General features: G+C 45.7%; 2 protein-coding genes across 3 annotated transcripts; both read left to right on the top strand.

Annotated features, from left to right (window-relative positions):
• The first annotated feature begins 69,893 nt into the window (after window positions 1-69,893).
• Window positions 69,894-128,903, top strand: MRPS6 (mitochondrial ribosomal protein S6). Its single transcript, XM_012929504.2, has 3 exons — window positions 69,894-70,020; window positions 113,709-113,848; window positions 128,494-128,903. The coding sequence occupies exons 1-3, from the start codon at window positions 69,976-69,978 to the stop codon at window positions 128,684-128,686; spliced, it is 378 nt and encodes a 125-aa protein (XP_012784958.1). The 5' UTR covers window positions 69,894-69,975; the 3' UTR covers window positions 128,687-128,903.
• SLC5A3 (solute carrier family 5 member 3) lies at window positions 69,896-93,990 on the top strand. 2 transcript variants are annotated; one of them, XM_058661669.1, is made up of 2 exons: window positions 69,896-70,020; window positions 89,433-93,966. In XM_058661669.1, the coding sequence occupies exon 2, from the start codon at window positions 89,754-89,756 to the stop codon at window positions 91,908-91,910; it is 2,157 nt and encodes a 718-aa protein (XP_058517652.1). In that variant the 5' UTR covers window positions 69,896-70,020; window positions 89,433-89,753; the 3' UTR covers window positions 91,911-93,966. The 2 variants fall into 2 exon arrangements, with proteins under 2 accessions (XP_058517652.1, XP_058517653.1); XM_058661670.1 differs by lacking the exon at window positions 69,896-70,020 and adding an exon at window positions 87,898-88,518 and having other exon boundaries at window positions 89,433-93,990.
• Window positions 128,904-143,552: the final 14,649 nt, after the last annotated feature.

The following is a 143,552-nucleotide window of genomic DNA, read 5'->3' as shown; positions in this document are numbered from 1 at the left end:
CACCTGCCCCCAGAAAACCACTGTTCTGATTTCTATCAACATAGACGAGTTTTGCAAGTTCTAGAATAATCATAGACACAAAATCAGGTGGATGTGCTGGCCTTCAGTCTGGTTTCTTGAGCTCAACATGCTGTTTTTGAGACTCACCCATAGTGTTGCTTGTCCTGGAAGCTTATTACTTTTTCCTTTTTTTTTTTTTTTTTAAAGAAATGACAGGGAAGGGGAAACAGAAATATCTTCATCTGCTGGATCATTCCCCAAATGGTTCCCAGAGCCTGGAACTCCACCTGGGTCTTCCACATGACTGGCGGTGGCCCAAGTTCTTGGGCCACCTTCCACTGCTTCCCAAGATGCATTAGCAGGGAGCTGGAACAGATGTGGAAAGGCTGGACCTTGAAGCAGTGCTCTGAAATGGGGTATGGTATTGCAAATGGCAGCTTAAGCTGTAATGCGGGCCCCAGCTCCATGGTTTTTATGTTTTGGTGGTATATTCTTGCGATAGACTGAAAATTGGTTGCATAGTTACCAAGGCCTGTATCCTTGGAATGTGGGCATATGTTGTTGCTAAAGGGACTCTTGCACATATAATGAAATTAAGAACCTGAGACAGGAAGATTAACTGGGACTGTCCAGGTGTTCTCTGAGTGTTATCACAATGCCAGGGGGACATAGATATGGATCTGGAATAAAGAGGCAACATGGTGGAGGCAGACAAGGAGCTGGGAAGGCAAGGTAACAGATACTTAATGCTCTCCTGGAAACTCCAGAAGCAACTACCCTTATCCACAGTTTGACTTTATCTTGGTGAAATTGAATTCAGACTTCTGAGCTGCAAAACTATAAGGGAATAAGTTCATATTGATGTAAGCCACTGAATTTGTGATCACTTGTTACAGTGACGATAAAAAGAATTAACCATTATTGTACTGTGTGGATGTAATGTGCTCACTTTGTCCTTCGCCTCTTGGGGCTCTTGCGAGTAAAGCTGCTGGCAGCATCTCACCCAAGACCTTGAGTGAACATGTAAATGTGTAAATATAGGAACAGCTTTGCTGGGAGTGGAAAGCAGGTGTGTGTTCAACTTTATGGCAAACAACTCACAGATTTCCCAAGTGGTTGTACCATTTTATACTCCCACCAACAAAATGAGAGATGGAACCCTCTTTAGAGGAAGTGAACGAACCAGCAGGAGGCAGGAGTCCTTCATCCTGGAGGCTAAGGGGCTGGTGGGAGGCAATTCATGGTTGTTTTCTGGATGGTTCATGTCTCTGATGGCACCCAAGCCTACCTGTGGCACAAACTAAAGGTTCTGGTACCTATATCTATGGCTGTTTCCCCACCACTTCCCTCCCCTTTATTTGCTTCTCTGAAAACAGAAATGATTCACCTGACTGCACGCCCCCGTTCTCCTTCTCTTCCCTCTGCCCTTGGTCGCCCCACAAGCACCACAAGCACGCACTGTACTTTCTCTGTGGGTGGGGTCACAATCCCAGAGATGTGGACAACCCAGGAAGCAGGAGCCAGTGAGTCTGCACCTCAGGGTCCTGACAGTCACACAGAAAACAAGGATATGGCATGCTGGGTGACTTTCCTGAGTGGGGCAGTCAACCATGTTATCCTCCAACCAGTGGATTTTCTTTCTCCTCTAAGTAGAAAAACACCAGTAGCTCAGATGATGCCCACTAGAGTAGTTGATAAAATACTCGTAGAAGAGGAAGCAAGAAGGGAGAGGAGAACCCCTGCTAGACCTGGATTGCTTGGTGAAGGAGGTGGGCAGGGAGCACCTCTGTTATTTTTGTTTTAATTTTTTTACCCCAAGTAGCATTTTCCTGGTCCCTTCCTGCTCTGATCCTTCTAGATTCCAGGAGGCCTCTGAGGTTAAGCCTGAGAACAAAGAGGTGGTTGTTTTGCACAGGCAATCTTGGCAAGCCCAATTTTAACGACTGAAAGAAGAGATGAAGTTTGGGGGCCAGCTGGATTATTCTGCCCCCCAAATCACCAGGACTCTCAAACTTACTCAGAGCATGGAACTTTAAAATCAGAATGGTTTATTAGCTTGCTAAATGATGACATGGCTCACCCTTACACACATTGGCAGACCTACGTAGTTGTACCTGGGACAGCACACAACTTGTACAACACACCTCTTGCTGAAGGATTCCCAGTTACACTCTGGTACACCATTTGGATATGCTGAGCTTCTGCCCATGTACACTTAGATGCGCTCCACCAGCCACACTGGAAACATTCAGAACCCAAGATCCCACTGTTGTTTGTGGCCCTTTATGGCCAAGGAGAGTCATGTGCCATGAGTGCGGTTGCACCCATCCTGGTGGTTGGCCCTTGCCGGGAGCTCAGTGATGCCCTCCTGGGTAGTTGGTCCAAGAGCACGTTGGGGTCCCGGTTTTCTCCCTGCTGTGTGGGCACAATAGCCTTGGAATGTGAGTCAAGCATGTGGTATGGCACGTGCCTAGGTCTCTGCAGGCTTACCAAGGTATTGCACAAACCTGAAGACCTCACGGGAGGCACATGTTGCTTTGCAAAGAAAGTTATTGGAAAAGCTTCCAAGCTTAACGCTAAGTCAGAGGTGAAACTGATCAATTAGCTCACCTTGGCTGTAAATCAGCCTTTGCCCCCACAGGATGCAAACCACCACCAGCTCTTTGTGCCAGGTATGTTGGTCCACGCTGGATTTGCAGAAATCTATCTTTTCACTGCACAGGGAAGGCAGTGGAAAGCAGTAGAATGGACCTCTTTTAGGTGCCCACACTTTCCCATCTCTTTCCAAACCAGACACTCAGGGAACTCACTCCCCACAGTTTCTGGAATGTGAGAGCAGTGTAGGGTACGGGCACATGCCTGTCCCATTCAAGATGAGCAGTTTGCACAGCAGTCAATATCCTGTGGGAACCATGGTGTGGCATAGCAGTGAGCGAAGAAATGAATGTTTGGGTTGGAAGCTCAGGATATGAATGGAGCCATTTACTGTGGCTGGACAGTGGAAGATGTTTCTCACTTCCTCCCAGGGTCATGATGAAGGTCAAAGGAGACCTTGTAGACCTTGTACACGGAGAGTGATCTGCATGTGGCAGAAGTGTGTTCTTGCTTGAAGCTTAATACCAGGCAGCATTGAGCAGAACATGGCAGTCAGTCAGAAGATGAACTTGAAGGTTGACCTTGAAGGGACTGGTCACCTGACTCAGGCTGCAAAGGGGTCCATGGCAGAACAGAAAGGGACAGCTTGCACAGATTTCACATTTAAATGAAAAAGCAGCAGCATGTTCCCAATCTCCGGTCCCTGCCCACAGAGAGGTGTTTTAGAGTATCCATTTGTCCACATTGGTTTTCGATTTCTACCCAAGGAACATGAGTTAAAATTCAAGTCAACATTACCGTGATCAAACTGATCTCATATTGCTCCTGCCTGGAAATACCTACAGTTCCTCAAAACAATGTTTCAAGTTACCACAAGTCCAGTGGCATTTTAAAGTGTAATAAAAAACCCACCATCCTCTTCCTGCCTCCCACTCCCAGTGTTTTGGAAAAGAAGGCAGCACACACACGGACTTCTAATCAAGGGGTGACAGCCCTGCCTTTATTTTGCTGAAGAACTGTGATAAACTCGCCGAGGCATGGGGACTGCAGCAGGGGGAAGGAAGTGAGCAAGCCCACTTTCCTATCCAGCTGGCATCTTCCAATGCTTATGCTGGATGAATTAGCCGGCCAGCTTGTATCCAACTTGTTTGTATTGTATCCAATACTTGTTTGTATTCTCTGGATACAAACAAGCAAGCTTCACTGCTCACCTTTATCTGCTGTTTTGCACCTGTGGTTACAGCTGATTGACAGGTCTACTAGTCAAGCCTTTTGTTAACTACAACCAAATACTTGAGGAAACTGACTCCACAAAGACAAAGTGTTTCTTTAGCTCACAGTTTCAGGGGCTCCTGTCCAAGACTGGCTGGCTCTGCTGGTTTGGACTCTGGGGAGTGAATGACATGAAGCAGCACATGCAGAGGAAGCATCACATATGGAATCAGGAAACAGTATTTGGGTCCAATTTGGGCTTGTTAGACCAACCTTTAATCGAGAACTGACTTCCAAGGGCATGTCCCCAATGACACCAGAATCTTTCTCTGGACCTCTTAAGCACTATATTTGGATAAGATGTCTACTCTCTTACCATTAACTTGTGACTTTGGGATTAGATGTCTGCACCTGTTCAAGAGCCACTTTGTATTCTAACTGTAGCAGCAGCTACATGTCAATCTGTTGAACCTTCACACTGGTTGCTGGGCAACCGCTAGTTGGACACCTCTCAATGTTGCGGAAGGCCTGTGTCCATTCTAACTGGTCAACAGCTGCTATTACACTGGCTGTTATGTAGTCACCACTCCAGCTAGTGGGACTGTTCAAATAAATCTCCATCCAACAAGCTGTGCCTGCTTTTGTGTGGAAGCAATCCTATGATTCCTTCGGGAAGCTGGGGCTCCTTAACCACCATCTTCATCTGAGGGATTGAGAAAGCACATTTGAAAAAGACATTCATTGCTTCCCTACAAGGATGAAAATTCCTATCTGGTCTTCCTTGTATCTTCTTTTGAGCAAAGAAAGTCATTGGATCATTCAAACAAATGAAAAAAGTAGATATATGGCTTTAAGAAAGAGAAGGTTTTTACAACAAAATAGATGTCATCTGACCCAGTAGGAATTCAAAGAAGATGGCATCATTCTCTTGGATGTCAGAACTGCCCAGAATTCCTGTCAGGGATGTGTTGAAAGCAAGATTCAGCAACCTACTTTAATTTGGAGACTTTTAGTCCCTAGCTCACAGTGTATCAGCACACAGGGACTCCAATTTGTTTTGTATTTTTTTCTTCTGGTCCATGCAGGTCCCCCTTCAGAGGCAGGGCACTGCTTCCCCAGCTGTCAGGAAGCTGATGGGTGACACTGCAGCTCAGTCCTTTGCTGGGAGTTGCTCTTGACAGAGCTTACACCTTCTGCCAGGTTACAGATCACTTCTAAGGGCTGGTCAGTGCAGAACAGTTCAGTCTACACTCTGATGCATCTCCCCAGTGCCAGAGTTTCTGGCCGGATCAGGTGAGACTCTGAAGTTAAATCGCATCTCAGTTAAACTTGTGTGTCCTCTTGCTAGCCTCACAGGCTTTTGTTGTGCTGAGGATTTGTTGCCATACCCTTCCAGCCTACAAACCTGTGTCTCAGATTATGCAACTCAGGAGCCCATCCAAGGCAGTGCCCCTCGTTCAGTACCTGCAGAACCATGCACTGTGCTGGGGTTTGGGTATGATTTGAGGGTGACCACCCAAGGGCTCATGTGTTGGAAGATTGGTCCTGAATGCAGCAGTTTGGGGAAGCTGTGGAGCCTGTGGGAGGTTGGTGGAATAGTTGATGCGAGGTAATTAGGTCCTTGGGAACACAGCCCTGGAAGGGATCAGTAGTTCTTGTGGAGCCCAATAAGCTCCTGCAGGAGAGAGGAGTTATGAGTGGAGCTGACGCCTCTCAGCTGTCTCACCATGTGACCTATCCCCCTTGTCCTTGACACATTGTGTTGCCATCACCATGATGTTATACAGTTGGTGGTGGGGCAGGGAGAGCCCTTGCACAGTTAAAGCTGTGAGCTAAATAACTTCCTTATGTATCACCTGGAGCCAATATTTTGTTATAGCAACAGGAGATGGTCTACTGCAGACAGTATAGAAACTCACCAGCAAATGTGGTCTTCTCACTTTTCTGACTGCATTCTACATCTTTCTTGTTTCAATGATATATTAGAGTAGATCATATTAACACCTTAATTACCCCCAAATATTTATTTATTTTTACTGGAAAAGCAGATTTACAGAGAGGAGAGACACAGAAAGAAAGATCTTTCGTCTGCTGGTTTACTCCCTAAATGAGTACAACGGCTGGAGCTGAGCCGATCTGAAACCAGGAGCCAGGAGTTTCTTCTGGGTCTCCCAAGCAGGTGTCGGGTCCCAAGGCTTTGGGACATTTTCTGTTGCTTTCCCAGGCCACAAACAGGGAGCTGAATCAGAAGTGGAACAGCTGGGACACGAACTGGCACTCACATGGCATGCTGGCATGTAGTGGTGGTGGAAGATTAGCCAGTCCCACTAGCCACCTATGTCTTTTTGCTTATTAATCTTTTTTGCTGCTTTGTTCCAAGTTTGAATAAATCTAAATTCTTTTTTTTAAACATTTTATTATTATTATTATCATCTTATGATACAATTCCATAGGCTCCTTGCATTTCCCTTATCCCATCCCCAATTCCCTGCCCCCACCTAGTTCTTCTATATCACTACTAAAATATAGTTCTTCATACACAGTCATATGTCCATCATTGCAGGAATGAACAATGGCAGAGAGTCCAGCATCCTATTGTCAAGATATAGTGAACGGTTTCATTGGAAGTCCAAATTGTCTGGAAGTAGAAATGCATACTACATTGTGTCCTCACATCTGGATGTTAGTCTGCATTACACAGCTATTGTACATCCCCTCAAATGAAAAGTCATAATACAAAATCAACAATAGAAAGAAAAATAGAAATTTACAATGCCTTGAAGTTAAATGACATGTTATTAGATATGACAGTCTCCATTACACAGCTACTGTACATCCCCTTAAATGAAAAACCACAAGACAAAATAACATCAGGGAGAAAAAAGAAATTAATAACACCAAGAAGTTAAATGACATGCTATTAAATGACTAACATGTAGCTGAAGAAACGAAAAATCAGGAGCCTTCTTGCAGAAAATGATGCTTCTGTATGATGTAGGAGTCATTGAATGATTTAATCAGAAGAAAGTGTTTTGAAGAGATGAAACTAACAGAAAACAACAAAACACATGCGATATAGTTTCTGCTGATTTTTGTTGGTGAAGTGTGTCTCTTCTAGACAATAAATAGATGGGTTTTGTTTTTTAATCCAGTCTACTAATCTATGACGTTTGATTGAGCTTAAGCCATTTATATTCAGAGTTCAATATGTATGGATGGTACTTTGGTCCTGTCATTTTAGGAATGGGTTGTTGATTGGTTTAGTCTTCTGTTGTCATTTTAGTGGGATGTTCTTCCCGTTTGCCTTTGGTTTCGTTGGGTGCTATTCCTCTTCTCTGTCAAGAGAACATCTTGAAGTATCATTTGTAGGGCAGGTTTGGAAGAGGCAAATTCTTTTACCTTTTCTTGACTGTGGAAGAATTGTATTTCATTTTCAAAGACAAAAGAAAGCTTTGCTGGGTACATTATCATGAATCAACAATTTTTTTCTTTTAGAATCTGGAATATGTCCCTCCGTTCTCCTCTTGCCTGTAGAGTTTCCTGTGAGAGATCTCCTGTGAGTTTAATTGGCATTCCTTTATATGTCAATTGATTTTTTTTCACGTGCACATTTAAGGATCTTTTCCTTATGTTCGATTGAAGAGAACTTGAAGAGCATGTGTCTTGGTGAAGATCGCTTTTGATCAGCCTGTTGGGAGTTCTGTGCCCCTCCTGGATGTTGTTTCCCAGTTCTTTCTCCAGATTAGGGAAAATTTCCCTTATTATTTCATTAAATACATTTGCAAACTCAGCTTCTCTTTCTGCACCTTCTGGGACTCCCATAACTCTTATATTTGGCCTCTTAATAGTGTCTTTCAATTCTTGAATCCTTTTTTTGGCCTGATCCAGCTCTGCTTCCAGTTTTTTGTTTGCTTCCCCCTGATAACAGGAAATATCTTCCGATTCTGAGATTCTTTCTTCTGCTTGCTTCATTCTATTTTGGAGACTCTCCACTGTGCTTTTAATTTGCTCTACTGTGTTCTTAATTTCTGATATATCAGCCTTGATTTGCTTTATTGCTTCCCTAAATTCTTTGAACTCTTGTATGTGCTTCTCATTGTTGATCAGAAGCTTTGAAATGAGTTTTATGAGTTCTGTATGCCCCATTTTCTTGATGTCCTCCTCAGTGAACTCTGAGGTTGGCATAGGGTTTTGCTCCTTTGGAGGGGAGTTTTCGGTAATATTCATTGTGCTTTTGTCTCTTCTTTTGCTCTTGATCATTGTACTTCTGGTTAGCAGAGTCTTCTCCTTGGGGCAGGTTTCTAAGCTGTGTCACCCACAGGTCTACAATACTATTTTACTTATTGTAGTTGGTACACAACTCTTTGTTTGCAGCCACTTGTGCCACAACCTCCAGCAAGTTCCAGGTCTGGGTTCTTATGTCAGATTTCCACCTTGGTCTCCACCGTGGTCTTCCTGGCTCACCACTCTCCACCTCCTGTGATACCGTGCTGAGGCTGCACTGTTGTCTCTGCAACCTTTCTCCCACTTTTGGTTGGAGCAGGTCCCAGGATTAGAGAAACACCAGGTGTCCTATATAATTAAGTTGTTGTTGTTGCTGATCTTGTTGGAACCTGTTAGCCGTTAGGTCTGGGTGCCACACGGACCTATTTTGACTGGTACAATGCCACAGTCAGTATTATTTTCCTCTGGGACCAGTGCAATCCATGGAACTCAGTGAGTTCTTGCCGAGCTCAGCGCAGTTCACTGTTGTCCCCTGCAGTCCTAAAGCTATTGCCACAGTGTACAAAATGGCATCTGATGTACCATTGCTGGTCTTCTTGATCTGTTGGCCATCAGGTCTTAGGGCTACCCACACCTGTGTTGGGTGGAACCTGTCGAATGCCACATTGCTGCAGTTCACTGAGTCAGAAATGAGTTCACTCCCAGCTCAGTGTATGCTCAGTCCTTTCCCTTGCCTTTGCCTCCTTATGCAAAATGGCTCCCAATTCAGCTCTAGGGGGCTGATTGGGCTATGAAATCCACCCTGTTCTTGCCCTGTCCTTCTGGGATCTGCTGCTTTGTCTCTGCTCCTGGTGAAATCAAACGGACCAGCAGGACGGACAGTTCTTTGTCTGGGTTCACCTCCTAAGCTCCCAGTGAAAGTCCCTTCCCACCTGGTTTCTGGTAGAGTTCTGGCTGCTGGTGGAGTTCAGATCACTATTAGCTGAATGCCTCTGGAGTAACAGTCACTGCAACACCACACCGTTGTGTCCGCTGCTTTCCTGTGTCTGTCAGTTTCCAGGTACCCCTCTGCTGTTGTTCTGTCCTTTCCTATTTCCTGGAATATGTCCTTTCTGCTTCATCCTGATTAAATGTTTTTCTGACCATTTAAAGGTGTCCTTACCCTATTCTGCCATCTTGATTCCAATAAATCTAATTTCATTTCACTTTTTTTCCAGATTAATATTTTTCTTTTCACCTTTTGCTTCTAGATGGGAACATGTTGATGCCATATATGTTATTTAAAATCTTCTTGAAGAGTTAAAAGTATCATGTACTGGTGAGCAGCTGCGATTTCTGATTGCTACATATAATAAAAAAGGTGAAATTATGTTTAAGAATTTAGTATGGCTCTATTATTATTGTTTTTGAAGTGTATTCAAGGTAAAATGGTTGGGCAGATATTTTAAATTATTATTCCTGGAATCCAGTGTGTGTTTTATATTTAAACTTACATCTCAATTTGCACTGTCCATACTGCACAGCACACTGCCAGGGGTGGATAGCCTGGATCAAAAGCTTATTCTAGAACATCAGCAAAAATGGGAAAGTGAAGACTTCTCTCCTCCTAATAGCCACAAGAACACTAGGCCAAAAAAAAAAAAAAAGTAAAAAATCAAGTTTTCTGAAACTCTAGAAATGAACAAATGTTTGCAGCCATCGAGTGAGTGTTTGTTCAGGAGAAGCAGCTGGGGCTGTGTGAGAGCAATGAGCTCCATGGCATTGTTAGCTGGTTGCATTCTTATACCCTACTCTGCAGCACCAGATCCGGCTTTGGGATCCAAGTCCCCTGTTTCTCCCGGGGAGTTGGACGGGAATCTCTGATCATCAGGAGAAGCCCAGCCAGCCTTGGAAGGGACGGAATGGGACTAAGATCCTTGGAAGTCCTGTTTTCTGGAAATTGTCTCCATTTGATCTGTCCCCTAGTTCTTGGAAGTTAGCACTTCCCAGGCTATCTTTTTAGGAGCTCCAGCAAATGTGACTACTCTGGGACATGTGTTGACAATAATCAGGGTCCAGTTGAGCATCACAGCTGCCTCGGGTGATGGACAATGGTTGTGACAAACAATAGTCTAACACCAAATGGCCCAAATGGGATGTCCCAGGGGTGGTGCAAGCAAACCTTAAACAATAACAAAAAGTCCCTAGGGATTCCTGAGAACACAGAAAGTCATGCAAAAGTGTCGGCCCCGTGGCTGCCCAAGGCTGTGCATTTGCTCAGGAAGTGCGACCAAGTTTCTAGCTTCTAGCGCTGGCTGATATGAGTCTTACTGGAGCAGGAAGTGAAGGCCAAGATGGGGTTGGCAAATGATTGGTAGGTGTTGAAGGTGTCCCCCAACACACACACGCACACAGGATTTCTTAGCAAAGACTGGGAGCAGTACTGGTTCCAGGTGTCTAAGGAAACTGTTGACTTATTCACCAACCACCGCTGAGTTAACTGATCAGACACTTCAATAACCACACTATACAACGGATACAAACCCTACAGACAAAAAGGCAGCAAAGTTGACCAATGAACAAGTTACAAAAACAAACAGTAAAACAAATCCAGAAAGTATGCTATTTCTAGAATTGCTTTGTTATATTATCATAAAGTTCTAATTAAGAGAGAGAGAGAGAGAGAGAGAGATCGGGGCCCAGCACGGTAGCCCGGTAGTGGCTAAAGTCCTCACCTTGCACTCTTTGGGATCCCAAATGGACGCTGGTTCTAATCCCCTAATCCCAGTGGCCCCACTTCCCATCCAGCTCCCTGCTTGTGGCCTGGGAAAGCAGTAGAAGACAGCTCAGTGCCTTAGGATTCTACACCCACATGGGAGACCTGGAGGAAGCTCCTGGCTCCCGTGTTTGGACTGAGCTCAGTTCTGGCAGTTGCAGCCACTTGGGGACTGAATTAGTGGATGGAAGTTTTTCCTCTCTGCCTCTCCTCTCTGTATATCTGACTTTCCAATAAAAATAAATCTTAAAAAAATGAGATATGTAAAAAATAAGACTACCTCCCATTAACAGGAGAAAAAATAACTCATTAAAACTACCACCATTCCCTCCCTGGGGCCAGCCATGTGACATACTGCATTAAACTGGCATCCCATACGGGAGCTGGTTGGAGTGCTGCTCTGCCCAGCTCCCTGCTGATGCACCTAGGAATGCGGCGAAGCATGACATCTGTGCTTGTGCTCCTGCATTCACGAGGGAGATCCGAAAGAAGTCCTGGCTCCTGGCTTTGGTTTGAACAGCTGTGGCCATTGCAGCAGCCATGTGGGGCGTGAATGAGCCGATGGAAGATTTCTTTCTCTGTCTCCCTCTCTCTCTCTGCAGCTCTACCTTTCAAATACATGAAATAAATCTTAAAAAAAAAAGCGCCTCCCTGGGCCAATGCAGTGCCATGGCAGGCTAGCCCTCTTCTGTGTGGCAGTGGCAGTTCACATGGGCACCAGTTCATATTCTAGCTGCTCCACTTTGGTTGCAGCTTTCTGGTCTGGGAAAGCAGTGGGGATGGCCCAGGTACTTGCGACCCTGAACCTGTGTGGGAGATCCAAAAGAGGCTCTTGGCTCCTGGCTTCAGATTAGCTCAACTCTGGCCATTGCAGCTGTGTCGGGAGTGAACCATCGGATGTGAGACCCTCTCTCTATCGTTCTATGTAAAATCTGCCTTTAAAACTAAAAAAAAAAAAATTTTTTTTTTAAAGATAACACTCCCCATGGCCATTTGGGGAGTGAACCAGTGGATGGAAGATCTTTCTTTCTGTCTCTCCTTCTCTTTCTCAACAAAACTAAAATATTAAGAAAAAGAAAAAGAAGAAACTGACTAGCTCTGGGATAGAATGGTGTAGTAGTGGGTTAAATTGCTGCCTGCAATGCCGGTATCCCATATGGCAGCCAGCTCCAGACCTGATTGCTTCATTTCTCATCCAGCTTTTGACTAATGTACCTGAAAAGGCAGAAGAGGACTGGCCAAGTGCTTGGGACCCTGCACCCATGTGGGAGGCCTGGAACAAGCTCCAGCCTCCTTGGTTTGGACCTGCCCGGCTCTAGCCATTGTGGCCATTTGGGGAGTGAACCATTGGATAGCAAATCTCTCTCTCTCTCTTTCTCTTCTTAAATAAATAAGAAGAAAGAAAAGAAAGAAATTGAAAAGCTTATTCTAAAATTTCAGGCTAATTCTTCCCCCTGGTGCCAGCATCTCATATGGATGCCAGCTCGTGTCCTGGCTGTTCCACTTTGCATGCAGCTCCCTGCTTATGGCCTGGGAAAGCAGTGGAGGATGGCTCAAGTCCTTGGGCCCCTGAACCTTCATAGGCGACTCAGAAGAAGCTCTTAACTTCAGGTTCCTGACTGGATCAGCTCAGTTTCAGATTAGCTCACCTTCAGCCTTTTGGGGAGTAACCCAACAGATGGAAAATGCCTCTCCTACTGTCTCTCCTGCTCTCACTGTAAATTCGCCTGTCAAATGAAGACAAATAATTACCGAAAACAAAATACAAACAAGAAAACTATATAGTGTCGTTGTAAGGATAGACATAGCAACAATGGCGTAGAAACAAAAGCACAGTGACAAACCTTTATGCTTATGGTCAACTGATTTTTAACAAGAGTGTCAGGATAATTCAGTGGAGGTAAAATAGCCTTTCCAACAAGTGATTCTGCAGTAAGTGGGCATCTCCATATTGAAAGAAGGAAATGGAACCTTCCACGTCCTGTGTGAGATTTAATTCAAAATGGATCAAAGCTGTAACTGGGAGAGCTAACATTTAAGTATTTTAAGAGAAAGTGTAAGTTTTGATAACCTTCTACAATGGTTTCTGAGACATGTCACCAAAAACATGAGAAACAAAAGAGAAAAACAGATTTAAAAATTTTAACAATGAGTGATTCAAAGTACACTCGCAAGACTGAAAGGAGATGAGACACAGAATGGGAGAAAATATTGGTGATTTATCTATCCGGGAAGGGTCTACTACCCAAACCATATAAAAACCATCTTAATTCAACAAGAAAACGTTTAAAATGGGAAAGAACTGAATTGGTGTTTCTCATATGAAGATAAACAAAAAAAGAATTGTAAATCCAAAAAACATCAGTCCCCAGGATGGCTAGCATTGCACTGGCAATTTGCAAAAAGTGACAGTGGGACTTGATAAGGAAGAGCAGGACAGACCATGTCTGGAATCTTGAGCTCACAGACTGCTGGTGCCAGGGCCCACGGTTACGCTCTGCACATGAGGGTCAATGAGTGAGCAAAAGTCTGAGACCAAGGTCAAGGCCTGGTGGCAAGGGTCCACAGTTTGGAAGTGGTCTAGGGCCACAGGACTGTGTGCTTTAGAATATCCTTCAGACAGTCACATGCTGACTTCTCTACTTGGGTCACACTGTTGCTTCCTGGTCATCAAACACTGGTGGTTATCATCAATGGGACATTACTATCAACGTTTGTGTCACATCAACTGCTGTAATTTGACTCCCCAAGTCAGTGAGCCTTCTAGGTCAGCCTCCTTCAGAGAGGAGGCTTCCCTCTGGCAGCCTGCGTTCACAGTCTTTATCTTGTGTCTGTCTGCCGATTTTCTCAATTGCACATCCTCCCCTTTCCAACTTTTTTCATGCTGCACTGGTTGTGGTAATAATCCAAGAAAGAGTTGTGACATGCAGGTTAAGCAACCACCTGCGACAGTATTCCATATGAGCACCGGTTGGAGTCCTGGCTGCTGCACTTCTGACCCACTTCCCTGCGGATGTGCTTGGGAAAGCCATGGAAAATGGCCCCAGTGCTTGGGCCCCTGTCTCCCACATACCTACCCTGGATTGAATCCCAGGCTCCTGGCTTCAACCTGGTCATTGTAGTCACTAAGGGAATGAACTAGTGAGAGAGAATCTCTCTCTCCTCTCTTTGTAACTCTGTTTTTCAAATAGTAAATAAAACTTTAACTAAAAGGCAGCAAGAAACATTAGCAAGAATGTGGCAAAACGAAAGCCTCCATACATCATTGGTTGGAATATAAAACCATGCAAGTGCTTCAGAAAAGAGTTTGACAGCTCCTAAAAAGATTGAACACATTTTACATTAAGATCCAGTAATCCCACATCTAGTACATACTTGAGAAATTATAACATATGCCTGTAAAACTGTGTGTGTGAATGTTTGTGGTACCATTAATCCCAATAGTCAGAAAATAAAAACAATCCAAATGTTCATCAACAGATGAACAACACAAAAACAAAATGTAATTTCTCCATTAAATGTAATATTATTCACCTGTTAGATGAATAAAGCATTGATTTATGACACAACCTTAAAAATATTGTACCAAATGAAAGAAGGCAGACATTAAAGTCCACATACCTTATGGTTCCCTTGTTACGGAAAATTTGGAGTCAGCAAACCCACTGAAGGAAGACCATCAATTTGAGGCCACAGAGGCCGTAAGAACAGGTGAGCAGAATGGAAGGGGACTGCTAATGCTTGCGGTGGATCTTCCGGTGATGTTTAAAATAAGATAATAGTGCTTGTTGCACAACTTTGTGAATATACTTCAATACACTAAATTATACACTTAAAAAGTAAGTTTTGTGGTATGTGAATACATTTCAATTTTTTAAAAATAAAGTAATTTTAAATATTGGGAGAAAATATTGTATTCCATCAGGCATTCTTGAAATTTTTTTAAGATTTATTTTATTTGTATTGGAAAGTCAGATTTACAGAGAGAAGATAAAGATCTTCCATTTGCTGGTTCACCGCCCCCCAGGCACCCGCAATGATGGGAGCTGAACTGATCTGAAGCTAGGAGCCAGGAGCTTCTTCTGGATCTCCCACATAGGTACAGGGTCTCAAGACTTTGGGCCATCCTCTACTGCTTTTCCAGACCTCAAGCAGGGAGCTGGAAGGGAAGCAGAGCGGTTGGGATACAAACCAGTGTCCATATGGGATCCTAGTTCATGTCAGGTGAGGACTTTAGTCACTAGGCTATTGCACCGGGCCTGCATTCTTGAATTTTGAAATCACATTTTTCTATCAGTATCAAGAATTTAATAGCATATACAAAGCCCCTTCTTGTGTATCATTTCTACAATCTCCCCCTCCCCAATTTTAATGTTTTTACTCCTTATTTACCTCTCTAGAACCCAGATTTTTGTTGATTATAATAAAAGTAGGCAATTATTATTGGCTGATTGCTAAGTCTCATGTATCGTATCAGCCTTTTTAAAAAATGATTTATTTTTATTGGAAAGGCAGACCAGATTTATAGAGAGAAAGGGAGAGAGAGAAAGATCTTCCATCCGCTGATTCACTCCCCAAACAGCCACAAAGGCCAGAGCTGAGTCAATCTGAAGTCTGAAGCCAGGAGCTTCTTCCCGATCTCCTATACAGGTGCAGGGTCCCAAACCTTTGGGACATCCTCTACTGTTTTCAGGCCATAAACAGGGAGATGGGGGCTGGGGGAAGTGAAGCAGCCGTATGGGATCTCAGTGCTAGCAAGATGAAGACTTAGCCATTGATTCATTATGCTGGGACCCAGGTCAACTTTCGATGCTTGGTCTTATTGTGTCCAGTTCTTAGCTACTATCTCAAACTACCTGTCAGAATGTTAGAAAGGTTTTTAAATCATTTAGGAGTCAGTGTTGTGGTGCATCAAGTTAAACTGCTGCTTGTTGTACTGGCATCTCGTATCAGAATCAAATTCAAGCCCTGGCTGTTTCACTCCTGATCTAGTTTTCTGCTAATGTGCATGGGAAGTCAACAGATTGCTCCAGATCGCCCTTGCTACCCATCTGGGAGATCCTGAAGAAGCTCCTGTCTGCTAACTTCAGCTTGGCTTAGTCTTAGCCTTTCTGGCCTTCTGAAGAGTGAATTGGTAGTTTCCATGGCCTTCGACACCTTCCACAGAAAATTTCCAAAGTTAAATCTTCAGTCCTAAACTCTTCCTAACTCCACCTGTCCACCTGACATCTCAAACTCAACATGCCCAACGTTGGACTCCCGATTCACCCACCCTGCTCCTCCTCCTCTAGCATTTTCCATTTGTGTGTACAGCCTCCTTTGCACCCACTAACTCCAATCTAAGAGCTTTGGACTCAAACTTGAATCTTCTGTTTCTCACACACTTTCAAAATTCAATCCAATAGCAAATCCTCTGGGTTCTACCATTGAAGTGTGTCTCCAGTACCCGCACCAATGTGATCCATGTCCAAAGCACCGTTGCGTTCTCCAGGGATGCCCCACGATCTCTCCTGGCCGTTCCCTCCTGCCCCTTCCCTCTTGCCCCTTCTAACCATCCACACCCGCAGATGAGTGATGCTTCGTGTTGCTGGAATATAACTCAGAATCCTTCCCAGGTATACAGACCTTAAATGGTTTGGCTCCTGGGCACATTTCCTCTCTCTACTTTCCACTTTTCTCTCCACATCTCACTGCCCACCTTGCAAAAACTCACTTGGGCCTTCTCACTCTGTGTGTCTCTAGTCCTCCAAGACTGCCCTAACACTACTGCTCAGAATACTTGTGCCTGAGATCTTGGGGTAGCCCTGGGCTCCTCACCTGATTAACCCCTCTCTAACAGCAGTTGTGTGTACTCATTCTCCACCCTACATTATTTTTCTTTGTGGTTCACAGGTGTTTATTGATGGAAATAGGAAAAGGAGAGGCCCTTCGCTTTATTCCAGTACCTAGGAGAATGGATTGTTTTGTTGTTCACCATCAGAGTATGGACAAGGGCTGTGGCGTCAACTTCCTGGCTCACAGAGCTGTTCTGTCCCCTTTCTGGCTGTATAACCTTGAGCAAATCATGCTTATATCTTGGGTTCTTCATCTGTGTAATGGGAAGATACCAGTGTCTATCCAGGGGCAATCCTGGAAAGATGATGTGAAATATAGTCAGCTTTCTGTATCAAGATCATCAATATCATCAATATCATCAATATCATCATGGATCAAAACAATTCTAGGAGCCAGTATTGTGGCCCAGTGAGTCAAGGCACTGCCTGTGATGTTGGCATCCCATGTGAGCTCCAGTTTAAGTCCTGGATGCTCCACTTCTGATCCAGCTCCCTGCTAATGCTCCTGGGCTTTAGCCTGGTCCAGCCACAGCCATTGAGGCTATTTAGGGAGTGAAACAACAGTTGGAAGATCTGTATCTCTCCTTCTGTTTGTAACTGTGACTTAAGTAAATAAATCAATCTTTAAAAAAAAAAAAAAAGAGTAAAATGGGCCCGACGTGATAGCGTAATGGTTAAGGTACTCACTGTGAATGCGCCGGGATCCCATATGGGCGCCGGTTCTAATCCTGGCTGCTCCACTTCCCATCCAGCTCCCTGCTTGTGGCCTGGGAAAGCAGTCGAGGGTGGCCCAAAGCCTTAGTACCCTGCACCTGTGTGGGAGACCTGGAGGAAGTTCCTGGCCCCTGGCTTCGGATTGGCGCAGCACCGGCTGTTGTGGTCACTTGGGGAGTGAATCTTCGGACGGAAGATCTTCCTCTCTGTCTCTCCTCCTCTCTGTACATCTGCCTTTCCAATAAAATAAATAAATCTTTAAAAAGAAAAATAAAGAGTAAAATACTAAATCTGTCCAAATATCCTTCAACTAAAGATTTATTAAGCTGTGAGTACACTAGTAAAATACACTATCATAAAGATATTTATAAAACGATTCTAAAACTTCCCGTCACAAACTTCATTTATACCAAACACATTCTCACTTTTTCTTATCATGCCTTCAGCTCTAGAGCAGAACATCTATTTACATAGCATCTATACTGTATTAGGCAGTACAAGTGAGGTGGAGATGATTAATGTAACAGGAAGAGAATGTGTAAATAACATGCATGTGGGCAGTATGTGCCACTTAGATAAAACAGTTGAGCACCAGGAGTTTTTGGTATCCATGAGAGATGCACTAAGTGATCCTTGAAGGATACTGAGGGACAACTGTATGCATAGAGTAGTTGAATCAAAGTAAGCCCCAAATAAATGTTGGATATTATTCTTGCTATTACATGATAGATCTCCCCCTTGGTGTGTTTATTATGATTCTTTCTTCCTTATTCACTTAGAATATATTCCTCAGTAATATTCTTGGAAAGGGTAAGGCAATGTACACACTGTTCTTCACTGTATTCCAAAAGTCTTTTCCTTTAATTATCACACACTTAGCCTATATTAAGTGCTGATTAAATGTGAGCCATTATATTTAGTAAAAACTGAAGCTTCTCTTCCTTGACATCTTTATTTTGTTTTGTTTCCTTGGGATATTCTTCAAGTAGTGTCTTCAGAAAGAATATGGGGTAGTAAGTCATTGAAATCTTTTCGTGTCCAAACCTGGCCTTTTACAATCACACAGATCATGGTTTGGCTGGGAATAGAGTCCTAGAATCCCCTTAGAATTCTGTCCATGTTGTTTGACAGGCATCTTGATATCTGCACTAAATCCAAAGTCCTTTTGCAAAGCCCTTTGCTTATGTTTGGAAGTGTGTAAGAGTTAATCCTTCATAGTTTGTGAATTTCACCATGACTTTTTTTTTTTTTTTTTTTTTTTTTTTTTACTGTTTTCCATAGATTCCTGTCCAATGTTTGCTGGATGCTTGATGGAAAGATCCAAGTCTTTCCTTAAAATAGGTTACTTTTGTTTTTTTTTTTAATTTTATTTTTGATGATGCTTACATGGTTGGTTATACTTGGAAGGGTTAAGGATTAGGGGAAAGTGGGTGAGACCATTGTTTCCAGATTTTCTTTTTCTTCTTCCTGTATCTGTATCTGGAGGAAGCGGGGAGATAAGGGGAGAAGCCACACCCAGCCTCCCAACTGCCTCAGTACCCAGGGGTGGGGAACGACCACCCCGTGTCATCTCAGGGTCCCCAACGTGGAGCATACTGCAAGGATTCTGCTCAAGTGGTTTTCATAATTCTGAAATGCTGTTGATTTCATTGCTCCAAAGATGAGGAAATCTTTCCAAGGTCCATTGGCTGACTTAGTCCACCTTGGAATCACCTGAAAAATTGTTGTCAAGCTTGGCTGGGGTAGTTGACTGATATGTTCTGTCCTCCTTCCTCTGCTATGGTACCAGATGTCCTCTGCAGGCTCTAGCAGACTGCCAAATCCCCCATGTACATCTGGGCATGCCATCCACTGCACTGTCTTCAGCAGCTGTGGAGGCCCAGTTTTGACATATGTACTCCATGGTCTGACCACAGATCCTATGATTCTCCTCATGGTTGGAGCTCTGAGCCCAGCAGTTCAGTCGATGGTATCCCCAAAGAAACCGCTTCTGAAGTGATCCCAGACCTGACTTTTGCATGTGCTTGCCAGTATGGGGCCCAGCTCTGTCCATCACCCACATCAGCCAATGCACACACTGATATGTCAGGACTGCTGGGTCGATTCTGTCTCCAGCCCAGTTTCTTACAGAAACCAATGGATGCTGTGGTCCAGTTCAACCCTGTCCACCACACACTTGGAGTTGGTGCCCTCATGTACTCCAGCAGGAGCTGCAGCCTAGTTGGAGTGACCCCCCAAGAGCCCAAGAGCACCCACTAGGCCGACTACCAATTATGGTTCCTGTGCTTGCCAATTTGTGCAACAGACTGACCAGTTTGTCTTACATCCCATTCAGCTCTTGTACACATCAATGGCCATTGAAGCCTAGCTCAACCCAACCAACCCCACTATCCAGTCCACACTGACGTAGGCAGTAGCCACTCTCTGTCTAGCCAAACCTGTCCCCAGCCCTGATTCTCATGCTCACCAGTGGGAGTTGCAAAATTCCAGAGGTGCCCAAAATTTCCCTACTGGACCCACTCCCAGTCCCAGATCTTGCATTTTCCAGGTGGTTCTACAGTCTAGCTTGATAGGATTTGCCCCAGTCCCAGCACTTGCAGCTGATGCTGCGGCAAAGCCCAACCAGCTTGCACTTGTTTTGGCTTATGCATGCACCAGTGGGTATAGTCAGTTAACTCAGCCTGGCTCTCCCCCTGACCCAGTTCACATGCAGACCAACAGGTGGTATAGCCCTACCCAGCCTGGTCTGCCTCCTGTCGCGTTTCTCACTCTCACCAGTGTGAGCTGTGGCCCGGCAGGGGTACCTGCACTGCCCTCCTACTGGGCTAGCACCTCCCCAATGCTGAGTCTCATGTGTGTAGGTGGGTACTATGGCCCAGAATGGCATGACCTGGCTTTCCTTGGCATTTGCCAGCGGGTGCTGCAGCCTGGCCCAGCCCTGTCTGCCTCAAGTTCCACTTCATACTGGTTGGTGCTATAGCCTAGCTCAGCCCAGCAGCCCTCAGTCCCGACCCTAATGTGAACTAATGTGAGCTGGCTGGCCTGACCCTGTCTGTCCTGTACCCCTCCTGGTTGTCAGATCTGCCAGTGTGTTATGAACTGGCCCAGCAGGTACTGTAATTTGGCTTGGTCTGAGCTGCTTCCAGCCTTGGTTCTTGGACTCATCTGCAGGGAGGGCATCCAACAGGGAGTTCCTCAAGCTCCTCTATTGGGTCTTTTCCTAGTGGCAGATCTTGTGCCCATGAGTAGGTCCTTGGTGTTGGAATATAGCCCGTAGGAAAGCTGGGACAGCAGAGGCTTGTGGGACCCTGTTGAGAAGAGGCTCCAGGAAAGAAAGGCGGAAGGCCTCTCACCCACAACGCGCTCTTGCCCCCAATGAGTCCTTGGATATGCTTTCATGCTCTCCTTGAAGATAGGTGGACATCTGTGCTCTGTCTAGTCAATCAAGGACGGACAGTATTATCTATTCCCTGTTACAATAACCTTTTGACTAGGTCGCCTTGTTAGCTTCTTTGTTGTCTCTGTGTTCTTAGACATGATCTAATTCTGAGTTACGTCTGAACCATTGCTGCACAAAATGTATAAAAACTGAGACCCTGGAAATAAACTTTGTCAATTGCCAAAAGAGAGCACTGTCACCCCATTTCTTCAGGTCGCATCTCCTCCCCAGGAACCTGCAAGGTAAACTTTCACTTGGCCCAGACGAACTTAGTCTATCTCCTGTTCTGGCAGGAACAGTGGCCTTGCCCAACTAGTTCACACCCATTCGGTTATTACTATTGGATGCTATAGCTCAGCCACACTTGGTCCACCCCCATAGCTCTTGCATGGTTCAGTAGGTACTGAGACCTAGCCCAGCTCATCCCAAACTCTCCCTGGCTTTCATGATTACAGAGTGTGCTGGAGTCTACGGTTTGGTGCATCCCAGACCCAGTCCACACCGATGCCAAAGGCCACTGCAGCCATGTCAGCCCCTGATCCATTGTCCCCATTCCAGCTCTCATGTTCACCAGTGAGAACCAGCTGGGGTGTCCCTTAGTTCCCCAACCAGGCCTGCTCACAGCCACAGATCTTGCCTGTGCCAATGGTTGCTCTGACCCAGCTCAGCATAGCCCATCCCCTGTCTTGGCTTCTGCCATCAGATGCTGCAGCCTGACCTGGCCAGACCAACCCCAGTCCCTCTTGCCAGCAGGTGCCACAGCCTAGCGCTGCTCAGACTGCTGCCAACCCTGTCTTATGAAAACTGCTATGTGTGATAGCCTAGCCCAGCATGACTCATATTCTAGCCTGGCTCCTGCACCTACCTGTGGGGTAAAATTGGCCTTGCCCTGCCCAGTCTGCCCCACTTCAGAACCAACCCACACATTTGCTGACCGGTGGAGCTACCCTGCCCAACCTAACCAAAACACAGGCCTGAATCATATGTTCACCAGCAGGAACAAGAGCCCTCTAAGGGAGTTTCCCAAGTTCCCCTAACAGGCCCACTCCTTGACGCATATCTCACATATGCCAGGGGGTGCTAGGCCCCTACCCAGTGTAGGCCTCTATCCTGGCCTTCATGAGCTGGTGGGTGTTACAACCAGGCCCACTCCACACTCTATTCTTAGGAGCGTCTGTGGGTGCTACGGCCTCGGCCAGCCCCACCTGTCGCCTACCCAAGTACCTATGAGTGTCATAGGTTCCATGGCCATGCCTAGCTCAGCTTGTCACTACCCCCAGCTCTTTTTTTTTACATTTTATTATTATTATTCATTTTATGATACAGTTCCATATTCCCTTATCCCATCCCCAATTCCCTGCCCCCACCTAGTTCCTCTATTACTAACATATAGTTCTTCATACACAGTCATATGTCCATCATTGCGGGCATGGACAATGGCAGAGTTCAGCATCCTATTGTCAAGATATAGTGAACAGTTTCATTGTAAGTCCATCTTTGTCTGGAAGCAGAAATGCATACTACATTGTGTCCTCAAATCTGGATGTTAGTCTCCATTACACAGCTACCCTTAAATAAAGAGCCACAAAACAAAATCAACATCAGGGAGAAAATAGAAATTAATAACACCAAGAAGTTAAATAACATGCTACTAAATGACTAACATGTAGCTGAAGAAATGAAGAAAAGAAATTTTCTTGAAGAAAATGATGCCAATGCATGATCTATGAGTCGTTGAATGATTTAATCAGAAGAAAGTATTTTGAACAGACAATAAACAGATGGGTTTTATTTTTTAATCCAGTCTACTAATCTGTGACGTTTGATTGAGCTTAAACCATTTATATTCAGAGTTCAATATGTATGGATGATACTTTGGTCCTGTCATTTTAGGAATGGGTTGTTGATTGGTTTAGTCTTCTGTTGTCATTTTAGTGGGATGTTCTTCCCGTTTGCCTTTGGTTTCGTTGGGTGCTATTCCTCTTCTCTGTCAAGAGAACATCTTGAAGTATCATTTGTAGGGCAGGTTTGGAAGAGGCAAATTCTTTTACCTTTTCTTGACTGTGGAAGAATTGTATTTCATTTTCAAAGACAAAAGAAAGCTTTGCTGGGTACATTATCATGAATCAACAATTTTTTTCTTTTAGAATCTGGAATATGTCCCTCCATTCTCCTCTTGCCTGTAGAGTTTCCTGTGAGAGATCTCCTGTGAGTTTAATTGGCATTCCTTTATATGTCAATTGATTTTTTTTCACGTGCACATTTAAGGATCTTTTCCTTATGTTCAATTGAAGAGAACTTGAAGAGCATGTGTCTTGGTGAAGATCGCTTTTGATCACTCTGTTGGGAGTTCTGTGCTCCTCCTGGATGTTGTTTCCCAGTTCTTTCTCCAGATTAGGGAAATTTTCCCTTATTATTTCATTAAATACATTTGCAAACTCAGCTTTTCTTTCTGCATGTTCTGGGACTCCCATAACTCTTATATTTGGCCTCTTAATAGTGTCTTTCAATTCTTGAATCCTTTTTTTGGCCTGATCCAGCTCTGCTTCCAGTTTTTTGTTTGCTTCCCCCTGATGACAGGAAATATCTTCCAATTCTGAGATTCTTTCTTCTGCTTGCTTCATTCTATTTTGGAGACTCTCCACTGTGCTTTTAATTTGCTCTACTGTGTTCTTAATTTCTGATATATCAGCCTTGATTTGCTTTATTGCTTCCCTAAATTCTTTGAACTCTTGTATGTGCTTCTCATTGTTGATCAGAAGCTTTGAAATGAGTTTTATGAATTCTGTGTGCCCCATTTTCTTGATGTCTTCCTCAGTGAACTCTGAGGTTGGCATAGGGTTTTGCTCCTTTGGAGGGGAGTTTTCGGTAATATTCATTGTGCTTTTGTCTCTTCTTTTGCTCTTGATCATTGTACTTCTGGTTAGCAGAGTCTTCTCCTTGGGGCAGGTTTCTAAGCTGTGTTACCCACAGGTCTACAATACTATTTTACTTATTGTAGTTGGTACACAACTCTTTGTTTGCAGCCACTTGTGCCACAACCTCCAGCAAGTTCCAGGTCTGGGTTCTTATGTCAGATTTCCACCTTGGTCTCCACCGTGGTCTTCCTGGCTCACCACTCTCCACCTCCTGTGATACCGTGCTGAGGCTGCACTGTTGTCTCTGCAACCTTTCTCCCACTTTTGGTTGGAGCAGGTCCCAGGATTAGAGAGACACCAGGTGTCCTATATAATTAAGTTGTTGTTGTTGCTGATCTTGTTGGAACCTGTTAGCCGTTAGTCTGGGTGCCACACGGACCTATTTTTTTTTTAAAGATTTATTTATTTTATTACAAAGTCAGATATACAGAGAGAATCTTCTGTCCGATGATTCACTCCCCAAGTAAGTGCAACGGCCAGGGAGCTGGATGGGAAGTTGAGCTGCTGGGATTAAAACCGGTGCCCATATGGGATCCCAGGGCATTCAAGGCGAGGACTTTAGCCGCTAGGCCACACTGCCGGGCCCCACATGGACCTATTTTGACTGGTACAATGCCACAGTCAGTATTATTTTCCTGTGGGACCAGTGCAATCCATGGAACTCAGTGAGTTCTTGCCGAGCTCAGCGCAGTTCACTGTTGTCCCCTGCAGTCCTAAAGCTATTGCCACAGTGTGCAAAATGGCATCTGATGTACCATTGCTGGAGTTCTTGATCTGTTGGCCATCAGGTCTTAGGGCTACCCACACCTGTGTTGGGTGGAACCTGTCGAATGCCACATTGCTGCAGTTCACTGAGTCAGAAATGAGTTCACTCCCAGCTCAGTGTATGCTCAGTCCTTTCCCTTGCCTTTGCCTTCTTACGCAAAATGGCTCCCAATTCAGCTCTAGGGGGCTGACTGGGTTATGAAATCCACCCTGTTCTTGCCCTGTCCTTCTGGGATCTGCTGCTTTGTCTCTGCTCCTGGTGAAATCAAACGGACCAGCAGGACGGACAGTTCTTTGTCTGGGTTCACCTCCTAAGCTCCCAGTGAAAGTCCCTTCCCACCTGGTTTCTGGTAGAGTTCTGGCTGCTGGTGGAGTTCAGATCACTATTAGCTGAATGCCTCTGGAGTAACAGTCACTGCAACACCACACCGTTGTGTCCGCTGCTTTCCTGTGTCTGTCAGTTTCCAGGTACCCCTCTGCTGTTGTTCTGTCCTTTCCTATTTCCTGGAATATGTCCTTTCTGCTTCATCCTGATTAAATGTTTTTCTGACCATTTAAACGTGTCCTTACCCTATTTCGCCATCTTGTCACTACTCCCATCTCTTAAGCTAGCCAGTGGTACTTGTTCCACAGGGATGGGCGCATATATCTCCCACAGAATCTGCCCCCAGACTTGGTGCTCTCTTATATTGGTTGGTGTCATGGCTCAGCCTAAGATTACCCATTCCCTGTTCCAACTTTCACTGGCAGGTATTATGATTTGGCCCTGCCAGGTAGGCCCCCTGTCCTTGTTTTACTGTGGGTCTGTGAGTGGTGGTCGACTGTAATTCATGTTAATTAGCCCAGCTCAGTTATCCCACATGGCTTTGTGCATCTGTCCTACCCACAAAAGTCCTCCAGCTTTCTCCCTCCAAACTGCTCTGTCTCAGACCCTTTGCTTACCTGCAAATACTGTGGATAACAGTCCCTCAGAAGTCATTCCTCACCTGCATCATACTCCCTCAGCAGTCCTTCTTCTGCATTCCCTTAGCCTTTTCTCTAATCAGTCCATAATTTCTGTGCCTGTGAGTGTATGGGTTCCCCAGCCTGGTCCACAAGCATTCAGTAGCAGCTTATTAATCCAGGGCCCTGCCTTCCGCCCTCCCTCCCCTCATCCCAGCCTCTGGTCAAGAACATGAGGCTTGCCTCACCTTCCTGAGCGGGAGCCCGCAGGTTCCGTTAAGCCCCCACTGGCACCATCCCCATCCCCCAGTTCCTCTGCAAGTCTCCACCCCCAATCCCCAACAAACCCAGCCTGCTGTGGTGGCCAGGCAGAAGTCTAGGTTATTTTTTAATTGTGTATTGAATCATGGCTTCTGCCAAGGAAGTATTGCGTATAAGAGCCAATTTAAGTGGCAAATTCTGAGGCCCAACATCTGCTGCCTTGGGGATCCCATATGGGTACTGGGTTCAAGTCCTGGATGCCTCACTTCCAATACAGCTCGCTGCTACAGTGCCTGGGAAAGCAGCAGAGGGTGGCCAAAGTCCTTGGTCTTCTGAACCCTCATGGGAGACTCCAAAGAGATTCTTGGCTCCTGGCTTCCACCCTTTCCAGTCCCAGCCGGTGCAGCCTTTTGGGGGATACACCAGAACATGGCTGATCTTGCTTATTTCTCCTTTTTTCTCCGTGTCTCTGTCTTTCAAAAACATTTTTTTAAAGGGTAAATGATGTTCTTAGATTTCTCCTCATGTCTCATGTCTTAGTCTTACAATGTTAATTTTCTGGTTTGCATTTTTGAAGGGTTTTTTTCATCGGTTATTTATGCATTGAGGTTCAGAAGTGTTCATTTTGCTGTTGCTGTTCAGATCCCCCACTTGAAGTTATCTTCATGTACTTCAAAAAATTCCAAGAAATTGTCTTCACATTCTTGTTCACCTTGTTTTTAGGATGTAAAATATTTACCAAAAAGAAGATGAACACAAGAATGTTTACAAATGTTTTTTTTTTGTAGTACCTCCAATGTTTTGTGTTTTTCTGCTTTTGATAGCTTTCCAAATGGGCTTGCCTGTTTCCTTGCACTAGATGTGAGTGCTGGAGAAGTGTAAGAGGATTCCCAGAGTTGCCTCTTGGCTTAATACACTTTCCTTCATTTCTATACAGTATTCAGCAGAATTGGTTAAAAAAAAAAAGATGGAACTCTCCCTAGTTCTAGTTAGAAGGCTGCAGCACGGGCAGTGCAACAAGTGTTTTAATTATTGATGGGTAGACATGAGGGTAGTTTCAGCTGTACTCTTACTCATACTGTCTTAGAACATTATTTTTCCATTTTGTCCACGTATTTTTTTAAAAGAGTTGTTTATTTTTATTGGAAAGGCAGATCCAATTTTCAGAGAGGAAACACAGAGAGAGAGAGAAAGAAAGAGAGAGAGAGAAAGAGAGAGAGAGAATTTCTTCCATTCTCTGGTTTATTCTTCGAAGGGCCACAATGGATGGACAGAATTGAGCTGTTCTGAAGCCTGAAGCCAGGGGCTTCTTCCAGGTCTCCCTTGTGGGTGCAGGGTCCCAAGGACTTGAGCTGTCCTCCATTGCTTTCCCAGTCCAAAAGCAAGGAAGTGGATTGGAAGTGGAGCAGCCAGAATACCAACCACTGCACATATGGGATGCCGGTGTTGGTAGACAGATGATTAACCTGTAGAGCCCTCATCTCAGCTCCATCAACATTTCCCAAAATTCTTGTTATGATTTTTTATGGAATATTGAGTTTACGAACTGGGATGTGCCAATGTCTAAGGCAGGGGAAATCAGTGAGAAATGGGCAACTCATTTGATCTTTTTTTTTAATTCTTTTTTTTTAATTCATTAATTACATTGTATTATGTGACACAGTTTCATAGGTACTGGGATTCTCCCCACCCCTCCCCAAACCCTCCCACCATGGTGGATTCCTCCACCTTGTTGCATAACCACAGTTCAAGTTCAGTTGAGATTCCCCCATTGCAAGCATATACCAAACATAGAGTCCAGCATCTTATTGTCCAGTCAAGTTCAACGGCTTCTTAGGTATACCCTCTCTGGTCTGAAGACAGAGCCAGCAGAGTATCATCCCAGTCAATTGAAAGCTCCAACATACCATCAGCAAAAATTTACATCATTATGGAATTAATTGACATAGTAATGAGTAACCAATATGTTAAAAGTAAATGCGAGTTCTTAACCACCTTCTGTGACCACCTCACCTACACTTCAATTTTAGTTTATACACAACATATAACATACATAACATAACATGTTATACATAACATCGTATCATCTTAAATTAAGGCAAACGTGGTATTTAACCTTTTGGGATTGGCTCATTTCCCTTAGCATGATGGTTTCCAGTTTGGCCCATTTGGCCACAAAGAACTGCATTTTGTTTTTTTTTAATAGCTGAGTAGTATTCCATGGAGTAGATGAACCATAGCTTTCTTATCCAATCCTCTGTTGATGGGCATTTTGGTTGCTTCCATGTTTTTGCAATTACTGATTGTGCTGCTATGAGCATAGGAGTGCATGTTGCTTCTCATAAAACAATTGTTCTGGATATATTCCTAGGAGTGCAATTGCTGGATCATACGGTATGTTGATTTTGAGTTGTTTGAATGTTCTCCATACTGATTTCCATAGAGGCTGTACCAGCCTGCAGCCCCACCAGCAGTGGAGTAGGGTTCCCTTTTCCGCCGCGCCCCGCCCCCCCCCCCCCCCCCCCCCCCGCAACCTCGCCAGCAAGTGTTGTTGGTGCTTTTATTCATGTGGGCCAGTCTTACTGGCATTAGGTGGTACCTCATTGATATTTTAATTTGGATTTCCCTTATTGCCAGGGAACTTGAGCATTTTTTCATATGTTTACTTGCCATTTGGGTTTGTTCCTTTGTGAAGTGTCTGCCCATTTCCGGTGCCCATTTCTTGAGTGGCTTGTTTGTTTTGACATTTTGGTTGTTTTGTAGCTCTTTGTATATTCTGGAGATTAGCCCTCTATCACCTACGTAGTGCGCAAAGATCTTCTCCCATTCTGTGGGTTGCTTTTTTACTTTGTTGATTATTTCCCTTGCTGTACAGAAGCTTCTTAGTTTGATGAGGTCCCATTTGTTTATTCTGGTCTTGATTGCTATTGCCTTTGGTGTCCTTTTTAGGAAGTCGGGACCTACCCCTAGATCTTGCAGAGTATTTCCAACATTTTCTTCCAAAAGTTTGAAGGTTTCTGGATGTAGGTTTAGATCTGTTATCCATTTAGATCTGATCTTAGTGTATGATGAGAGATGTGGATCTATCTTTTTGTTTCTGCAGGCTATTAACCAGTTGTCCCAACAGCATTTATTGAACAGACCTTCCCATTTGCCTGGATTGTCGTTTGTCTTTTTGTCAAAGATTATTTGGCTGTATCTGTGTGGGTTTCCTTCTGGTGTTTCTATTCTGCTCCATTGATCTTCCTCTCTATCTTTGTGCCAGTACCACGCTGTTTTGATAACCACTGCCCTATAGTATGTCCAGAGGTCCAGAACTGTGATTCCCCCTGCTAACTTCCTGTTCTTCAGGATGGTTCTAGCTATTCGTGGTTTTTTGTGTTTCCAGAGGAACCTTTGAATCATTGTTTCCAGTTCCATGAAGAATGTTTTGGGCAATTTGATTGGGATTGCATTGAATGTATATATTGCTTTTGGCAGTATAGACATTTTAATGATATTGATTTTACCTATCCAGGAGCATGGGATGTTACTCCATCTTTTGAGGTCTTGTTCAATTTCTTTCTTAAGTAGTTTGTGGTTTTCTTCAAATAGGTCTCCTACATTTTTGGTTAGATTTATTCCCAGATACTTCATACTTTTCTCTGTTATTTTGAATGGTATCTTGCTTGTTAAATCTTTTTCCATCTTGGGGCTGTTCGCATACACTATGGCTGTTGATCTTTGTTCATTAATTTTGTACCCTGCCACTCTACCAAACTCTCATATAAGTTCTAGCAGTCTCTGTATTGAGTCTCTTGGCTCTTCTACATAAAGAATCGTATCATCTGCGTATAGTGAGAGCTTGACTTCTTCATTTCCCATTTGGATTCCTCTGATTTCTTTTTTTTGTCTTATGGCCTCAGCGAGTACCTCTAGGACTATGTTGAATAGTAGTGGAGAAAGTGGACATCCCTGTCTTGTTCCAAACCTCAGTGGGAAGGATTCCAGTTTTTCTCCATTCAGTATGATGCTGGAGTTGGGTTTTTCATATATTGCTTTGATTATGTTGTGGATTTTTCCATCTATGCCTACCTTGGTTAGGGTTTTTAACAGGAAGTGGTGTTGGGTTTTTTCGAAAGCTTTTTCTGCGTCTATTGATACTGTCATGTGATTCTGGTTTTTCAGTTTTTGGATGTGGTGTATCACATTTATGGATTTCTGAATGTTGAACCATCCCTGCATTCCAGGGATGAATCCTACTTGATCCGGATGAATGATCTGTCTGATGTGTTTTTGAATTCTGTTGGCTAGGATTTTGTTGAGAATCTTAGCATCAATGTTCATCAAAGAGATAGGTCTGTAGTTTTCCTTCTCTGTTGGTTCTCTGTCTGGTTTTGGGATTAAGGTAATGTTGGCTTCATAGAATGAATTTGGAAGGGTTGCTTCCTTTTCTGTTGTTTTGAAGAGTTTGTAGAGGATTGGGGTTAGTTCTGTTCAGAATTTTTGTAGAATTCTGTAGTGAAGCTGTCAGGGCCTAGGCTTTTCTTTGTTGGGAGATCTTTAATCACTGATTCAATCTCTGCTTCAGTTATGGGTTTGTTCAGTTCGTTTGTTGCCTCTGGGCTAAGTTTTGGCAGGTGGTAGAAGTCTAAGAACTTTTCCATTTCTTGGTGGTCTTCTGATTTGTTGGAGTACAGTGCTTTGTAGTAATTTCTAATTATGTCCTTAATGGTTGCAGTGTCTGTTGTTATGTTGCCTTTTTCACCTTTGATGCTGTTAATTCTTGCTTTCTCTTGTTTTTTCTTTGTCAGTCGGGCCAGTGGGGTGTCTATCTTGTTTATCTTTTCAAAAAACCAGCTTTTTGATTCATTGATTTTGTGTATCGTTTTTCTTATTTCTACCTGATTAATTTCCTCCCTTGTTTTGATGATTTCTTGTTTCCTATTGTGTGTGGGGCTCTTCTGCTGTTGTTTTCCCAATTCCTGGAGGTGTGTGTTTAGTTCCTGTATTTGGCACCTCTCTTGGGCCTTGACATGAGCTCCAGTTGAATGAGTTTACCCCGTAGCACTGCTTTGGCAGTGTCCCACAAATTTTGGAATGTTGTTTCAGAGTTTTCATTGGTTTCCATAAATTTTTTGATCTCATCTTTAATTTCTTCTCTGATCCATTGTTCGTTTAATAGCATATTGTTCAGCCTCCAAGAGTTTCTGTATTTCCTTGGGCATTTTGAATTGCTGATTTCCAGTTTCATTCCGTGGTGGTCTGAGAGGGTACATGGTATGATTCCTACCTTTTTGAAGTTATTTAGATTTGCTTTGTGTCCTATCATGTGGTCGATCCTGGAGAAGGTGCCATGCACTGCTGAAAAAAATGTATAATCTGTGGTTTTAGGATAAAAAGTTCTATAAATATCTACCAAGTCCAGTTGTTCTATTGTTTGTATGAGCTCTGTTGTTTCTTTGTTGAGTTTTTGATTTGTTGATCTGTCTATTGTTGTTAGTGGGGTGTTTAGATCATCCACAATTATTGTGTGCATATCTATGTCTCCCCTTAAGTCTGTAAGTAACTATTTAACGTAGCTAGGCGCATTGGTATTTGGTGCATATATGTTCACGATGGTAATTACTTCCTGATGGATCAATCCCTTCACCACTATATAATGACCTTCCCTGTCCTTTTCGATGCTTGTAAAATTGAAGTCTATATCATCTGAAATTAAGACAGCTACCCCTGCCTTTTTTTCTCGTCCATTGGCGTGATATATCTTTTCCACCCCTTCACTTTCAGCTTCTTGGAGTCTTTTCTGGTTAGATGTGTCTCTTGTAGGCAACAGATAGTTGGGTGCTGTTTGATAATCCATTCCGTTAAGTTATGCCTTTTGATTGGTGAGTTTAGGCCATTTGTGTTAAGAGTTAAAATTGAGAGGTTGCGATTTTGCCCTGCCATACGTATGTGTTTTTGTGGGTGTTGATATCTGTGTAATTGCCCTTCCTTGTGTGGACTTTAGTGGGGAGACCTTCCTGTTTGCCATCTTTGCTTATGATTAGCCTCCTTTTTTTCTGGATTTAGTGCATTTCTAAGGAGATTTTGTAGAGCTGGTTTTGTGCAGGCATATTCTTCGAATTTCTCTTTGCTATGGAAGTATCTGATTTCGTTCTCAAATACGAATGAGATCTTTGCTGGGTACATTATTCTTGGTTGACAGTTGTTCTGATTCAGGATTTGGAAGATCTTTATCCATTCTCTTCTTGCTTGTAAGGTCTCTTCAGAGAAGTCAGCAGTGATTCTGATTGGTTTTCCCCTGTATGTGATCTTTTCTCTGCTTCATACTTGTCTCAGGATTCTTTCTTTGTCTTCGTTGGAGTGGAACTTGAGCACCATATGTCTGGGTGAAGATCGCTTTGGGTCATATCTGCTGGGAGTCCTCTGACCATCCTGGATTCAGGCAGGGTTCATGTTCCAAGTGTTTTGGAAGTTTTCCTGTATAATTTCGTCGAGTACCATTTGCATTCCTGACTCTCTTTCCGCTCCTTCAGGAAGGCCAATAATCCTAATATTCGATTTTTTGAGGTTGTCTTTCATTTCTTGTATGGTCTTATTGGCTTTGTTCAGACTTGTCTCCAGCTGTTTAATGAGCTGGGTATGTCCATTTTGCATGTCTTCCGTTTTTAGAGATCCTCTCTTCTGCTGTATTTATTCTGTTGGTTAGGCTCTCAATTTTGTGCTCTAAATCAAGGATTTTACTTTTCATTTGTTGTATTTCTGTGACTATGTGGTTCTTGAATTCCTTGAAGTCCTCCCAATTTTTCTCATTGTCTCTGACAGATTTTAACATTATTTTTTTTGAATTTCTTGTCTGGTAGATCTTCCATGTCTTCATCTCACATCTCCGAAATAGACATTGGCTTTTGATCCTTTATTGGTGGGGTGCTGGCTCTCTCATCTGGATCACTACCTTTTCTGGTATTTCTTCCCATTGTGTTAGTGTTTCTTTTTGAGAGACCCAGGCACCAGCGTGCTGAGGGGTCTCCAAGCGCTATCCTGCAGAGATCGGAGCCTGCAGGCGTGGAGTAGCAGGGTGCGGGAATTTTCAAGGAACTTTTGGTGCGTCTCCAGTATACTGGACCTCAGGGCGCCACTTCCAAGGCCCAGTGGATTCAAAGCGCACTCTCAGCTCATCCCCTACACGTATGTGACCACAGGGCGTGGGGGAATGAAGGCACTCTCAGTGCGCGCCCCCTGTGCGCGGGATCACAGGGCATGGATAATTCTAGGTGCTTTCTCGGTGTGTCCACAGTGCCAGGGACTGCAGGGTGTGGAGGTTCCAGGTGTTCTCTGGGAACGCCTCCTGCATGCGGGTCCGCAGTGCCCTCCTGGTGCGTCTCCCAAGCACAGGACTGTAGGGCATGGGGTGTTCCAGGTGCTCTCTGGAAGCACCTCCTGCGCAGGGACTGCCCACCCTAGCGCTCGCACGGGACCGCCCAACCCAGAGGCGTGCTCGGGTTCCTGTGGGTCAGTACCGCCTAGCTGTGTGCCAGTCCGCAAGGCATGGGGGAGTATTCAGTGCACCTTCTGCCTGTCTCCTCAGTGCACAGGACCGCTGTGCGTCACCTCCAAGACACATATTCGGCAGTTTCAAGGCACTTGCCCTGTGTCCCCAGACTCTGGAATCTCCAGTGGGGAGGGGTGGGAAGATGAGCACCAAGGATGTTCAACCTCTGTGTGTGCCCCTGGAGGGTGAACTCCGGGAGCTTCCGGCCCACTGCTGCCCCTACCCAGCTCACCCAAACTCAGGTTCTTGCAGTCTGCCTCTGCCGCTGGTGAGGACCTTCACCAGTGTTGATCCCTCCAACCTTCCTTTTCGTCTGGCTGCATCTCCTGGCGGCTGCGGCAGATGCGGCGGCTGCGGCTCCTGGCGACTAGGGCAGGCTGCGGCGGCTGCGGCTCCTGGCGGCTGCACTTAAACGTGACTCAGCAGGTCTGGAGCAGGACCCCGTCTTCCCTGCCTTTTGTTTTATTTTGTTTTGTTTTTTCCTGGTTGCTCTTCCGAGTTGTGTGGATTTTTTTGGCTCCACACTGTCCAGGAAACCTCACACTCCTCTCCCTGCAGCTCTATGCTGTTCCACTTACGCTTTTGTCACGTTCTATCCCTCTCTCTCTGTGAACTGCCTCAAATCCATCCTCCTATGTCGGCCATCTTGCGAGTCTCCCCGAGGCTTGATTCTTCTGATGATTATCAAGGTTCCCTTTGGTGAAGGTGTGTGTGTGTTCTCCAGCCTTGGAAGCATGAAGCAGGCTGCAGGGCTACACCACTTCCCAGCTCCTGAGGAGTCGGGTGTCCTCCAGAGGGCTCCTGCAGGGCAGGGAGTTCACAGGGCAGCACTGGCTCAGCTCCCTGGGCCTCTCTCAGGAGCACAACCAGCCACTCATTTGATCTTACATGCTGACCCTGTAACTTTGTAGAGAGCCCCAACAGATGAGTGTGGTTTGGAAAAGCGGCTAAGGGAAACCCACACAATAGAGACAAACAAGAGAAGGGTTTTTCATGGCAGAAAAGATCCAGGCCTGATACAACACAAAATAAAACAAAAAGTCAGAATGAAATGATAGGCATCACTCCAGGTCCTACAGGTATTGAAGAGATTAGAGGCATTTATGAAGCAACTGTATGCCAAAAATGAAAGGAAAAGTCGCTAGAAAAACACCAGTATTCAAAGAGACTTAGGGGAATCAGGTTATCTGAACAATTGGTAGAGAAATGAAATTCAGTTTTTGAAACCTTCTCTCAACGAAAAATAGGTCTTGAAGCTTTCCAAAAAGAATTTTAACACACACTTAGAAAAGAAATGACCCTGGTCTGCTACCAGCCATCTCTAAACATAGAAAACTCTAAACTTGCCAAATGAGAAAAGCATTAGCAGTGATGCCGGAATTTGTCAGGGACAACAGAGGAAAACCCAAATCATTCATCCGCTAGCATTCATAGGCAAGAATCCCCAACAACAGCCCACCAAATACAGCTGTACGACAAACAAGAAGATCAGCCAAAGCAACTCAACACAGTAATGGGATTTTTTTAAAGAAAACTATGACTATGTCACAGATATAGAACAAATTTTTGACAATATTTATCATGCATAGAAAATCTTAGAAAATTGACGAAGAAGATAACTTCTCTGGTTTTATAATTATTCCGAAAGGGAAAAATAACTATAGTAAATGTCATTTTAAAAACTATTTATTTATTTGAAAGGCAGCATTAGAGAGAGGTGGGGGTGGTAAGAAGAGTGCTTTCATTCACTAGTTCACACTGTGGCTAGGCCAGGCTAAAACCAGGAGCCAAGCGCTTCATCTGGGTCTCCAATATGGCTGTAAAAAGCTGGTTTGGGAGGGCAGCAACCATGGCTTGAACTGGCACTCACTGGGATGCTGGCATTGATGGCAGTGGCTTAACCTTATGTGCCACAATACTGGCCCTGAATATTTCATTCTTAGTTGTGTAATTTCAGAGATTTTTCCGCTTGAAATGGGGAATAAGACACAGATGTCTATCTTAATTCTACCAAATTTTGGGTTGAATCTCTTAGCTATTAAATAAGAGCAATAAAAAGAAATGAAAGGTAGATGAAATGGAAAGGAAAATATGAACCTGTCTTGATTCATAGATGATAACTTATTATACGTGAAATAGTCACAAGAATGTACAGAAATGCCAAAGGACCGAAACAGCAAAGTACTGTTTGGTCGAATGATAAGATAGAAACATTGGATCTACTGGATATAGAAATGCTTTAAACATCAGCAGCTTAAGAATGTGTACCTCCTCACTGTGTATTTGGACACTTGATATTTAAATGTATTCTCCTTGATGAATGATACAGGGACAACTGGATTTTACATGAAAAATAGTTTAATTCACATCTCATACCATACATAAAATAATTCAGTCTCAGGAGAAGTATAGATTTAAACATGAAAGGTAAAATAAAGCTTCTAGCTGATAATAGGAAAGACTATATTCCTATTTGAGTTGGATAAAGGGTTATAAAACAACACAAACAGTATCAATTATTTTTAAAAATTGTAGCTAATTAAATATAATTAAAAGGCAAGCAGCTGAAAGAGACTAGATACATGGATGGACACTTCAGAAAAGAGGTTATCCATAGGACCAGCAAACCCATGAATCAGAGAAGTGTAAAATAAACCCATGGTGTGATTCAACTGGATCTACCAGAATGGCTATAAGTAAAAGGAGTGGTATTACTAAGTAGAGTGAATTCTCACACATAACCAGTAAGAGTAGCTACAGCCATTCTGAAAAACAGTTCAGTGTTGTCTTAAAGTTGAAGATACGCACAGATTAGGTGGTTTTTTTAAAAAAAGATTTATTAGTTTTTATTGGAAAGCCAGATTTACAGAGGGAAAGAAAGATCTTCCATCTGCTGATTCTCTCCTCCATGGCCACAATGGCTGGAACTGAGCCAATCTGAAGCCAGGAGCTTCTTCTGGGTCTCCCACATGGGTTCAGGGTCCCAAGGCTCTGGGCTGTCCTCTACTGCGCTCCCAGGCCACAAGTAGGGAGATGGATGGGAAGTGGCAAAGTCGGGAAACAAACTGGCACCTGTGCGATATCCTGGCACATGCAAGGTGAGGATTTAGCCACTATGCTATCACACTGGGCCCAATATGCACATATTAGGATTCAATAATTCTACTTACATATAAAGAAGGTGCTTGAAAACGTCCATGGAAGATATCGTTAAAAGATAAGCTATTTTAGCACAAAATATTTCAAATCCATGCATAGTAATGTTCATCAGAATTGTGTATTATAAGAAAAGAAGCATGCCTGTATTTTAAGTTCCAAAATAAGCCCATCTTTGCAATCCAGTCTCTGAGATTTTTGAAGTACTCTCATTTATACATAATCGCACATACACATATTTCCAAAAGAAAACTCATGTACAAAGACAAGCGCCAAGAGACATGGACAAGAGTGCTCAAAACAGAGTTCTTCCCAACAGCCTGCAAACTCTGCTATGTGTCCTGCAGCAGTAGGATGGAGGAATTGTGCCATAAGACGCAATGTGGTTGGCGATGACAAAAGTGAACTTCACCTGCCTGAGTCATTATAGTATGTTCAAGTGCAGTTCTGAGCGAAAGAAACTGAATCTGAAAGAATGCATTCTGCAAGAGTTCATCTGTATGCAATGAAGAAAGCTGACAAAACGATGGTATTTCAAGATGTGAGCTTAAGTGTTAAAACTATTAAAAAAATCAGGGAAATTACTTCTATAAATATCAGGATTGCAATTTCTTTTATCAGAGATGTTGGTGTTTGATGCTGTGGTTAAGATGCTGCAAAGAGAAGGCACAGTACGATAGTCTAGTGGCTAAATCCTCACCTTACACATGCCAGGATCCCATATGGGTGCCAGTTTGATTCCTGATTGCTCCACTTCCCATCCAGCTCGCTGACTGGGAATGCAGTAGAGGACCCGTGCAGGAGACCTGGAGGAAGCTCCTTGGCTTTGGATCAGTTCAGTCTTTTCTTCGTGGCTACTTGGGGAATGAACCTGCAGATGGAAAATCCTTCCCTCTGTCTCGCTTTTTGTAATTCTGACTTTCCTAGAAAAATAAATACATCTAAAACAAACAAAAAAGATGCTATGAATCTGCATACCATGCGATCCAGCAATAGCACTCCTAGGAATATATCCAAAACACCTGCTACATGAGAAACCTACATGCACCCCCATGTTCATAGCAGCACAATCAATAATTGCAAAAACTTGGAAGCAACCGAAATGTCCATCAACAGAAGACTGGATAAGAAAGCTATGGTTTATTTACTCCATGGAATACTACTCAGCTATTAAAAAAAAACAAAATGCAGTTCTTTGTGGCCAAATGGGCCCAACTGGAAACAATTATACTAAGGGAAATGAGTCGATCCCAAAAGGTCAGATACCACGTGTTTGCCTTAATTTAAGTTGAAATGCTGTCAATCTGATAAATGGTACCTATAAAATGTAGTATTATTTCAACCTCTAACAACCTGTATCTCATGCAACAACATATTGTGATGTAATCAATGAACCAACAATCAACGTGAGGCAGACTGCTCATGATCTACTTCAAAGAACTGTAAAACCTAATGCACTTTTTAGACCCTTTGCTTCTCGGTAATGGGGAGGGAAGGCAGAAAATCTTCCATGTCCCTAGAATGTGTGAGGCAAATATAGAGCATAACCTATCAAGAACATAACAGGTAGCTAATAGACAACAGACTCGAATCAGCATTAGACAATAGTAAAACCACAAAGACATGGGTGGGGTATTGAGAGTGATCCTGGCAACCTCTTAATGGGAGGTCATATGCACAGAGCAAGGGGGATTCCAGAGTGGAGCAGGTGGACAGGAGAAGACTTGTATCCCAACACTGGAGACTGCTGGATCCTCACCAAGAACTATCAGTATGGGCACCAAGGACTACACCCCAATGGCTAAGGAGACCACAGGGAATTGGAGTGCCTTTGGAGGCTAAGTACTCTGAGGTCACCCACTCCCACTTGAATCTCCCACTTGGGATGGAAGAAGTCCAGATCCCTCCTCACAGAGCCTAATGTCACCAGAACAACAGCCAGGAGCCCTGAGCAGTCTACAGAAATAGAAGAACAATAAACTCCCTCCAAGACCGGGAGGGGAGCTTTCTCTGGTCCTTACTTAGTTCCAATACTGGATCCCCACCCTCAATTGCAATGACCATCAGGGTCGCCCTGGAGTCCCCCCCCCCCCACCCAAGACAAAACAAAACAACAACAACAAAAAATTGGAATAGACAGAGAATAACCAAGAGGGCTTGGAACTAGACAGAAAGCGATCAGTGGGGACTCGCGCATACCTTACTAGGTAGGACACGAAAATAAACTACTCCTAACTAGGGTATGGAGGATTTCTCTGCACACCCCTCCCAACAGTGTTCTATGCCCCCTTGCTAAAGGGATAAGCTAGTTTAGACTATCCTAAGATCTGCCAAGTTCAGTAAAAATTATGCTTCAACATAATAAACTGCTAAGTACTGGAATGGAAAAAGACAGGAGACAGCTGAATAGTGTCCTGTAGCCAATTTAAGGAAGATAGAGGCCGGTTGTATAAGAACTATAATTGAAATGTTAATGAAGTAGTCACAGGATGTGGTTAAGAACTCGTATTGTCTAACATATCAGTCATTCAATGCAATGTTAATTAACCCCATAATGATGGAAGCTGTTGTTGAAGTTATGTTATGGCTTTTAATTGGTCCGAATGATATTCTGTCAGCTATGTCTTTAGACCAGAGTTGCTCTCCCCAAGAAACTGTTGAATTGAGCTGGACAATAAGATGCTGGACACTATGCATGGCACATGCTTGCAATGAAAGAAACAAGACTGGATTTGAACTGTAATACTGCAGTAAGGTGGAGCAATCCACCATGGGGGGAGGGCATGGAGAGGGGATGGGGGAACCTCAGAGCCTATGAAACGTTGTTATAAAATTAAATGCAATATATATATATATATGATGCTACGTAGGGAAGCCTGTGTCCTGTATCAGAGTTCAAGTCTCGGCTTTTCTTCTCATCCAGTAATCATCAGGAATTGCCTCCTGATGACTCAGCCCGAGTTCCTGCCACCCATCTGGAAGATGCAGATGGAAGTCTGGTCTTGCAGGTTCAGTCTGTCCTAGGCTCAAGTGTTGCAGGCAATTGGGGCAGTTTCATCTGCAGATAGAAGCTCTCTCTCCTTGACACTCTATTTGACAAATGAATAAAGGTAATTAAAAAACAAACAAAAAAACAAAAAAGTGAAGGGCAGGGGATAATGTGACGAGTTGGATGTAGCGGGGCCTCGTGGAGTGCTGGTGATAGTTTCTTGAACTGGTTGCATGGATGTTCACTTTGGAATAAATCACTGAGCCAGTCATTTTTTTTTTTTCAGTATTTGGGTTTTTTTTTTTTTTAAAATGTTTAAGTACACTAAGATACAGGTTAATTGTGGCATGCTGAACAACAGTTTTAAAAAGTGAAGTAGGTTTGGACAATGCTGTGGCATAGCTGATTAAACCTATGATACTGGCATTCCATTTGGGCAGCAGTTTGATTCCCTGATACTCCATTTCTGACTTAGCTGCCTGCTAATGCTCTTGTGAAAACTGTAAAAGATGCCCCAAGTGCTTGGACCCCTGCATCCACCTGGGACACTGAAAGAAGTTCCTGGTTTCTATTTTCTCTCTGGCCCAGCCCTAACTGTTGTAGCCATTGGAGTGAACCAGAAGATGGGAAATCTCTCTCTCTCTCTCTCTATCTTTCTCTCTCTTTCTCTCTCTCCCACTCTCTCCTTCTGTAATTCCAACTTTCAAATAAAATAGCTTCTGCCTTGTGAAGATGGACTTCTGGCAGCTTCATTCCACCTTGTGGAGGCAGAGCCGCCTGGTTTCATTCTCTTCTGTGGACTCTGGGCCTGTCAACTCATGCCAGGGATTGTCAGAGTAGACCTGGGGCCTTGTGCATGTGTTTCAGTCCATGGGTTGGTGGGAAGGGGGAGGGAAAGGCCCTAGGCAAGTGTGATGTCTGTTGGTGGGCTGAGTCTGAGGTCTCGTGCATGGGCTAGGGCCCCTGGTAGGAGGAGGGGTAAGGTTCTGTGATGGGGTGGAGCCATTTGATTAGTTAACATCTGTTTGCCAGGTTAATCAACAGCAAGGACAACGCAGAAACGGGGGTTCCATGCCCTACCTACCTCCCAGTGCCATTCAAGTTAATTGACAGTGGGAAACGGCTGCAGAGGCTGCACACACCTGGTCCTGCCTTCTATTATTGAGCTATTTTAGATAAATTAATTACAAGAAAACTTTGGGCTCCAGTAGCTCCCTTCCTACCTCATGCCACTCAGGTAACTGAATGCATGGAAGCTGATTGGAGGATAAGAGTGGCTCTGGGAGTGTAGCAGGAGCTGCTGTCACTGAGCTTGGCCAATAAAGACTCCTCCCAACATCCTACATTTATGTCTGATGTGATCTGTCTCACACTCTGCATAAGTGCCAAGTCTTGGGTCCCTGGTATGCAGGCAGAGTTCCAGGCCATCATGCCACCCCACTGGAAGACTGGGCTTGGGAAGACTAGGCTGGGGAAACCATATGCTCCTAGATGTGGGGACTTGTGTATGGCCCAGGGAAGTGGATATGGGAATGTGTGAGAGGGAGGACTGCTGAGGGAGTATGCTACAGATGAGGAATGACTTCTGGGGGACTTACACCATCAAGGCCATACTGGTAGGTAAGCAAGGGAGCTGAGACTGAGTGGGAAGGGAAGCTGGAGGACCTTTCTGGGTCAGACTGATGCATAGTCAGACTGGGATACCTGAGCTGGGCTAATTAATATCAACCACCACCAACTGGCACACAATAAAGCAAGGGCTGGGGACCCATCTGGCAGGGCTATATCGCAGTACCTGGCAGTGAGTGTCAGAACAGAGGACAGGTAATATTAGGCTGGACCATGACACTACCCAGCACATGAAAGCACCAAGTCTGGGGGAAGATTCTGTGGTGGTTATGTGAGCTCACCCTTGTGGAATTCCAATATTCACTGGTTTGCTGAAGAGCTTGGGTTAATGATGTTCTGAGCTAGGAATAATCATAGACCCGCAAGACACTCATGGTTACTGGGGTTGGGAACAGGTCAGGGTGGTCCAGGATGCTGCACCTATAGGTGCACCCAAGAACAGGGTTTGGGATGAGCTGGGCTGCAACATCCACCAGCACACACAAAGGTTGAGACAGAGAGGTAAGGGACTAGCACCAGCTGGCACACATGAGATATGGGGCTGGGAGTGTGCCTGGTGGGAGAATGCCCCTTGTGGCCCATAGCTCCCACTGATGAACGTGTGATTCAGGCCTATGATTTGGTCAGGCCAGGAAAGGCTGCTCCATTTTTTAGCAAGTGTGTGGGCTGGCTTGAGGGGATGGACCTGGTAGGGCCAGGCCATCTGTAATATTCTGCGTGTACATGAACCAGGATGGGGTATGGGCCATGCCAACTAGGCAATCATACCTACCAGTTTGCATGAAATCCAGATAAGAGGGAAGACTGTGCAGGGTTAGGCTATAGTACCCACCAGCGAGAATTGGGACTGGTAGCAGGATGGGCCAGGCCAGGCTACAACATCTGATGGTGAATACCAAGACTGGAGTTAGGCCATGCAGGTTGGGTCAGAGCAATCACTGGCACATGAAAGATCTGTGGCTGAAAGAGGGCCTGGCTGGGGAGTTAAGGGGATGCCCTAGTTGGGCTGTGGTTCCCACTGATAAGTGTGAGAGCCAGAATGGGGGGCAGTGATCTAAGGTATGTACTGTTCTGGGGTGTGCCAGACTGGGCTAGGCTCCAGCATATGCTGGTGCTAACAAGAGCCATATTCTGGTTCACTCCCAGTGGCTACAACAGTTAGGGCTGGGCCAGACAAAAAATCTGGGAATAAGGCCTAGGTGTTTGTCGGTGTGTCTTCAGAACACCAGACTAGTGAAGGTGAGAACTAAAGGGGTAAGATTGGGATTGGCTAACTCCTGAGCCCCAGGTGCCTTGGGAACACCCTGCTAGAAGCTCTGATGGCAAAGAGCAGGGTGGGTCTGTGATCATGAGAGAAGACAGGAATGTCAACGGAGTCTAATAACCAGACAGCTTAAGGGGGAGCTCAGAGACGGAACCCTCCCGGGTGGGTGACACACAAGGGGATCCGCAGAGGTGACCCACAGCTGGTCAGCTGGCGGAAGGGACATGGTTTGAGAGTGTCGATGTCAGATGCAAGAAGACCAGGCCATTTTTCCTCTGGATGGTTGAAAGAATGACCAGAAGGCTGGCAGCTGAGGGGTAAATTCCAGGATTGAACGACAGGGGAGGGATGAGCTGAGGGAGGCGGCTGGAAGCCAAACAGGGAGTGGGTGCAGGAACTCCCTTTTTATATGGTGCCTTGGGTGAGGTGTAGGGTAGGGCAGCTTCTAACAGCCATCGAGAACTTTCCATGCCACTTTTTGTGCCTTTGAGTAACTTTCCATGCCACCTCCCAAGAGATTAGAGCTCACCCTCAAATACAAGGGCCCAGGGTCTTGGCCTTCACCCACATCTGCTTATAGTCCTCCACCCTGTTGGTGTCTGCTATAAGCACTTGAGCAATTAGCTGCTTGGGGTGGTGCAGCTGGAGACACAATATGCATGGGGGCAACTACACAGCTAGACTCATGACTCTCATGACTCACTTTTGACATGGCTTCCCACGTGACTCAGGCATTTGCAGTCATCTTCCTGTATCTTCTGAACTCTTACTCTAGCCCCGGAAAAATGTTATTGTCATTGAAACGTGTAAAGTATGTATTCATTTTGCTGTATTTTATCATTTCATTTTTACTCAAAAGCAGGAAATGCCTAGAGATAGAGACAGACTGAGCGATCTCCCACCATCCATTGGCTCACTCTTCAGATGCCTGCAACAGCCTGGGGCAGCCCAGTTCTAGCAACCTAGGACTCCATCGGGGTCTTCCACATGAGTATGGCAGGAACCCCAGTCACTGGAACCACCATCAGCTACTCCCAGGTTGTGCATGAGCGGGAAGCTGGATTAGAAGTGGAAGAGTGAGGATGTGAACCAGGCATACCTCTTTATTTGTGTCAGAAATGGCCCAAGTGATGCTTAACTGCTAGACCAGATGCTCACCCCTCTTGTGGTCTTTAAGGTACTAGGAACATAGGATCTTTGCCATTCAGGCCTCAGTCTCCCCTAGTTCTGACTGTGACTGATACCCGGCCTACACTTCTGGTGAGTCCTCTGAAAACACAATGGGGCAGTAGGCCTAGGGAACCGTAAATGATTCCAGAAATTTCACTTTGAGAGGTCAACTCAAGGATACTTTACTCAGTTCAGCAGAAGCCAACGCACAAGAACATTCGTCTGGGAATTGGTCACAAAAATAGAAAAGTGTGGGCGTCACTGTCGAAGACCAGGGCAAGACAGTGTGGACCATGGCATTTCCTCATGTGAACTGTGCTGTTTGAAATAACATCTCGGAAGAAGGCAGACGTGCAAGGGAAATGTAGAACTTGGAATGATGTTCATGTGTATGGTTTGATTATCATGATAGATGACACAGCCATAAAAGTGTAGAAGGAGATTTCTAAAGTGCCAGCAGTGATTGTGGGACTATGAGCATTTTTTTTTCTGTTCCCCTAATTTTCTGTAATGAGGGTACATTGATCTTTTAAAGGAAAATGCATATAGTGAAAATTACGCTTAAACCCTTGAAGCTCAGTTTGACGGATTTTTTTCTCCTTCTCAGCCTCTAAGCACTGTGCTGTCCCTGGCCTGCCTAACCCTTCCCTTCTTTCTCAGGCTTTCTTCCTCCCCTTTGGCCTGCAAGAGTTCTAGATGCGGTCCAGAGCCTTTGAAATAGAACCTTCCTTGGTAACGTGAGCCCCTCCCTGAGGTGGGGCAGAGTTCTGTCTTGGATGTTGACTTTCAAGGTGTGTGAAAATAACTAGATGGTGGAATTGGTGCCCGGTGAGCTTGAATTAACCAGAAAACACATCAGGTTCATTTTCCACACCATGTTCCCTACACTAGCTACGTAGATCTTGGTGTGGGGAAGCAGGCATTTGGCCCAGTGGTTATGGGAGTGCACAGGGTTTTTAGTGTTGGCTCCACTTCCAGATCCAGCTTCCTGTTCACGTGCACTCTGGGAGGCTGCCACTCGGGTGGAAGAGCTGGATTAAGTTCTTGGCTCCTACTTTTGCCTGACCTGGCTTCAGACTTGGTGGACATTTGGGGAGTGGACCAGTGGATGGCACTGTCTTGGTCTGCCTCTGAAGGAAATAAACAAAAATAAAAGTCCCAGGTGGGACTCGTGAAAGGCTCCTGTGGTCACTCCAGCTAGACAGGGCTTGCCAGCTGTGGACCTTCAGCCCCAGGGAAAGAACACCGCCAAGGCCAGGGGTGGCATTGCCGTGCATGTCTTTAGAGAAACCCAGGAACCTCAGGCTGGCACACAGAAAGTGCAAAGGAGTGGCCAGCCTGACAGGGTAAATGTCCCTTATGGACTGGGTACAGGGACTGGTCTTGATATCGGTACAGGAAGGTCTGCTAACAGCCAAGGGAGGAGAGGATGGAAATATAGAATAAGGACTTGGAAGAGGTGAGGTGCAATAACTAGCTTATTGATGGATGAATATTTTCTTTGCCAGGTTATCATTTTCTGCCTCTGTTGACTCACTAAAGGAGATGTCCCTTCCATGCACCCAGCCTGGAGAGAGTCAAGCTGTCTTCTATGCCCCTAGAATGTCTGTGTTTAGGACCCCATGTGGTGTGGTGTGTCAGATGCCAAAGCAATCCCTGGGAGGAGAGGATGTGGAGCAGGAATAGCAGAGCCCTATGTCTCTGTGGAACCCATAGCCCCAAGGTTGAGGCCCGATTACTGAACCTGAAATCAGACACTCACTGCAAGGGAAGTCAATGGGCTCAAAGGGCAAGGATTCAAGGAAAAGAAAGGGAGAAAGTTTCTATCCCAGCCTCTGTCCCAAAGGGACATGGTCTAGGGTTTATACAGGGATACACAAGCAAGGCCACAGAACCAAAGAGGCATACAGGAGGAGTCAGGTCTAACAGATGCTGCTTTGTGAGCACATCCCTACCTTATTCTGCCCACAGATGTTTCTGGAATGTCCTCTCTAAATCAGGGTTAGGGGCCAGTAACGATAAGACCAAGGCCTGTAGCTCTGTAGAACTTGACTTCGGCTGAGCTCTCAGAGGCACCACAAACTCACCAGGTGCTGAAGGTCAATGCTTTTGGTTTTAATCACTTACAAATTGCTTTTGTGTATTTGAAAAACATGGAGAGACAGAGATCACTCCCATTTGCTGATTCATCCCCCAAATGCCCCCCACCTCCTGCCCCAACAGCCAGGGTACAAAATGTCCACCTCGAGAAGGCCAGTTCTTAGGGATACAGGCTCTTTTTCACATGTTTTTGCATTAATCAACGGCATGTGGACCAGAGCTGTTACTCCTCTCACTTAAAATTAATTAATTAATTAAGATGTATTTATGGGCCAACACCATGGCATAGCAGGCCAAGTCTCTACCTGCACTGGCAGCATCCCATTTGAGTGCTGTTTTAAGTCTTGGCTGCTCTACTTCTAATCCAACTCCCTACTAATGACCTAGGAAGGCAACAGAGGATGGCCCAAGTCCTTGGGCTCTTGCACCCATGTGGGAGACCCAGAAGGAGTTCCTGGCTCCTGGCTTTGGAGCAGCTCAGATTTGGCCCATGTGAGGAGCGAACCAGTGATAGAAGAGCTTTCTCTCACACCTTCTCTCTGTAACTTTGCCTTTCAAATAAATAGAATACATTTTCATTGGCCAGAATGGAAAGAGCTGGATCTTTCAGGAGTTAGGAGCCTGGAGCCTCCTCTGGGTCTTCCGCTTTAATGCTTGGGCCATCCTCCACTGCCTTTCCAGGTGCATTAGCAAGGAGCTAGATGAGAAATAGAGCAGCTGGTACTCAAATGAGCACCTAAATGGGATGCTGGCACTGCAGATGGAAGTTTAACTTGCTATCCCACAGTACTAGCTCCTATTTTCCTCATTTTCAGAAAGCATAAAGATGAGCAAGGTAAGTGACACTGTCTAACTGGAGTGGAACTCGGCTGCTTAATTTGTAGCATCACACTGTGGAACTTGGCTGCTTGATTGCTAGCATTACACTGCCAATCAAGATGCTATGCTGGAGTGGAGAGAATCAAGATGGTAGAATAGGGTAAGGACACGTTTGAACAGTTGGAGATATATTAGCCAATGTGAAGCAGAGAGGGCACATTCCAGAAAATAGGAGAGGACAGAACAACAGCAGAGGGGCACCTGGAGACTGACAGACACAGGAAAACAGCAAAAACAACAGTGTGGTGTTGCAATGACTGAAACACCAGTGGCATTCAATGAGTGGTGATCCAAATTGCACTGGCAGCCAGAACTCCACCAGCAACCTTGCAGGAAGGGACTTTCACTGGGAGCTCAGGAGTAAACGCAAAGAACTGCTCATCCTGCTGGTCTGTTTGATTTGACCAGGAGCAGAGACAAAGCAGCAGATCCTAGACAGGCTGTGTAGGAACAGGGTGGATTTCACAACCCAGTCCGCCCCCTAGAGCCATATGGGGTGCCATCTTATTTAACGAGGCAAGAGTTATGGACAGTACTGCACATCCATGGAGCTGGGAGTGAACTCATTTCAGGCTCAGTGAACTGTGACAATGTGGCATCCTACAGGTTCCACTCAAGACAGGTCCAGGTAGCGCTCAGTCCTAATGGGCAGCAGATCAAGAACTCTAGTAGTGGCACATCAGGCGCCATTTTGTAGAGTGAGCAAAAGGATTTAAGACTGCAAGGGACAACAGTGAGCTGCACATGTGCTGAGCTCAGCGAGAACTCACTGAACTCTGCATTGCACTGGTCCCACAGGAAACTAATACCAACTATGTCATTGTACAGGTCAAAATAGGTCCAAGTGACCCTCAGACCTAACGGCTAACAGGTTCCAGCAAGATCACCACCACCAACAACCTAGCTATATAGGACACCTGGTGTCTCCCTAATCCTGGAAACTGCTCGAACCAGAAATGGGAGAAAGGTTGTACAGCCAATGGTGCAGCCTCAGCACAGTATCACAGGAGGTGGAGACTGGTGAACCAGGAGCTGGGGCTACAGAGACCATGATGGAAATCTAACATTAGAACCCAGACCTGGAACTTGCTGGAGGTTGTGGCACAAGTGGCTGCAAACAAGGAGCCATGTACCAACTGCAATAAGGACTCAGCTTAGAAACCTGTCCCAAGGAGAAGACTCTGCTAACCAGAAGTGCAATGACCAAGAGCAAAAGAAGAAACAGAGGTACAATGAATATTACTGAAAACTCCCCTGCAAAGGAGCAAAACCCTTTGCCAACCTCAGAGTTCACTGAGGAAGACATCGAGAAAATGGGGCATACAGAATTCAAAACACTTGTTATAAAACTTCTTAACAATGAGTAGCATGTAAAGCAGGCATTCAAGGAATTTAAGGAATATGTCACACTGGAAATGAATCAAATGAAAACTGATATATCAGAAATGAAGAATACAATGGAGAGAATTAAAAGTATAATGGAGAGTCTCCAAAATAGAATTAAGGAGGCAGAAGAAGGAATATCAAAATTAGAAGATATTTCCTGTCACCAGGGGGAAACAAACTGGAAACAGAGCAGTATCAAGACAAAAAAAAGTATTCCAGAATTTAAAGACACTATTAAAAGGTCAAATATAAGAGTTATGGGAGTTCCAGAAGGTACAGAAAGAGAAGCTGGGTTTACAAATGTATTTAATGAAATAATAAAGGAAAATTTCCCTAATCTATAGAAAGAATTGGAACACAACATTCAGGAGGGGCACAGAACTCCCAATAGGGTTGACCAAAAGCGATCTTCACCAAACATATGATAATTAAGCTCTCTTCAATTGAACATAAGGAAAAGACCCTTAAATGTGCACGTGAAAAAAATCAACTAACTTATAAAGGAATGCCAATTAAACTCACAGGAAACCTCTCAGAGGAAATGTTACAGGCCAAAAGAGAATGAATGGAGTGACATATTCCAGATTCTAAAAGCAAAAAATTGTTGATTCATGATAATGTACCCAGCAAAACTTTGCCTTGTCTTTGAAAATGAAATAAAATTCTTCTACAGTAAGCAAAAGTTAAAAGAATATGCCTCTTCCAGACCTGCCCTACAAGAGAAAAGGAATAGCACCCAACGAAACCAAAGGCAAACGGGAAGAACATCACAGTAAAATAACAACAGAAGACTAAATCAAGGAACCACCCATCACTAAAATGACAAGCCTAAATTACCACCCATTCATATTAACCCTGAATGTAAATAGCTTAAATTCATAAACCAAATCTCATAGATGTATATCCTGAATTAAAAAACAAAACCCATCTACTTGTTGGCTACAGGAGATACATTTCACCAACAAAAACCAGCAAAAACTATATCCCATGGATTTTGATTTTTTATGTTAGTTTCATCTCTTTAAAACAGTTTCTTATGATTAAATTCTTCAGTGACTCATAGATCATACAGAAGCATCAGTTTCTTCAAGAAGGTTCTCAATTTGCTTTTTCATTTCTTCAGTGACACATTAGTCATTCAGTAGCATGTTATTTAACTTTGTGGAGTTGTTAATTGTTTTTCTTCCTGTTGTTGGCTTTTCATTTAAGGGGATATAGTAACTGTGTAGTGGAGACTATCATATCCAGATGTGAGGATACAATGAAGTATACATCTCTACTTCCAGACAAAGATGGACTCCCAGTGAAACTTTATTATATCTTGACAATAGGATGCAGGATTCTCTGCCATTGTCCATGCCCGCAATGATGGATATATGTCTGTGTATGAAGAACTATATTATAATTATAGTATAGTAATAATATAGGAGAACTCAGTGAGCAGGGAGGGAATTGGGGATGGGATAAGGGAAATCCAAAGGCCTATGTAACTTTATCATAAAATGATTATAATAAAAATGAATAAATAAATAAAAGTTTGGAAAAAAAAGATGCTATGCTGCCTCATACTGAAATCCCGATTTCCTGTCAGCCTATCTCCTTCCATGTCAACAGTGGCCATCCAATGACATTGAGCAGGGGCTCCTCTTCCCTTCCCCATACAACCACCAAACCAAGCTGATTTCACCTCTTCCAGATTTCTCCAAGATCCAGACTCATGTGTGGTTTTGGTTTCCCTGGTGTTTGTCCTGGGCACAATAAATAAATACATTTAATAAATCCCACACTTATGTGTGGTGTGAGGATGGGATCCCCTTCTGGTATGTGTGTTGGTTCAGTCTTCCATGAGAGTGAGCATCCTGGGCCAATCATGAAGCAGATCCCCATGGATGTCTAGTCAGGTGAGTTGAGAACAAAGTACTACAAGTTTTGGAACTACATCCCTCTTTTTTTTCCATTCCTAAAATGACAGGACCAAAGAAACACCCATGTATATTAAACTCTGAATGTAAATGGCTTAAGCTCAATCAAACGTCATAGATTAGTAGAATGGATTAAAAAACAAAACCCATCTGCTTATTCTCTGGAGGAGACACACTTCAACAAAGATCAGCGGAAACTATATCGCATGGGTTCTGTTGTTTTCATCTCTTCAAAACACTTCCTTCTGATTAAATCATTCAATGACTTGTAGATCATGAAGTGGCATCATTTTCTTCAGGAAGGCTCTTGCTTTTCATTTCTTCAGCTACACATTAGTCATTTATTCAACTTCTTCATGTTATTAATTTCTTTTTTCCTCCAGATGTTGATTTTGTTTTGTGGCTCTTCATTTAAGGGGATGTATAGTAGCCGTGTGATGGAGACTGTCATATCTAGTAACATGTCATTTAACTTCAGGCATTGTAAATTTCTATTTTTCTTTTTATTGTTGATTTTGTATCATGACTTTTCATTTAAGGGGATGTTTAGTAGCTGTGTAATGGAAACTGTCATATCTAGTAACATGTCATTTAACTTCATGGCATTGTAAATTTCTTCTTTCTATTGTTGATTTTGAATCATGACTTCTCATTTAAGGGGATGTACAGTAGCTGCGAAATTGAGACTAACATTCAGATGTGAGGATATAGTGTGGTATGCATTTCTACTTCCAGACAAAGATGGACTTTCAATGAAACTGTTTACTATATCTTGACAATAGGATTCTGGACTCTCTACCAATGTCTATGCCCGCAATGATGGATATATGACTGAGTATGAAGAACTATATTTTAGTAATGATATAGAGGAACTGGGGGGGGGAGGAAATTGGGGAGGGGATAAGGGAATATGGAACTGTATTATAAAATAATAACAACAATAATAAAATGTATTAAAAAAAACAAAAAAACATGGCTAATTACTTCTGTGCCCATTGTGTGTGGATGGAGGGAAGGCAGAGCGCATGAGTGCCCCACCATACTGGGGCACCTGGGGATAGACCTTAGCCATTTTCGTGCATCCTCCCTTCCTCTCCAGGAGTTAGCAGTTGTTGATCAAGCTTGACTGTCAAGGTCAAGGCCCGGTCAGCAGCAGGAAGATGTGATGTTGAGTCTAAGGAATCAAGTTGGGCTTTCTAATACCCTTCATTGAGGTTAGCTTTTGCTCAGCTCCCTGAGTCTCACGGAGCCTTCCAGTGGAGGCAGGGTTTTCAAGGTGCGTAGGGCATGGCAGTCTAGAGCTCTTTGCCGTTTAGAGCACTATGTCTCCAGAACCTCTCTTTGCGGTGATAATTGCAAACTCATTAATATTTGCCTTCCAGCAGGGAAACTTTCTTCTGTTTTTGATGTACTATGCATGATCCTTGTGGCACTTGAGGTTTTAGGGAAGATTATGTCACAGAGAAGGAAATCAAGGCACAGAGAAATTTGGTTACCTGATCAGGATAACACAACTACTGGATGCAGGCAGTCTGGCTCTGTGCTTTCAATCACCAAGTTCTACCATACCAAACAGCTGCATTTGATGAGATCTGCTTTGCCCACAATGCCCCAGGACAGTTCTTTTCTGCAACCCGAGGATCTGTACCTTGTCACCATGGATCAGATGGGTTCCAAGACAGATGGCCACTGAGTTTGTCCTCCTCCTGCAAAGACGGTGGGCATTGTCTGTAATCACCTGGTCCTCAGAACACTGAGGCTCCAAGGTAGGCATTTTCCAAGGTTGCCATGAAGAAGCAGAGTGTATTTGTGTCCAGAGAGATAGGAGGAGTGGGACCGTCCAGACTCTTGATATAGTCCCAAGAAAACAAGAACATCACAACTCCTTCCTCAGGACCCATGGATATACACGTTGCTCCTAGACCCTACACTTTCACATTCTTAGATAAATCCATGAGTTCTTTTTTGTCATTATAATAAGTACAAAATAATGGGTCAATGAGATAGAAAAAAATAATATCTATCTATCTATATCTATATCTATATCTATAGATAGATAGATAGATAGATAGATATCACAAGTCTTACCGGCGGTGTTCAGAGAACCCTGATCTTACAGCAAAGAGTACACTTGTGAGTTTTTACTCAGAACTTGAATCTGTCACTGTATCAAGATCTCAAATGTTCCACCATGGAGAGACCTGTACAGAATCAACAGTGATCCAACTCAAACCCAGAGTACTGCCACATTTTATTGATTTCAAGTATACGATATTTCACATGATAGCATTTTGGAAACTGGAAGGCATTTGCCGTCCATAACATTGACAATTATACAGGATGGTGTTTCTTCTCCCTTAGAATATTAAACACATTGAAACATTACAATGACTAGAACGCTGGAATACTGATGCTTGTTATGTCTTAGATTCAATGAAGCAGAGTAAATATTTTGCTGTGTGTTCCACAAGAGCAAGTGCTAGAAGTCTAACCCCCTACTGTAACAGTGTTGGCAAGTGGGGGAATGTTGATCAGGCCTTGAGAGCTCCATCTTCATGAATAAATTAATTCTGTTATTGAGGGAGTAGATGTTTTTGAAAAGTTCAAGTCTAGCTCCCTTTGGTGTGCTTTCTCTCACTCGCTCTTTCCCTTTTGCCTTGAGATGATCCAGTAAGAAAGCCCTCATTGACGTCAGCCTCTTGGCCTTGATTTCCTGGTCCCCAGAACTGTGGGAACTAGATTTCTGTTCAGTATAAATCACCCAGTGTAGATACTATGATCGGGCAGCACAAAAGACTAAGACACACTCCTCTTCTTCTAAGGTCAGAAATAAGTCTTTAATCACCATTTTAATCTGCATATTACTTATTTATTTTTTATTTTGTTTTATGACACAGTTTCATAGGCTCTGGGATTCCCCCAACCCCTCCCCGTTCCCTCCCCCCATGTTGGATTCCTCTACAGTAGCATAGTTCATATCCAGTCATGACTCCTTCATTGCGAGCATGAACCATGAGGAGAGTCCAGCCTCTTAGTGTCCAGATAATTTCAACAGTTTCCTTGGGAGACCATCCCCAGTCTGAAAGTAGAGCCAGCAGAATATCATCCCGTCCAATGAAAAGCCACAACATAACCTCAACAACATTTACAACATTATGGAGTTATTTGACATGGTATTGAGTGACCAACATGTAAGAAAATGCAAGTTCTTAACTACATCCTGTGACTACTTCATTGACATTTCAATTTTAGTTTATACACATCCGGTTGCTATACACCTTAAAATGGTTATAGGGTACTATTCAGCTGTCTCATATCTATTTTCATTTTTATATTTAGCAGCTTATAGTATTGGAAGCTTGATTTAACTGAACTTGGCGAAATTTAGGATAGTCCAGACAGGCTTATTACTCTAACAGGGAATATGTTAACAATTGAGGCACAGAACAGCTTTAGGTGGGGTGTGCAGGGAAATCCTTAATACCTTAGTGAGGAGTAACTAATCTTTGTGTCTTACCTAGTAAGGTATATGTGAGTCCAGGCTGACCATTTCTTGTCTGTTCTAAGCTTTCCTTATTGGTCTCTATCTGTTCTAATTTTGGTGATGGGGGGGGGGGGGGCTCCAGAGCGACCCTGATGGTCATTGCTAGAGAGGGTGGGGTTCCAAAATTGGAACTAAGTAAGGGCCAGAGAAATCTCCTCTTTTGGGACCCAAAGGAGGTTTACTGTGCTGTTTCTGAGGACCACTCAGGGCTCCTGGCTGTTATTCCAATGACATTAGATCCTGTGAGGAAGGATCTGGGCTTCTTCCATCCCAAGTGGGGAACCCAATATGAAATGGTTGACCTCAGAGTTCTCGGCCTACGAGGCACTCCAGTTCCCCGTGGTCTCCTTGGCAGTTGGGATATAACCCTTGATGCCCGTACTGATAGTCCTAGGTGAGGATCCGGGGGTCTCCAGGGCTGGGATACAAGCCTCCTCCTGTCCCCTTGCTTCACTCTGGCGTCCCTCACCCCCTGCTCTGTGCATATGACCTCCTGTTAAGAGGTTGTCAGGATTGCTCTTGCTTCCCACTGTAAGTCTTTATAGTTTTGCTAATGTCTAATGTGGATTTGAGTCTGCTATCTATAAGTTGCATGTTATATTCTTGATAAGTTATACTTAGAATCTTCCTCGCACATTCTAAGGTGGAGGATTTCTCTGCTCTCCCAACCCATTACGGAGTAACATAGGTTATTAAAAGTATATTAGATTTTCAAGGGACGCGTGTGCTGGAATGGGGGCTGCGTTCTAACTAGGAAACAGTTGTAGTCTCCCGTGGCACTAGTGTGGACTGGGACTGGATGCACCAGGCCAGCCCAGACTCCAACACCGTCTGGTGTCCTGGAGGACCAGGATGGATGTGGGACTGACTAGGCTAGGTCTCAACCCCCTACTGAGCCATGTGTGAGCTGTATGTGGGTATGGACGAGACATGGCTGGGCTGAAACATCCAACAGCAAGAACCAGATTGGGTTGAAGGCCAGTCAAGAAAAGCTACTGTTCCTGCTAGGACAGGAGGTGAACGGAGTAGTGCTGGCTCATGGACCCCCTGGTATGCGCAAAATCTGGCATTGGGAGGGGTTCTGATGGAGGAGCCTGGGCAACTCCTCTGGCAGGACACAATCCCTGCAGGTAAGCGCAAGAAGCATGATAGGAAACAGCCCAGAATAGGCCATGGAAAGTTTCCCACTGGCATACATTTGGCATGGGCCGGGGGCAGACCAGGCTGAATCAGCTCACATCATCCACTGGCAAATCCAAGCACCAGAACAGAGTGTGGGTCGAGTCAGGTTTGGTCGCGATAAAAACCAGTGCACAATATGGAATGCCAAGGTGAGGTTGCCTGTACCAGATGTGATTGCAGCACCCAAACAACACACGTGAGAGAACCAGGAAGGGAGGGGGCAGAGCCGGTGGGGGGAATAAAGGGAGGTCCCCTTGCCGGACAGCTACTCCCACTGGAGAGCATGGGCTGGGATGGGGGCAGACCAGACTAAGCAGGGCTACAACATCTGTGGGCCTCATGTGGACTAGATCAGGGAAAAGCCAGGCTGGGCTGATTATTCCTACTGGTGCAAACATCAATTAGAGTGGGTGAGGGTTGTTTGGGCTTAGCCGCAGCATCAGCTGGCAGAAGCTGGCATTGGGGGCTAATTCTGTCAAGTCTAACCACACAACCACCTGAAGAGTGCATAATCTGGGAGTGGGAGAGACCTGGGAGGGAAATAGTGGGCTCCCCCCTCTTGGGTTACCACTCCCACGGAAGGGCATGAAAACTAGGACGGGGGCTGGAGTGGCAAAACAGAGAGGTACTAAACAACATCCGTGAGGGCTGGATAGTGGAGCTGGTTAGAGGGAACTAAGCTTCAATACCCTTCGACATGTACGAGAGCCAAATGGGATGTGGGACAGACTGGACTAGGCTGCCACACATACTGGCAAACCAGGGTAGGAGGCAGGCCTGGTGGGGGTTATTGTGGGTCGCTCCAACTAGGCTGCAGCTCCCACTGGGTTATGTGAGGGCCAAGCATGTGCTGGGAAGAACCAGGCTAGACTGCAACACCCATTGGTTCCAGTGGAAGTCGGAGCTGAAAACAGAACCAACCCAGCAATTGCAACCACCATCTGATCAGGGCGATGGACTGTGCTGGGCCCTGTGCTTGCTAGAACATACAAGAATCTGGTCTGGGAATACCTCAAAGTTTCTGTGGGGATCTCCCCAATCGAAATGCCAGACTCAGAACCCTAGCCAAGAAAAGACAGAAGACAGAACAAGTCAATCAACCACCTCAGCTATATGTTGGCAGTGAAATACTGGGCAAATGGAGACTCTATGATGGACTGTGTCAATCAGTAGACTTTTCAATGACCTTATCGTGCTTGGAGTGGTGAGATTGGCAGCGATTCGTAACAGGTGAACTATCAAAACCACTTGAGCAAGGATCTCAGAGCATGCCCCACATCCAGGACCTGGGATGGGTGGGAAACTGGGTGGGGCTTCTCCCTCAACATTCCCCTTTACCTCAGATACATGAAGGAAACAATATGGTAATAATAGTCTTAACCACTTCCCTATAGCCCCTGAGCCTTTTTACTGTAACCTCTGCCTATCAAAGGCTCCCTGAAATATTAAAAGGTTTCAAGAGGAATGCCTAAGAGTGCATTGTAGTCTGCTGTGTGTGTAGCAGCAGAACACCTGCGACCAGGTAGTTGGGTGGCAGGCCAAAAATCAAGGTGCCTGCAAGTTTAGTTGTTTATGCACAGGCCAGCAGGTGTCCTCTCAGGTTGGAGAGGGAGGCCATGTCCTCATATGGTGGAAGGGCAAAAGAGCTTGCTTTCCCCAGCCTTCTGAAAGGGCACCTAATTGTGTTCCCCAGGGAAGGAGTCTCATGGCTTAACCATTCTGCCAAGGGAGTTGGCAGAGAGTAAAGTGAAGAGAGAACACACAGAGAGAGATTTTCCATCTGCTGGTTCGCTCCCCAAGTGGCCTCAAAGGGCAGAACTGAGCCTGCCTGAAGCGGAGTTGAGAGCTTCTTCCTGATCTCCTACATGGGTGTAGGAACACAAACACTTGGGCCATCCTCTGCTGCCTTTCCCAGGCCATTTAGCAGGGAGCTGGATTGAGAGTGAAGCAGCCAGGGAAAGATTAGCTTGTGTGCCACCACACTGGTCCCACCCTAATCACCCTAAAAAGACCTTTCATGCTATTACCCTGGCAACACCTGAGCTTTGGAGGTAATCCATTCAAACCATGGTCAAGCCTTTGGCTGGATTCTATTGCTGGTGACCCAAAGGGCCAGAGGAAGTCCTTGCTTCTCCTCCAGTTTCATCTTTTTTTGTTTCTATCTCAGCATCATAGACTTCACAACTATGAGTCTGCATTATGCCAACCTTTGCTGCACATGCACATGTGAAGAACATACCAATTGGTCTGCATATCCAGCCTCCCCTTTTCTGCAAATTAGTTCTCCTGATCAACCCCAGGATGAACCTCCGATCCAAGCCAGGCTAGTTGAATGGGAACCTCAGATTATACTCAGGGGATTAGAGACGCCATTTGTAGCCTAAGAGGCTGAGAACAGATATCATCTATTGTGCGCACTGGAGAACAGAGAAAAAGAAACTTTCAGAGGGAGAAGAATTTTGCTGATGGGCAGAGAAGTTGTCAGTGGAGAGTATCCAGGCTCCAGGCAGTTCCAGAGACCCAGCCTGCTACATACCCTGGGAGACACCTGCTATACTTACCATAATTCATCCCTCCTTTCTAAACAAACTAAAGTCATATTCTACTATTTATACTTAGCAGAATTCTATCCAATATGCATGAAAACATACTAAACTCATGGTGTGAAGCAAACTTGTGGGATTTGCTTTCCAGAGAAAATAGTTGCTTGGTTGTCTCAATAAGTGGAAATTTCCAGTGTCAATCTGGTCATATGCCCTGGTAAGCCTATGAAATCAAATCTACCTAAAACTCACCTCTTTCAGGATCTCTAGCCTTGCAAAACACCCAGCACTGTTGATTAACCACTTGCTATTTGTGTTGCATCTCACTATTTTTAGAATAATTTCAGGGGAGTCACCAAAGTTGCAATACACAGTCTCTGGCTGAAATTGTTACTTTACCACCTTCTTCTACCAGTATTGACCAGTTCCTTTTGAAGACAAATCCAAGTCACCAAGTTCTATGACAGGTGTAACTGCTGGGATGCTTCCTTAAAATAAATAACCCAACGGACTTGGTGAGCTGGCTCCACCTGCAGCACCAGAATCCCATCTGGGCACTGGTTCTAGTCCGGCTGCTTCACTTCTCATCACTGCTCATGGCCTGGAAAGGTGAAGAAGGATGGTCCAAGACCTTGGGTCCCTGCACCCATGTAGGAGACCCAGAAGAAGCACCTGGCTTCTGGTTTCAGATCAGCTCAGCTCTGACTGTTACATACATTTGGATAATCCTCTCAATCTCTAGCGCTCTTTCAAGTTAAATAAATACATATTTTTAAAGATTTATTTATTTTATTGAAAAGGTGGATATACAGAGAGGAGGAGAAACAGAAAGGAAGGTCTTCCATCTGATGGTTCACTCCCCAAGCAGCCGCAACAGCTGGAGCTGAGCCAATCCAAAGCCAGGAGCCAGAAGCTCTTCCAGGTCTCCCACATGGGTGCAGGGTCCCAAGGCTTTGGGCCGTCCTCGACTGCTTTCCCAGGCCACAAGCAGGGAGCTGGATGGGAAGCGGGGCTGCTGGGATTAGAACTGGCACCCATATGGGATCCTGGCACATGCAAGGAGAGGACTTTAACCATTACACTATTGCGCTGGACCCAATAAATAAATCTTTTTAAAAAAAGATTCAGAGTTCTGTCAGTCAGGTTTCCTGGTTGCAAGCAACAGGAACAGACTTTATGTGAAACAAAAAGGAAGTGTGCAGTGACAATATCTGGAGGAATCACAGAATTGACCAGAGTTCATTAGGTTGAGCAGGTGCTTAATGTACTCTGCAGGACTGATTACCAGGAAGCACAGCCATAGTCCTGGAGCAGAAAGGGTCAAGTCAATGTGATGAATGATTTCTAACTGCTCCTGGTGTCACCACGTGGATCACTGGGGATTCAAAACCAGGGAGAGAGAGTCTGAGCAGCTGCATGTGGATGGATTCCCTTCTCTGGCTGAAGGCGGGGGTGGAGGAGGCAAATTTGGCTATGTTGATTGTGGCATGTAAGTCAGACATCTTCAAGAGTGACCAAGATGCTCTCAGACAATTATCCTGTGCCATACCCAAAGATGCTTCCAAAGCCCGTGAATCTGGGACCAGAGTGTCAGGAGTGCGAGACACTTGTGTAGTCGAGGCAGTTACCTCCTCTCCACATTCCTCACATAGACTCATTCACTCTCTACAGGATGGCTCCAACATGGAAAGTTCACCTGCTCCTAAGTCCTTTACATTCAGGTGGATCAAAGCTGGGGAGTTTGGACTCTGGTTGCATATTGTGGGCTTGGGTTTCACAATTCTCCCATGGAAAGGATCCCCTGTCAAATCTACATACTCAGCATCACCATTCTCTGACTCCATCAAAACATCTTCTGCCCCTCTTCCCTCCCCCTATCCAAATGTTTCCATTCTTCACATTCCAGTGCCAATCCCACACCATATCTGAAACATTCTCACACCATCCCAGCCCAGAGGAATTTCCCTATGGAAAGTTTTTGCCTGTACTTTTGTGAATCAGTGCAATGCCTCCTTTCATGTGCTTTCTATTTTTTAAAAAATTGATACTTAAATCTTGTGTGCCAATTTATCTTAAGCACGCTTTTATCTTATCTGGCAACCTAGATCATAATTTCTTGAGGACCTGGACAATTCCTTATATATCGTTGCATCTCCTGTGGAGTTGAACAAAACTCTTTCCACGCAGCCTTTTTTCTTGTTTGGTTCAGTTGATTAGGATACCAGGGCTGGTGTGTACTCTTAACCCTTTATCTAGTAATTTGGGGGATGGGAAACATGGGAAGATGAAGATGGAGATGTATCAAACAATGGCCTAACAGAACTTTTTATGTAGATGTTGTGTAGAATAGTTAAGTCACTGTTTAGTATACCTGCATCCCATAGTAAGAGGCTGCTTTAAATCCTAGCTATTTTGCTTCTGATATAGCTTCCTGGTAAGATACCCTGGTAGGCAGCAGATATTTTCTTATATAATTGGTCCCCTGCTACCCAAGTAGCAGACTTGAATTTAGTTTCAAGCTTCTGGTGTTGGCCTGGTCCAGCCTTGGTTGTTGTAGGCATTGGGGAATGAACTAGATGATGGAAGATCTCTCTCTTTCTCAGTTAAATGAAAATAAATAGATAGAAAATAATTATTGATTTGCTTTATATCACATTTTCTAGACTCTTATAGACAGAATCACTCAGTTGCACTTTTGCTTCTTTTCACAGAGCAAATTGAGATTCATCCCTGGTGCTGAATATGTAACTAGCCATTTGTTTTTACTATCAAGCAATGTTCCACTGTATGGATATGTCACAACTTGGTCATCCACTCACCTCATTTGTGTCACTTCCGGTCCTAAACAATTACGAGAGAAGTTGTTGTGAATATTTATGTACAAGCCTTTCTTTTATTTTAGGTAAATGCCTACAAGCAGAAGGGCTGAGCCACAGGGCAGGTCTACGTGTAACATTGTAAGAATTTGCCCAAATAAAGACACCAATTTGTTAGCATAGTGGGAGTATCCCAGCAGCTCCATCTTCTCACGGACACTTGACCTTCTGAGTCTTTTCAATTTAAACATTTCAGTAGACATGTAATGCTATCTGATTTAATTTGCACTTTGTAAATAGCCACTGATGCCAAATATCTCGTCATGTGCTTCTTCGCCTTCCACAGATAGTTAATTGTGTTACCTTCCTGAATAAAGTGTCTTTGGATCTTTTGTCCACTGTAAAAATTAGGCTGCCTTTTTACTACTGAGCTTTTTTGTCTGTTTGCTTGTTTTTGAAAGGCAAAGTTACAGAGAGAAGGAGAGAGAGAAAGAGAGAGATCTTCTATCTGCTGTTTCACTCCCCAGTTGGCTGCAATGGCCAGAGCTGAGTCAATCCAAAGCTAGGAGCCAGGTGCTTTTTCCGTGTCTCCCACATTGGTTCAGAGGCCCAAGGACTTGAGTCACCCTCAAGTCCTTGCTGCTTACCCATCCATGCTGCTTTTCCCTATGATAAGCAGGGGGCTGGATCACAAGTGGAACAGCCCAGACATGAACCGGTGCCCATATGGAATGCTGGTGCTGCAGATGGAGGCTTAGTTTACCATGCCACAGCTCCAGCCCGCAATACTGAGTTTTGACTTGTCTGCAGGTTCCGTGCCAATACTCTTCATCAGAGAAGTTCTCAGTGTGACAAAAACGAATTCAGAGTCAGAACTTCACGTGCTCAGTCCCTAACTAGCTCCAGCCTCAGTGGAGTGGTGGTCAAGAGGGAAGAGCTGCTGAGAATCCGAGCAACATCCTGAGCAACATTCCCATCTGTGTGTGTGCAACAAGGTGCAACTCCTGAGATGCTGGGGGTAGCCCAGGTGCTAAAGCCACACAGTTGAGGGGTGCTTGAGGCAGGTTTTGGGGGCAATGGCAGGCTGCTTTGAGGAATGATGATCAAAACTCACCTACGTGGAGATTAACAGCAAAATCACACACTCTGCTAATGAAAGCACAAACTGGTGTAACTGCTTTGGGCAACCACTTGATGTTACGTAGTAAAGTTGAAGCGTTGCCTATCACAGATATCATCCCATTCCTAGAACCAGGCCTTATTGCAACTCCAGTATGTGTACATACAAGGATACTACAAAAGTTCCTGGAAATGAAATCGAAAGATAATTTTGGTGCAAATATTTTGAAAATCATGCATATGAGAGAGTTGCAAAATATTCACAAAAAATGTGTATCACAGGAGGCAAGCATTTGGCACAATAATGAAGACACCACCTGAAACGGTCATATCCCTTATTGGAGTGACCGCTTCAAGCCCCAGTTCCTTTGTTTCCGACCTAACTTGCTGATAAAGCTTACCTTGGCAGATACTGGCTCATGCACTTGGGTCCCTGTCACCCCTGTGGGAGACTGAGATAGAGTTCCACACTCCCAGCTTTGACTTGGCCATCGAAGGGGTTGAGGGCAGTGAACCAACACATACAAGATAGCTTTCTCAGTTTCTCTCCTCCAAGCTCTTTCTGCCTTTCAGATCCCTAAAAATTTAGAAAAAAAAATTTCAAAAACGTCTCTTATGGCAAAATTAAGCATTGTCTTCATTTTTTGTGCAACCAATTTATCTTTTAATCCCACCTTCCATAAAAACTTTGAAGTATTCTCAAATGTTTGGGAGTCTACAATGATGAGACTGTACACGCGTATCCAACAACAGACTTGTTAGGGGCTTAGTTGTACAATGGGATAGTATCAGCCTTGAAAATCAATTCAGCTATACATACAATCTATAACTTGGAAGAATCTGGAAACATTAGAGAACATTTGAAAAACAGGTAGCAGTCAGGCATTGCTTGGGAATGCATAAATGATGAGACCACAAGAACAGCCAGGAAGGGGGTGTGTTTATACAAAAGGGATTCTGGGATGTTGGCTAAATAATTATTATTAACATTTCCATATATGTTTCATGTAATTTCTGTCTGTATGGCGTATCTCATAATACGGTCAAAAAGGGAAAAATAGGAATAAGCTAGGTGAAGAGAAAGACAAGGTCAGAAGGGCAACTGTATAGAGCTCTGGGACATGGAAATGGAGGGGAGGCATTGTGAGAGGGGACCAGGGTGCCAGTGGCAGACTGGAGGGCCTTGTGGATGGAAGGGCCCTATGTACCCCAATGGCACCCTGCCTGCATTGTGGAGCATTACTGAAGTGCTTGCATTGCACACAGAATTAATCAGATTTTAATTTTAAGAGCTTTTGGCCACAGCCTGGTGGCAGTATTACATGGTGAGCAGGTCAGTGGGACTCAAGCTGGGGATGCTTAATTAACCTGCTGGTGCTGCCCATGGCACTGGGGCTGGGTATGAATCCAAACAGGACTGTTGGCTGCAGCTGGGTCAAGTGTGCTAGCAGTAGTTTCCACACCTTCAGCCCAACAGACCAACAGCTCCTGCTGCTTGACCAAATGCATACTACTTCCTAATGGCTGAATCAGTAACAGGAGCTTCTCTCCTCTGGCAGCTCGCTAAGGTTGACCAAGATGACACCTTCGTACCTCCTCCCATCTCCGTTAGACCCTGAATACTTTGCAACAAGGGAGCAAAGAAAAAGTAATAAAAGATTTGAGGATTAGCAAAGAATTGGTCTTTGAAGAAAGTTAACAATGCTTTCTTTCTAGAATGATTTGGGGTTTGTAATAATGTTACAGGAAGCATGTGCCTAATAGTCACCCTGTTTTCTGTCTGATATGGGCTTTCTTATTTTGGGAGGTAAGTTCCCACGATGTTCCCCACATATTCTCCCAAGATCCAGCTAGGCCTTGGGGGAAGGTTCAAGATGATGTATTGTGGGAGGGCACGCTTGATAGCGCTCACTTGTAATTTTAACTGAGCCTAAAGGATTTTCTTTTTTCTTTTCTCTGTCACCATAGATAGTCACTGCTGCTGTTGTCATTACATTTGTTTGTAAAAAAGCAACACAGACTATAGCATTGTGTCTGCCCTGACAAAGCCCCAGCACATTCTAAACTACAAGATCTTCCTCATCGCTTTTGAGGAGTCTGGCTTACCGCCAGCGTATCTTCTCCACTGCTTCTAGTATGTTCTCCCTTGGAATCTCTTCTGCCTCCCACACACTCATCTGTCATCTTCTTGTAAAAGGAAAAGTCCAAAGAGGTTCAGATCAAAGGAAAAAATTCTGTTTTGTCAAGGCTGACTTGGCCTTGTGCACCGCCTAACCATTGCTGTAACCTAGCCTTGGGGGTTTGTTCCTTTGAGACAGTCTCTACTCTCCCCTGCTTGGATACAGGGAAGGCATTCTCCAACGTCCTTCACTGCAGCCTACCAAGCAGTCCTGTGCCCTTGTCATCCAGTGGTGCCAGAGCAGTAAGCCTTCCACAATCTTTGGAGGCCGGCTCCTGCACGTGGTGGAGCCAGAGATGGATGTAAAGATTCACCCTGTTTCTGTTTGGATGAAAGCCTGGCACAGACATCAGTGAGAGCCACAAAGGACCTCACTCTTTGGATTATCATCTAACTGCAGAGATTTACGCAGATAACAAGAACCCCGCAAGGAAACGGTGGAAGCAGAGTGTGGCCAGAAATAAGGGAAATTGGTCGCTAATATTTCTGAAGAAATTCCAGGGCTAGAGTGGACATCTGCCTGGAGCAGTACCCCAGGTGTCTCCCTAAAACTCATCACTTTCACCTCTACCCACTATTGCCTATCCCTCTCCCTGGTGCCGGCACGCTCCCTGTCCCCTTCTCCTCTACCGACTCCCTTACCACCCCTGCCCGCAGCTCATCTGTGCATTCTGCCCGCAGGCCGACCCCTCTCTGAAGCCCTTCAGACCCGACCCCACTCTTTTTCTTCACTTCCGGGACTCCCCAGCAGTAAGCCTGGCACCCGGGGGTGGGCGGAGCCTGAGTACACTTCCCCGGAGCTGGGTCCTCCCGTAGGTCCTTGTTCAGCACTCCATCCAGGAAATTCCGCCCCCCTCCCCACCTCCCCTTCGGACCCCCACGGCTGGTGCCCTCCAGTTCAGCTTGCAGCACCTCCACCCCTCCCGCGTGGCTTTTGTTCCTGTTCCTGGAATCCAAGGGCTGCCACGTGGTCCCTCTGGCTGTGGCGCCGGTGGGGATAGCTCTGACATTGTTGACTTGAAGCATGAAGGGCTCTTGTGGGCCCCGATGGGCTGTTGGGGACACTTTACAACACCTGTTACAAGAAAAACGCTTTTCAAGAAGGGGGACATGCGGGAAGTATTGTGTCTTTTTACAGTCCTAGAGGTCACAGAAATATATTAAGTATCTTTTTCCTGAGGAAGGTATTGTGGTAAGGAGAATAGCCTCCACAAACATCCCAGGGCTAGTTTTTTTGCAGGCAGGGTGAGACAGGAGAGGGGGCTGTGACATTCAGACACTCAATTACTGTCTTTTCTTGCCGGTGGAACTGAAATTAGAGTGTTCCCTGTGGACCACCCTGCCAAACAGCAACAACAAACCCACCTTAGCCTGTAAGAAAGTTAGGAAATTGGTGGATTTGAAAACATATAAAAAGCTCTCAAATGCCTTCCCTAAGAAATAGCCGTACTTTTAGTATATTACATTCTGTAAGGAACAAGACCTGTAACACAGACAAGCTGTGTTAGAGAGGCAGCAATTCCTCTTCCTCCTCCTCTTTTTTTTTAAAGATTTAATTTATTTTTATTTGAAAGGCAGAATTACAGAGCAGGAGAGAGAGAGAGGTCTTCCATCCATTTGTTCACCCCCCAGATGGCCGCCAAGGTATGTATGTACCTGAGCTGATCCGAAGCCAGGAGTCAGGAGCCAGGGGCTTCATCCAGGTTTCCCATGTGGGTGCAGGGGCCCGAGGACTTGGGCCATCTTCCACTGCTTTCCCCAACCATAAACAGGGAGCTGGATGGAAAGAGAAGCAGCTGGGACATGAACTGGTGCCCATATGGGATCCTGCTGCTGCAGGTAGAGGCTTAGCTTGCTGTGGCAGAGTGCTGGCCCCTGAGAGAGGTATTTAAGCAAGGGTATTTAAAGAAGGAAGAAAAAGTATTAAAGACAACTGGGTGTGGTCTCAGGATCTGGAAGGGTGGGCAAAGGCCTGCGTAGGGGGCACAGGAAATAGCAGTGGGCTCCTTGGTAGAAGAATTAGAAAGGGCCGTTTGTACTAGTATCACTCTTCTGTGGCCCAAGGACTGAGCGGCAGGAACACGCAGGCAGGCCCAGAACCAGGGCTTTACAGGGAAAGATCCTGGGGCTGCCAGCTGTGGAGCAACCCCGGCTCCTCTGTGCTCTTTGCCTCAGATGGAGATGCCCTTTTACCCCAGGGAGGATGGCAGGCTGCTGAGGGAAACTGGCAGCTGAGGCTACGCCATGGTAGTGCTATGGGCACACATGCTCCTTGAGCTGCCAGGCCAGTTCTCCACACTTTAAGGGCTGTGCTGAGAGACACAAGGCTTGCCGAAGCACACTCTGATTTGTGTCCATCTTCTCTCCCTCCACCCAGTGACACTTAGCACACACCTTCTAGAAGGCAGGAGAATTGCACTCATGTACCTTCTAGAAGGCAGGAGAATTGCACTCATGTGCCTTTTAGAAGGCAGCAGAATTGCACTCACGGTGGGTTGAAACAATTAACAACAGTAAAACTCATAGCACCTATCATATGTACAGGAAGAATGATCTCGTAAACAAAGGCTTTTTTTCTCCCTTCCCGAGCTGGGCCAGCCCAGGGCTGCAGGCTGTGGGATAAATAACCCACCATATTTCCTTATCAGCTTCCTTATCGACAGAAAGGAGTTTGATCTCTCATTTTATACATTTCCCATTGCCCATCTGTACAGGTGTCCTGGGAGATTGGAATTCTGGCAGGAGAGATCAAACTCCACCATGCTTGAGTGACAGGAAGTCGTGTTGGGTGGTGGTCCTGCCTTAAATCCTGGTGGCTGGGACTCCTCCTTGCTTTGGACAATAGCCACAGCTAGGGACAGAGAGGGAAACTGCGAGCGTGCTGGGGTCAAGACGGCCACCAAGGAGTCACACAAGGCTGTGGAAAGATTCCTGACATGGAAGCTTGGGAAGCAGCTACTCCCTGGGCAGATCGAGGCCTGCAAATGAGAGGGGCAGGTGACCCTAGGCTGTAGCAGCTGAGGAGGGCATGGGGGACGCAGTACGATGGGGCACTAGTGGACAAGCTAAAAAGGCAATAGCTTAAAGCCTTTTTTTTCAGCAAGAAGAGATTGATTGATATGAGAGTACTTCATAATGTTCACGGGAAAATTGCATTAAAAGACAAGTTGATTTGATTAAAAAGTTTTTGAAATCTATATAGTTAGGTCTGGTGCGGTAGCCTAGTGGCTAAAGTTCTCGCCTTACACGTGCCCGGATCCCAAATGGGTGCTGGTTCATGTCCCAGCAGCCCCGCTTCCCATCCAGCTCCCTGCTTGTGGCCTGGGAAAGCAGTGGAGGACAGCCCAAAGCCTTGGGACCCTGCACCCACGTGGGAGACCCAGAAGCAGCTCCTGATTCCTGGTTTCAGATTGGTACAGCTCTGGCCATTGCGGACACTTGGGGAGTGAATCAACAGACGGAAGATCTTCCTCTCTGTCTCTCCTCCTCTCTGTATCTCTTACTTTCCAATTAAAAAAAAAATCCATACAGTTGTGTCACGGTATGCATTCTTCATCGCCTCTCATGTGCGTGGATGTTGAGGTTTGGGGCATCCCAACAAGCCGTATGATCCCAGTTCCTGCTGACTTTTGGCAGAATGTTTGCATGCAGAAGGAAGTGTCTCCAAAGGGAGGGGCTGGCTGCTGTGGAGAGGACCAAGTATGGTGGGGGGGATGCTGGGAGCCTGCAGCTGAGGTGGGAGGGAGGCTACTGGTAGGGAGGGTGTGGATGGGCAGCTGTTTGCGTGGGCTACTCAACATGGACAGGTTGTAGTTTTGAGGGGATGAGTTCAGGCTCAAGCTGTGTGACTTGGGATACATTACAAGATTGCTTTTCTTGATGTGTAACAGTGGGGGGCAGTGCTAATACCCTTCTCTGGGGTAAACACACACCAAGCCCTGTTCCTGGCTCCCAGCACATGTTCCAAATGTTAGGTTCAGTAATAAAGATAACGGTTGTCGATGAGAATTAATGATGGTGAGCTCAAGGTCAAGTCTCATTATAGAACAATAAAAAATAACAAAGTCAGGGGATGACCCAAGGTATATACCCAGGTTATACTTTTTTTTGAAATAGGCCTGACTTTCAATTTCTGTTCTTATTCTTCCCTTTTCTCCCTCAACAGACTTTATAATTGATGAAAGCCTCTGGCTATTCAAATCTTACATTTTTAAAATTTATTTTTTGTATGTGAAAGGCAGATTTACAGCTAGCTAGCTAGCTTCTATCTACTGTTCACTCCCACAATGGCTGGAGCTGAGCCGATCTGAAGCCAGGAGCTTCTTCCAAGCCTCCCATGCAGGTGCAGGGGCCTAAGGACCTGAGTCATCTTTCCCTGCTTTCCTAGGACATCAACAGGGAACAGGATCAAAAGTGGGGCAACTGGGACATCCTTTATGGGATCCCAGTGTTAATGGGGGGGATTAGCTTGTTGAGCCACAGTGCTGGCCCCCTGGTTAAATCTTAAATATCTGCCATCTTAAGTGTTTTTGAAGAAGCAAAGAGTTATTTTTGTAGATGCTTTAAATATTGCAATGGTGCTTTATAATCCTACAGGCTGACTATAGATAGTAGAGTTAGGAATGTTTTGAAGACTTGAATGAAGTTGGACACTAAATTTGCAGCAGCACTCCTTATGATTTTAAGAATTAAAAAAAAAAAAGTTAAGTGAAGCCACTAGTACTTTACAACAGAACGGCTGAGGGGGGAGCCCCTTTCTCCCTTTGACCAGCTTGGGATGCTGACTGCACAATCGGATCGGTTTCTTTACCACTACTTGGAGGTTAGGGAGAAGGCAAGCCCAGGGCTTGGGAAAACAGTGGAGCTTCCATGAGGGAATGTCCCAAGCTACACTCAGCTCCCTGTCTGCCCTGGTCTTGGCTTGGCATAGTCTGGTGGAGTTCCTATGGGCTCATGCCACTGATAACAGCAAGGAGAGTTGAAGTGGGCCCTCTTAGGGAATCTGTAATCCCCTCCCGAAGGTCCAGAAATCCCTTCCTCACCTCCACCCTCTTTCTTGTATAGCTACACACACACACACACACAGGAAATGTGTGTGTGTGTGTGTGTGTGTATGTGTGTGTTGGGTCCATCTGCTGGTTCATTCTCCGGATGGGTGCAGCATCCTGGATTGGGCCAGGTGGAAGCCAGGGTCCTGGAACTCCTTCTGGATCGCCCACATGGGAGTGCAGGGGCCCAAGCATTTGAGCTATTTTCTGTGACTCTCTCAGGCCTCTTAGCAGGCAGGGAGCTGGATGGGAAGTGGCATGCCACAGTCGAAGGCGGCAGCTGCTTATCTGACTCTGCCAAGACAAAGGCCCTTTGCTCGTCCTTTAAACTAAAGGGGAGGTTAACAGTGAATGTGGGCTCCCTTTAGCAGCACACGGGTACACGTGTGAAAGTGGGCAAGCCCTGCTGTCACCAAGAAGCATGCAAAAGATGGAGTAGATGTGGTCAGGTTTCGGGGAAAGGTGACAAAGGGACTCTGTTTTTGGTTCAAAGGGACTCTGTTTTTGGTTAATCTGCCAAAACACACAGCAGCCCTGCTGATGGACACGGCGGGGCGCGATGTCTGAGCACGGGAGGCTTCAACAGGGGGTCCAGAGGCATATTTTGTTTCCCTTGGTAAACACCCTTCACCCACCTGCAATCTCCCAAGCCTGCATTGGGGCTAATGGCGCTTAGGTCACAGCACCACCCTGAGAAATGCTACAGGGCACAGGGATCCTAAGTGCGCCGCAAACTTCATCCGGTACCCTTAAAAGCACTTCAAAGTTGACAAACATTTCACTTACAGCCCCTTTCAACCCGACAGCAGCTGCAGGCTCCCCCCCCCCCCCCCGGGGGCGGAGCGGGAGAAAGAAAAATCACATTTTAGCAGGGCTAGTGGCACGAGGCCGGCTCTGCGCAAAGCTTGGGTGCGGGATGTAGATCCCTTCTGCCTCACCTCCCTCCTGATCCCAGATGGGTGCTAAACGGTCTCCCAGGTGCTCAGCGAGCCCTTTTTAACGCACGCCGAACAAACACGTTAAAGAAAACCGGCCAAAGTCGAAGTGTTGGTCTGCTCTTGGCAACCACGCGCGGGGGCAGGCTGGGCGCACACAACCCACTCATGCCCGAATCGCGCCGGGCCGACCCGGCCTCGTTCTCGTAGGCGTCCGCGCATACAAGTCCCTCAGACAGACGCACCAGAGCCTACGGCTGCGCGGAGCCTCCGGGGACCAGGCCTCGGGGCTGCTCCCGAGCCGGAACCGCTGCGGACCCACTCGCGCCGCCCGCCTGCGACCCGCCCTCCTCAGGCTAGAATCGCGGGCGAGGGGTTGGCTCGCTCCCGCGCTCGCTCGCTCTCTCTCCTCCCCCCGCGCGCGAGCACACACACACACACACACACACACACCCCGACCAAGGCCGCACCGCGGCGCACGCGCACTCGCCGCCCAGGAGGCATGGAAAGTTCCAGCCGGTTCGCGAGCCGTAGGTAGCAGGCGCGGCGGGGGTAGGGCCGCGAGGAAGCGGCGCGCCCCCTCGGCCTCCGCCCCGGCCGTGGCCCCCCGTCGGTCTTCTGTCCCGGAGGAACGGCCGGCCTCGGGCTGGGAGGGCAGGGGGCGCAGGGTGGGCGGGAGTGGGGGACCGCCGCGGGCGGGGTGGCGCGGAGGCGGGGCGCGCGAGGGGCGTGCCGAGCTTCTGCGCAGCTGCCAGCTCCTTTAAGCCCGGGCTCGCGCGGCCCGGGAGCGTTGTCGCCGCCCGGGAGCTGTCCGGCCCAGGTGGCCCTGAGGTCTTTTTTTTTTCAATTTGATTTTATTTCCTCTTCCTGCCGTCCCCGCCCCTCCGCGTCCCGCGCCGCCGCGCGCTGAGAGATCCGGGCATGCCCCGCTACGAGCTGGCTTTGATCCTGAAAGCCATGCAGCGGGTAAGTGACCTTTACCCCGAGAGCTCCCCGTCTTCCCGCGCGGGCGTCCCCAGCGCAGCTAGGCCGCCGCCGCCGCCCTCACCTCCTCCACCCCTGCCCCGGGCCTCCCCGCGCGCACGCGGCCGGGGGGCGGGCGGGCGTCCACGCGGAGGGCCCGGCCGCGTGCGCGCGGGAGCGGGGGTGTGCCCGGCGCGCGGCGTGGCGCGGCGAGGGTGTGCCTCGCACACGGCCGGGCGGGCGGAGGGGGGTGTGGGGGGTGGGGGCGGCCCGCGACCCCGACTCGGGCCCGCGGGAGTCGCCCGGAAGGTCACGCGCGAGCGTCCAGCCCGGCCCCCGCCTCGTGAAGCTGCTCGTCGCCGCCGCCGCCGCCTCCACCGCCGCCGCTGCCGGCCTCCGCCGCCCGCCTCGGCCTCCCCGGGACGTCGGCGCTCAATAAAACGGTCCTGCAAAGCGTGTTTGTGCAGTTCTCTGAGCAACCTACCCCCTGCTCTTCATTAAGGAAAGAAAAAAACCCCAAAAAACCCAAACCCACCCCAGTCCTGTGACTTCTCTTTTTTTGACTTCAGCGACCGCTCTGCGCCTGACGCCCCTAGCCCAGTTTCATTCATCCAGGTGTGGCCTAGCTTGCGCCTTCGGAAGACCCTTTCCTGTCCCCCCATCCCCGCGTCTGTGCGATGGTGAGGTAGGGGTTTCAGGTTTGCAGGGATGCTGAGCCAACCAGCAGCCCGTTCATCTCAGGGGATGGTGTGGCCCAGGACAGGGGCCCCCGCGCGGCCGGAGGCAGCTCTTCCTTCGTCCTCTTGTGTGAGTCAGGTGCTCCTCAGCTCGTCGCCGAAATCCCCAATGCTTCCGTGAGTTTGGTAACGTAGAGCGTGGAGTATGCTGCTTTCCCCGCCTCCCCTAATCTCCTCCTTCCACCCACCCCACTCCCGGTATATTTAAAAATAAAAATGATTGTACTACGATCTGAAGTTGGGAAAGCATGGTTTGTTTCCAGGGCAGGAGGTGGACGCACAGTTGTGTTTGAATCAGGCTTTGGGGGCAGCCTCCAAGAGGACCCGCTCACCAAGTTGCGTGGAAACAGAATGAAGCCTGGGATGGCCTGCCGGGCTTCTGGAAAACTGGCAGTAGCGTTGTACCTTGCTGCTGGAGAAAGGACGCCAGTGGCTGCTCACCTGCTTCGGAGGGGCTGCCCAGCACCTGCTGCCTCTCTCAGTCCTGGGGAGAGGTCAGGACTGGCCTTGGTGGTCCGGGTTTCTTGGCTGTCTTAACCTTACACGAGTGTTACACCGCTTACGACAAGTAGGGATAATGGAAAAAGTTATCCATAGATCGGTTTTAGTGTAGGAGGCTTGGTTAAGCTATCCGTTTAAGGCATACCTTTTTAGTCGATGTTACAGGACGTGGGAAATGTGGTTACTGAAATTTCTTTTGTTTATCTTCCTTGGGGAGCTTGCAGGTGATCACTGGCTCCAAGAGCCACCCCCTGGCATAATGTCCTCTTGAGCCTTGAATACTGCTTTGGATAGCTTTGCCAGCTGTCTTGATTAACATGGCTACAGTATGCTAGTTACATGTGTCTCCTTAACTATGCTAGTGGATTTTTTTTTTTTTTTTTTTTTTTTTTGGTATACTGTAACAGCCAGGATTCAGACTCTGGTTGTAGGGCATACAGCTTTCACAAGGCACGTGCAGATTGGTTAAAAAAATGTACTTGAAATTCTTGCCCTGGGTTTAGGGTGCAGTGGGCGGAGGGAGGGTGGGAGGAGAGCAGAAAAGAAAGTGAGCAGCTCAGTGGAGGGGAGGGACGGGAGAGGTCGGAGAAGGAAGCCCTGGCCAAGCTGTGTGAGGAGCTCCTGGACCGCTGTGTAGACGCCCGCTTAGTTCTTGTTAAAAACTTCCCTTAGGGACAGATTTTGGTGACTTTGCTTTCTACTTGGGGAGGTTATGTTCTTGGGGTTTGTTAGAATACTATGGTGAGTGCACCCCTCTGAAGCCCTGGGGGAAGCTGCCTAGGCCCCTGCTTGGGACAGTGGCACTTCCTTCAAGGTTTTAAATGGGTCCTTTATTTATTCCCACTCCTCTTTCTGCAGGTCCTTGCTGTGTTTGACAACTTTTATTAGAGCAGCCTCAGAAGTTGCTGGGTAGTTTTCTGCACCCTTGGGGCTCCCTTGTAGCACACTGTTTTCTGGGGTGCTCTGACCCTAAGGGGCAGTCTTAATCTCCTTGGAAGGAAGGTGGTCCTCCTCCCCCCAACCAACACCATTGTTATTATTATTATTATTATTTTATCTCTAGCTTGGTTTTAAAAAACTGAAGTTACAGTTTCTAAATTTAAAATCTGGATACTATGTTGAGGCAGTCCCAGCATTTGATGCTGCGGGGCCCTGGTCCCTGAGTGGTGTTGTGTTTGAGAGGGTAGCGTGCAGTGTGTCCTCACTGAAGTACGGGTTATGTGTTCAGCAGGCACCCGGTTCAGATGCTGTTTCTGTTTGTAATTGAGAGTTGATTATGATCAGTGTGCGTCCATGGCTCTTCCAAGGTTGTGCATTTACGTTTGTATATATTTATGTAGACACCAGCCTTCCCAAGAAGACATGTACAGGTATTGTATAGCTTGAATTTTAATGTGCACTTTTAAAAAAAAGTTACCCTTTCTGTGTTCTCCCTACTTCAGGACAAAAAGTAGGTACGTATGGTTAATTTCAGAAATGTGACATGGTGATGTGTAATCAATGTTGTGAAACCTGGCCTTTGAAGATAAGCCACTTGACATGGTAGTTGTGTAGACCAGTCTTAGCCCAGACTTACAGAAGGATCTCCAGAAGGAAAACCGTTTCTGAGTCCTGTTGCACGTCGCTCAGGTAGCATTGGAAGAGGTTTTGCCCATAGCTGGAGAACATGGTATCAGAGCACCCTGTGGAAGGACGTAGATGCAGAGGAAAGAAAGACCCAGGCTGCAGATGCCCAGGGCATTCTCGGCTCCGTCTGAGGAGGACCTTGCCCCACAACTGCGAGAGAAACGGATGGCCTGTGAGCTGGTGAGTGCTCTCCGCCTGCGCCCTGTCTCCCTGCAGTGGGACCTCTGCCGAAGAGAGAGAAGGGGCCGTGCACGTCCTAGGTGAGCTCTGCCGCCGACACCTGGAAAGGCTCCTGTCCTCCGACTGCACTTTGTAATTGGGTTTCAAAGATTGGTAGTACATGTCAGCTGGGTAAAACAAAGCGACCAGACTTGTCAGTCCCTGAGTGATGACGCTAGTACAGTAGAGCAGTCCAGGGAAAGCTGTGGAGATTTGTGTAAAACCCTCAGGCCCGGGGCAGGTATAGGATGAGGGATTTTAAAAATACACTTGTATGTGTGGGTGTGTTGGATTTCTGTAGGAGCTTGGTAGTTCTGCACTGCTCAGATTAACACAGTTGGCGTGAGAGGGCCTTAAAAAAGTTTGTGGGAAAATGAAAGTAAAGGTCAAGTTTATTTTGCTGCAAAAAATGGAAAGCCTCATGTAGTATTCTTCCTTATCTATAATCTCCATGAACTTTTTAGGTAACTTCTCTTAGTTAAACTTCTAAATCTAACTGGGAAATCTTTCCTGATTGCCTCTCAAGAATTTTTACGTGAAGATCTAAGGTGAATGGTTGATATAGTAACTGGCTTAAATGGAAAATGAATGCAGGTTAGGTGAGCAGCGTTTGTATCTCCTGAGGGTGTTCCTCTGACCTCATGGAAACGAAGTAGAGAGCTGCTTTGGGCATCTTATGTTCCTGTTTTAAAAAGATGGCGTCATTTTATGCTCATTAGTCTTAATAAAAACCGGTTATGTTTAATACTCATCGAAATAGTTCTTTGTAGGTGAGCAGCTTTTAGATGGAGGAATGTAGTGGTCGTGTTCTGAAAACTAGGAAGACGATAGATTTTCTCTTGTGCACAGAGGAGTGTCAAGTTTCTCTTCCCTCAAGCTTGTCTGATTAGAAAACCTGGCAGAAGTTTTTGAGCTGTATTCAAGTTAGGGTCCTCTGACAGTAATGCCTGTACAACACTTGCGTTTTTATCTAGATTGTGTGTGGAGGTTAGGATACTGATGAACTCTACTGTGGAGCTGGCCAACTCTAGGTGTCTGTAACTCGGTTCCCTTCGTAGCGTTTGATAAGTAGGGGTAGTGAAATTTGCGTTGTCAGTTAATGGAAACTTTTCTGTCAGGTGAGCAAGCCTGTTGGTGTCTTCTCCACCCCCTGTGGACAGCTCAGCTTGTATAGGATAATGTACTTACACCTTGTCTGCTGGGAGCTGGGCGACATTTAGCCTGTGGGCAATGTTATGTTCTCATTTATGTTCTCATTTGGTGTTACCGTTTTCTTGGGTTCCAGCTCATTGTGGAGCAGCAAGTGATTGAAGAAGGAGTCTGTTCTGCCCCTGAGCCACAGCTCAAGTGCCAGGAGTGGCTTAGGGGTGAGGAGTCCTTCACCCACGCATGGTGCACATGGTTTGTGTGTGTGAAGTGTGCTTGCTGGAAGTTGACATTCTGCACTAATTCATTGCTGCTTTTTATGATTCACATTCAAATCTGACCTTTGTAAGTTTTTAAGATCTAGGTTATGTCTGTTACTTACACATATTGCTATTGAGTCCTCTCAACTTTCCAGATTATCAGATCAGTTTAAAGAAGAAAGACTTTGAAAGACAATGAAATGCTAGAGTAGCATTTTTCATCTAATGCTCAAACTTATATTTGTGATATAACCCATCTAAAACAAACACAAATTACCGAAACATTGTAACATTAAGATAAAGAGTAGAGAGGATGGTGAAATACTTTGGTATGATTAGTATTTTATACGATGTTAAGTTTTGTCAAACTTTCCCGCTTAGGTACTGGCTTGCATTTTGAGCAGCTATTCAAGAGGAGAGTACTTTTTGCACTCCTTTTAAGAAAGCACTACTCTTCAAGTGTGACCAGACACAGTTAGGGGAACCAGATGTAAGGAGTCAGTCAAATACTTGTGAGTTAGCGATTCGTCTAGAGGAAAAAGTGCTCAGGACTTTGGGGAAGGACAGTTAATCCAGCTCTCTGATCTTAGTTGATATGCCATTGTGCTGGACTCTGAATGCATACTTTAAGAAGGCTTATATTTTTCAAATACAGAGTGACAGCGAGTGGCAGCTCATCCATCCATTGGCTCACTTTTCAGATGCCTACACCACTTGTCTGCAGTAGCCAAGAACTCCATCCATGTCTCACATGGGTGGCAGAAACTCAAGTACTTGCGCCACCATCTGCTGCCTCCCAGAAGTGAAAACAGGAAGCTGTATCAAGTGTACAATAGCTAGGACTGGAATTGGCTCCCTGTTGGGGAATGTGGACACCCTAGTTGGCGTTTTAATTTGATTGTGTCCTAGTGCAGTCTGAGTTGCGTTTGTAGCCAGGAAATCATAGCAAGACCTTTTAGAGTGATGACTTTCTGATCTCTGTGCTAGTTGACTGTATTGGCACTTGGCTAACACATAGTTTATCTCTGTCTCAAATATTCACAATGGGGTCTGGCATCCAAGGCTGCCTTTGAAACACATTTAATCTATTTTATCTATTTTTTAGCCACCTCTTCTCAGTTTCTTTCACACTTCATTCCATATACCAAATAAAACAGTTGCAGGTCTTTATCAATTCCATTCCCCTTTTTTGTTTTATTACTTTTATCACTACTTCTTTGGAAGTCCTGTCTTTCCATGTGACCACCTTAACTCCATGAAAACCTGCCATTTGGCACATTAATCGAGGAACCTACACTATGAGGAGTATAGAGTATGATCTATCCTTGGCCACTGGTTGGTTTTCTGTTCCTCGCCACATGGGTCACAGTCTGTTTTGTGTTACTAGATTGGTGAATGCATCTTAACCTCCTTTGCTAGATTGCCAATTTTTAGGGATCTGCTCTTAAGCCTTTCTGTTCTCTGCTGTACGTTTGCGTGGGTTAACTGCCTTGAGAGAATTACTGTTCTTATCTCAAAACAGTTCTGATAGGTCAGACTGCTGGCCTTGTGCTGATAGGTTGCCTTCAAGTCGGCGCACTGTGCTTGGACCGTGCCTCACATTTTGCCAGACATTGTGTTGATTCCAAGATTGTTGAATGGCAGGTAATTTTTTTATTATAATTTAAGTATCAAAGTGCTGTGTGAACTGATGAGTGCTTTTTTTTTTTTTCCCTTGAAATTGGATTCTTGGGGGAAGTACTTGATAAAGTGAGCCACTAAAGTAGCCTTAGAAGTAAGTAGGGCTGGGCCCGGCATCCTGGCCTAGTGGCTAAAGTCCTTGCCTTGAACATGCCTGGGATCCCATATGGGCGCCGGTTCTAATCCCGGCAGCTCCACTTCCCATCCAGCTCCCTGCTTGTGGCCTGGGAAAGGACGGCCCAAAGCTTTGGGTTCCTGCCCCCTAGTGGGAGACCTGGAAGAGGTTCCTGGTTCCTGGCTTCTTGGGGAGTGAACCATCGGATGGAAGATCTTCCTCTCTGTCTCTCCTCCTCTCTGTCTATCTGACTTTGTAATAAAATAAATAAATCTTAAAAAAAAAAAAGAAGTAAGTAGGGTTGATACAAGTTTGGGAGAAGGAGTAGCAGAAGGAGGATGCTCTGTAAATGTTTACTGGGATCCCCTAAAGGCTCCTGTCTCTGCTTGTGCTTTGCTTTTTGTGTTTTGCCAATGAATAAAAGAATGTGGGATGAAAAAAATTGGTGTTATGGTGAAATAACAGAAGAGATAAGAAGGAATGCAAATTGATAAGCCTTTTATTTGCTATTTATTTATTTAAATCTACTTAGGGGAACCTAACCATTTTGGATTCCCAGTTCTCCTTTGTAAAGTAGGAATGAGCCTTTGGAGGGATCCTGAAAGTGAAGTGGTACTGCGGCACAGGAGGCATGGCGTTCATGTAGCTTGTGATCTCAGCCGAGTTAGGGCATTTTATTGCCTCCTTTTCACTATTCCCACTTCATTGATAAAAAGACTCCAGAAACCGTTTGTAAATTTGCTTGATTAGAATGTTAGACTGAGTCAAACCTGAAGGAAATTCCTTGCTCAGTAAGTACTGGGATAGTGGTGTTTATGCTTGGTATTCCACTCCAGATTGGGGATTGAAGGCCTGGTGTGATCAGTTCTTTCTGTCAGAGTCCCAGAAATTTAGGTTTTATAGGGAATCTGATTTTTAAGAAGTTGGAAACTAATTATTTAGACATCACTAATTATTTAGATATCTGTGGATCAGGTTTAGCCAGTCTTTGGTATGATTTAGAAGGTTGGCTTTAGACTTGCTTTAAACCCCTTTAGCATGTCTAAAAACCCCACCTTGTCAGTTGGTCACTGGTTTACTGTGGGGTATGTAGTTTCTCAGTAAATGTCAAGTATGTTCAGTTCTTGACAGTAGTATCAGCTCTTGGTTTTAGACTGTTTGATGATTTTTTTTTTTTTTTTTTTTGTCTAAGATGTTGAGGCTTCAAAGTTGCATTGGCTGAAGTGTGCTTTCCAGCATGTAAACTTTGTCAAAAATTGGTTTTAGTTCATTTTTTATTCTTTGGATGATGGCTTACGGTAATAATTTACACCTACTTTATTAATCTCTTAGGAGTTTGAAATACTGTTCTATAAGATTGCTTTGTTTGGAAAATGGCATTTGCTGAGCAAGGTATATCTGGAGTTCACAGTAGTTAGCATTACCTATGGTTTTGAAATAAAGTATTACCATGAAAGAAATTCATGTGCCTTTTTACTCAACAGTGTAGAGTAAGGGGTAGGAGATACATTTTTGTATTTGGCCATGCTTTATGTCTTCATAGAAGAAAAGCCAAGTTACTGTCCCTTTTCCATTTTCCCGGTCCCCATCCCTGCACAATGGGTCCCAGATAACTGGTCTGTTTCAGTTTATGTTCAGGTTCCCTGTGGCAGTGATTCAGAGTGAAGGGGATTTTTATGTGAGGGTTAGGGTATTTGCCAGTCATGTTACAGGAAAGGAATACTTAAATTTTTGCTTGCTTTTAAAATTGCTTAGCCCTTTTAAGTAAGTAAAGTGACTTGATTATTGACTGGGTTTTGTCATTTGTGTCTTGGTGTACTGCTTGCCTCTGTCTTGTTAGCTGTCACATAAGAAAGCAATTGAAGCCTGAAGCATGAGGTCCCTCAAGGACTGACCATCTTGGTAGCAATGTTTGTTTGACACAATGCAAGGGCCAAGGGCTTTCAAAAACTCAGTCTCTGTGTAATTTTCTGTGTAAGTATTGATAGCTGATTAGGTTGAAATCAGTGGATGCTGCTTGTAATTTCCAGATGTCCTGTCTTCTGGTGTTCGGAAGAAGCCGTTCTGCATTGGTTTGTCCGGATTTTTATGTCCTCCTGCTTGCAGTATCTAAATAGGAAAATCTATCCACATTCATAATCTAGGACTCTTTGATGTTCCCGAAGAGTCGATTGGAATAATTTCTACCAGTCTTTCCAAATAGTGCCCAAGTTACCTGTTTGATCATGTTTTCTACTTCTTAAAATGGTGGAAAATGCTAGGTTTGAATTTTCCAACCAAATGGAAACATCCCACTTTCAGACTCTTGTTCATTGCTTAGCCTTCTTAGAGAATTAGAGTGCTGTGTTTAAGATTTCTGCCTCACATCACATGGAAAAACAAGGAGAAACATTTATAATCTATTCTTTTAGGAACACAAGATTTTTGAAACAAATAGAATGAGAAAAAATGTGACAGTGAACCAGAAAGTTGATTTTCTTGCTTGTGTTACTGTGGTTGGCCTTTGAGGGAGAGTGGCTGATGGAATTGAGTTACATGTGGAGGGTCTTAGCATTGTTTTCCTGCAGACGGATCTGTGTACATGTGTATTTAAGGTATATATTTGAATAGATAATGAAGACACGAAAGTGGAAGGGTCACAAGCCAGTGTTCCAAGGCAGTCTCTAACTAGAAGTCATGCTGCCGATGGCTGCAGCTATAAAGAAGAGTATGTGCGGTAGTTAACAGTGCAGGTCAGAGCGGAGGAGCTGACTCACAGCTGCTTTAGTGTCTGCTGGGGGCCAGTGAGTGCTACCCATATGACCTTACCTGTTGGTAAGGTCAAAGTTCAGCTTTCCCTGTGTTAACAGTCAAGTTAGCGAGATGAACTAGCAAATGTGGTAAAGAAAACCAAAGTAGGATGGGGACGAAACAAGCTAGGTTCCATTTTAGTTCAGGTGGCCAAGCAAGGCAGAAGGGGCTGTGAGTGCAAGTCTTGGCCATCAGCTTGGGGCAGAAGCTGAAGTTGTGAGCAGGCCTTCTCGGCGCTGTATTAGCAGCTGTTCAGGTCAGCAGCCTTTCCTCTCCTGAGGTCCTCCTCAAGCCTTACCTGAAAGAACTAACGTGTAATTGTTGAATGCCTGGGTGTTTTCCTACAGGATTTTGTAAAGAAAGCTCTTAATCACTACTTACTTGAGACAGAACTTCCATGTGTTGCTGTGAGTCAGGAATCCATATAGGTCTTCAATATGCATGCCATGGTACCCAGGAATGTGAGCTGTCACCTGCTGTCTTGAAGGTGAAGCTGGTATTGTAAGCAGGCACTGTGAAGCGGCAGTGGCATCTGAACGCTGGGCTAAGTGCTTGCAGCACCTATGTAGGCCTTTTCACTTAGTAACCTCTCTTGATGTTGCCTTGAGGTACATGTCTTTCCCATTTTATAGAAGGGAGGGTTAAGGCATAGACTCAGGCATTTCTAAAAATAAAGTGTTGGATGATGAATCTGAATTGTACCCATTTCTTCAATAGTTCATCACTGTTTATTAGTCTTACTTTATCTCCACCCCCTTCTCCTCTTTTTCTTAAGGTTCGTTTTGTTCTTGTTTGACAGGCAGAGGTACAGAGAGTGATACTCCGTCTGCTGGTTCACTCCTCAAATGGCTGCAACGGCTGGGGCTGGGCCAGTCCAAAGCCAGGAGCCTGGAGCCTCTTCTGGGTCTCCCACACGGGTGCGGGGACTCAAGCACCTGGGCCATCTTCTGCTGCTTTCCCAGGCCATTATCAGGGAGCCGGATCGGAAGTGGAGCAACCAGGACTTCAATCAGCACCCACTTGAGACACCAGTGTCTTAGGTGGAGGCTGAGCTTGCTGTGGTGACACTGGCCCTTCCACTCTTCCCTTTAAAAAGTGGAAATTGTTAAAACTGTTCATTTAACACTTGTATGCTTTCTGCTTAAACGTGCTGATTGTTAGAACTCGCCATAATTGTTTTTATCATTGTTTTATTTGAATCATTTGAGTTGGCAGCATCTTGATATGTTTTTCATCTTAGGGATAAACCCTCTATCCCAACCACAATATGACTTTCACACTCAACTGATAATGCTATAATGTTATTTCGCAGTCATGATGTGAGAATTTATGGTATTAGGGACCAGTAGTTTGGCTCAGTTAGCTAATCTGCAGCTTATGGGATGCCAGTTTGAGTCCTGGCTGCTCCACTTCCAATCCAGCTCCTTGCTAATGTGTCTGGGAAAGCAGTGGAGAATGACCTAAGTCCTTGGACTCCTGCACCCATGTAGGAGACCTGGAAGAAGCTCATTGCTCAGCTGCGGCCATTGCAGCCAGTCGGGTAGTGAACCAACAGATGGAGAGCCTCTCTCTGTCTTGACTTCTCTGTAAAACTGCCTTTCCAATAAAAATAAATCTTAAAAAACATTTAAGGTATTATTCTAGCCATACTTTTGAGTTTTTTCTCCAGTGTCCAGTTGGGATTCCTAGGTTTAGTTGTTGAATCCCCTGGAGTGGTTTTAAAGTGTTTGTCATTGACAGCGCCAGTTGAAGAGCATGGGCCCACAATTTGGCAGAACTTCTCCCTTTATCTGTAATATGTAGTTGCTTTCTCATGACGAGAGAGAGATTAAACATTGTTGGCAAGAGGATTCCAAGGGATTGTCAGGGCATCTCCTGGCAAGGTGTATCAGTTTATCCCACTGATGGGATTGTTACAGCAGTCATTTGGTTTTTGGGACAACCACAAGTTGTCACATCATAAATGACCCTGTTTCTTGTGCTGCGAGATCTGTGGAGTAGCGTGCTAAAGTCATCGTCTGTGATGGTTCTGAATCAGGTTATTGCTGCACTATATAATATTTCACTTGTAATTATTTAATGTGCATCTAAAGCTGAGGACTGCAAAACCAAAGCAGAGTGCCTTAGTCACCTAACTACAATGGTTTAACCTCTACTATTCTGTTCAGATTTCTTGAGTTGTCTCTTCTGTAGTTAGCTGATTTGAATTTTGAATGTGTATAGGTCCACAGGTTCTATTTACTTAATTGGCCTTTTTAATCTTTTTATGGTACGTTTCTTACCCTCACGCCCCCCCCATGCCCCACCTTTGGTTAATTGTTTCCTGTGTGTTTCACTTGTGTTTCAACTCAAGTATATTGTGTAGACTGATAGGTAGAAGTTTGATTAACGTTTCCGATTTGGTCTTTGTTTTGGAAAAGGACACTCAAGTGGCACATCCAGAGGCACTTGGTCTGCCTTTTACATAGAAGTTTAATTTTTAGGGGATATAGATAGCCATCCGTGTCAGATTTGTACTCGGGAAGAGTGAGACCAGAACAGGCAGGGCTCTTGTCCTCTCCAGCGCCTGCAGTAACTGGGGCAGGACTGGATGCTGAGAACTTGGTCCAGTCGCATCTCGTGGGCAGCAGAGGTGCCACCACTTGGAGCCATCCCTGTTGCCTTCTAGGTCCTGATTCCAGAAACTGGAATCCAAGTGGAATTTGAGGTGGTAGAACTTGCAGCCAGGCACTCTGGTGTGGGGTGTGGGTGTTCCCATGGGCATCTGAACTTCCAAGTCCAACGCCTGTCTGTTTTAGTTTCGCATCATCCTTTCCCCTGAAGGGCTTTTGGCATTCTTGTAATCCTTGCCTAGAGGCACTGAAAGTTGCACGTGATTTCCTCATCTCATTCCTTCTGTATCAGTTAGTTGAGTTTTCCTGCAAAATGTTGTAAAGGGGTGCATTCTTCATATGGGATGTTCCTGTGCTCTGTTAGTGTCCTCCAAGAGTGTGTTCAATTGGAGATAGTTACGCTTTTTTTGGGGGGGGGCAAGACTTAAGTGGGTTTTGCACATGGGTTATAAAAAATAGTGAGTGCTGGACTCATTGTGTTTGGTGAATGCTAAGTTCTCTAAGTATCTAGTTTTATGGGCGTATTGAAGTAAACGTGGTGTAAAGGTAGAGGCGAGAGAAATTCTGTGTAAGTTGCCTTCAGCAGGTTGTTTTGTGTAGAGTAAGCCGAAGGGAAAGTGCTGCTTGCCTGTTTCGGCCTGATGGATACTGCCATGAGATGAACACGTGGATGGGAAATCCACACACATCACAGCGCCCTGTGAACTGTGTGTTGACCCTGCAGTGGACAAGCATGGAGCTGTATGTTGAGGCAAGTAGGCCCTGTTGTACTTAGATGTGAGGATATGATGTCTCCAGATACAGGCTTTTAAAAACCCTGCATCATGGCTTCTGGAGATTTTTATCTGATCTAAGAGAATCCTTCCCTAATCTGATTCATTTCACATACCCTTATTTAGAGCAATTTGAGTTTGGGGGAATAGCTTTATTCTCTCAGTCATTGTTTTTTTGAAATGATTTTTTTAATTGTTTAATATAACATTCTTTAAAAAATTTTTTTAAAAATAGTGATTAAATGGTTGATCAAGGTGGGAAGGATCGAGTTTAGGGAAAATTAGGTGAACTCATGCTTCCAAATTTGCTATTTCTTGTTGTTCATGGGGGAAGGGGAGAGACAAAGGGGGAAACCACTCACAACTTTCCACATGCCCAGTGCCCAGGGATGAGGAACCGCCCGCCACCTCATGTCAACCCCGAGTCTCCGTGTGCACATATTCTGAGGGTTCTGTCCAGGTGCTTGGATAGTTCTGAAATGCTGCCAATTTCACCATCTCTCAGCCATTCTAATACACTATTCTTAAGCAGCTATTAATGATTGTATAGGGTATTAAGTTTAACAATCATAATAAGGCATTTAGTTATTAACATTTTATTCTTTTATTTGGCAAACATTTGAGTACCTGCAAAAATTGTGTCAGGACATAGGGCACATCAGTAAAGAATACAGACAAGAACTCTCCTCATGGAGCTCATGTTCTGCTAGTCAGGAGAAAGAGCAAAAAAGTTTTAGAGTTTGTTAGGTGCTGAGTGCTGCAGAAAATAAAGCAGGACAGTTAACAAGGTAGGGTGATGATTTGGACTGGATATATTCCAAGCAAAGCAGCAACAAGCTCTGTTTATAGATTGATAATGTCTGGCTTAAACAGAAAGCAAGCAGTCAAGGAAGACTTTGGTTTGAACAATAGTGATTGAGTTGCCATTTCCTTGAGAAGGGAAGGGTCACTGATTTGAGACAGCCAGCCCAGCCAGCCAGATTATTTATACTTCCAAACAAAATGTGGTCACCAACACTTAATTCAGTAACAGTGGTCCCTGAATGATCTAGCAACCGTTGGATTTGTGGGAAATACACTTAGTTGTTCTGACTTGGTGTTTTCAAGGTGTGGGGCTTAGCAGGTACAGTTTGGGTTAGATAGCTTCATACAACCTGTGGTAACTAGGTCAGGTGTAGAACAGGCCTTGAGTTTTAACTTCTTTTTAATTCTCTAGTGGAAGGACTAATTAACACTGAATAGAATAAAGGCAAAAAATAAATAATGGTGAGAGCCTTCAGAAATGCTGGTGTTACAGCTGACTCATTTAGATCTTTCTGCTCTGTTTATGTACTCATAGGAAACCCATTCCTGGAGCTTCTTTGGCTTTTCAACTCTTCATTTTCCTCCTGTACCTACTCATTGATGTGGTTGTCAGTATTGCAACAGCATTTTTATTGCATGTGCTGTTTGCTGTCTAAGTTGCTAACATTTGCTAATATCCATCTTGAGTATTTTCTCTGAACACAAATTTTTAAAAAAATATTTATTTATTTTTATTGGGAAGTCAGATTTACTGAGAGAAGGAGAGCCAGAGAAAGATCTTTCATTTGAAAGGCAGAATGACAGAAGGAGGGACAGAGAGAGATTCTTCCGTGGCCCCAACAGACCAAGGCCAGGAGGCGGGGGTTCCATCAGGTGTCAGGCATCAGGTCTCAGGCTGGAGCACCTTTGGCCGCTTTCCCAGGCCGTTGGTAGGGAGCTGGATTGCAAGTGTTGACATCACATGTGGAGGCCTCATGGACACATCATGACACTGACTCCTTAAGTAACAGTCTAGGATTCACAACAATTTAAAACTAGTGGTGTTTGCGTATTTGTTCCCCCATATTCAAAAGGTCTTACATCTCTGAGGTTTTTAAGTCTGTTGGTTGAGACATGCTTTTATATTGAAAGGTTAAAATGAATGTAGCCTGGAGGAGGTGTTTATGGATGAAATGGTAAATTTAGTAGTTAACTATTCTGGTGAATAAGGTATTTTAAAAAACTCTTTAAAGATGTTTCTGAAAGGCAGAGACAAGAAGTGAAGGAGAGAGGAGTATCTCATGTCTTCCAGTTCACTTCTCAAATGGCTGCAACAGCCTGGGCTGGGCCAGAGGTGGGAATCCAGAACTCCATCTAGCTTCCCCCACTTCCCAGGGGTGTTAGCAGGGAGCTGGATTAGAAACAGCAGGCAAGACTCAACAGTGTTCTGACATGTGATGCCAGCGTTTGAAGCAGTGACTTGACTGTCGTCCTGCAGTGTGTTGCACTACCACTGGCCCCAGGGATTAAGAATTTTGCTTGAAGAAATGGTCTGCGTGGGAACCATCTTTCCTCTTCTATCCCTCATAGGAAAAATGGGTCAAAGTGGAGCTGCTCTGATTGGCAGAGAGGCTTAGGGAGAGGGGCTTGAAATCCCTGACTCCACTCAGCCTAGCCTTCCAACCCTGATGACGCACAAGAAACTACAAGTCCTGGCAGTATAGTTTGAACACAATTTCACTTCAGTCTGGGTTTTGTATACTTGAAAGAAAAAAATGTAAATACGTTATATGTAATGTATAATAGGGACGTTCCCTACATGTTCTAGGGACTGTTCAATCATACAGTTACTTAGAGGGTGGGTGGGTTGGTTGGAGGTCACACACATTGTATTAGAATATCTGGTTTGCTTATGTCTTACCTGGTGTACTCCAGATTTTTAAAGTGAGGGTTGTGGTTGGTCCTGTGTAAGTATCTACACGCTTTGCACTGCACCAAGCATCGTTTGTCTTTGATGTATGTGGAATTCTCTCTAGTGGACTTGCACTCCGTATGACAGTGAAGGTGTGTAAAAGCACTAAGAATTTTATATAAACGTTATGCTTTAAAAGAAAATGCTGTGATGGAAGTGGGAGCTAATAGTTAATGGATGCTTGAGAGCCTCTTGAAAACATTTGTGACATAATTCCGTGTTTATTTTGTCTAGTTTGTTCCTATATAAATAACTTCTGTGAGTATTCTAAAATGTCTGGCATGTATTTGGCAGTTTAAGTTGAAAGAAATGCATTTCAGTTGTGCAGAATGAACTGACATTTAGGGAACCACCTGCCTATTGTCCTGGGCAATATTAGGAGAATTCTGTATGTCACCCAACAGTGAAGCTGGTGGGGGGTGGGTGATGGGGCTTGCAGAGGTGAAGCTGTGTGACAGGTGAGTTTGCAAAGCTTGGCTGCTTGTTGCTATGCTTTGCTGCCCACATGTCTGTGTGCTTCCTGCACTCACCTTCCTTTTTAGAAAGTCTTGAAGTCTGGTGATGGGAACTTTTATCTGTTGTTATTTTAGTCACTCTTGAGGTCATCGTCTTCTGTCTTTGAGTCTACTTTTGTGGTTGAGTTTGTGATAACTGGGAGGTCTGAGTTTTCCTTTTTTTCTCTTTTGGGTTTTTATGTAAGGGGCTTCCCCGTTTTTTCAGCTAGAGTGACCATATGTCCTGAAAGACAAGTTACCATGGTTCCTGTAGAGAGTAGAGGAGAGGTTTGGTCATTGTAGCTAATTATGTTTTGGTTAACATGTTTGGCTTTGCCTGTAGGAATGTCACAGCTAATTTGTTTGATCTTTCTCTTCTGGGTTGGTTCAGTGCATTAGGTGCTTCGTTTGTGGTGTGATGCATCTCGGCACGTGAAGTAGTACAGGTTTGTGTTCTGAATCTTTGGAAAACTCAGCAGTACGAATTCCTGAAAAGGAGACCCTCGACTGAGGGAATTTGCTATGTTTCAGAACATCTTTGTGTCAGAGGTTTGGCTAAACTTGGCCGTCGCCTTTAGGAAATGAAAAATCACTGCCGAAGAACCATTCCTAGGTTTCCCCAAACTGTACCTGTCTTGTTGCTTGTCCCACATGCCGCAGTTCAAAGACCGATCTGATTGTGAAAAAGGTGTACGTACATATAGAATACAAGTGAAGTGCTTCACAGGCCCTGTGAGAGACGTGGGGAATAGCTGTGACCGGGCACTGTTTGGGCCAGGTGTACCAGCATGCAACTTTGCTGCTAACTCCGGCTTGCTACTGAGGCACGCCATATGGGATGTGCAGTAGTGGGTCATGGCTCAGAGGGTCCCTGCCACCTATGTTCTAGGAGACCTGGGTTGAGTTTCTGGTTTCTGACTTCAGCTAGCCCAGGCACATTTGGAAAGTGAACTGGGGAATGGGAGGTTTCTTTGTCTCTTTAAACAAATCATGTTAACTGAGAAAAAGATTCTTTCATATGTATTCATTCTTCCTCCTACAAGTAAAGGAACTCTGGAGAATGTTCATTGTATTTTTGTGAGAAATTGTTTCTTTAAAAAGAAAGAAATAAAAACTTGTCCTGTGCATTTTATTTGAAGCCATTTTTAAGGTGTGTACAATTCATATTTCTGAAAGGTTGCGGTTCAAGACTGTGATGGTCTCTGCTAAGAGACTAGAGTATGACATCAAGCTGCATTGTGTTACAGTGTTTTACGTCTTTCTACAAACAAAACGGACCCACTTTGGGGTTTTTTTTTTTTTTTCCTTTCCCAGCGTTGCCAGGTGCTGGTCTCTCAATGTATTTTGTTGAAAATCTAAAAGTTGGAAAAAATGTACAAACTGATTCACTGGCTGGTAACAGAATCCAGTGAGAAGGGCACTGTCAGCATGGTTTTTGAATGCTCTGAGGAGGCATAGACAGGAAGTGGAGAGCCCAGAATTCCAGTCCAACCAGCGCGTGGCCGTTGCCTGCCGCCTCCGCTGCGGGAGGAACAGTTGGGAGCCAGGCCCTCGGTGGGAATCCCAACCCTTCTGAGCAGTCAGCAGAGAGCACGCAAGATGACGCCTGTCTTTGGTTCCTACATTGAGAGACAGTTAACTGATATTGGCAGCACTTGGTTCTCTGAAGAAATGCTGGGGCCGCCACTAGCACACAACCTGCATCTAACCCCTCTCCAGACAGAAACAGAACTGCTCAGGTGTGTTGCTGTTGTGGAAACACATGTTCAACTACTGCCCTGGGAAGGGCCAGACCTGGAGGAAGGGTCGTGTGAGCAGAGGGCTAGGCTTACTTGGATGGATAAGTTGGAATATTTGTGAAGGTATGGGCTGGGTTTTGGGTAGCAGGACAAACCCTGTTGAATGCAGGATTTTGTAGCTGCCTGTAGCAATATCCATTGAAATTGAGGAGTTGTCTTTGAAGATACTCTTTTAAATGATTTAGGTTTGTCACTTGGATGGATTTTATGAAAACTTGTGGTGGTTCTTAAATATGTCAATGTATTTCCTTAAAACCTTACATGTTTGGGGGGATAGGGAAGATAGAGATTGACCAGCTTCAGAATTTGGTTGGTCTGAAGGATACAAATTGCCAGCTTTAAGCATATGACTTTATTCTGGCACTATTGACACTAGCAGGAAGGCCTTTAATCTGTTTTCTTAACATAATTACTGTAGTGTTTCATACTTTAAAAGGCAGGAAGATATAATTGACTTTATTTTTTAATCTGGGCAGCTTTATGAATTAGACCTAGTAACCCAGTTTGCTAGAATGTAAATGTTTAAGCATTATGTCTAGCTCTTTTTTTTTCCTTGCCAGTAAAATGTGTTTTTAAGTACTATGGCCTGTTTGGAACAGTTTTGAAACGAGTTGACATTAGTATCATCTGTAGTTCACTGTTGAGTTTCAAAGGACAACGCCCGACTTCACCAGAACACAGCTGCTTTTTCAAGCATGGACAGACTTTTCACTGGAAGGTGATGTTTGTACTGATGAGAAATGAGCTAGATGTCAATGTGTTAGGTTGAGTAATAATTGCATTTCATGTTGATCTGTCAGCTACAATTATAATTAACTTTGAAGATCAGAATTTCTCTTTTCCAGGAGAAAGCCTATCAAATTCATAAACTTGGTTTTAGGTAAATTTAAATGTCTGTTTTGCAGAGTGGTTATCTTAATCCAGGACTGAAAATTACATAAATGAAGATGATTTATTACCCAGTGGTTGAAACTGTTTTGTTGAGGTTTGGAAGGTATAATATTATTTTTCAATCTTGAAGAAAACATTTCCTCTTGTCCCTGTTTTCTGTATCCTTAAATGTAAAAATTTTAAGAAGAAAAATCAAACCTTGAGTCAGTGCCTTTATATTCTCACAGGTTCTCTTGGAAATACTGCCTGATGAAAAGGAAAGGAAGGATTTTTACCCCTTTTAAAGATTTTCTTTTTAGGTTCTGAATCCCTTATTACTAGGATAACAAACTCAGTTTTACATTGTTTTTTAATTTGTATGTCCTAGTTTCTTGTGTGTGGAGTGTCTGGTTTCCCTTCAGGGCAGGGGTTATCTCACGAGTTCTGGATTACTGTATGATGACTATGCATGTACAATGAGGAGAGTTCTATGCAAGTAGATTTGTATAGACGGAGTAATGCTTGCTTTTCTGTGTTCAATTCCCTGAGAGTAGATGACAGGAAGTACACAACACCTGGTTTTTGATCAGAACTGTAACTGGTAATGAAGTGAGCCTCAAATAGTCTTGAAACTCCTGCTATTTGAAGATTCATTTCTGTGCCTGTGTTATGAATGGCTGGTGTCCTCAGCCCTTGCACACCTCCCCTCCTCCCCCCGAGGTGCTTGAAGATCTTGATGCCTGTTCCAGGCTAACAGGAAAGGGCAATGTCATGATAACAGTTATTTACTGGAGAAGTTAGGGCCACACAGGGTGATAAATTTTGTTCTTTGTTTGAAATGTAAATGTTTTCATTGATGTGTCAGCTGCGATCTTACAGAGTGGCCTTTTCTGTGGAACCAAAGTATATTTTGAACTCCCCCTCCCCTTTTATAAAGAATGTCTTTTGTGCCGTGTTTGCTAGACTGAAAGTTTCCTCATCACTTGGTGAGACCCTTCTCTAATTCAATCTTTGTCTTTTGTCTTTGCTGCCTTGCAGGGTTGGTACAGTAGGCTTCACTAGACTTAGCTGCAACTCAGAATTTCTCCTCCAGCACCTGAGTAAATGCTGATGGTCTTGTGGAGAGTGGATTAAGAGTACGAGCTAAGTTCTCAATCCCAATTAAGAAGCGGAGGAAAATTTAAACTGTCTCCTTCCAAGTTTATCACAACCACCACCATCGAGACAGCAAACCAAAGGACAAAGACTTTGACCTGCTGTATTGTTCTGTGTAGTCCAGTTCACAGACTTGGCTGGGGTTACTAATAAGTAAATAAAAAGTCGGACACTTCTGTCATTGGATACTTACAAGTTCCCAGAATGAGGGCTGTACTGGAGACAGCAGACATTGCCATAGTGGCCCTGTATTTTATCCTGGTCATGTGCATTGGGTTTTTTGCCATGTGGAAATCTAATAGAAGCACCGTAAGTGGATACTTCCTGGCGGGGCGCTCTATGACCTGGGTAGCCATTGGTGCCTCTCTGTTTGTGAGCAATATTGGGAGTGAGCACTTCATTGGGCTGGCAGGATCTGGAGCGGCAAGCGGATTCGCAGTGGGTGCTTGGGAGTTCAATGCCTTACTGCTTTTGCAACTTTTGGGATGGGTTTTCATCCCAATTTACATCCGGTCGGGGGTATACACCATGCCTGAATACTTGTCCAAGCGATTCGGTGGCCATAGGATTCAGGTCTACTTTGCAGCCTTGTCTCTGATTCTCTATATCTTCACCAAGCTCTCAGTGGATCTGTATTCAGGCGCCCTCTTTATCCAGGAGTCTTTGGGTTGGAACCTTTATGTGTCTGTCATCCTGCTCATTGGCATGACTGCTTTACTGACTGTCACCGGAGGCCTTGTTGCAGTGATCTACACAGACACCTTACAGGCCCTGCTCATGATTGTTGGGGCCCTCACACTTATGATTATAAGCATGATGGAGGTTGGCGGGTTTGAGGAAGTTAAGAGAAGGTACATGTTGGCCTCACCCAACGTCACGTCCATTTTGTTGACATACAACCTTTCAAACACAAATTCTTGTAATGTCCAGCCTAAGAAAGATGCCTTGAAAATGTTGAGGAATCCAACAGATGAAGATGTTCCGTGGCCTGGATTCATACTTGGACAGACCCCCGCCTCAGTGTGGTATTGGTGTGCTGACCAAGTCATCGTGCAGAGGGTCCTAGCTGCCAAAAACATTGCTCATGCCAAAGGCTCTACTCTTATGGCTGGCTTCTTGAAGCTTCTGCCAATGTTTATCATAGTTGTCCCAGGAATGATTTCCAGGATACTGTTTGCTGATGATCTAGCTTGCATCAACCCAGAGCACTGCATGCAGGTGTGTGGAAGCAGAGCCGGGTGCTCTAATATCGCTTACCCACACCTGGTGATGAAGCTGGTTCCTGTGGGCCTTCGGGGCTTAATGATGGCGGTGATGATTGCAGCTCTCATGAGTGACCTGGACTCTATCTTTAACAGTGCCAGTACCATATTCACCCTTGATGTGTACAAACTCATCCGCAAGAGTGCAAGTTCCCGGGAGCTAATGATTGTGGGAAGGATATTTGTGGCTTTTATGGTGGTTATCAGCATAGCATGGGTGCCGATCATCGTGGAGATGCAAGGAGGCCAGATGTACCTTTACATCCAGGAGGTGGCAGATTACCTGACACCTCCGGTGGCAGCCCTGTTCCTTCTGGCAATTTTCTGGAAGCGCTGCAATGAACAAGGGGCTTTCTACGGAGGAATGGCTGGATTTGTGCTTGGAGCAGTCCGTTTGATACTGGCTTTTACATACCGTGCCCCGGAATGTGACCAGCCTGATGAGAGACCCAGTTTCATCAAAGACATCCATTACATGTATGTGGCCACAGCATTGTTCTGGATCACAGGACTCATTACTGTGATTGTTAGCCTCCTCACCCCACCTCCCACGAAGGAGCAGATTCGCACCACCACCTTTTGGTCCAAGAAGAACCTGGTGGTGAAGGAGAGCTGCTCTGCCAGAGAGGAACTGTACAAAATGCAGGAGAAGAGCATGCTGAAGTGCAGTGAGAATAGTGAGGCCATCAACCACATCATTCCCAATGGGAAATCTGAAGATAGCATCAAAGGCCTTCAGCCAGAAGACGTCAATCTGTTGGTGACCTGCCGAGAGGAGGCCAACCCAGTGGCATCCGTGGGCCACTCTGAGGCAGAAACACCAGTAGATGCTTATTCCAATGGGCAAGCAGCTCTCATGGGAGAGAAAGAGAGAAAGAAGGAAATGGAGGCTGGCAGCCGCTACTGGAAGTTCATAGACTGGTTTTGCGGCTTTAAGAGTAAGAGTGTCAGCAAGAGGAGTCTCAGAGACCTCATGGAGGAGGAGGCTGTTTGTTTACAGATGTTAGAGGAGACTCCCAGAGTAAAGCTGATACTCAACGTTGGACTTTGTGCTGTGTGTTCACTTGGAATTTTCATGTTTGTCTATTTCTCCTTATGAACTTAAGATACGGTGAGACACTTGAGAAAATACTGGTCTTTGGAAAAAAATTATGTGACTGTTGCATCTCAGGCATTGTTTACGCGGTAGGTTTTAGTCAAATTTTACTTAGCAGAAAATCATCTATTTGCAAGACTTTATTTTTCCCAGAGATGGAAGAAGTAAATCTTCAATTTAAATGAAGCAAACCTTGTTTAACAGACTGACTTGTGCAAATGTGGTTTAAAATTTTCCATACCAAAGTAAGGAAAGACTAATTCTCACAGATCTTTTAAGCAAGAATAGATGTTAAGATACCGTGAAGAAGATATGCTGTTTGCACTGCTAAGTCTTGATAGATTTTATGCTGAAGTAGAAGATTTGCTCATTTCTAAGTTTTTTTCCCCTGCCTCTGTGATGCCTACTCAAAAACAAAAGCCAGTTCCTAGACATTGTACAGTCGGTCGTGTGCTGAAAGTGTAACGTGCTTGTGTTGTACTTGTTTCAGGACGGTAGTTTGCCAGGTTCATTTTGTTAGCATGAGTCTGAATTCTGATTGCCAAGAGAAAGAATGTTTCCTGTAGGTATTTTTGTACCACTTGTATATAAAATGTTGGGGGGGAAATATTCTGATTTCCATTTTTTTTGTTTTTTCTCCGTTCCTCCCCCACTACCACCTTAAAGTTTCAGTGAACTGTATTGAAATGACCATCACATCTGTGAAGTTACATGTCATAATTATATTGTTAAATGATTATGGGACTAGTTGGGGCAGAACATGAAGTAAGGGTTGTATTGACAGTTCAGTTTGTTCATATAGCTTGGGAATTAGCCCCCTGGGCAGTGTTTGATTAACTTATACCAAACATAACTGCTCATATTCTGTAATTTTCTAGCTGTGTTCTTGTCATTTGAAATGCTTTCTTAAGTGGGTCCAGTTGAAAAGTATATTCAGAATCTCACATTCTGTGTGCTATGTCACCCTGCTGGATTAGAGCATAATGTGTTGAGGCTTGAGGCAGATTTAATTCTGAGATCATGTTGTGTCCTTGATTGGGTTTTTTCATCAAGACTTGCATCCTACACAGCCTCAATATTTTTATTGTTATAATGACTTAGACAGTATTTTTATTGTTACAATGCTAGCTGGCCATCAATATCAGAAAACTCAAAGAATGCACGCTTCCATTGATAGCTGGTCAGTAAATCTTTCTATAGGATGGATAACCTGTTAGAAGTGCTGTGAGCAAGAACTGTTGGGTTTAGTAGTGTGTCTTATGTTAGTGTGTCTTATGGTAGATGTTATAGGTTGTTTGCAATCGTAGTGCCCTTGTTTTGGTTCCTGGTTGCATTCTTCATGGTGGAAATCTATTTTTCACAGGCTGTTTCCTCTTCATGAGGATAGGTCAGGGTGCAAAAAATGTTAGAGAGAAGCTCTCCAGATTGTGTAGTTTGTGTCTGTGTGTTTTGTCCTTTGTCCTCCTTAAAATATGAAGGAAGCTAATTATGTATTTACTTTCTTTGACTTTGTTTAATCTCTGATACTTTTTAAATTGCATGACTTTATTAAGATATTCTTTAGGGGAAATTACTTTTATAGATGCCTATACTTTTGTAGATTTTGAATCAAAACTCAGTCCTGATGACTTAAATTTTTTCTTGTAGTCTATGAACTAGTTTTCATTATGATGGACTTGATTAGTCCAAGTTGATTTTAGAAATTATCAGGTAATTTAATGTCTTCCTGTCTTCAGGAGACTTTCTGAAAGACTGAGCCTGTTGATGGAAAAACGGTTCATGTATGAACAGCATGTAATTCTGAAGAGCTTAGAGTGCCTTGTTACCTTTTTTCTGTTTTTCTCCAATGTTATTCTTGAAGTTTATAACCTGAGGACCAAATAGGTAAGGGACCATCCTTTTCTTCTTTTTCATGTATAGAAGTTAAGGCTATAGCATGTCCAGGGTTATAAATTCTAAGTCTGTTGGGGGAGAATAGAAATCCAGTCTCCAGATCTGGATTCATGGTTTGTCCAGATGTGTATGGACAAAGGGTTTGTCTTTTTTTTTTTTTTTTTTTTTTTTTAATCAAAGGAACTCTTCTTTGAAATGGTCCTTTGTAGGATCTTGGAGTTTCCCATTTGGTGTTAAGTTGTAGGAATTAATTTTTTTTCTTTTTATTCTGAACATATCTGTGAGAACAGATACATTGGCCAGGCAGCCTTCCTATTCTATTTGTGGCATAAATGAATAGGAGTTATGTGTGTAGATTCCTTCCCTCCCCAATTAATACTGAACCTTCGTAGTTTGGAATGTTAGAATTCCCCTCTCATCGGTCTGCTCTTGTCTTAGTACATAAAATACATCATGTTCTCTGTGTATATAGCAGTAGGTCAGATTTAGAGAACTAGTGTCTGTAAATAAGGAATGACTGTTAGCATATCCATTAGAATTGTTTACTCTTGCCACTTTCAACATCGCTTTATTTAGACTGAAGTCCCTAAAGCTTCCTTCCTGCTTCCCAGTAATAGATAATGTGCTTGAATAAGTATGTGAATTGCTGAATGCAACTTTTCAGAGGACTAGTCTTTATTTCATTAGAATGGTTGTTCCCAGGCTGATGCATGGACCGTCTCAGCTAGCAAGTTGTTTATACGCTACACTGACTAGATGAGTCCCAAATGATGACAGTGATCTGAAGAAAATGCATATCTTCATATTAAAGTTAAAACTGAGGCTCAGAATTGACCAGGAGTGATACGGAGTTAAATAGGAGCTGAAAGCTTCCTAGGTAGGGGAAGAGACTGTCTTACCAGCTGTTGGTGGTGGTCCCGGTTCTTGGACTTCTGTCTTCTCAGGCGCTCTTACTTTGCAGATCTTGTAAGAAGGGCTTGCTGCACTGGTGAGCAGAATGACTGTTGACTTTGCTGTGGTACCTTTAACTTCCCTGAGCCTCTCTAGGAAGATTCTGTCCTGGTGCCCAGGAGGCTGAGCTGGTCTCTTCCCCAGGTCTGCATTCCTGGGGAGCTTGCTGCTTTAGTCTGTAGTTCAGCAATAGCAGGGGTGCTGTGTTCTTTGGCCTCAATTCAACAGATCTGATCTCCAGGGGCTTCCTTCTCACTTGGCTCAAAGGATCCATTGTCTTTTTGCACTGAGGCTGGCCAGGAGCATACAGGTGCTGAGTGATGGCACCCCAAGAAATTAACAAGAGACCCTTCATTCTAAGCTTACTAGCATTGTCTTGGGAGGGTTGTGAGTTAGTTCTGTAATCTGGGTCTTAGCAGGGTCTTGTTGCAAACCTTTTTGAATTTTTTTTTTTTTTTTTTAATTCCTCCCATTTGTACTCTGTGGCTTTTTTCTCTCCAATGGGTATGTGGCTATTCTCAGAGCTCTGACTTTTGAATAATGTTACTGTGCCATTTTCATTCTTGACTGATAAGTAAACTGTATTATCAGCTGTTTACAAGGTTGGGTCCTTCAACATTCCCACTTGGCAGCACTCCTTGTGTCTTCGTCTGCATTGTAATGACTAGAAAGGGACCACATGGCAGGTAGTATTGACACGTTGTCACGATTATAAACCATGATCCCTAGGTCTGCATTGAGAGAACATTGTGTAGCCAAAAAGGTTATGTGATTGCAGAGGCTTGCCATTTCCAGTTTAATAAATCAGAACTGTTAAGTAAGGTTGGTAATACCTAGGTGGTAGGTGAACGAATTGGTGAAAGACAAATGCCTTCTCCATACCTGCAGACCCAGTCGTGGCCATTAGCTTATAGGACTGGAGGCATCTTGGCTGTTCGTGGATGAAAGCCCTCTCCATAGAAATTAGGATGTTTGTGAATAAGATCTGTCCTGTTAAACTCTGGTTTGATGCTAAATGTTGTAAAGTATGAATTCAGTAACAGTAGGATACTTGATAGTGATAATTTAGTAGATAAATATGTTTCTAGGTTTCGGTGTCCGTAAGATTTCTCAGTGGGCAGGTACTTGTTACAGCCTAGCCCAAATAGTCTTTGCAGATGGCATATATTTCTGTGTCCACTTACTGTTCAGACTGATCTCACATGTTTTCTTCACATATTGCTTCTCAGTTCTTTCCCTATTCTTTCAGTATTTAAATTCTTAATTTAATTTTTTTTTTTTTTTTTTTTTTTTTGTCTGCTTACTTGTTTTCAGGCCTGTTATTAGGGTATGTTTTTGCCCAGTAAGTTACCTTCTGAGTACTAGACTTGGTTGGCTAACCCAATGCTACAAACTCCTTTTCATCATTAAGGTCACTTTTCTGAATTTGAATTTGGTGTATCTTTGTCACACTTCCCTGCCTGGAGAAACTTCAAGCTTCTTTGACAGTTAGAGGAGAATTTAGCTAAGGTTCAAGGTAATAAGCAGGCTTTACCACCCTGATTTCCACACCGTTACTCACTTGGTCATAGAAATATTTTTACTTCTCTCTCTAGTGCTGGGAGGAAGGCTTTCAACCAGTAGTTTCACCTTTAAAGGGATGTTGTGAAAAACTGATGTAACATGTGTTTCTGTTTCCATTTTAACTCCTCTATAAAAGGTGGGATTAAGACTTTCTGCTTTGGTTACTTTTCCCTTCCTCCATCTATCCGGTAGCCATCAGCCAGAACTATCTTTACTCATGAATAAAGAAAAAGGCTCGGTGTGTCTGGTCCTTACTAATCTCTTGCACTTTGCTTCTTAGAGGAATACCATATCATGTGAGGGTATTTTGTGATACCCTCGTAGCGCCTGGAGTCGTGGGCATGTGTGAAGCGTTGGTTGCTAGACAGAAGTCAGCTGAAGAGCAAGCCAAGACAAGGCACAGCGGTGTGAGATCTTAGCTCGTGCCAGTGGTTTTGCTCTCTGCTAAGTGATGGAGCAGGACAGAGCTGTGCTGTAATTGCTGGTGTGATAGGAAAGCCTGTCCCATTAACTTCAAGATGATTTACAGTCCGTGAACTCCGTAAAGGCAGTACACACTACAGTGATTTCAGGCGTAGTGCAAGGCGGCAGGAGATCATCCATGACTGGGCCAGAGGCTCACTCTACTGACACTGTTCCCTGGTGCTGCTGGATAAAGGAATGTTTGCTTTCTTTTTGTCCCCTCTCACTGTTTTTGTGAAACTAGGTAATTTTTACATTTATCGGTGTAGCCAAGACTTCTGTATGCGGAGTGTTGAGTACTGTCATTTTTGTTGCATGTATTGGAAATTGAAATGAGACTCATTGCTGTTACTGAAATCCTGACTTGGCAAAGGTGCCAATACATGTGATACTCCATAATAGAACCAGCTTTGGATTAGTGCCTTCTGGTTGCCAGTACTGACTCTGTTAGTTTGCACTTTTCCTTAATAGACAGTTCTTACTTGTTCATCTAAAATGTCATTATAATTAGTGAAGGAAGTTGAAAATATACATTATATTTACCTACTTTATATATAGCCTTTATTTAGGTTCAAGGAAAACAAGTAGCTCTATTTGTGTTGCAGCTTAAATTATTTTTGTTTGCTTCAACTGTATCCATAATGTAAAAGTTAAAGTTACTTACTTTGAATGTATTTGTCTTTCCCATTGTGGTTATAGCAGGTAGATCTGAGAACAGGTAGCTGACAACGGCTTATTTTCTGTGAGAAGAAGTTAACATCAGAGTCCATGGAAAGCACAAAATGATGTCCACACTCACTTGTATCTCCATGTGTAGAAAGCACAGCACTCCAGATGCTCTAAGGAGCCCACACGTGCCAGTCATCAAGCCAACCAGCTGTTTTGTCTCTGAAAAGTTTGGGACACTAAGAGAGCTCAGTGTGGGAATACTAGAGGATTCCAAGTAGTCACTGAGTAAGGCTGTCCCACCTTGGTGGAGGGGGAGAGTGCCAAGTTGGGGGTGCTTTGTTACATTGGAGGGTTGGCTAGCTGAATGCTGTCTCGGCTGTCCCCTGTAATCTGGGGCTGAGTCGTGGACATACTTCTGGGTTTGTGGTGACTGTTACAAAGCTGAAGAGCCATTGGGGTTTTGTTCGTCTTAGGTCCTGAGGAGATTTTTACCTCTTGACAATAATGCTCTAAAAAGCATGGAGAAACTCACATTTTGGCAGAGCCAATACTATAATTTTTGTGTGGGCTTGTATGTAAGCAATGATTTTTTTTTTTTGGTGTGTGTGCTTCACTTAATAGAAGATTAACCCAAGTGTTCTGAGTGTCAAACTAATCCTGAGAAAATTTGCCACATGAATGCCGAGTGTGAAGGAGTCGTGCACTGATCCTGTGGTCCCTTATAAGTATATTAGATGGAATCCGTGCGAGACGTGCATTGCCTTTTCCTACTCTTCATTTCCTTGGCCTGTGAATAATCCATGTTTTTCAAGAATAAATAAGTATCTTTGTCTTGATTTTCACCATGTGTCAAAAGATACAACTCCCAGAGTAAGACGGAGGTGGCCTTTGTTGCTGCACTCCTGTTTTGTGATCTGTTTAGGGAAAGATTTAGTCAGCTCTGATATGCTGCCTGGAAGGAACATTGTAGCTGGTTGTAATCAAATGGGTTTTATAGAGTCTTCCTCCAACAGAATGCTAGCCAGGCATTATTTTAAAATGTAAAACCTCAGAAGAAGAGCCAGAAACACAGGACAGAGAAGTATGAGGAACATCCATTGGCTTAGCAAAGTGTGATAATGTAAGCAGTGAACACCTGTTAACCCTATAGATTATGTATTCTATAACTTTAAATATGTTTAAATTTAAAATAGCTTGTGAGACTTTAAGAAAAGAATGCTTTTGAATATTTCTTTGCAGAGATTCCTTCCATTTATAATTCCTTGGAAAACTGCTTTAATTAGTTTAGGTGGAAAATAGTCCTCACGGTGTAAATATGTGTAATTAGAATTATTCTAATTTCATAGTGAGATCTCTTAACTTTTGAGTGGCAGACAGATAATGGACTTGACTGTGGGGTTACTGAGATGTTTTTGATAATGGCATACTGCATTAGTGTCAGACAGTGGTGTGGCATCTGTGACCCCACAAGCCCCACCATGGTGGCTTCCGTTTGTAGATTGCCAGCGAGTTGAGAAATAGCCCAGGGATTTGCCCATTCTTTGCTGGGCCTCCTCGTCTTCTGTGTCCAGACCTGTGTTGGCAATCGCAGGTGAACTGTGTTATGCTTCTCAGTTTTTTTTTCTTTTTTGATAAGATGGATATCAAAAATAGTTGCTGTGCAAAAGTTAGTAGTCTTCTTCAAGAAGAAAACATTCCTTTCCTAATATCCTGTGAACTTGCTTCATTCATCCTTTATTTTTAAGCCAAATGTCAGCAGAATACTGCTGTTTTTATCTAGTAATTTTGATATGTAAGTACTATGTGTTTAAAAAAGATGTCTGCGTTGAAACTGTTTTCGCCCAGTGTCCTGCTTCTGATGCTCTGATCAGACTGTCTGGAAGATACCAGTCAGTACCCCGGACTGTATGTTGTATGTGTGTATTTCTTTAGTCTTTTAGGCATTGTAGATGAAATGTGATTATCAATAAAGTTGGTGAGCATCAGCTTCTTGACCAAGTTCTTTTTTAAAGTTGTAAACAGATTTGCAATTTTCCTTCCATTGTCCAGAGCTTTTAGAATTTTCAAGGTTTGACTAATTGGATCCATCACATCATACAGGGTTTTGGTTGCAAACAGAAAGTAGAATTTGATGTAAACTAGTTACTTTTATGTGGGAAGAAATACAATTGAAATAGTAGATTTAGGTTGTTAATCATTCATGACAACTTTGACTATTCTAACCTACTGTATACAATCCAGTTTTTAAAATTGTAAACATGTATGATCATGGTTTAATGTGTTTTAAAAGTGTTATTGTTTAAAAATGGAAAAAAATCTGCTAAAGAGCTGTCAGTTTTCATCACTGACTGTAAAATACACTGTTATGTGTGTATTGTGTTACTCTGCCAGCTGCTGCGTTAGCCTTCAAAAGTATTTGGAAACTTAAAATGAACTCCATTTCTTGCAAAGAACATTCCTTTCTGTGGTATTTTGTCATGTAACTGAAGTATAGTAATAATTATTTTATGGAAATGTTAGCACTTCTGTACCAACTTTGAATAAAATGAGGAATTTACATTTCTGTGACTGAGTATTTTCAGTGTGAATACTTGCCTCACCTCCAGATTCACAGTTCTCTGGGAGAATTGACGAGGTTGTCCCCCTGCTTCTTGAAGATAGGATTAGCTTTCACTTTCATGTTTGAAATAATTTCTTTTTTAAAAAAACTTACTTCCATCAGAAAGTCAAATTTACAGAGGAGACATGGGAAGATTTTCCATGTACTGATTGACTCCCCAAAAGCCTGCAGTGGCCAGAGCTGAGCTGAGCTGAGCTGAGCTGATCTGAAACCAGGAGATTCTTCCACATCTCCCCTGTGGGTGCAGGACCCACAGCTTTGAGCCATCCTCCACTGATTTCCCGAACCATAAACAAGAAACATCCACATGGGATGCTGGCATTTGGAGGTGGAGGATTAGCCAGTTGAACCATTGTGCCGGCTCCATGAAATAATTTATATTATAGGAAATTTGCAAGATAATCTCCATCCAGATTCACCAATAGTGAGCACATGGTCTGTGCACTTTGGAACCCCTGAATCCTCTGTATTTTTCTGAGTCCTTTGAGGAAAATTGTTGGCAGACATCATGGCCTTTTAGCCCACTCCCCAACCTCCAGTCCTGGGTTTATTTTTACATATAATGACATTCATTCATAATGACCAAAATGTGGGAAGTAACAGTAACCCAAATTTTAGACAGATACTGCTGGTTCTCGTCCTGTTTTGTTGGTTTGCCCAGAGAGGCCAGTCCTTCACACTGGGTGTAGTTTTTGTCTCCTTTAGTCTGAAACAGTTGTATGACCTTTGTCTTTCATAGTCACTGGCATTTTTGGAGTGCACAGGACATTCTATGAACATCCCTCCTCGATGCTTAGGATTAGATTCAGACTGCAGTAGGGCAGGAACACATGGGAGATGGTAATATCACATGAGGGGGACAGTGTGTAATGCCATGTTATCCCATTACTGTTGACATCAAGTGTGATAGTAGTTTAAGGTAGTATTTCTTCCTAAATAGTTCATGGGGGATGTAAGAACTGTACATAACCTATTTAAAAACTTGAACCCTAGTTTTAGCATCCACTGATAAGTTTTGCCTAAATTATTAATTTGATGGTTTCAATATAACTAATTTTGTAACTTGAGTTTTTTTCCCCCTTCTGTTCATACTGAAGTGAAAAACTTCACTTTTTCTGTTGCTTTGTCAGTATGAACTCGTATCATACTTTGTCAGTATGATTTCTTCAGTAGATCCGAATCCATTCCTGCTGCCGTTCTGTTCATACGTCTCCAGATGCAGCTAATGGAATCTCTTTCCTAAGACTTTACTATGTTGTTGATGACACTTGCATCATTTTGTGAGCACTGCTTAGTTTTCTGGCACAGCAAGGTGTTTTGTCCCAGTCTGGGCAGCGGGTGTTGTAGATTGCGGCCTAAAGAGTGCTCATGCCTACAGGGGCTGCTATGTTTTGGGCCCTTTTGGTGTATAGAGCTAGGGAATTCACATACACATCCATCTACTGTTACCCCTAATTCTAGCCCTGGGCCTTCTTTACATTACTGTTTTGATTTGTAAAACAGTGCTTCCAGCTGCTGGTTCAGTACCCAACAGTCCAGGCTGAGTCCTGCATCAGGAACCAGGAATTCAGTCTAGGTTTTCCCACATATGACAGGCATCAGTTAGTTGAACCATCACTGCTGTCTCCCAGGGCCTGCATTGACAGGAAGCTGAAATCAAGAGGTGGAGCTGGGAACCCAGCCCTGACATTCTAAAAAGGGGCATGAGTATTTTAGCTGATAATCAAAACACCTCCCCCTCCCCCCAGATTTGTTTGTCTCCTTCCTTCCTTCCTTCCTTCCTTCCTTCCTTCCTTCCTTCCTTCCTTCCTTCCTTCCTTCCTTCCTTCTTTCCTTTCTGTCTTTCTGTCTTTCTACATTTTTCTCTTACTTTAATTGAAAGCCACAGAGACAGAGAGAGAGTCTACATTTCTGATATACCCTTCCAGTAGCCACAGCAAACAGGGCTTGGGCAAGGCTGGAATCAGGAGTCAGGATCCTCTACTGGGTCTCCCACATGACAGGGGCTCAAGCAGTTGAGCCATCTTTCCCAGGCACATTAGCAGGGAGCTGAATTGGAAGCAGAGCAGCCAGGACATGAGCTGACACTCATGTCCATTTTTGTGTCTCATGCAGCAGTTTTATTCACTACACCATAATGCTGGCCCTCAGATCCACTCCAATTTTGAAACAAAAGGGCAAAATGAAGCCTTATTCAAGGTCACATGGGAGCTTGTGTATAGGTAACTCAGAAAATGTAGACAAATATAAATGTCCACAAATGACTCTTTTTTTTCAGGTTACAACCAACTGTAGCAGGTAGGCAGATCGACAAATGTGTGTCCCATGAGTGATGAGAATGGGGAAGGGAACAGCCACATAGCTACCACTCAGGATAAATTACCATCACCACCTCTGTAAGAATACTCATTCCATGATCACAAAGTTGTCATTTTAATTTCTGTAACTCACTCCTGAGTTCTACTTCTGAGGTGTTACCTTTTCTTTCTTTTAAGTTGTAGATGAATGTGCCCTTGTAAATCTCAGAATCAGGTCTAACAATCTCCATTCTCATGGGTGTTGCCTTATTGTTTTCTGTTGCTCTTAACAAACACCTGAGAGTGGGTTGTTTATTTAGCTCACTTTTCAGTAGACCTCTTTCCGTGGATGTTTTCGTGAATCATTGCCACCATCATCTGTTTGGTGAGGGTTTTCTTGGTGCTTCGTGCCCAGGAGAGACAGAGCTAGGGAGCCCAAGGGGACTTCCTTTTGTGACAGAGCCACTCACTGTGTCACCCAGACTGAATTACGTGTCTTGTTCACTGCTGTCCTTACCCATTTTGCAAGTGGTGGTGTTTGACTTGCTGCCGTAGTAACCAGGACTCGTGCCAGTCCTCCCATGTAAGGACTTGTATTCCGCTAGAAGGGGGAAGGGGAGGATAGAAATGAATCCAGCAAGAGGATCATGGATTTGGGACTGGCCTCAGTGAGCATGGTCACCTGAATTTGACACGGTTTCCAGTTGATGGATAGTGCTTCCTCCAGATAGTCAGCCATCCATTGGGATCATTAATTTCATACTCAGGGTAGACCCCAGTATCAAGCTGCTGCGAGTCTTCTGTACACCGGTTTATCCCAAGTTACTCATCTTTGGGGTAGAACTGGCCAAGCCAGAGTCCTGCTGTAGTGTGGGTCTCACCTTTGCCTGCACTGAGGGAGATTTAAAAAAAAAAAAAAACCTAAATGTTTAGGATTTTTTTTTTTTAATATCAAGGCCAATTGAATTGAAATTGCTGAGGGTGAAATGTAGACCTCTTCAGTAAAGACACATTTTTTATGTCAAAGGATTTGAAAGGCAGAATGACAGAGCCAGACCTTGTGCTTGTTTACTTCTCTGATGGCCACCACAGCCAGGTCTGCTCTTTGTCTCCCTACAGGGGCCCAGGGGTTCGGGCTGTCCCCCACTGATTTCCCAGGCACCTTAGCAGGGAGCTGGATTGGAGGCAGAGTGGCTGGGGTTCCATCTGGCACTTCAGTAGGGAACACTAGTGTCAACAGCATGGGTTAATTTGATGCACCACAGAGCCCAGTCCCAGGGCGATTCCGTTGTGTGCTGAGGAAAACTGTGGTGATTTTGCCTTCGTCATTGGACTTGTTAGGTCTTGAAAGGGATGATTGGTATGTGCAAGTGAACTCCAAACCTATCTTTAAATGACATCTGAATGATAATTTCTGGCTTGGGACCAATTAATACAATTATGGCTTTTTTTTTTCCAGCATGGACTAGCTGCTTGAAACCCTGAGTTCTGGTAGTCAGCTGTTGTCACAACAGAGTCATTATCAGTTTCTTCTGTGCTTGTATTGTCTTCACCAAACACAAAGCAGAGCAGTGTGAGTGGATTTGCTTTCCTCTTGTAACTCCCCACCCTGCTTCTCTGCTCTGTTGGTGAGAGGGATTGTTCTCTCTGCTTCCATTTAGAGGGGCAGTGAGCCAATCAGGGAATGTTGCGCACAGAGGGGATAAAAATGTATCTGGCTTAATCCAGGGCTGATGGTGCTTTTCTGTGGTGCCAGGAGACTGTCCAGTGCTCAGATAGAAATCAGCCTACTGGGAGATGGCTTTGGGTTTCCGCACCAGCTGTGGCCACAGCTCTGCTATGCTACCTGCAGGAGCAGCACCTGTGGCACTGAGCTTCTGCCACTCGCTGTCACCTTCACATGTGTTCTAGGCCCCTTGTGGGTTTTGGCAAATGGCTTTATTGGTATAATAAAAGCTGTCATGGATAGATGACCTGCTGAGCTTCCAGGTGTGAGTCAAGTGCTGTGTCTGCTGCCAGCAGTACCTGACCATGACTGGGGGATGAAGAATTTCCAGGTGTCTCTGACTGTGACAGGTCAGGGTGTCTGCATTGTAAACAAGCAGCCTCAGTTAACACACATGCATCCTTTAAGGGCTGTGTGCCTTGGTCTCTGGCCCTACAAACTCATAACTTAGTACCACTGGCTGCCTGCGATGTCTGGGGTGGCAGAGACCGGTCACTTTTGGTGTGGTTTTAGTTCTTGTATCAGGAGTCAGGATTTGTAGACAATTCTGATTTCCTCATTTGTTAGCACTCCAAATACCCACAGGAGTGAATAAAGCTGATGTACTCACAGAAGCAAGATACCTTCCAGGTGGTTAAATCCTAGGATGTGGTCCATGGTGGTTTCTTGAACTGGCAGCTGCTTCCAGCTGCCCTTCTTGCTCTCTGGCACTGCTGGTCTTCTTGCTGTGAGTTACTTGCAGCTGGGGCTGCTGTGTTCATCTGTGATGTCCCTTCCCTTCTTATAAGCTTATGAATTTCCAGTCAGCCTCCTGGGTCCTATGACTATTGATCACCATGACCTGGTTACCACTGCCCTTCCTGAGTTCTTGAAGTATCTGTTAAGTTGCCATCCTTTCAGGAATGTCATTATCAGTTACCATTACTCTCCATGTCATTACCAAGACCAGATTCTAGGATCACTTCCACTGGACTGAATTCCTGGAAGGCTGCACTGATCAAACTGATTCACACAACTCTGCATAGAGAGAAGTGAGTTAGCTAGGGCTGAGTGATGAAGGGAAATGGGTCAGTGGCGAGATCAATGATCATTCCCCTTCTGCAGCCTGAACCACTGACTGCCGTCCCAAAAGTCCAGGCTCCGTGTAGGACATAGTGCGGGCTGACACCCTTTCCCTACCCACAGTCTGACCCTGCCTGGCAGCTCTAAGGTCCAGGAAACTCGGTTGTGAGAGAACAAGTTGGTACCTTTAGGTCTCGGAACTGAAATGTTCATCCTGCAGGTCATATAAGGCCTTAGAAATCATTTGGTCTGACCCTAACAAGGCAACCATAGAGGAACCTGAAATTCACTAAATCTATAGCAACCCAGTCTTTAAAGTGATAGTTGTGTATAACCCACATGTAATTTTATTGTCCAAATAGCCCTTGCCTATCTGATGAGTTGATGTGGTGAGATTGGCATCCCTTTGGCCACTCACACTGAAGAGTTTGGTCCCTATACCCAGCAGGGTGTTAGGACCTGGAGACATTCATATAATGCTATCAAGAAGTTCTTGAAAAAACAAGTAAACGGGATTTCTCCCAAATCTGTCTCTAGAACACCTTTTCATTGCTTATTGCAAAATAAATTGGATAATAAAGCCAAGTATTTTAAAAGTTGAGTACTCCTCACTTTACCACATAGACTACGTTTTCTGTGTCAATACTCTTGCCCCATGTGTTATGTAAGGACTGTAGGATTACTCTACAAGCTGATTTTATGTATTATTAAAACATTTTCGTGTCAGTACATAAGCATCAACTTCCTGTAGTTTAAAAAAAGTCATTTTCTCCCCAGATGGCTGCAACAGCCAGGGCTGGGGCAGGCTGAGGGAGTCAGGAGTATAGTCAGGTCTTCCGTGTGGGTAGCAGGGAACTTGGGTCATCTGCTGCTGCTTTCCCCAGGCTGTTTGTAGGGAGCTGAACCAAAGGGGAGCAGGTAGGATGTGAACAAGTCCCTTTAGGTGAGGCGGGCATTGCTGGTGCCAGCTTTATCAGTCGTGTCCCAACTCTGGCCCTGAGTGGCTGCGACAGCCTGGTTTGGGCCAGGTTGAAGTCAGGAACTGGGAACATAGTCTAAGTCTTCATATGGGTAGAAGGTGGCACTGTGGGGAACAGGGTGCTGAAGCCGCTCCACAGAATAGGAACGTCGGAATAGGAGGGGCCATCGCAAGATGGTGGCTGGCCCAGGGCCAGGAGGCGGAGCTGGTCTCCTCAGCAGGTAAACAGGAAGTCACAGGGATAGGCTGATGCTCTCGCTGTGATTACTGGCCTATCAGGTAGCGCCAGGTGGACCCATGGGGAGAAGTGATTGGTGGAGAACTATATAAAAGTAGCCGGTGAAAACTAGATGCGGATGGCAGGGGACGACGACAGATGGACTGATTGGGACAGAGGGACAGAAGACGGGACGAGGGAGAAGGAAAACGGGCGGGAGGAAGGGTGCCGGAGAGAAAGTAGATAAGAGGGATACAGACAGAAGCAGTAAACAAGAACGGAGAAATGCAGCAGAAAGTATGGAAAGAAATACGGGAGGAAGGGTGCCGGAGAGAAGAAGTGGGGAGGAAAGCTTAGACCAATGGGGACAGGAGCAGCAGAGAGAAGGTTTTAAACACAGCCGCTTTTGGCATTGAGGGGTCCGGTTACGATTCCGGCTTTTCCCGGACCCTCAGAGTGTGCTTCGTCGTTTTAGTGTTGCTGCTGGTCAGCAACATGGCACCTGCCCTCTCCCCCAACACACACACTAGCAGGAAGCTGGAGCAGAAGTGGAGCAGCCAGGACTTGATTTTGTGGAAAGTGGAGACCTAACCAACTATGGCACAGTGCCCACTCCTAATCCAATATTTTTGAAATTTGGACCTTTTTGGTCCTGAAGAGCACCATAGTAGCTTTTAAAAAGAGGTAGTTTTGGGCCCGGCAGCCTGGCCTAGTGGCTAAAGTCCTCACCTTGACACGCACCGGGATCCCATATGGGCGCCGGTTCTAATCTCGACAGCTCCACTTCCCATCCAGCTCCCTGCTTGTGGCCTGGGAAAGCAGTCGAGGACGGCCCAAAGCCTTGGGACCCTGCACCCGTGTGGGAGACCTGGAAGAAGTTCCTGGATCCTGGCTTCGGATTGGCATAGCATCGGCCATTGCACTCACTTGGGGAGTGAATCATCGGATGGAAGATCTTTCTCACTGTCTCTCCTCTTTGTATCTGACTTTCCAATAAAAATAAATAAATCCTTAAAAAAATTAAAAAATAAAAGAGGTAGTTTTTCATCATATTATGTATATTTATGTCTCGTGGTTCCCGTCTCTTCACTCTGCTTTAATTCTCCCTGCTTCTTTGAGGTCTATAACATAGTTTTTGTTTAGTAGTTTTTTCCAGATTTGTTAGAAATGGTCACCTATGTGTAATTCACAGGCAAAATAATAGAGTGGTTAAGTTTTCAAAATGTTTTCTCTGGCATTTAAGAAGCCTGTTAAAGTTTTTTTCCTGGTTACATAGTACATAATATTCAATATAGGTAGGGAATCATGTTTGAACTTCTACTGTATCTTTATTAGCTTTGTAAGTCTCTCTTAACATAATATTCAATATAGGTAGGGAATCATGTTTGAACTTCTACTGTATCTTTATTAGCTTTGTAAGTCTCTTTTAGTTTAATGAAATAGTCCAAGCTTTACTGAAAGGCTAAGAGAGCATGATTTTGCGGCCCCATTGGGCTGGCCGCTGCTGGGAGCCAAGCAGCAGGTGGCACTGGGGTGGGAGCCTACGTGGGGTGGGAAGCTGGCAGGCCATTCAAGCTCCCCTTTCGAGAGCTAACTCAAGAGTTCCATGGGAAATACTGGGGGATGCTGCCCCCAGTGAATGCAGACCAAGCCTCCAGTATGAGCTGTCAGAACAAGCCATGTGCACCCCATCCATATGTGCTCTAGACCTGACCTAAACAGATTTTCATGCTGATTTTTTAAAATTGCTTTCTGTGGGTGGTATTTTTTAAGCCTTAATTACCTAAATGGTTACAACTCTTGGTTCAACAAATTGTTGGGCCAAGGATTTCTCTTAAGTCGAAAATGCTTGCTCAAACAGCACTGTGGAGCTAGTTCCCTGATTGGGCTTTGTGCCTGTCCCAGGCAGCCCTGCTCTTCACACGCTTTGGGGCGGGCATTTGTGTCTTCTCCCTAACTCTGCTGCTGCCTCCCAGCAGACCCCTAGTGCGAGCAACAGATCAGGCACAGATTGTACTTTTGAAATGGCTGTGAGGATCTTGGTGTCGAGCTTGCAGGGACATCCTCCTGTTCGGAATTGTAAGCCCTGAAATGAGGATTCCACGAAGTGGGAAGGGCAGAAGTGACATTTTCACAGATCTTGACAGTCTTTTCTGTCCAGGCTGCAGCTTCTTTGAGGCCTACCCCCTCTGGAGGTGGTATAGCTCATAGAGAGGGGAACAGAGGACAAGGTGTAGGTGGGTGATAAATGCTGCTAAATGTTGTGGATTCTGTATTTCAGAATATATATCCTGGTGGATATGCATTCTTTTCTTCTACAGATAGGTCAGCGAAACACTTGGCACAGCAGAAAATTCATGCTTTTGGCATACATGCCACAATTTCCTCTTCTTCTAAATTATTTGCCTGAAAGGGTGCTTGGAAAGCCAAAGGGTCCTCAAGCCACGTTTTGAAAATCACCCTTACAGAGTGTCTGATGGTCCAAGTTTCTATTGAGAACAAAGAGGTGGGAAGAACAAAAGCAAGAGCAGCACCTCAACTTGGTCCCCCCAAAAATCAGTAAGGTTAAGCTAAAATGCATGGGAAGGGGCCCAGCGTGATAACGTAATGGTTGAAGTCCTCACCTTGCACGTGCCAGGATCCCAGATGGTCGCCGGTTCTAATCCCGGTGGCCCTGCTTCCCATCCAACTCCCTGCTTGTGGCCTGGGAAAGCAGTGGAGGACGGCCCAAAGCCTTGGGACCCTGCACCTGCATGGGAGACCCGGAAGAGCTCCTAGCTCCTGACTTTGGCTCGGCTCAGCTCTGGCTGTTGCGGTCACTTGGCAAGTGAACCATCAGACGGAAGATCTTCCTCTCTGTTTCTCCTCCTCTCTGTATATCTGCCTTTCCAATAAAAAAATAAATAAGTCTTAAAAAAACAAAAGAAATGCATAGGAAGGAATATCATCTCAACCTCCACGGTGTTTCATCTAAGGAAACAGTAATAATTCCCAGAGGAGAAATGTTGTCAACAAAACTCCTCCAATATGCACCTAGTTAGCACCACCACACCTGTGGGAGAAAAGTAGGGAGAACTGCTTGCACGTCTGGATGGGAGAGGTACGTAAAAACACACCAGCTTCTCTTAGAAGAGCTGACATCGAACTGTTCAGAGGCCTTGCAACTGACAAATAACTAGGCAGCAAGATCGTTGGCTTTCTACAAACCATCTGCTGTTGCAAATTGAACATTGTGCTAGACTGCACCATTGTTTATTTTCTTTTTCGCAAAACCTAAAAATTTAGATCTATGGGTTCCTAAATGAGCAAATTGAGGTTGGTCCCTGAGGTTGACAAGGAGGTTAGGAGCGTGGTGGTTGGAATGGCAAGTTTGTAGGACCATTCTGAGCTCAGGGTGAGTTAAACATGATGTGGTGTCCTGTTTGTCTCTCTGTGACCCCTCCCATGGCCCTCCCTCTCTGTGCTTCAGTCAGGAGCCCAACCTCTTGGGTTGATTTGTGGTGTATTTTTTGATGAGCAAATTGAGGCCATGCCAACTTCTCCCAACCCAACGTAATAGAGTTGATTTTGGTCAAATGGTAAATAGTTAAGGCCAGAAAATTGTTTGTAGTTACAGATGTTCCATTAGCATCAAAGCAGCCATAGACTATGTACTTGTATGTGTAAGTTCTAAGAAAATGTTCCAATATAATTTTATTTGCAGAAGCAGATAATAGGCCTTGGTTGGCCCACAGCCCCTGCTTAGGTGCCCCTTCTCCCTCCATGCTTGTAAAACTTGAGTAATTCAGAATTACAATGAAATGAATGATGCACCCATTTAAATATTCCATGACTTTAACATACTAAAGCCAACATTTGTTTTTGGGGACTACACAGTTGTATGGCATGCTAATTCTTCTCTGCCTGTAGTATCAACGTACCATATTGATCACTGATTTTTGTATTGGTTGCTCCACTTCCACCCCAGCTCCCTGCTGATGGCCTGGGAAGATAGCAGAGTATGGCCTATGGCCTTGGGCCCCTGCAGCGGTGTGGGAGACCTGGACAAAGCTTCTGGTACCCAGCTCTGAACTGGCCCAGCTCTGGCCATTGCAGCCATTTAGAGAGTGAACCAACAGATGGTTCTTTCTGCTTCTCCTTCTCTGTAACTCTTTCAATAAAAGAAATCTCTTTTTAAAAAATGTGTTTTTGTATTTTTTAAAATTACATTCTTATTACATAGCCTTTCCCCTTTTTTGGACAGATGTTAAAGAAAGTGTAGTTTCACAAGTGATTCAGAAGAAGATACTCCCTGTGTTTTACCATAAACACTTAAGTTGGAAGTTAAACAGGAGATGTGATATGGACATATATTCCTTTTCAATCAGGCAAAGCTGAAATTAAAATTTATTATTTGAGTAATCAGAAGACTGTGTTCAAGAAAGCTTGTGTTTTTAACTTTTTTCCCTGTGTATATGGGTAGAGTGTTTATCTTATCTAAGTTAATTGATGCAATAACACGTCAAGAAACAGCTTTTTATTAAAATGAAATGCCATCCTGCTGTTAATAATGAGGCTTCTGCTTAAATGTAGAGAAACGTCTTTGTGGACTAATGAAATGTGAGAATGATTTAATCTGCATGTGATTAAAACTGTTTCATGCAGTCACAGGGACAAACCGCTGTGGACTTTTTACCTTGTTTGCATTAATTGGTAGAGATTTTGAACTCTAAACTGCTTCCAGGAAGTGTCTGCTTTATTATCTGGTTGGTTAAATATATAAATAAGCCTAACATTTCAGTGAGGATTTTTTCCAAATCCTTAGCAGGCTATAATAGATGAAGTAATTTTCTTTCTAAGCTAATACTTTGTGCATTTATGATGGTTTAGCAGGTTTTTTTTTTTCTGAAAGTTCATAGATTGGAAATGTAGTGGATTTTCTGTGGTTACTACAATGAACATTGAGGAACTTGTTGTGCAACTTTTTTGTCCTTTGACCCAAATTAGCCACTGGAAGGGAGCCTCTTCTGTTGCCCCCTGCACGTTGGGATCTCCTCACTTGTGCCCTGGTCCTGTGTGTTTGATAAGTGCCCCTGGACTTTGTCTGGGTGTGGTCCCCCCTCCACTCACCCCCGTGCCCTGGCAGTTTTCTTGTAGTTTCCTTGTGATGTCTCTCAAGAGTCCCGATTCCAGATCTGTAACCTTCCTGTCTTTTTGCGGGGGAGGGGAAGGTGTGTGGGTCGTGAGGATATGTCACAACAAAAAACACTAGCCCAGAGTCTGGCAGTCAGTCGTTCGTGCCGTAAATCATAGCTGTCATTGTTGTTACTTAAGAACTCTGAAAATTTATCCCCCTAACTTGTGTTTTTTCCTTTAACTCCTGACTTGCTCGTTCACCGTCCTTCCTGGAACCCGTTGTTGGATGGACTCCGGAGCCCTGAGGCTTCCTCCCTGCCTCCCACTCTGCCCGCTCTGCCCTGGAAGCCGCAGCCGTTTGTCTGCTGGGTTGGTGCAGCCATACACAGTGGCTTTTTCTTCCTCTCCATCCTCTTCCCCCTGTTCCTTTGTTTTTTTGTGACAAGACGGGCTCTGGGTTTTTCTTGAACTGTTCTGCTGTGTTCTGTTCAGTTCTCCAACTCTGAGCCCTTCAAGGGGTCTGTTGGTACTCTCTTTGCTTTTTGACCTCACTTTCTTCAGCAGTGTGTTCAGCAGTGTGTTTCTGACTGACTTGTTTGGAGTTTAAGGTTTACGTCTTGGATGTCAACCTAGAGCAGCTATGGACATCTTAGACCCAATGTGTTCTAAACTAATTTGTTGCAAGTTTTATTTATCTGAAAGGCAGAGTGACAGAAACAGAGAAAGAGATCTCTCCACTGGTTCACTCCCCAAATGGCCATCACGGCTGTGGCTAGGAGCCAGGAACTCCATCTGAGTCTCCCACATAGGAAGCAGAGGCCCAAGCACTTGGGTCGTCTTCCATTGCTTTCCCAAGCACAATTGCAGGGAGCTGAATTGGAAGTGGAGTAGTAGGGATGCCAGCCAACAGTTTGATGGGGGATCCCGGCGTTGCAGAGAGTGGCCTGACGCGTTCCAGCACAGCGCCAAATCCTCAGTTTGCCTTTCCTTGTCCCCAGTGCCACTCCCTAGCTGTCAGACTGTGGTGTCACCTTTGCCACGCTCCATGTTTGTTCTTCACACTATAGCAGATGCATGTTTCAGGTTTACCTTGGTGACGTGCCTTTCCTTCCAACATTTCTTGTGCACACATGTGCATAGAGAGAAATCTGGAAGGTCCCCAACATGTTGAAAATCTCGTCTCTGAATGATGGTGTTGTATGTTGTGTGGATTTTGTGGTTTGTAACAGACCCTCATGACTCCCATGCGAGTACTGGTCCCCGCAGACAGTCTCCCCAACTCCCCTTGCTCTGGCTCTTTGCTCATTGCGTTCCTGCCATTCCACCGTGGCCCCTTCCTGCGGCCTTTGTTCACGTGTTCTTTGTGTGTCCAGTCATGACATTCAGGGATCCCCTGCAGTAAGATTTTCTTTACAGTCTTCCCTCTGGTCTCTGGGCCCCTTACGTGTGTGTGTGTGTGTGTAGCCCTGCGTTAGGTTGTGAGCTTTGCAGGGGTGCAGGTTGACAGCCACTTTTCCGCTGGCTGTGGTTTTCCGATGGGGTCCATAAGGTGTGCTGCTGGCAGGTTGTTCTTCACCTTGACATTGGATTCTGGTAGTGGGGCGCACTGACAGTGATGGGCACTGCTGCAGCATAATGAGGTGCACCAAGGAAGCCACTTGGTACTCCCTGCGTCACTTGGGAGTCTCACCCACTGCTGCCCTCTCCCAAGTGCCCTCACATCCTTGAATGTCTCCCTGGGGGTGTTCAGGTCACACACACCGGTTACTCTTTCTTTCACTCAGTGGTTCCAACTTTTTTTTTTTAAGATTTGTTTATTTTTATTGGGAAGTCAGATATACAGAGAGGAAGATCTTCTGTCCCATGATTCACTCCCCAAGTGACTGCAGCAGCCGGTGTTGCGCCGATCTGAAGCCGGGAACCGGGAACCAGGAACCTCTTCCGGGTCTCCCACACGGGTGCAGGGTCCCAAGGCTTCGGGCCGTCCTCGACTGCTTTCCCAGGCCACAAGCAGGGAGCTGGATGGGAAGTGGAGCTGTCGAGATTAGAACCGGCGCCCATATGGGATCCCGGTGCGTGTTCAAGGCAAGGACTTTAGCCGCTAGACCACGCTGCCGGGCCCGGTCCCAACTTCTTAAGCTGTTTGAACATTCGGACCTGATCAGGCTCAATCGTTCTGATTCGTGGATTGAATCTGATGAGGATTTTTTTTTCCTCCTTCTCTTGAAAAACACAAACACCAACCAGCCAGAGACAGCCGCTGCTCTGAAACGGATGCTGCAAGCGCTGATGGACAGAGGAGCCATCGTGAGGAACTTGGAGAACCTGGGTGAGCGGGCGCTTCCTTACAGGATCTCCATCCACAATCAGAAGCACACTCGAGGCGGGTGAGTTGCTGGGCGAGCTGCAGGAAGCCGTCTCTGATGGACTTAGAAAAGGAAGCTGTTGACTCTTAGAAGTCATAATTTCACAGCCAGAGCCCTGTCGCTCAGGCCTGTGCCTGAGAATGAGCTGTTGTTGCAAATGGGACATGGTCTTGCTTGCCCTAGGCTGTCAGGGGGGATAGACCCAGGCTGTGTTGAGTGCGACAGGCTGGTCAGCGTGGGGAAGAAGGTGCCATCGACACACTGAGCGCATCCTTTTGTAAGTGTGCAGGTTTGCAGGTGAGAAGCAAGGTGCCTAAGCTACATAAGCAGAGCCCTACCTACTCCAGGATGCTTCTCAACTGATCCGTTTTCTGAGGTGGAATTTTTTTTCTCCCACAATGCACATCAGCTTCCTTAAACCTATGACGAGGATTTGGTTCCATTGCAAGAATTTTTTTTCATAGAAATTCTTTGAGAACCATTAGTAGAATTCTGTATTTGTGGTTTCTGATTTGGGGGATGTTAGCCCCTGGGAAAAGGCAGGAGTAGAAGATTGGCCCTCCCCTGGCTCTCTGTGGCAGGAGGCTTAGAGCAAACATACAGCTTCCCAGATGTGGCTTCCTGCGGCATGACCCCAGGGCTTGCTCCTCCGTGGTCCTGGGGACCAGCTATGCTCTGCAGCCAGCGCTGCATGTGTCGGGTGGGGCTCCATGCATTCACACCTCACGCCAGAGCTTCCCTATGCGGGTCAGCTGCTGCCAGGGTGTGGAAATTTCCTTCTCAGATTGCTTGCCTTGTTTGGTGCTGGGGTTGAGCTTCTGGAGAGCCCCTTGGAGGGAGGCTGCAGTGTTGCTAGGCAACGGGGAGTGCATGGTGGCTAGGCTGCTTCCAGGAGCAGAAAAGCAGCGGGACTGGCGAGTGTCTGTGCAGCCTTTCTGTTTTAACCACAGAAGGCTCTGGTTTTGACAGCAGGGCTATGAACCCTCTTCCCTTCTTGTGTAGAGAAGAGCATGTGAAATCTGGCAAGAATGACCAACGAAGTTCTCCAGTAAAAGCCATTGAACCAGGAGAGGTTGGCTTCTTCATTCATGTGCTGCTTGCAGTGTGCACAGTAGGGTGGCTTCCTGCTGCCACTTTCCTAAGGAGAGGACTTGGCATTGTTGAGGGCTGGCTGAGCATGCCCATGTGACAGGTGTGTGAGTGATGCTGCTGCTGCTGCCGGCTGCTTTACTGGGGACTCCGAGAGCCTCTGCACTCACACGCTTCCCAGGTGTGTGCAGTGCTGGTTCTCCAGGTGGCCCAGACAACCAGGGATGGCCCAGGCTGAAGCCAGAAGCCAGGGACTCCATTTGGGTCTCCCATATAGATAACTGGAACCCAAGAACTTGGCCATTATCTGGTGCCTCCCAGGCACGTTAGTAGGAAGCGAGGTCAGAAGCAGCAGCAGGGCTTAGGCACCAACATGACAGCTCAACCTGCTGTGACACAAGAGCTGGAGCAGGATATGTGTTTGAACTTGCATTTCTGCAGTGTTTCCTATTTGTGTAACCCATTATGTTCCACCATTTTATATCAGAAATCTATAAAAACTTAAGGAATAAGCATGCCAGTTTTGGTAACTTTGAAATAAATACATCATTGAGGTAGTTACAGGATGGGAAACTTGGAATGGGTTAAGATGGTTTCTTTCCCCCCAAGCTTTGGTTTCTGAAACTGCAGTTCCTCAGAGATGATCCACCAATAGACACAAACAAGGATTCTTCTTCTAGAAGTGGGAAGCCTTATAGGATCTCCTTCATTCTAGAGGCACATTAGTATGCAAGCATTAGAGGGGCTTCCGTAAGATCCCTTCCTTGATGGTTGTACAAGGCCTCCGTGACTGAGGCCTTGAGGGCTGGTGTGCGTGGAGTGAACTGGTCGGAGATGTGGCATTGGGTGGTGCGTCCGGATATCTGCAGTCTAGGCTTTAAGGTTGGTCTCTACTTCAGCGCAAGCCCCATAGTCACACACCCTGTCCATGCTTGAGTTTTGTCACTTGGCTAGTTCTTGATGTGTGTGGCCCGGGCCAGAAAGGCATTACAGGGTGTGTGCCAAGGCATGCTGGACGTCAGGAAGGCTCACTTGGCTGAAATGGTTATGAAGCAGCTGAGTGAGCGTGTCGGTTAATACAAGTTAGCATTCAAAATTCTGGCTCTTCCTGAACAGCCCTGGAGGCCATGACATGTGCCAGTATTTTTTTTTTTTGAGATTTATTTTTATTGTAAAGTTTGATATACAGAGAGGAAGAGAGATAGAGAGGAAGATCTTCTGTCTGATGATTCACTCCCCATGCAGCCGTAATGGCCAGAGCTGAGCCGATCCGAAGCCAGGAGCCTGGATCCTCCTCCAGGTCTCCCATGTAGGTGCAGGGTCCCAAGACCTTGGGCCATCCTCCACTGCTTTCCCAGGCCACAAGCAGGGAGCTGGGAAGCGAGACCACCGGGATTAGAACTGGTGCCCATATGGGATCTTGGTGTGTGCAAGGCGAGAACTTTAGCCCCTAGATTGTCGAGCCAGGCCTGTGCCAGTAGTTTTGATGAGGCACTGACTTGAATGTTGGAGCCTCTTTTAATTGATGGAATGACCACGATGCCTTAGGAGAATCCACATCTCCATGTGGCACTGTGGGTATCCTGTTCTTTTTGTTTGAACATCTTATAGAAAGAAGTGGTATGCCCTGGGGGTAGTCATAGGTCTTAGGATGGTTCTTGGTCAGTGACATGGTTCCAGGTGCCAAGCAGCTGTGGTCTAGTCAGGGACCAGCAGAGGGGCAGGACAAGTGGAGGTTCCCAGGGCAGCAGGGTAGCACACGCCCGGGGCTGGCAGTCAGGTGTGTTGGTCTAGGTCACCTCCCAGAATATTGAGTAGTTTTCCTCATTCCTAACCGGTCCACCAGACTGACCCCTACTACACAAATGCCCATAGTGGTTGAAAGAAAGAATAGATTGTACAGTGCTTGGGGAGGTAAGTTCCCAAAGAGAGGATGGTACCCTTGGGAAGTGCTTCTTGGCGTTTATTGTTATGTCAAGTCTATCACCAGTTTATGCCAAAAATAAAAAGTTATTATATCCCAAATATTAATTTTGTCAGTCCCCACTTTAGAAACAGGTTATGTTCCAGAAATTTGTCTGTAAGTCTATTCTTCATAACTGGGAACTCACTGTCCCATTGGAACAATTTGACTGTTAATTCTCAGGTTGGCCACAGAAATGTGCTTAGTTCCTGATCCCGAGGGTCGGGAAAATTGGATGAGCTGTTTATGCACAGTCAAGGACCTTTTCAAACCCATTTTAAAAAATGTTCTGTGCTTCACCTGGCAGCAGAATGAGGCCAGGATCTGGTCACCCTTATCAGGGATGGGGACAGGATCTCAGACACATGTAGCTCGCCAGAGGCATAGCATGCTCCAAGTGCACCCCAGGTGATGTGAATTTCGGAGCAGCAGGAAGTTGACCAGATACCTGTGCTGCTGCTGATCCAGGCTGGCCTGGGGAGTTCCGGCCTCCTGGAGCAACACCAGGTGGGCTCTCCTCGTCTTCCTCAGCTCGTCCTTGTCAAGCTGGGGTCTGGAGGGCCCCGGGATCACTCTGGCTCTGAATTGGCTTTCATCTCTTGGTTATCTCCCCCTCTGTGCCTCACCTGGATGTTAGCTCTGGGGGAAAGCAGAGCTGAAGCGGGAACTCCTTGCTGTATTCCCCGGCCCCTGAGAGGGGAGGCTGTCCCCTAGGCAGGAGGGAGCAGAGGAAGTAGGTGGTCATTGAGACGCTCCCGGAAAGGGGCAGGCATCATGCCGAACTGTTGACAGGCCTCCCTTCGCCGGAACCACTGCAGGCTGCCTTCCATTGTTACGTGCACCTTAAGGCTCTTTTTCCACTAGATGGGGCAGCAGAAGATACTGGTTGGTGTCCAGTGTGATGGGCACTTGCTTGTTAAAAGGAAGCCTCTGACTGCTTTTGTGTCGGTTCTTACTAGATCTGATTGGCTGCAGTGAACCCGGGCTGCTGCCTGCTTGCCTGTGCGTAAGAGTGCACGGAGACAAAGGGGTTCTTGCCCCTTTCACCCTTTGTCTCCCCTTTTTTGGGCTTAAAATTTGAATAGGGGTTGGTAGCAAAGATGTGCTGGCCTACATATAAGATGCCCTTCTATTTACGGGTAAGCAGAATGATAAAAATAACTGGCTCGGTGGAGAATCAGTGGAATTTTACTGCCTTGCTCCGCAAGTGTGTCTACAGCCTGCTGCAAGAGCGCTGGCACCCTCTCTGGAGGAGACGGCTTCTCCTTAGCTTTCCTGGTAGTTAACGGTCCCATGTTCTCATGCTTTCCTGCCAGCCTGAAGTCAGGGCCTGTGTCCTGACCCCGTTGTTGGTTCGAGGGATCCACGGTAGGTTTCAGGGAGAATTGCTATGACCATCCAAGTTGCCTTTCAGCGTCGGTGCCCCAGAGTTCTCAGGCTCCTGCAGCAGGTTTGATGTGCTTTAAAATGTACGCAGCTCCGTAGACGGAAAAGGGGCTTCCCCATACACAAGGTGCTGGTCCATGGTCTCGACACAGCCCGGCTCTGGCAAGGACTGGCATCCCTGTGGCACGTCTGTCTCCTTTCTGCTAAACGCTCCAAGACGCTCCGGGCACAACGGCCTTCCCGACCTTGCCCCACCCCCACCTACTGGGAGCCTCAGAAAGCTTCAGTGGAAATTTCCACTTGTCTACTAGGGGAAAGGTGGGGGAGGGTATCTGCGAGAGAGAGAGAGAGAGAGAGAGAGAGAGAGAGAGAGAGAGAGAGAGAGAGAGAGACACAAAGACTATAACTGAAATTCAGGCAAGCTCTTGACATGGAAAACTTGTAAACACAGTGTTAAGATGAAAGTGAAATAAAAAAGCGATATACACTTTACATTTTAGGGCCACTGTGAGGGGAGATGTGTCCTCTCTCTGCAGCTGGGCCGGGGGCAGGGAGGCAGTGTGTGCTTGGTGACTGAGGGCTGGGGAAGGGTGGCACCCTTGAGGACATGGAGGCATGGGCTGTCCTGGGGAAGCCATTCTCCTGGGTGTTTTCAGATCTCTGAGTGGAGGGTTCGTGTTGGGTTCCGCCCAGGAGGTTACTGGCTGTTCTTGTTGTTCCTGAGTCCCGTCCACCACGACAAAGGCCTTTATGTACCAAGAATGTCTGTGGGGACCCCACCTGGCCTGCATGCTTGGCCTCAGCCAGCTTCTTCCGGAACGAATGTCTGCAGGGTGCATGGGAACTCAGCGCTGGGATGGGGCTGCTTCCAGTGGAGACACTGCTGGATTTTGTGCTCCAGGCACTGAGGAGGCCCTGTGCACTGGGCCTCCTGGTGTGCAGTGCTGCTGTGTAGCACATGGTGGAGGCTGCTGGCTTTTTAACTGGCCAGTCATTGACTCACAGTCACCGGTTAGTGTGGAGAGTCAGTGCTTGGGTGTGCAGCTGTAGTTCTTGACTGTTGCAGTCGGAGTGAGTTGACTGTGTGAGGGCTGGAGCTCTGCTCCTGCCCGGCACTGTTGGGGCGGGGAGCTGTGCAGCCCTCTCCATCTCCCAGGGCTCAGGGCTCTGAGTCCTTGGGACCCCCGAGTCCCACCCCCTGGCTCCTGCCTCCGGCTGTAGGCAGTGTATGCCTTGAGTTAGTTCCAAGCCCCCCCACCCATACATGCCCGGGGAAAGGGAACGTTGGCCGGTTTTAGAAGCTGCCCACACCCCCAACTCCGAGGAGATGATTTGCTAATAAGCTTTCTTTCCCATCTTCATGTGTGAAAACAGAAATGCAGGGCCATACTGGTGCTCTCTCCCACAGTGTGCAAAATCTCATCCCGAGGTCCGCTGTCAGCAGCCGGGCATGGGTGTCTGTGAGGGCCACGTCCTTGCCACAGGCCCCTGCATGAGTGGAGACTTGCTGAGGTGGGACCTTGCTGAAGGGGACTTCTGTCCCCAGCTGGACTCTATAGACTTCCCCAGGAAGATGAGGTTGGGTTTTGGCCTGCTTGGGAAGTTTGCCCATGGTAGATACTCGCTAGTCACTTAAGAACACGTCCTAAACACGGCAACGAATCAGCCCAGGGCCTTCCTTGGGAAAGCCGGAACGGGCCCTGTGTGCCAGGACAGGTGAAGATTGCATTTGTCACAGCCTTCAGGTCGGTTCCTTCAGGGTGGTGGCGGGCCAGGCTGCCTCCCCGCAGCTGAAGTGGGGAGCTTAGGGGCTCAGCCCTCTGCCAAGAATGGTGAACAGTGAGCTCTGCCTGGCTCTGAGCCCCTGCCCTTGTCTCTGGTGGTTCTTCCTTGTGGAAATTTCCAGTGTGATCCGAAGCTGTGGCGTGGAAGCAGGCTTTGTGCGTTGAGCCCCAGGCACAGATCACAGGGCGATAAGCCTGCGATGATGGTCACAAGCTGTGCTTACGGGCACAGACCCATTTTGTACTTGAGCCAGTGCTCGTGTTTGGGTTTGGTTGCCAACAGAGTTCAGTGGCTGGTGGAGGTAAGTTAGCATGCCCGAGAGGCAGAAGGTGACGGGGGCTTTAGTAGCAGTGGGAGCCTCCAGGAGCCACGCCACAGACATGGTCACATTTGCTGCCCTCTACCCAGAACTTTCCCTTTTCCGTAAGAAACCTCAGAATGCCTGGTGGTAGACAAAGCATGAAACTGAAGGAGTTGGGCAGTCGTGGCCTCTCTGACCTAGAGCGCACAGTCCCATCTCTGGATGTCATTTTCCTCTTACCAAGGGGCTGGGCTGCATTGTCTCGGCCTTTCCAGCACTGCATTCTATGCGTCTGTATCCCATTTGGTTCCATAGCTCTCAGTGGTTTCTCAGGCCTAAGAGTGAGAAGCCCTGCTCTGTCCGAATCCTGGCTCCGGCCACTTCGGTAGCTGAGGGAACCTGGACTAAGGGCCTGGCCTTCTCGAGTCTCTGCTTCCCAGCACTGGGTCCTAGGACTCAAAGGAGGCTTGTGTGGGAAACCACTGTGAAAAAGACTGGAGCAGTTGTTGCTGGACTCCAGCCAGCACTCAGCACCTCTTCCCCCTCCTCCATCTCCCTAGTTACCACGGACAGTGCAGCTTCCTCTCCTTTCTCAGAAGTTAGGAGATGGGAAAGTCCGTTGCCGGGTAGTCCTGAGTAAGACACTCCCTCAGGCACGAGCGATTGCTGACGCAGCTTGCCTGTAGTTTCCGTGCTTTCCCTCAGACCATGTTTAGACTCCATGGCAGCCCTTAGAAGTGCTCCCTTAGGCCTGTGGTGCGGCCGAGTGGAAAAAACAACGGGAGAAAGTAGTGCTTGCTGTTGACACCACTGTGAGGAACCAAGACAACCCCAAAGGTGGCATTTGAACACACTGAGTACTTGACTGTAAGGAAGGACAGTCCTGCCCCAAGAGAGCAGAAGGCGCCTGTTGGTCTTTTAGGGGAGGGACTTGGGACACACCCAGGGCTGGCAGAGGTGATGGTTGGGCTCCTGGGCACATGGTGTTCCAGGCCCTTGCTGTACCCCTCCCTCCAGTTGCCTTGTGTTCTGTGTGGTGTTTCACCAGCACACCGCCCCGGGCTGTCAGCGCCAGGCTGGAGGAGGTGAGACGAGGCACAGAAAGAGGAAGGCACTCCAACAACCTGATTGCTGTAAACAAATATGGTGGAACGTTGGCACACCAAGGGTGAAGTCAGCTTGCCCGTGGTAATTTGGGAGGACATTTTGATGAACACTGGGAAAAAGTGGATAAACAGGAGTGCAGAAGTGCATGCTGGGACTCTTAACTAGTTGAATATCCCTGCCTTGGCCACCAGGGTGTCAACAGAAACTGATCATCAACTAGAGACCATTATGCTCAGTGAAAGAAGTCAATCTACAAAGGACAGATATCATGTTATCTCCGATACAAAATACAAGATCAGTAGACGCATAGGTAAGCCTGCATGTACATATACTCATCTAGAGGAACTGTGTAAGAGACTGTCGCATCAAGATGTGAAGATACAATACAGTCTACATCTCTACTTCAAATCAAAGATGGACTCCCAATGAAACTGTTAAATAGATCTTGACAGTAGGATGCTGGAGTCTCTGCTATTGTCCATACCTACAATGTCAGGATACGCTTGAATAGCAGAATGATGGAGTTAGGAGTGTTTTCTGAAGGGCTGTGTTATTGTAATTAAATAGAGGGAGGAGGGAAGAGGAAGTCCCAGAGCATTTGGAACTGCGTCGTGAAAGAACGAGAGGCGGGAGGGAAAAGATCGGGTCATGAGGGGGCAAGGCAGGTAAATGGATAAGGCAGAGGGAGGATTGAGGAGGGGGTAATTGGAGGTTGTTCATGTGTTTTTGTTTTTAATCTGTTTATTTTAAAGCTCTATTCCCATTCCTTGCTCAAGGCAAATAATCAACAATTAAGTGTTGAACCCATGAGCAGTTCAAAAGTTGGGTTATTTTAACCCTGTTGCCTGCTATTTAGTCAAGTTACACCCTGGCACATTTGGCCATGTTGGCATGTGGCTTTCAGAGTGAGCCCCAGAGGGGAGCTCATCAGGGAGCAGACAGAGTTGTCACTGCCTCAGGAGGTCGGCAGAATGGGGAAGTTCACGGCACTTTTGTTCGTTTCTCAGGGAATCCTGGGAGTCTTCACTGGCTCTCTTACTGCTCTCTTACTGCCCTTTCCCCATTTAAGGCTGTCCATTTAGTGCTGCCATTAAGCTTCTCAAATACTGTTTTAAAGTCAGCAACTTTAAAATTGACGTACAATAAACCTCCTATATATACGGTATACAATTTGGTGAGGTTGAAAGTATGCACACACTCATGAAATCGCCACAGCCAGGTAGTAAACAGAGCCAACATGCCTCAGGGTTCCTCCTGCGCCTGTGCTCCTGCCCTGCACTTGTCCCCCATCCCAAGCACCAAGGATTTGCTTTCCTTGGCTGTGGATTCATTTCTGTTCCCTAGAATCTAATACAGACAGAACCTTGCAGTATCTGTTCTTTTCCCTTCTAGTTTCCTCATTCAGCACAGTTATTTAGAGATGTGAGTATCAAAAAGGTATGAACTTCCTGTTTGCAAGAGGTGTGTGACTATGCTTACCTTTCTGTGTATGGGTGAGTATTTGTGTTGCTAGGTTGAGGTTGTTGCAGATGCAGCTCCTGTGAGCATCTGTGTACAAGTCGCTGTGTGGACACATGTTCTGTTGTTTCCAAGGCGAATGCCTGGTTGTAGTGGCAGGTGAAGGTGCCATGAGGATGGATTGTCTTGGCATTCCTGCGAGCAGCCTGTGAGAGGCTCTAACTCAGCAGCATCCCGTGGGCTCAGCCTTGCTAGCTCAGTCGTTCTCGTGGCCATCTCAAGGTTTTCATGCATGTTCCTCTGGTGACTGGCATGCTTCTTTGCCACTGTACTTCTTCAGACCTTATACTTTGATAGAAGCCTCTTATCTAAAATGTAATTGGCAAATTTCAGTGTGTGGCTTGTCTTTGTGTTCAAAGAGTAGTTGTTGGGGCCGGGCGCCATGGCCTAGTGGCTAAAGTCCTAGCCGTGAACACACCAGGATCCCATATGGGCACTGGTTCTAGTCCCGGCAGCTCCACTTCTCATCCAGCTCCCTGCTTGTGGCCTGGGAAGGCAGTCAAGGACGGCCCAAAGCTTTGGGACCCTGCACCTGTGTGGGAGACCTGGAAGATAAAGTTCCTGGTTCCCGGCATTGGATCGGCGCAGCACCAGCCTTTGCGCTCACTTGGGGAGTGAATCATGGGACAGAAGATCTTCCTCTCTGTCTCTCCTCCTCTCTGTATATCTGACTTTGTAATAAAAATAAATAAATCTTTTTAAAAAAAGCAGTTGTTAAATTTTGGCTAAGTATCATTTTTTTTAAATTATGGATTGTACTTTTTATTGTGCTTAAATTATGGATTGTACTTTTGGTGTCATGTCTATAGAATCCTGACTTAAATCCAAGGTCGCAAGGCTTTCTCCTGTATTTTCTTTCTAAAATTTTATAACTTCATGGCTTTTTATAAATTAAAAAAAATATGTATTTGAGAGGCAAAGTGGGAGTGAGACAGAAAGCTTCTGTGTGCTGGTTCACTTGCCAGATGCCCACATTCACTGAGTCTGGGCTGGGCCAGGCTGAGGCCAAACCAGGAACTTGAGCCCGGTCTCCCACATAGGGGGTAAGAACCCAACTACTGGAGCTGTCACCTGTGGCTGCAGAAAGAGGGAGGTGGAGGGTCACCTGGTGGGGTATACAGGGGTTCTGACTGGCAGTTGAACTGCTACCCCACATGCCTGCCCCAGCTAGGGTTCATTAGCATTACATAGAATACACAGACCAATATGGGGGGAGTTGACACCTCCCCTGTGAGAGTTCCTATCTTTAAACCAAGTATGTTTCTCCACTTACGTAAGTTTTCTTGAATTTCTTTTTTTGCTATTGTTCTTAAGCTTTGTTTTTATTGAAAAGACAGATCTACAAATAGAGAAGGAGAAACAGAGAGGAAGATTCCCTGTCCACTGGTTTACTCCCCAAATGGCCACAATGGCCAGAGCTGAGCCGATCCAGAGCCGGGAGCCAGAAGCTTCTTCCGGGTCTCCCACTTGGGTGCAGGGTCCCAAGGCTTTGGGTGATTCAGCTCCCTGCTTTCCCAGGCCACAAGCAGGGAGCTGGATGGGAAGTGCAGCAGCTGGGGCATGAACCAGTATGCATATGGGATCCATGGTTCTTGAAGGTGAGGATTTAGCCACTGAGCCATTGTGCTGGGCCCTTGTTGAATTTCTTTCAGCAGTTTTGTGGTTTCTGCTGCACAAAGCTTATATGCCTTTTGTCAGATTTATCCCTAATTACAAGAGATTTCATCATAATTTCAAGGTTCATTATTTGTTGGTAGGATATAGAAATACAGTTGATTTTTTATATTGCTTGCCCAAGTCACTTATTCTAGCATCCTGTAAAATAAATCCCTTTACATTTTCTTTATACACAGCCATGTTATCCACCAACGAAGACCTTTGTACTTTTTCCTTACCCTGGAGGCTTGTTGCTTCTCTTTTGTGCCTTGTTACGTTGGATGCTCCTCCAGTGCTGTGCTGAAGGGAGGTGGTGACACTCACACCCTTGGTTGATCCCATCCTGAGGAAAGGCCTTTAGACTTGGCCAGTTGGTCACATGTTCACTCTAAATTTTTCGGAGATTGCCCTTATGAGGTTGACAAAGACACCTTAATCTATAGTTTGCTAAGAGTTTTTATCAGAAATGACCGTGTGACTTTGTTAAATGTTTTCATTTATTTGGAATGATCATAAATATCAATGACGTAGTCACAGGATGTGGTTAAGAACTTGCAGTTTCTAACATATAGGTCACTCAATACCATGTCAATTAACTTCATGATGTTGTAAATTGTTGTTGAAGTTGTGTAGTGGCATTTCATTGGAGGGGATGATACTCTGCCAGTTCTACTTTCAGACCAGGGATGGTTTCCCAATGAAACTGTTGAATTTATCTGGACAATAAGATGCTGGATTCATTGCATGGTCCATGCCCACAATGAAGGAATCATGGCTGGATATAAACTGTACTACTGTAACAATATAGAGGAATTCAATTTTTTTGGGGGGAGGGCTTTTTGGAGGGGTTGGGAGAATCGCAGAACCTATGAAACTGTCATAAAACGAAATTTTAAAAAAAAATCATCTATGGGCCTGGCCAGGTAGCCTAGTGGCTAAATGTCCTTGCGTGCACCAGCATTCCATATGGACACCGGTTTGTGTCCCACCTGTGCCACTTCCCATATGGCTCCCTGGTATGGCCTGAGAGATCAGTAGAGGACAGCTCAAAGCCCTGGAACCACATGGAAGCCCTATACCACATGGAAGTCCTGGAAGAAGCTCTTGGCTTTGGATCGGCTCAGCTCTGGCCATTGCGGCCACTTGAGGAGTGAACCAGTGGATGGGACGTCTCTCTCTGTCTTTCCTCTCTGTAATTCTGCCTTTCCAATAAAAACAAATATTATAAAATAACTTATCTAGAATTTTTGGGACAAGCTTTACTTGGTGATGTATTGTCCTTTTTATGTGTTACAGTAGTCAATTCACTAAATATTTAGAATTTTTCATCTATGTTCATGATGAATTTTTTTTCTTATAACATGTCTGGTTTTGATATAATATTGGCCAAAAAAATAGAAAAAAATATATAATATTGGCCTCATAGAACATTTCTGGATGTATTTTTCTGTTTTCTGGGTGAGTTTGTGTGAGAATGGACAGTTTATCCATCATCATTTGGTATGCTTCACCAGTGAAGACAACTGAACCCATTGTAGGTTTTTTGTTTTATTTTGTTTTTTTGGTGTTTGGGGAGGGGGTTACTACAAATTTAAATTAAGTTGATACTGGGCTGCCTGGGTAATATGTTTCTTCTTGAGTGAGCCTTGACAGATACTTTTAAGGAATTTCATTTGAGTTACTACATTTTTTCAAAAGTTATATAGAATATTCCTTGCTATCCTTTTAATGTTTGTAAGATTTTTAGTTCTTTTTCTTATTCCCAGTACTGGTAATTTTTGTCTCTATTGATCATTTTGGCTAGAGGTATATTGGTTGTATTGGTCCTGTCAGTGAACTTGTTGGTCTCGTTGATGCTCTCTATTTTTCCTGCTTTTGAGTGTATCTTGCTGGATTTCATTTGTTCATCTTTGCAGTTAAAGTGGAAATCAAGGTCATTGAGTTGAGGCCCATTTTTGTTATGTGTGTTGAGGGCTGTGAATTTCCTACTATGTACTGTTTCAGTGACATTCCACAAATTTTGACATGTTGTATTTTCATTCAGCTCAAGGTACTTTCTAATTCCCTTTTGATTTCCTTGTTTATGTAGATATGTGTTTAGTTTCCAGGTGTAAGGGCAATTTTCTTGAACTCATTCTCTGTGATTTAAATCCCTTCAACTGTGTTGATGATTGCTTTATGGCCCAGAATATGGCTGACTTTTAGTAAGCGTTCTGTGTGCACTTGAGAAGAATGTGGATTCTGCCGTTGGTGGGTGAGGTGTTCCCCAAGTGTCACTTAGTTCCAGTTGGTTGATACTGGTGTTCATGTTTTCCAACTCCTTGTTTCTCTATACATCAGTTCTGCCGATGACTGAGAGGTAATCACAGATGTGATCTGTTGGTTCTCCTGTATGGTGAAGCTGTTACATGGTACAGATGTTTTGGGCTGTTGTGTCTTGGTGAACCCATTGTTACGTATGTGCTTGTCTCCTTATCCCTGGTAATTTTTCTTTATGTCCGATTTGTCTGATATTGCTATAACCACCTGAGTTTCCCTCTGAATATGCTTGATATATGCTTTCCTGTCGTTTTACTTTGAAATATTTACTTACTAAAATGGCTTTCTCACTGGGCTTGATCACTGAGGAAATTTTTTTAGTTTTGAACTTTGTTGTATGGAGTTTCATGAAATGCTATCCTTTTTCTACTAACTGATGCTCTTTGCTGAGTTTGTCCAGTTTTAACCTAGTCTTTCCACCTGCCATGTGAGCAGTCATGCTGTCAAACTTGACACTGGAACTGTGCTGTGTCCATGTCCAGGGTGCTTCGGGCAGCAGCACAGTCCTTGCCGTGGAGTGAGACAGAAGCAGACACAGCCGTGCTATGCCCATGGTGTGAGGGAGGCTGAGAGTAATGAGGGTGAAACCAACACAGAATGCCTCTGAAAAGACAGCCATTGGACAGAGATGTGAGAGCTGTGAGGGAAGCTGCGCAAAGGACATTGCCAGCAGAGCAACAGGTGCCCAGACTTGGGGTGGACCTATGCTTGGGAACACTGAGGAGAGCGTGGCTGGAACAGGTGCAGGTGGCGTCATCAGCTGGAACAGTGTGGCATGATGAAGTGCTGCCCTGAAGATTGTCCTTGAGCCACGCTGTGGCCCAGTTCACACAGCACATGAAGGATTAAACTTAGATCTGCCCGGAGGAGTGCAGAAGGAGAGCAACACTTCCTTTGGGTTGTCACTCAGTAGTGACCCTTTGGAGGCCAGTGAACCCCGTGGGTAGCCCATGAGTATTGGTCTAGCCTGAGGAGAGGAGTGTTGCATCGTTGATCTGGCCCAGACTTCAAGTAACTTTGTTCTGTCTTGTCAGTTCTTAAAGCAGACAGGACAGTCTTAGGTGGATCCCGAGCCATTCTCAACCCTTTCCCTTGTTTGTTAGTTATCACCGACGGCCCTTCCTATGTCTTCTAGATGGATTAAGTCATTTGGAAAATTTGAAGACTGTGAAAGATGTTTTCACCAAAAAATTGACCAATAGCTAGAACATTTCAGTCTTTTTCATGGGCTAAAAAATTTGTCTTTGAGGACCCTTAAATCTTACCAGAATTCTTTATATCCCTTACTGTATGTGATGTACCAGTGCTTTCTGTGACCAAAAAGAGTTTTGGATTTGTGTTCTCATGAGGGTGCGGTGGACAAGGCCACAGGAATGGGTGGCTGGCCGTGGGCATACACTGCCTGGGCTCACTCCGTCAGGTGGCAGGTTCATTTGACGGAACTGTGCATGCGTGTTGGTATATGGTTGGTATGAGTCTGACCCAAGCAGTAACATTGCTGTTTTAAAATGCAAGGATTCACACATTTGTATTTTATTGCAGGTATTTTTTGGTGGACTTTTATGCACCAACAACTACCGTTGAAAGCATAAAGGAGTATTTGTCACGAGACATTGATGTGATTAGACCGAATATTATAAAACATCCTTTGACTCAAGAAGTAAAACAGTGTGAAGGAATCATCCCCGTCCCACTTGAAGAAAAATTATATTCCACAAAGAGGAAGAAGAAGTAAGAAGATTCCCCAGGCATTATTAGCCTCCTTTTTAATTCCCTCACACAGGAGCAGCCTGGGTGAAGAGTTCACAAGTTTTGAAGAGCAAAACACAAAAAACTACCTTGGATTATAAGCGAGCCATTCAAAGTATGTAGTCAGGTGAAAATAAACATTGAAGACCACTATATATGGGCAATCTTTTGTGAGAGTAATAAATGTGATTTTTAAAACCCCAGGAGATGTGCTGTCTCTTCGCTTACCCAGTGTCATATGCCCCCAAGGGCGTTGTTGGCCCTGCGCTGACCATGAAGGCCTTGCGCATGAGAGGCTGAGGGGAGCTGCTGAGGTTCCGGGACTGGGAGGAGCGGGGCGGGGTAGTGGGTGTCTCTCTGCCTTGACCACTGGGCCTTCTACAAAGTTGGTGGCTTTCCCTTGTACCTCACTGGTCACTGGTGGGCTCTGTTCGCTGAGAGGAATTGGGTCTGGCATTGTGTTTGGTCATTTCTTTGTGGTCAACACCTGCCTCCTGCCTGTCCCTTGGCAGATGTTTCTGAGGAGGTAGCCATCTGGCATGGAATGGCTTCTTATTTTTCCAAAGATTGACTTCATTTATTTCAAGAGCAGGGGAGAACACGTTCTGTTAGCTGGTTTTACTCCCCAACTTGGCCCCTGCTGGGCGAGGCTGAAGCCAGGAACCCGGAACTCCATCGGGTCTCCCGTGTGGGCGGCAGGAACCCAAGTATGTGGGCCATCCTCTGCTGCTTTCCCAGGGGCGTTAGCAGAGGGTCGGGTCAGCAACAGAGCAGCTGGGACTTGAATTGGCACTGCAGGTGAAATGCTTTGCAAATGACAGTCTCGCGGCTGGGCCACAACCCTGGCTTCTGGGACACATGCCAAGGATGAGGCTTTCTCCTGCATCCTCAGTTCCATTTCAGCCTCTGGGCTGGTGAACCGGAGAGACAAAGCAGTGCCAGTCTCTCTCTGAGGCAGATAAGAGTTTCTGGCTATAAGTATTGGAAGAAATGCCAGTTACTCAGAATCTCAGGTTGTGTTGTTCTCGGGTCTTCGAGAAGCAGGAAGGGGTCCAGAAACCTGGTCTCTGCTTCATTGTTTTTTTTTTTTTTTTTTAAGATTTATTTATTTTCATTACAAAGTCATATATACAGAGAGGAGGAGAGACAGAGGAAGATCTTCCGTCCCATGATTGACTCCCCAAGTGAGCGCAACAGCCGATCCGGGAGCCAGGAACCAGGAACCTCTCCTGGGTCTCCCATACGGGTGCAGGGTCCCAAGGCATTGGGCCGTCCTCGTCTGCTTTCCCAGGCCACAAGCAGGGAGCTGGATGGGAAGTGGAGCTGCCGGGATTAGAACCGGCGCCCATATGGGATCCCAGGCGCGTTCAAGACGAGGACTTTAGTCACTAGGCCACACCGCCAGGCCCCTCTGTTTCATTGTTAACCATGGCAAGATTGAGGGACCAAGAGCTGTGCAGAGATGACCCCAGAGCCAGCAAGGGCCTGGGCTGCAGTCCCACACTCCTTCCCCCTGCAAAGCTATTGGTCTCTGCCTTGAGCCATCAGCTTTGTCACTTTGCTTATTCTTCAGAACCCAGGCGGCTTCCCGCTTCAACTTCCAACAGAGACAAAAAGCTATGAAAGATCTCTTTGAAGAGCAATAGTTTAGTAAAGAGGGATATTAAGAACTGTAAACTGGAAGTAAAAGGGATAAAGTAGAGATTATCTGGAAAAATACTCGACTTCCTGTCTCATTAGGAATTTCCTGAAACCCCAGGCTCTCAGCCAGGACTCACAAGAGCCCAGACACCCTTTCCCAGCAGCGTGTGTCTCCGTTTGCTGGTCACTCGGATGCTGGTTGAGGGTCGTTTCCCATTTTCCGTTCAGTTTAAGTGCACCCCTCTTTCCATGTCTTGCACCACACACGTGTTAATCTCGTCTCATCTTTTCCCAGCCTCCAGAAGGAGCAGTGATAGCCCTGGTTGTTGGCATTGGGTTTTTCTCATCCTGCTAATGCTGAGGTTGCCTTGGCCCTTTCCGGTTGGAACAAGGCACCTGCGTGCTTGGAGCAATGGTGACCGTTCACTCAGGGCATTGTGTTTGTCCTCTTGGCCTGAGTGGTGCTAACACTTTCTTTTCCTGTACTTGCTGGTCCCCGAGAAGACGATTGACGCCATTGGGCATTCCAGGTCATGCAAGCATTTAGAATCCCATGGCACAGTTTAGAGAGTGTCAGGAACGAGGCTGCCTAAGTAGGACAGCCTTGCTGTGTGCCAGTTCCCCTCCTTGCAAGTTCCAAAAGGAAGCCACTGTCCCTTCACTCTGAGTACTGATTCACAGCTGGGTCCTCAGCGACCACGGTGGCCCGTTGTCCTTGTGCAGCCTCTGTCTTGTCAGATACTGGATGTAGAACATCGCATGTGCAAAGTGGTATCTGGGCTGTGTGTGTGCCACCAGTCCAGCATCAGCCTCCTGCTGGGCCTCTCTACATTGAGTAAGGGTGAGCAGTGAGCAGGTGCTATGTGGAGGTGAGAGCTGGAAAGGCCGGGTGAGAAGGTGCTGCCAAGGGCAGGGCCTGGGGTTCCAGGAAGTGAGACCTGGTGGATGAAGAACCCGTTGTGAAATGTCCAGAGATAACCTTGACGCCCTGAGCTGGGGAACAGAATGGAACAGAAGATGGGGCATGCAATCAACAGGCCAGATCTAGGAGGCTGGGGTGCCCTGCGCAAAATGCAGAAAGGGGTCTGCTGAGGGGATATGAGCCACAGGAGGTCAGCCCCAAGGTGGAGCGCAGATTCTGGAATGCTTCTTTCAGGCTTGCAGGCCTGCTGGGATTTGTAACCACTTGGCACAGGATCAGCATTGTTTTGTGTGATCTCACTAAGGACTTGGCTTGATCTGCTGCTGTTTATGCTAAGAGGGGTGCAGGAGGAGCTTGTCAGTATTTGGGGATATAGTGATGGCTGTTCAGGGCCTAAGCAATGCTTTCTCTATCCTGTACAACAGCTCTGGCTTTCTTCTAATTTTTCATGTATTTCAGATGTACAGAACCACAGAGATTTCTGTTTGCGGCCTTGTTCCTCAAATGCCCACAGTGGTGTCTTGGTCAGGGCCAAGTGTGGAGCTCAGGACCACAATCCATGTGTTTTTACACTGGTGGCAGGTGCCAAGAAGTTGAGAAATCATGGCCTCCTAGAGGATGCACTAGCAAGAAGCTCAATTGGAGAGCTGGAACCAAGACTTGAACTAGGGTGCTCTGATATGGGACATGGAGGTCTTTTTTTTTTTTTTTTGGTTTACTTTTAAAGATTTATTTGTATTGGAAAGACAGATCAGATTTATGGAGAGAAGGAGAGACAGAGAGAAAGATCTTCCATCTGCTGGTTAACTCCCCAAATGGCTGCAACAGCTGGAGCTGAGCTGATCCAAAGCCAGGAGCCAGGAGCTTCTTCTGGTCTGCCATGTGGATATAGGGTCTCAAGGTTTTGGGCCATTCTCTATTGCTTTTCCAGGCCACAAGCAGGGAGCTGGAAGGGAAGTGCAGCAGCCGGGATATGAATCGGCACTCATATGGGACCTTGGTGCATGCAAGTGAGAATTTAGCAATTGAGCCAGTGTGCTGGGCCTGAGACATGAATGTCTTAATTACCAAGTAATGCCTGCTCCTTTCCCTTATTTCTGCAATGACTTATCTGCCACCTGTCTGAAGGAAAGTGTGCCCAGTGTACCAAGCTGGGATCCTGAGAGGAGGCCCAGCGTTGTCCCTGATGGTTGTGTCTCCAGGACTTAGTATGCCCAAGTCTAAAGGCCACAATTGAGGCCTGTGACAAGCCCAGGGTTCATTTCTTTTAGAAGAGCCAGTGAGTGCATGGTGTTGGGTTCAGGGGTGTGGGCAGTGAGGCTGAGGAACCGAGAAGCCAGTCTGTGTAGGAGGGAAGCTCAGCAAGCCCTGTAGCATGTATGTCAACAAACAAGGACCAGGAAGCCCAAGCAAGATATTCGGATTCTGGCCAAGAGACCCAGTTGACATTGGTTGAGATGTTTGGTTAAAATAGTGGAGGAACGCTGAAGGTGTGAGCTGCTGTCTGTGCTTCTTGCTGGGTCTAGAACAGCTGCTCTCCTCTGCTGTCTACTGGAACAGGACAGCTCCGTGCCCTCAGCAGGGGCTCAGGGTGCTGATCCTCCCTCGACGATCCTAATAACCTGACGAGGCAGTCATGCTGCTTCTCTAGCTAAGACACCCGAGGCTCACAGGGGGAGAATGTGGGGCTGGGAGCCACCTCAGTCCAATTCTGAAGTCCACTTTTGGTCTGCTACGCCCTTGTGGAGGTGGAGGCTACTGTTCTGCAGGCTAGGCCATATGGTCAGGCTGGCTCCAAGAGATCTAACCCAACCCAAGCTCCAGGCATCCTGATCTCGGGTCTCCAAAGGCAAACCTTGAATACAGGAGAAAATGTGTGTTTTCTGTCGATCACACCTACTTTTTGTAGGTTACTCCCTACTCTGACATTTTGTCCAGGGCTTTTCTCCCTCCACGTTGCTCCAGGGGTTTATTTGTAGTGCCCACCTGGCAGGTGCTGCTGTGATGGGATACAAAAGACTGAGCAGTGCCCCTGGCCCATAGAGGAGGTGGAAATATTCAACTATGTAAAACACAGGCCGTAATAAAAACTAATTGAGATGTAAAAGCCAAGTACTATGGAAACGGAGAGAACTGGTTTCGCTAGTGCTGGGAATCAGGTTGGGACTAGGAAGCTTTCCAGCAGAGCTGGTGCTTAAGCTGGCATGGGGACAACTAGTGTGGCACATGGGTGGGGAGATGGGGAGGTGGCAGTGCTGCCTGGTGTGTCTTGGGAACCCCTGAGAGCAGACGGGTATGGCCAGTGTGGTGGTGAAAAGAGCCACGGTGGCTGTTCCTGGCCGTTGAGTCACCAGGTTGCCGTCTTCTGGTGAGAAGATGCTTTGTGGCTGCTGTAGGTTTCTGAGGATTGTTTTTAAAGACCCAAGAAGGAGACTTGTGTGTATTCACTTGCTATAAAGTACACCTCCTAATTGAGATGCCCATTCCACCTGCACAATGATGAGGAAAAAGATGATTCCACCAACTTCAATAGAAGGACACACAGGCTGAGACGAGGTGTTCAGATGTCACTGGGAAGGCAGCCAAGGTGGTCTAGGGAAGTGATGCTCTGTGGCCCCCCAACCTCACAGGATGTGTGGGATCCTTGAAAAAGACAAACCATTGAGTCCTGGCTGTGGTGTAAGCTACTGGCGTTTGCAACAGGGACCCCAACTGATAGAAGATTAAACCTGGAAGAGCCTCCTGCCACCTGCCACTCCCTGTCCTGTCTTCTGCACCTGAGCACTGGCCATTGTGTCCTGTGATGGTTCACGTCCTGTGCAGTCAATGTGGGGAAGGCTCAGAACAGCTAGGGATGCTTAGCTGTTGCCCACTCCTTTTCATCAGAGAAGTATGACTATTGTTTTCATAACCTATTCTGTGGGACCACCTGTTGACTAATTCTAAACAGAATAGGGACTGTGCTTAGCCACAGAGCTTAGCAAAGAGAGTCCTAAGGATGGTCACTGCCATCCTTGGCCACACTGAAATTGCCAGCTTTCTTTATGCTGCCTGAAGATGATGCTTTAAGAAACAAGGGCTTGACCTAATAGAGGCAGCAGGTGTCCTGACAGAGAGCCACACCATGACCCCACAAGTCGGTCCATGTGGGCAGTAACAGTAGTGATTCCAAGACGACCCTGCACACTGCTCCACGCAACCCTTGTGTTGGGTCAGACGCTGAAAACCAGCCTCACAGTGCCCCCATCCTGGATTGTTGACTGGGGCAGAATCGGTGTCTCGGTGTTAGGCCCAAACCCTTGTCCTCAGAACAACCCATTGATATGGAGTGAAGATGAGAATGTGCGGCTCTGCAGAACATGCTCCTGACTCCTCGCTTGTTTCTAGAAGTTCACATTGTGCTCACTGCAGCACTTTGTCCAGGTGGGCCCCCAGCAGGAACCACTTCCTTGTGGAAGAGTTGATACTACTCTGCTGTACAGGTTGACTGGCGAAGGTCCTATTTGTGAATTTTTTTAACTATTGCGGATTCCTGTATAAGCCCCCAAACAGCCCTTAGGAGCGTGTTTTACAATTATTCACAGAAAAGCACTGAGTAGTTGTGCTCATCTTGCAAACACCTGTCTCTTGCAGTCTGTTTTACACCAGGTGTTTGCCTTGGTGAGAGTCTTGCTGGTGATTGAGCTGTTGAGTTTGTGCCCCTGAGATGCTGGAGGGCTGAGTAGTATTCCCAGGCACAAGGCCTGCTGGATGGAGAAGGCACCCCTGTGTGTTGGATAAGCTTCCTTCAGGCATGGGTTTCAGCACTGTTGTCCTTGAATTCAGTGTGAATTAATCGACCCTGCAGAGTAAATAAGATGTCTCTAAAAAGTCAATTCAACACAGCAAGGCCTGTTTGAGTGGAGGGACCTAAGTGTTGTGACCAGAGGCTAGCTTAACCCCTTAAATCCCCTGGGAGCAATGCTCCATCTTTAGGTGTAGTTCATAAAACCCTTCTAGAACATGGAGTGCTGCAAAGGATGGGAATTGACTGTTGGATTCAGGGGTTTGTGCCTTTTTTTTCTAAGGCCCTCTCTGATATCTTGCTGTCATCCTCTGAGTTTGCAGCAAAGGAGATTTCTACGCCTGCCTGCCGTCATTGTTCCTCTGCCTGTCTTTTTTGTACACAGGCTCCCCAGCTTTTGTCATTAGCCAGTTTCCTTCCTGGGTTTACAGCTCCCAATGCAGCATCTTCCACACAAGCCTTTCAGATTTCACGTGTCCATCCCTGAGCTCCTGCTGCCCTGCTCTGCGAGAGCCTCTCATGTCTTCCACAGGTTCTAGCCACAAGTCTAGCCAGCATGCTGGGTTCTTCACTTCCAGATTGGGTCCCTGGGCGGATCCTGTGGTCTAACCTTTAGAACATGACTGACTGGATCCCATCACTTCTCATCTCCCTTTCACCAGAAGGTTCAAATCGCCTCATCTCCCTGCTGGACCACAGAGTCGGTTGTGTTCTTTTTCTGGGGCTGCAGGGATGAACATACGACCAACTGGGTGACCGAGAACAGCAGAAACTTGTTTTCTCACAAACTTAAAGTTCAAAGTTGAGTGTCAGCAGGCCACATGCTCTCTGAAAGCTAAGAAAGATGCCTTCCTTGCCTCTTCAAGCTTCCCATGGCTCCTGGCATTCCTTGGCTTGTGGCTGCAATACTTCGCCTCTGTATTCCCATGGCATCCTCCTGCTCTGTCTAACTCTTTGAGGAGTCCTGGGGCACTGGGGTAAAGGACAGAGTCCTCCCCAGGCCTGTGAAGCCTGGTGTAGCCTGGTCATCCCAGTATAACCCATCTCATTTCCCACTCTGTGGCTCTTCTACTCTGCCATAGGCATGCTAACTGCCCCTTGTTCTACCCATGCCCCTGGTGCCAGTAGTGCCCTCTGCCTGTATCCTGGTGCAGAACAGACACATGGAATATTTACCTCATGTCTATCCCAGCTTCAAGGATTTTGTGAATGGTAGCTTGCTTTATTCATTGAATCCCCATGTTGGCCATAAGCAGTGGGTGCTGATGCCCATCCAGTTCAGCTGCCAGCACAAGGCCACTCTGCTAATTAGTGGGTCAAAAGTGGGGAATACAAGTAGGAGAGGTAGGGTGGCATGCACTGCCTCTCCTCCAGGACTTGGCCACATGGCACCTTCTGGCAGGGGCTGAGTGTCTTTGTTAACCATACTTCTGCTTCCCCTGCCATTGCCTGCTGAATTTCCCACACTGCACTTGTCTGACCATCTGATAGGTGTATTTACTTTATAGTCTCTGTCTTCTCTCCACTGGGTAGTATCTTGCTGCTTCACTGCTGTGCCCTCAGCCTAGAACACTGCCTGACATGAAGATGTGGGAGGAGTGAGGGAGATTTCCCAAAAGGACATTTTAAATCCAAAGTGTCCTAGTCCGTGAAGCATCTTGTTCTAAGAACCAGTTCTTTTGTACCTTCTAGACAGAGAATGCATTGGTCAGAAACCGGATGTATATATGAATAAGGAAAATATAGCACACTCTTTGTAGATGTAAAAATCACAAACCACTGAATCTGAGCTGGCTGTGGGCAGGAAAAGGCATCAGGAATGTATGCCCTGCCATTCAGCAGTTACACAGGGAGGCAACTGCCTTCAGTCATAGTGTCACACTGATAAGGATGTTGACCAAACTGTTCTTTAGGATAGTCGAGGGACCGACACTATGGTGTAGAGGATAAAGCCGATGCCTGCAGTGCTGGCATCATTTATGGGCATTGGTTCATGTCCTGGCTGCTCCAGTTGCAACCAATTCCCTGCTAATGTCCTGGGAAGGCCACAGAAGATGGCCCAAGTGCTTGGGCTCCTGCTCCCATGTGCAAGACCTGGCTAAAGCTGCTGGATCCTGGATGTTGTAGGCATCTGGGAAATGAACCAGCAGGTGCAAGAGTCTCTCTCTCTCTCCCTCCATCCCTCTGTATGTATAACTATATACATACATACATAAACAGATCTTTATAAGAAAACAAAAAGATTATTGGGCCCGGCGGCGTGGTCTAGCGGCTAAAGTCCTCACCTTGAATGCCCCGGGATCCCATATGGGCGCCGGTTCTAATCCCGGCGGCTCCACTTCCCATCCAGCTCCCTGCTTGTGGCCTGGGAAAGCAGTCGAGGACGGCCCAATGCATTGGGACACTGCACCCGCGTCGGAGACCTGGAAGAGGTTCCTGGTTCCCGTTGAGGCTCACTTGGGGAGTGAACCATCGGACGGAAGATCTTCCTCTCTGTCTCTCCTCCTCTGTGTATATCTGACTGTAATAAAATAAATGAAATCTTTAAAAAAAAAAGATTATTGAAAGATTAAAAACCACCTTAATGTTACCTAGTTAGAGACTATAAAAATCAATTAGTTCTGAATTTTTTATCCCATTATTGGAAGCCAAAGTGTGTTAATATGAGAAGTTAGTTATGGCATCAGTGGCAAAGGACATTTAAGCAATGCCTCATGGTATTTTAGATAAATATACTTAGCCTCAAAATAAGCCATTTGTGCCCCAAAAGAGAACCAGATTTACAAATAGCAAAAACTACGGTGTAGTGTCAGTGGCGATCCATGCAGCATAAGGTCGTAGAAGGTTGATGTCTGGTTCTTGACATAATTTTGAGCACAGAAACATCATGGACGTGGTGCCGATTTGACAGAAGATGTGCCTGGCAGTTTGCTGAGAGTAATTTATCATCTGGTTACAAAGAAACAGTAAGTAGGAGTGGTAATTAGCAGGAACTAGTCAGTCCACGTGTATACACAAATTTGTACATATTAAAGCATGTTGTGCAGTGCATCACTTAACATTTATTTATTTGAAACAATCACAGAGACAAAGAGATCTTCTATCTGCTGGTTCACTTCCTAAATGCTCCCCACAGCGAGCATTGGGCTTGGTCAAAGCCAGGAACCAGGAAGTCAGTCTGGGTCTCATGCTGGCTGGCAGGGTCCCAGGTGCTTGGGCCATCATTTTCTGCCTCCCAGGTGTATGAGCAGGAGGCTGGAGCGGAAACGAAGATTGGAATTGATTCCAGGCTCTCTGACATCCTAAGAGGCGGGGGCCCCTCCCCTGCCAGCGTCCACCCTTTAAGGGAAACGTGCATCACCTAGCCTTTGTGGCCGAGTGCCTTTTATTTTTTGTCATTGTCTTGCTTGCCCACATTGCACTGTTGCTGGATCCATTTGAGTTTGCCTGTGACTCTTCTGAACTGCTGCAAGGCCTGGTGCCAAGACGAAGCGCTGCCTTGGGTCGAACTGGGTCTGTAGCAATGGTGACCGTCGAGTGTTATAGAGGGTGAGGTCACCCTGTGCAGGGGAGAGTGTGGGGCCCTCACTGTGACCTTAAAAAAGAAAAAGTCCCAGGCTTTTACAGAGCAGATGATATGGTCTGATGTCTTTGTTAAAAAAAAAAATAGTAACAACAACAACAACAAAAACATGATCAGGGAAGTAAAACAAAAAGCCAAATGTTGAGCTACAATCTATGCACGGGCCAAGCCTCTGGGAGTGTGATAATGCATATATTTTTATTTTCTTCTTTCGTGACTGATCATTTTTCCTCTTGTACAACAATGACCATGTGCTGAAAACACACTGGAAGATGTTCCAATAGCAATGAAGAGACTAAGCAAGCAAAGCAAGAGAAACAGCCCGAAGGGTCTCTGCAGCGAAGTTGCCCTGTGTCGTGCACCTGTGAGTGACTCCGTGCTTTCCTTTGCAGAAAGCCAAGCTAGTCTGGGAGGTTGGAGGACCCAGCTTGTGAAGCTGCTGTCCGCAAGTCTGGGAGGTTGGAGGGCCCAGCTTGTGAAGCCAAGTATGGGAGGTTGGAGAGCCTAGCTTGTGAAGCCGCTGTCCGCGAGTCTGGGAGGTTGGAGGGCCCAGTTTGTGAAGCCGCTGTCCGCGAGTCTGGGAGGTTGGAGGGCCCAGCTTGTGAAGCCATTGTCTGGGAGTCTGGGAGGTTGGAGGGCCTAGCTTGTGAAGCCGCTGTCGGCGAGTCTGGGAGGTTGGAGGGCCCAGTTTGTGAAGCCGCTGTCCGCGAGTCTGGCTGTGTTCTTTGTGGGCTTCGGGAATACTCAAAAGTGTCTCAAACCAAGCAAAGCACCACTAATAATAGGGTTCAAATAACAGTTTGGATTATGGTTTAGAAATATATTTTTAAATAAAAAGGTTTTAAATGAAGACATCACCAATTGTTAGCTGTTGCAGGGAGCGCAGAGCAAGAAGCAATATCCCCAAATCCATCGAAAGCCTGCAGGAGAGGTGCGTGCCCCAAGGTAGGCTGAAGAGATCCTCCCGCTGCTTCCCTCTCCCACTGACCCCCTCCTGCGTGGTGCTGATCATCCAGAAGCTTCCTGTGTGTTCTGATCTGATGCCATCTTGGTGGCAGTGGCAGCTCACCTCCTCTATTCCTGAATGACCAACCTGGAACTTGCAGTGTCTGTGCTTGCGGCCAGCACTGGTCTCTGGGGGCGCTGGTGGCCATCTGTGGGATGGCGGTAGCTGCCAGGATGCCACTCCTCTTGCCTGCTTGTACTATGTGAAGTCCTTCCAGGTGCCAGTTGATTGGATGGCCAATTAGCTGTGAGTGAAGCCCTAAGTGCTTTCTTCCTTTTAATTTCTTCTTTTTCTTTCTGATTATTATTATTATTGTTTAATTCAAGAAGCAGTAAGTTTGGGCCTTCTGAGATGACTATTTAAGGCTTTCCTCTTTGGAGGGATTGTTAAAGCGTTATCCCAGGTGCTGTGGGACAGGCTCAGCCAGGGTGATATTCTAAACTGGCACAGATGTGTGCTTGACATTACTGTTTCCAGGGGACAAGCCCTGACACAGTGAGGCTGCAGCTGGCTTGTCAATGCTGTCTGTTGGACAAGATAACAAGGACATGCAGGACACGGTTCCTGCCTGAGGGATTCAGCAGTTGTGTTCCTGACCCGGCAGTTCTGACCTCATGCTTTCCTCTTTTTTTTTTCTCTAAAGATTTCTTTTATTTTTATTTGAAACTCAGAGTTCCAGACAGAGGGACACATACACACACAGAAAGAGGGAGTCCATTCACTGATTCACTCCCCCAAATGAGTGTAATGGCCAGAGCTGAGCCAATCTGAAGCCAGGACCCAGGATCTTCCTCTGGGTCTCCCATGTGGGTGTGGGACCAAATCACTTGGTCCATCCTCCACTGCTTTCCCAGGGCATAAGCAGAAAGCTGAATCAGAAGTGGAGCATCTGGGACATGAACTGGTGCCCTTTTGGGATGCCCATGCTGCAGGCAGAAGTTTAGCCTACTACGCCATGGCACTGGCTCGTGCTTTGTTCTTAAGTGGCAGGAATTTCCACAGCCATCTTTACCATCCCACTGGCTTGCTCAGTACCGGGTTATCATTTACTACTTGGGGGAGAGTTCTGTGTTTAACTCTGGAGGCTTTAGCATGGCATGAGTCCTATCTATACAGACGATGTTAAAGGGGTAGGGTGCAGGGCTTTGATTGTAACCTGGACTGGCCAGCCCCTTGCTGGACAAGAGGTAACTAACCAACTGGGTTTTCCCCAAACTTACCAGCTAGCTGGGAGCAAGGTCTGCAGGTGAGGGTGTGTGTGGAGCAGCAGGGAAGATGCAAATTCAGGCTGCTATTATGGTCAAGAATGTGAAGCCACAATTGCCCCACCATGGATGCAGGTGAGGAACTGGAGAGGTGGGGGAATTCGGAGCAAGGCAAAGATCTGGAACAACTGCTCACCGGAGCAAAGACTGGGAGCCCTGGGGGTGGGGGAGGGTGGCACTGAACACCTCTGTGATGGTGGTAGTCCCTGATGGGCAGCCAGGGCCAGCAGCAGGTGCACCCTGGGATATGGAGAGGGAAGCAGAGGGTGTAGAGAGTGTGGGACATGAACCAGGCTTTGTCCCAGGCAGAGGATGACGGGGTTGGGGGAGGAATGAGACCTAGTCTGGAGGGTGCTTTCCCAACTCCTTCCAAAAGGCGAAGCACCTTGGCGGAGGCTCGCAACACCACAGAAATGACTCTTGTGATGTAGAGCTCAGTCAGTGTCTGAGTGAGGTGCCCAGGCACAGGTTACCCTCAGGCACCAAACCTGTATAGTGTGGCCAGAGCATTCTAGAACTTTCTCAGGATCCTCTCCTGAGGTGGAATGGGAACCCTTCCCTGGGCCACTGAGAGCAGCATGCAGTGCTGACCCACAGGGCCTGACTGGCTCCTTGCTGGATGGTGCAGTCACCTCACCCTACACATTCCTGCCTGCCAACCTGCAAACTGGGCCACCGGGGTCTGAGCTCCTGGCTGAATCTGCTAGAATGAAGCCATGGGCCGCACTCCTGTGATTTCTGGGCACCAGGCTGTTCTACTCCACATGCCTCCGGCGCAGCTGCAGATCCCAGGCTGAGGTCAGCTGTGGTTTGGAGCCCATTTGCCTTGGATTACTCCTTGGGTTTTGGAAGAGGCACGCTCTGGTCCTGCTCTCCCTCCTTGTCCTCTCTCAGGCACGCGGCTTCTTTGTAGTGCAGTTGTGCTTTTCCGTGATGGTGTGTGCAGTTTCATTCTTCCGCTGGTTTGCATTTTCTATTGCATAGGCCGGGAGTGCAGAAACATGTGGAACAAGGATACTGTTCTGTAACTTACTACTGGCGGGCGAGGGGTGGGGGCAGGGAGTTGCTACAGCCAAGCAGAATGACCATTTCTGTTCAGAGGAATACCCCGTGTGCACCTTGTTCAACGCAGCCCAAGTGGTCAGGGGTACAAGGTACAGCCAGCCCTGTGTCACCTGAGTCCATGTGCTGCCCTGCTGTGATGGCTCTGAGGCTTCTGAACAGCAGGGTGAGCAGGCTGCTTTCGCCCCCTCTGTCCTTTGTCTCCATATGAAGCAGTTTCTTAAGCTGTGTTTTCTTGCAGTGTGTTTTCCAGGGTCAGTCTGAATCCATTCAGTTGTGCCTTACTTGCTGCTGGAAAAGCCTGCTAGGACACGCGTTGGTGGGCAATTTCATCATGGGATGACCATCACAGAGAGGGTGCTTATGTGAACTGAGACAGGTGTGCAGCACTAGGTGTTCTAATGTTTAAAAGAAGATTGATCGATTTGAAAGGCAGAACAACAGAGAGAAGAGACAGAAGAAATGGGGAGACAATCTTCCACCTGCAGTTAATTCCCTAAATGGTTGCAACAGTCAGGGCTAGGCCAGGCTGAAGCCAGGATCCAGGACCCCAGGTCTCCAACACAGGTGGCAGGGACCCAAGTACTTGGGCCATCCTTCTCTGCCTACCCACGCACAATATCAGGAAGCTGGATAGGAAGGGGAGCAGCCTGGACTTGAACCAAAGCTCCAACATTAAATGCTGGTGTCACAAGTCATGGCTTAACCTCGACCCGAGGCGATATGTCACCTGTGCTGTCAGTTGCTGACTGGAATATCATTGTGTGGCATGTGACTGTCCTTTAGTAAGTGGTTTATACCACTATCTTTGTGTTTAGGAGGGAAAAAAAAAACAGAAGCAGTGGGGAAGGAGTACATGCTTTGCCTAAAATCCTCACAATTAAGGAAAGGGCTTGAAACAACAAGAATCTAATCTTTACCAATTTGTGATGCTCTCCAAGAAAGAGATGGAGATACAAATGCCTGTTTGTGTGTGTGTGTGTGTGTGTGTGTTTGGTGGTTTAGTTCAATTGTTTATTGGTAGATTTAAAAACCTATTCCAACTAATGTGCAAAAATTCAAGGTCTCAGACCCGTGGCATAAATGTAAAATGATGCAGCTGCTTTGAAAACTAGCTGGTAGTACCCTGTAAAGCTAAACACAGAGTTAGCACACGGCCCAGCAATCCCACTCTTGGGGGGGTGGGGATATTCCCAGGAGACCTGAAAATCCTTTATCTACACAAAGGCAGGAAAGGCAGGTGTGAGCATGCAGATGTTTCTGACAAATTTATTGATAAGAGCTCCAGGGTGGAGACAATGCAGACATCTGCTGGTTGATGGGGAGGCCAATAACATGTGGTCTTGCCACGCAAGGTAGCAATATTCTGCAACACAGTGGAGTATATGCTGCAACGTGAATCAACCATGGAAGCATCATGCGAAGAGACATAAGCCCCCCTCAAAAGTCTCATGCTGTGTGATGGCATTTATATGAAATATGCCGAGGAGGTAAATCCACAGAGTTGAGTGATGATGGGGTACTGTGAGGTGACAGCTTCCTGGTGATCGGAGCAGGGTCTGTCCTGTTGGACTTCAGGAGCCAACCCA

Source organism: Ochotona princeps, chromosome 3, assembly GCF_030435755.1.
Source record: "Ochotona princeps isolate mOchPri1 chromosome 3, mOchPri1.hap1, whole genome shotgun sequence".
Classification (NCBI taxonomy): domain Eukaryota; kingdom Metazoa; phylum Chordata; class Mammalia; order Lagomorpha; family Ochotonidae; genus Ochotona; species Ochotona princeps.
This window is presented reverse-complemented; position numbering and strand designations above follow the sequence as displayed.

Coding starts and splice junctions, on each gene's coding strand:
- SLC5A3 (XM_058661670.1), top strand. CDS start 89,754: ATGAGGGCTGTACTGGAGACAGCAGACATTGCCATAGTGGCCCTGTAT.
- MRPS6 (XM_012929504.2), top strand. CDS start 69,976: ATGCCCCGCTACGAGCTGGCTTTGATCCTGAAAGCCATGCAGCGG. Junction 70,021..113,708: donor TCCTGAAAGCCATGCAGCGG/GTAAGTGACCTT, acceptor AACACCAACCAG/CCAGAGACAGCCGCTGCTCT. Junction 113,849..128,493: donor CAGAAGCACACTCGAGGCGG/GTGAGTTGCTGG, acceptor ATTTTATTGCAG/GTATTTTTTGGTGGACTTTT.